This window comes from Choloepus didactylus, chromosome 10 (genome assembly GCF_015220235.1).
Source record: "Choloepus didactylus isolate mChoDid1 chromosome 10, mChoDid1.pri, whole genome shotgun sequence".
Lineage (NCBI taxonomy): Eukaryota > Metazoa > Chordata > Mammalia > Pilosa > Megalonychidae > Choloepus > Choloepus didactylus.
The window spans coordinates 81609913-81754091 of record NC_051316.1 but is presented as its reverse complement, the minus strand read 5'-3'; the positions used below and the strand labels follow the sequence as shown (position 1 = coordinate 81754091).

Here is a 144179-nt window from a genome sequence, read left to right as displayed (position 1 = left end):
AACAGTTCATGTCTCTGCCTGATGTCACAGCTGATGACATGAACAATTGAAAATAAACAGCATAGAGTGGAGAGATGTGATGGTGGCTTTAGGGCTCCTCATGGTTTGCTTTCCCATTTCTTGGTCCTGAAATGTGAAAATTGGCAGTTGGGGGTGCTCACAGCATCCCATTTACTGCCTGGGCCCCCTGTCATGTGGCGGACGCAGGGGAGATGCTGGCCGAGAGGTTAAGTCGGAGCAGCTTCCTGCACCACGGTGCCTGGCAGCCGTCCGCCGCTCCCTGCTCACCTTTCAGTCCTGCCACGGAAACAGGTTTAGGCCAGGGTTGCCGCCTAGACTAATGAGTGTATCTTGGGGTCTATAATAACAGTCTGAGGAGATTTGCTTCCTAGTTTTGAAATGATAAATGGGATGCTCAGCTCCCAATTAAATAGGAACAATTATGTATGATTCCAACCATTACTGGAAAAGCCTATTTACTTTAATTCTGACTTTCCAGCCACTTTCTGGAACAGTCTTCTAATCATATGAGAGTCTAGTGGGAACAGGAGACAGGTGAAAAGGCATGTAACTAATAAGGAGTATAATAAAACCCCAGAATGGAGGTATGTACAGGTGCACAGATTGTCTGGAGGCTTCAGGAAATCTCTATAGTGGAGGTGATAGCTGAGTTCAAGTCGGAGATTCAGAAAACCAGGGTGAGACTCAGGCACGAGTGTTTTTTATAAAATGTCTCCAGAGATTTCTGGTGCACAGCCTGGGTAAAGTCCCCCAGTAGATTTTTGCATCTCTGTTTTAGAGCCCTTCTTCTCCTGGGTTGGGATCCCCTCGATGGTAGGGTCTCCTCTCAGCAACATCTTTGAGGTAGCTGCAGACATCTGGACCCTGACCCCAAGTCCAGGGCTCCATCTCCTCCCAGGATGCCTGGTATGGAATGATGAGGAACCCAACACTCCAGAATTTGGAAGGAGTTGATGTATTGTAAAAAGTTAAAAACTCAACAAATGCAAATATCTGCAATGTTTTACTGCCTCTATGTCTCCCCATTGATCTTCTGAAGGAATGCCATGATTCCCTTTCTTTCCTAATGTGTATCTGAATCTCTCTTCAGATGATTTTTAAAAAATCTGTTTTCTGTTGTTTTTCTTCTTTTCAAAATGTACCTTTGAGTCACTTTTCAAATGCAACATATAAATTTGTTTATGTATGAATACAAGGGGTACTCTCCCCTATGAATGCCAAGGCAATTTCTAGAAAGGTAGAAAGGAGTAAGGGGAGTAGATTTAAGGTAATACTCATGAATAAAAAGAGAACCCAGAAGACAGGTGTGTGAAGAACTGAACTGAGCTGAAGGCAACACCCAGCTTCAGGCTGGTACATGCTCCTCTCATTTCTTCTGGCACATAATTTTTGAGCCAGTGAAAAAGCCATGTTTCAAAAATGTCTGAAATCTGTGGTCTTATTTCTACCACGAGTGCTCTGCTTCCGAGTAGGAAACCCAGAACATTTGATGAGTGAATGAATGACAGACCTAAGCCCATTTCTGGGTGGAAGAGCCTGGCATGGGAAGCTGGTGTCAACATCAGATAGCAGCAGGAGGAAATTTTCTCCATGGACCCTAGAGAGAAGGTGCTGGGGAGAGGAGAGAAGAACACTTTGCCTTCTGGGGGAGCACACTGGAAAGTTTTGCCTCATCTAAAATTTGGGGTGTGTCTATGCCAGCTGACCTTGGGGGAACAAGTGGACAAAGCACCCAAATGAGGAGGAGGAGCCAAGCATTGTTCTGGAAAAGGCCCCACACCCGAGCTCTTGGCGCAGTTCCTGGTGCCTGAGTCCCTTGTGACTGAGGCACAGAAAGGTGCTGTTCGGGCCCAGACCAAGTTTGTGCAAAGCACAAGCTGATGCTGCTGCAAGACTGCAAAACACACCAGGCACAGAGGTAGACACAGATTTACTGGGACTTAGGAACAGGAGCGGTTCCCCAGTGGTGGCCGTTCTGGACATACAGCACTCCATGATGGGATGGGATGGGAGGGGGCGGGGTACAAGGGGCAATATGTATATGATTTTAGAACAAAGATATTCCGTATAGTATAAGGACATCAGGCCTCTAGTGTACTCATTAAAAGGGCTTAAGGCCTGCTGTTTTACTGAGATTAATGTTTAAGATACAATCAATGCTATTTACATTTGTGATTACCTTCTTCCCCTCAGGGGAGATTATTTACTTTCTCGACCTTTGTCCTGACTAAAGCAGTCTTTGTTACATGCTCTCAGGGTTTCATTCCCACTTAGGAGGGGCCCGGGCCCTGGGCAGCCACAGGCACCTTCTCCAGCTTAGTGTCTGTGAGTGCGGCTGAACCAGCCCAGCAGGACCCCAGTTCTGTCTGCCATCTTTAGTGCGTGCATGACCATGTGTGCTGTGTAGAACAAACCTTTTTTTGTTTGTTTAAGGCTGTGTTGCAGTTTGAGCAAAAGAGGAGAGCAGAGGAGCTGGGCCTCCCTGGGAAAGGCTGGTCCACGCCCCCAGGGAAGCATGTGCTACCTGGGGGGATCCACCCCGGTCCAGGGTCTGATCTGCAGCCAAGCAGCTTTGGAAGCTAAGTCATCACACCAAGGATGGAAGCAAACTCACAGAGATAGTTATATGAGCCCTGAATACCTATTGATTAATTCATAGCAAAAGCTATAATAGAGCAAGATGTACCTGTTGAGATTTAAGTTGTGTTGTTATTTTAAAGTTTCTCCCCCCAAAGTTCTGAGAAGAATCATTTTGGAATTAGTGTTACTAGGAAAAGTCCTCTTAGGAGGGGTGACAAGGAGCCCTTTGACCAGGGAAAGGGGGTGAAATCAGATTCTTCCTCTGGAGATGTTACCTGACTCCTAGCAGGGATTTCTATGGAAAGAAGGTAGACAGTGGTGTGGGGTTTGTGAGGGGCCAATTTCTCAACCAGCGTGACGTAGCATCCCTGGGGACAAAAGGGCAGGGACCGTTTTCTATAGCAACCCCTTGTAGTCAAATGAGAAGCAGTTGCAGGGTGGACTCACTTCATCTCTGTTGGGGTGCCAAAACTGGATTGACTCTCACCTCCCCCAGGAATTATGTAAATCCCTGGGGTTTTTGGGCAATTCGGGGGAGACGGGATCCTCAAGAGAGATAAAGCAGGTAGAGGAGAGTGTGAACAACAAATTAATAAGATGTGTGATTGTACTTACACCCTAAGTGGGAGCAACGACCCATACCCAGTGGAACTTTCAAGTGAATTGGACCCTCTTGCTCACTCATCAGTACTTTCTCTCCCTGTAGGGAGAGTTCCATGGGAAGACAGATGCGAAAGAGAAAGAGAGGGGCAAGAGGGCTCAGCTGTATGAGTCCTTGACGGCTGGTGCTGCTAAATTCTGTAAGGCAGAAGTTACCATCTGCGTTTTGGGGTTTGCTTGCCTCACTGGCCAAATATGCACACATCTGGGCCTGGGGCCCCTCTCCTCTAGACACAGTGGGCAGCTACCGCCAGTCTCCATCTTGTCGGACTCCTCACTCATAATGCCTCCCAGACCCTCTGCTTCTATTAACACTTGCTTCTTCAGACAGGATTTAATTCAATTACTTGGGTGCCTGAGCTTCCTGGTTATAATCCCCAGGGCTATATCCAGGTTCCTTGGATTGGAGTTTGGCTGATCATAGACACTATTTGGGGCCATTTTTACTGATGATCTTTCTCCTTTCCAAATCTCAGTTTTGAGCATACTTGCAATTAACACACTGTGCCACCCACACCTTGTCTTCCAGCCTCCTCTTCTGAGCCACTCCAAGTCTCTGAGCCTCACCTGCCTTGCATCTTTGAGTATTTGTTCTGCTGCAGTTGCCGTTTGGTGACCAGCTTTGTGTGAGCTCCAACTGGCCCCAGATGGGCACAACCCCGCAGAGCCTTGCTCATGCCTAGGCTTGGGCTTCCTTTTTCACTCAGAGGCAGGGGACACCGGGACCTGCTTGGAGACTGTGAAAGTGTACCTGGGAAATGTGGGACAGTTAATGTTCTGAGGAGGAAACCTTTGATTAAAGGGAGATGGGAGCTCATGGATAAATTCTTCTCATTTCCTTCCCCTGGATAAGCTGACCAGAGATACGCAGTTGAGTTCACAGCCTTTCAGAATTGCTCCTCCAGTTAGTTGCATTTGATACCAAGCAGTAGTGGCCAGCTCAGTAATGCATGCTGGTATTTGCTGTCCCTCCTTTCCCTGTCCCCTCACTCCTACTCCCCAGGAATTGAACTTCATAACTAATTATTAGCACACTAACTTTTTCCTCAAGCTCTGCTTTCTGAAGAACCCAGGTTAAGACCCCAATATCAAGAATACTTACCACATGTATGTACAGCAGTGTGCATTAGTTATCCATTGCTGTGTAACAAATTATTCCAAAGTTCAATGTCTTAAAACAACAAATATTTGTTATTTCACAGTTTCTGTGGGACACGAATTAAAGAGCAGCTTAGCTGGGAGGTTCTGGCTCATGTGACTGCAGTCAGGATATCAGCAGGCTGCCATCATCTGAAGGCCTGACCGGGGCTGAGGACCCACCTCCAAGACAATTCACTCCCATAGCTGTCAGCTGGAAGCCTCAATTCCTCACCTCATGGCCTCTCCATAGACTGCTTGAGCATCCTCATGACATGGCAGCTGGCTTCCCCCAGAGCAAGTGACTCAAAAAATGGTAAAAGGAACTACAGGCCATGTCTGACCTCGCCTCTGAAGTTACACACCATCACAGATGCTTTTGTTCAACTTATTAGAAGCAAGTCTCTGGGTCCAGCCTACACTCAAGGAGAGGGGATTTAGGCCCCATCTCTTGAAGACAGGAGTTTCAAAAAAGTTGTGAACATATTTTAAGACCACCACAAAGTGTAAAGGGAGTTTTCTTTTTTTGCCTTATTCAATGAAACAGAGATTCCTGGTGCACCAAATGCATAGCCATGTGCTTTTGTAAAAGCAATAACCTGGGCACTTTTTGCAGAAGCAGTTGACATGAAAGTTAGGCTTCCAAATATTATAGAAGGAGGGTGGAGAGAAGAGTGTTTCTGCTTTGGAGGTCAGGGAAGAATTGAGGGGGTGGCATTGGAACCAGCTGTCCAGCTGATTTTGTTGCAGAGCCAAAGTTGAGTACCATGCAAGGTGCAGGAAGAGTGGAGTGAGAGAATCAATTAATTAATTACAACTGATTAATTTCATTTCTGGGAACCATAAACTCCTTCATGGAGGAGAGGATATCTGAGGTGAGCTTTGAAAAATGAGCAGAATTTTGATAGACAGATCTTTGGGGAAAAGGAAGACATTTCTGGCTGAGGGAATAGAATAAGCTAAGACCCCCACAATTATGGCAACTTTCATTATTTCCTAAAACATAGGGAGGGTATTCAGTTCACATTGCTGAGCCTCAGTTTCTTCTGCTACAAAATGTGGATAACCATGGTGTTTGTTGTTTCTGTCTGCCCAGCATGCCTACCCCATTCTTCAGGTAGTCCCAGCCCACCTCCTTTGGAGAAAGTTACCCCTTTGATGCCACGTTCCTCTGGTGAGCTTGCCAACAAAGTACCCTGTCCCTCTGGACATCGGGTGGATGTATGACCCAAGCCAGGCTAATCGGGTCCTCCCCTGGGATTTTACATATAGATGTTGAAAGCAAGAAGCTCTCTCTTTTCTCTGGAGCTAAGGTGGGTTCTGATAGCCTATAGCTGCCTGTGGCTGCACCCTCTGCACGGATAAAGCCAATTTGCCCTGGAAGAGAGTGATCCCAATACACTAACAGAAGTAGATTAGAGAGAGGGCAGAGAGCTGATGGCCTCAATTGAGTTCTCCGAGGCAGCTTTACCTGTGGACTTCCCATTTATACGACTGATTAAATTTCATTTATTTATTTAAGCCACACGAAGAGTTCTGACACCCATAACTTTTCATGGTGCAACTAATATGTGTTAACTCTTAATACTGAACAAGCACATATAATCATATAATCATAAAATAACTTTGGGATATAATCGTAAAGTAATTTTGTTTTTGTCTCCCACCATCCCCGCAATCCAGACTGTGGGACTTATTCTCCCTCTGCCACAAGATGAAAACTCAGGCAGTTCCGTGAATTTTCTGGTTACTACTGGTGATATAAACAATCCCAATCTAGAAAGTACAATGTCCGGTATCATAAACTGGATTTGAAGTTGGGGTTTCTCCCCTCCTCCAGCTTGGGCATGTTTGCAGGTAGGGAAGGGTGTGTTTATTTTCTTCTTTCTTTCCCATCTAACCCTTCTCCTGCTCTTTCACCATCTTGATGGCTGTGCTTTGACACCTCCAAGGTTGGAAGTCAGGGGCTCTCTCTCTCTGGGAGGTACTGCAGAACAAGTGGGCACCGGCATTTCCCTGGCTCGGTAGGTGTTCAAAATCGACGTTTCTCCTCATGAGCTTTCCCCTTGGAGGCACCTCTCTCCCACCCCCAACCCTCTCGCCTGTAGTTCCCTTTACACAGGAAAATTCATTTCTAATCTAGATGGCTGTTTAATTCTCCCTTGGGTCCTGGGAATCCAGCCATGCTTTTGGCTTCTCTCTGTCCTTCTAGTTGGTCTTCTTGGGAACAATGAAAGACAACCCAATGCTGGCTCTCTCCCATGCAAGGCCCACAACTGGTCTGTGAAAAATGCTCACATCATTTCTACAATTTAGGCAACAACAGATAATGGGCTGCAGACAGGAAGGGCTGGAGGCAGAGGCATTATGCCCAACCAGGTGAGCAAAGAAAAGGCATCAACCTGAACCGGGACAACGCTGTGTGACAAGGACTTGCTTTGCCCCGAGAATGACAGAGTCAGGGTATCGTGTTGTGCCAGCCCCAGGGTTCAGACTCTGCCTTGAGACCTCTGATCCTGGCAGATGAAATGGCAGTTGTAAAATAAATTTATGGCTTTTAAACTGCTGTGAATCATCATGGAATTTCATGTAGGAGCTTCAGGGGCCCCCATGGAAAACTGGAGGGAAAATGGACAGGAGTCCTAGCTCTTTGCCCTGCTGCCCCCAGAGCAGCAACTTCACTGTATACTTTGTGGAATGGGGATTCCATCTCAGGTTCATTGGGAAAAAAAGGGGATTCTGCTGCTGTTCCACTTTGCTAAAGCTGCTGTTATGAAATGGATGGCTTTTATAAAGGGGATTTATTAGGTTACAGATTTACAGTTCTAAGGCCATAAAAGTGTCCAAACTAAGGCATCAACAGGAGGATACCTTCCCTGAAGAAAGGCCGATGGCATCTGGAACATCTCTGTTAGCTGGGAAGGCATATGGCTGGCATCTGCTGGTCCTTTACTCTCAAGTTCTGGTTCAAAATGACTTTCTCCAAAATGTCTCTGGGCTTCTGACTCTCTTAGCTTCTCTCTCTCAGCTCCTGTGTGTCTTGCTTGTTCTCCCAGGGCATTTCTCTCTAAGTATCTGGGGGTCCTCTCTAAGCTTCTCTGGGGCAAACTCTGGGCTTCATCTCTTAGCTTAGCATCTCCGAACATCTTCCTGTCTGCATCTCCAAGCATCTGAGCCTGTGTCGGCCCCTGAGCTCTCTTAAGGACTCCAGTGTAGCAGTCAAGACCCACCTTGAAATAATCTAATCAAAAGTTCTTACCCATAGTTGGGGGGTCACATTTCCACGGAAACAACCTAATCGAAAGATCCCACCCATAATAAGTCTGCATCCACAAGACTGGATTAAAAGAACATGGCTTTTGTGGGGGGCATAATAGATTCAAACCAGCACAGCTGCTATAAAGAATTCGAAAACCACTAAACCAGAACACTCCAAAGCATTTTTCCAAATACATAGGTTCTCTGCTACTGCTTCTTCTACCATGGCCACTTCTACTAGACACCATTTATTGAGCATACCCCATATGGCAAGCACTGTGAGAAGTGCTTTACCAACATTAACTATACTAATCATAACATCCCAGCAAGAAGGGATAATAGTATTCTGATTTCACAGAAGAGGCAACTGAGATTCAAAGAGGTTAGGCAACTTGCTCAAGGTGACAAAGCCAATATTTAAACCATGTGTGTGGATGCTGTCCCAAGACTTACAAAGTATTGACTAGACCTCAAGGTAGGCAGATGACATGGTGCATGTTCTCTGGAGCTGGCGATCATCTGGCACCATCATGAGAGGAAACTACAAAGGCAGAGCCATGTAGAACCCCTGAGGACAAGGCCCCACAGGAAGATGAAGGGGCTGCTACACAGCTTCTGATCTGTGTATAGGATTGGGCTGCCCCAGGAACCAAGTGCTTTCTATCAGAGGAAATGAGGGTAGCAAATGAATGAATATATTTTATCTGTGGAAGTTTATCCATGTTTAAATGGGGCTTGTTGTCATCTGTCCCCCCAAAATCTGGGAATAATTCCCTATTGCAGAAATAAACAGTTGTTCCCTATTTGTGTCCCCACCTTGGCTTTCATGAAAAACTCCCTTTCACTTCAAGAAGGGCTCCCAAAAAATCATGGTTCAAGGATGGAACTCTGACACAGAGTCTCTCAGAGGGGAGTAGGAGTGCCAGCTTCATGACCAGGGCCACCAAAGAGTCTTTTGACTCCTCAGGGTTGTCCCTTTAAGCAACAGTCCTTGGGTAGCCAAGGTTGAAGGCGTAGGCACTGCCCTGATGACAGCCTGGGGTGGAGGGTGGGGTGACTGGAGGACCAGGTGTTTCCAGCAGCCTATTGCCAAGTGTGCAGAAATGGACTCCCTGTTGAGTCTCTGCGTTCCAGTGACTGGAGGGGCTCATTAGTTTGTGCACACTAATGGCTTTCTTTAGGGACAACCAGGTCCTTGGGGATGTGGCGGCTCGAGGGAAACTGGAAGAGCTGATGGAGTTCTCCAGGTTTCATGGAGTACAGCTTAAAAATATCTGTTCCTCCCAGAGCAAGCCCGGCTGCCTTAACTGCTTCTTTCTGTGCTTAGGTTTTTCTGGAAGCCCCGATGACAGGGCATTTGACTTCGTTATTAAGAATGTGGACCCAGACATAAGTATGTTAAAAGAAGAAAGGAAAATACAGGCAGGGAGCTTGGAAAGAATATCTCAACGCCTACAAAAAGGAAGCCAACAAAGTGTGCTAACTTAAGCAGAAAGAGTATGGTCAGCAGTTTCTGTCACTGAAATATATCAAGCTGTCAGGGAGCACATAGGCTTCTCACTGGTAGAGCCCCTAGAGTCCCTCTCAATCTCTGGCTCTTTCTCTGTTCACCCCCTTTTTCCTTTGCACCAGCTACTGGAGTTTTTTTAACGAGTGATGCCTTGTAAAGCACTACTCCCTCTCCAAGGTTCTCTTCCCTTTAATACTGAGGGTGGATTTCATCATCTCTAAGCCCTCTTCAGCACACTGGGCTGAACACCATTTAAATTGCACAATGGGATACAGCTGCACAATTTTCCTCTAGCTTAATTATAAATCCAGACCCGTCTGTTTATTTTAGATGGCCTCTCCCTCTTCAGTTATAAGGTAAAACTCCATGATGTCTCTGGCACAAGACATCTGCAGTTGCTCCAGCCATGTAGGGTGGGCTTCTTCTTGAGGTGTGCTGGTACCTGACTGGCACAGTCTTGGTGAGGGAGGTGTGTGGCTTTACAGGGGTAGGAGTAGGGCGGCCAGCCTAGCAGGGCAGCTGGAATCCAGAGGGCAAACAAAACCTGAATTAGTATGGGGTAAATCATGGTTCTGGGTCATCCATCTATTCGCCGCAAGACCTCAGCTAGAGATGGAAGTATGTGTGATAAGCAGAACCATCAATGGGGGGAAGATGCCAGTACAGGTTTGGAAGTAAAGGAGTTAGAAGCAGGGCTTTTTCCTTCAGCAGATCCTTACTGAGTATCTACCATCTATCTGGACATATCAAAATACTTTCCATTCCCACTCTCATTCATTCTTATAACTACCCTATGAGATTGGCAAGATTTTTCTTACAGATAAGGAGGCTGAGGTTCTGAGAGATCGAACTGCTTGCCCAAGATTATGTAGCTAAGTAAGAGATGGGATAGGGATGTGAACCCAGGTCTGATCCAAATACAGGGCTCTATCCACCAGCCTGCACTCTTTTCCCTTAGCTGCTGGGTCCCACATGGTCACTCCTTAATTTCATCTAAATAGCATACACCTTCCTTGGCTACTGACATTATGCCTTGATTATTTCTTCTTTGATCAATCCCGGGGAGGGAGGATTCTTCTGAAAGTAAATGGCAACACTCAAGTCTGCTTAAGCAGAATTCTGAATTTGGGGTTTGTGGGGTATAGTAGGCAGAATAATGGTCCCCCAAAGATGCCAATGTCCTAATCCTCAGAACCTGTGAATATGTGATGTTATATGGCAAAGGGGAAGTTAAGATTTGTTCTAATGTTACAGTTATGCAAAATACCAGAAATGGACTGGTTTTTATAAAGGGGGTTTATTTGGTTAGAAAGTTACAGTCCTAAGGCCATAAAAGTGTCCAAACTAAGGCATCAACAATATGATACCTTCACTGAAGAACGGCTGATGGCATACGGAAAACCTCTGTTAGCTGGGAAGGCATGTGGCTGGCATCTGCTCCGGGGTTCTGGTTTCAAAATGGCTTTCTCCAGATTGTCTCTGGGCTTGTCTCTCTTAGCTTCTCTGGAGCAAACTCTGGACTAGCATCTCCAAAGCATCCACTCCAAGCGTCTCTCCAAAAGTCTCACTCAATTGAAAAAAAAAGTCTCCCTCATCTGCAGCACTGAGCTCCTTCTGTCTGAGCTTTTATAGGGCCCCAGTGTTTTAATTAAGACCCCCACTGAATGGGTGGGGTAGCACTTCCATGGAAATAATCTAAACAAAGGTATTACCTATAGTTGGGTGAGTCACATCTTCAAGGAAACAACCTAATCCAGATATCCCACAAGATTGGATTAAAATATCATGGCTTTGTGGGGGACATAATATATCCACACCAGCACAAGGTTTCAGATGGAAATAAGGGTGCTAATCAGTTAACCTTAAAATAGGGAGATTATCCTGGATTATCTGGGTAGGCCTAATGTAATTATAAGGATCCTCAAAAATGGAAGAGGGAGGCAGAAAATTCAGAGTAATGTGATGTGAGAAGGACTCACAACCCACTGTTGCCGGCTTTGAAGATGGAAGAAGGGGGCTTTGTGCCAAGGAACACAGATGTTTCAATTAAGTTGGATAGTAAGTGTGGGTCCAGGTGGAAGTCAGGTGCAGCACAATGGGAAACAAAGACCATAAAGCATGAAAAAAAGATGCTTTGTTATTCACAGGTCCCAGAGAGAGAGGGGTGCTTGAGGGGTCGAGGACAACTGTGATTGGCTTGGGTGGCTCGACCAGAGGGTGGGAAGCACTCAAGGAGAGTGAGAGGGACCTGTAGATCTGTGCCTTTGTTGTGGTCCAGGGGTAGAGGGTAGTAGATTTCCCATGGGAGTCAAGGATCGTTAGTTTAAAGCAAACACCCGTGAAAAGGGGACAGTACTGGGGCTCAAGGGCACTGGGATGCTTAGCTCATTATTTGGGACCAGCTGTGGATTTGGGGTTAGGTATGTGGGTGGTGATTGCAGTGGTGGGTTTGGGCTCTGGGAAATCTAGACCCCAGGGGTGGGAAATTATTTAACCAGGCCAAAGGTCAATTTTGAGGCACGTGGCTTAGCTGAAGTCAAATGGCTGCCAAGGGCAGCACACAGAAAATTTTAATAGTTACCACAGCAGGCAATCTCTGGAAGCTTGTAGAAGGGAATGACACTTTGATTTTAGCCCAGGGAGACCTGTGCTTTACTTCTAACCTACAGTCATGTAAAATAATACATTTGTATTGTTTTAAGCCACTAAATGTGTGGTAATTTGTTACAGCAGCTGTAGGGAGCTGTTTTACTTTCCTAGGCTGCTTAAAACAAATGCCATGAAATGGGTCAGCTTGAACAATGGGAATTTATTAGCTTGCAGTTTGAGGCTGTGAAAATGTCCAAATCAAGAACCATCAAGGTGATGCTTTCTTCCCGAAGACCAGCTGCGGGGATCCTTAGCTCCTCTGTCACAAGACAAGGCACATGGCGGCGTCTGCTGGTCTTTCCCTTCTCTTTTGTGTTCTGTTGATTTCAGCTTCTTGCTTCTGTGGTTTTCTCTCCCTCTTCGTCTGAATTCCATTCTCTTTTATAGGACTCCATCATAGGATTAAGACCAATCCTGAATGAGGTGGGTCACACCTCAACTGAAGTAACCTCATCAAAATGTCCTACTTACAGTGGGTTCACACCCACAGGAATGGACTAACCTTAAGAACATGTTTTTCTGGGATACAAATAGCTTCAAACCACCAAAGCAGCTAATACATGCCCCATTGGTTACTGGGTACTCTTGAAGATAAGTCCTAGCCATTTCCACTCTCTGATATGATAGCAAGTATGAACTTTCAGTCCCCATGCTCTTTATTTCTCTATGACTTAATTTATTCTCTGAGCCCCATTTTGCTTCCTGGCAGAAAATTTAGTCTTAGTTAATTTCAGGAAAAGTCATTCATTTCAGGCATACATTTGAGTTAATCCAGGATTTTGTCCTGCTGGACCCCACCCCCGACCCCAGAGTTGGCATCTAAGATCCAGGAGTCTTATGTAGCATCACAGCATCAGTGGCAAGGGGATCAGGCCTCTGGTTGTTGGCACCTTTCCATACTGGTGTCCACCGAGCTGTACAAAGGTTTTTGATGGGCTCAGGCATAGCCATTCCTCCACATTGGCATCTACTGAAGCACCAAGTTCCTGACTTGGCTTTAGCTGTGTGATCCTCTCCACTTCCACTGTGGTGGCCCTGCATCAGGACTGTAATATTCCTTTAGGTTGGTGCTCTCTTTTTCTTAATGAAAATTCCCCATACTCCTCTGGGGCACAGGGAGGGTGTTCTATTGTCCATACCTTTCTGAGCAGCAGGAAACCCAGTGGGGATACTTTAGATCTTCCCTGCCTTAACACCGTTAGCAGCTATCTCTGCCCACCTGCTGTCATGCTGTGGTGGGGCAGGAGGTTCTGTGAGGTTGATGCCACCTAAAGTCCAGCTGGGGCACAGGGCTGAGGTCTCAAGGCTGAGATCTCTTCTCTTCTTAAAAAGGTTTTGACTTTTTTTTTTTTTTTTTTCATTTAAAGCAAATCTTGGAGGCATGGGATCATGTCAGAGCCCAAGGACCTCCTCAGATACCATCCCCAGCCCTTCTCCCTTGCTTCCCTTCTAGCTCTTCATTTCACACCAGGCTAGAGAAACTTTTCCATCCTCTCTCAGACATCAGGGGAAGAAAGTTGGCTCTGTGAGTGTTCTTCCCAAAAGATCATGGCCAATGTCAACCTGCTCTCTTAACAATAGTGGCCCAATGAATGAGAGGGGAAGAGGTCATGGAATAGAATGAAATGGTAAGGGATGACAGTTGAAATTCAAAAATGCATCCTGTCCCAGTAAAATGGTTTAAACTCATGAAATAATAATAGCAAGTACTTTTATATTATATACCACATGATAGGCACAAGGTGCTACTGATACAGCAACTCATCTGTTACTTACGCTCCCTATTTATTCCTCAGATGTTATTATTATCCTCATAATAAGGAAACTGAAACAAAAAGAGATTAATCAAATTATCTGAGGATGCACAGCTAGTAACTGCTGGATACAGTAGTCAAAACCAGGCTTTTTGCCTCTAGTGTCTGGGCTCTTAACCAGTAGAAGGCTTCATTGCTTAGATAAATAATGGTTTATTCTTCCTTTAGACTTGGGTTGGGGTTGGTTCCACTTTTGCAGTCCCCTGGGGATTGTGGCAGGAAGAGAATGGCATAGTTTCCACTGAAACCTTAAGCTTGCTAATTTCCCCCTATCCTCCTTCAAGAATGGTCAGTGCATCATCACTTATGGAACCACTTCTCCACCCACCCTGGACTTATAATCATTTTTCCAATCAGGTAAAAAATGAAGGGTGCCCTGGAATGAGCCAGGTGATGGAAGGAGGGAGGGAGGGAGAGAGAGGGAGAGAGAGAGAGAGAAAGAGAATATGATTGTTGGTAGGGAGTTCCAGGCAGTGAATTTAAATGCCTTATTCTTGGGTCTAATACACTGAAACATTGTAGAAACTCAATAATGTAAAGTCAAGTTAGCAGTTTTGTTCTGTAAAATAAAAATTAAAAACATTATAAACTAAAACACCTTGTTAAAATCATTTCTCTGGACCTTTTGAATTTGTAGGAGGCTAGTGAACGCAATGACTGTTGTGTGACACTTCCCTTGTACAAATTCCTCTTCCACATTCTTTCCAGGCATCCAGCAAAATACCCTTTTCTTCATAATACATGAAATAGGGTAATTGGTGGTGACATTTTGCAATATGGTATGACAACTGGTGAGTTTGGAAGTGATGATGTAATGGAATTAGGTGAAACTGCTGAAATTCTTATTTTCCTCATGGCATTCTGCCAACATTTTGTTTGCTATGATTCTGCAAAAATAACAAGATGTAAAATTGGCCTTTTTCATCAATTTGAGAAATTGCAACTTATGTTTATCTAGTAGTTATGACATACAAAATATTTTCTCTGGGCCTGGAGTTAGACATGGGTCAGAAGAAATTTCAATTCTGTTGGAGTTCTTGAAAAGCTTAAATTGCAGGGAAACACAAGTGAGAAGTAAACAGCCTTTAAGAAACTGTGTGGTGGGGAGTTCCGAGAAAGTGAAGAATTGGAGGAACTGGAGTGGGGATTAGCAACAGGAAGATTGGAGCCCACAAGGCAATGGTAAATAAAACAGCCAGAATAATGCTGCCCCCGATACTCTCTCACATCCCTGGAGATATGGGTTGATATGAGAACTAAGAACATTCAGGTGTGAGAAACCTTTAACTCCAGCCTTAACCTAATACAAACTCCAGTTCCATGTGTCCCACTTAGACCAATTGCCAGCACCTCAAAAGCCCTGAGAAGCTTCTTTATCTTGATGGCACCACTTCCCTCACCTCAGGCACCCGTTCCTGACTCAAACCTCCAGCCAAGCCAGACCTATTTGTTTCTTGTTTCTCCAGAAAAGAAGCAGCTTGAACCAACCTACTCTCCTCTGTTCCACTTCCAGCACAGCTTCTAAAGCTGTAGGTGGTTTGATAATACCCTCAGAGCCCACTTGGAGAGGAAAGCCCACCAGGGACAGCTGGAATCTGGCCTGTCCTTCCTGGCACAGACAATCCTGCCACTGGGGGGTATGAAGAAAGCAAGGGTCTAATTCCCCCAGAGAGAGTCAGGTTGGCCTTTGTCTGAGACAGTATTCTCTGCTGAACTGAGAGCTACATACTGCAGGGAAGTCTACAGCAAGAATCCTCAGGAAGAGGAAGAGGGACGGTTTCGAGACACTGGATGATTTGGGAGGGATCAGCTGGGAAACTTTTTCTTTAATAATGTTTTCTGATTACCAAAAAAAAAAAAAAAAAAAAAAAAAAAAAAGGAGACGTTTCAGTCACGCCTAATTCATGCTTACTCAGTCTCCAGACATAGACAGGGGTTCTTAAACCTGGATGCGTGGAACCCCTGAAATTGTACATAAAGCTCTGTGGTGTGTGTGTGTGTGTGTGTACATGTAAGCATTTTTCCAGAAAAGGGAATCTATCGCTTTCATCAGATTCTCAAAGGAGTCTGTAACATCTGTCCAATTTCCGCCTCTACCAAAGTTAAAAATCAGTGACTTAAAGGAATCATAGAATTTTGCGCTGAAAGGAAACTTGGATAGTATTTAGCTCATTTTTGCTCCCCTTTCATTTTTTCAGATATTAAAAATTTGGATCTGATTAACGTACTATTTTATAAATATTGAAGTCCTTCAGGCCTTTCCTCTTCTGAAACACCTTCAGATGGGTCTTGGAATGATGACACGCAGTAGGACTGTGAGTGGTGGGATGATCATCCACCCGAAGTGCCAGGAAGACTGGATGAGGGGGTGGCAGGCACACTCCTGTCCTCTGGTTTATCTTCATGTCTCGCTTGGAGCACAAATACAAGACCTTATCATTCAGGACTCCAACTCCTCCATTTCAAAAGGAATTGGTGAGACTCATTCTTGGTAGAACAACCTGGTATGGTCCTACCAGATTTCACTGATTTTCAGTGCCCAATCTTCACCTGAACATTTATGCCTTTATTTCTTTTACTTCTCAGCTTGAAGCAGCTCAGGGATGCCTAATTCAAGATGGTTATGGTTTGCAACACCCCATTTGTTCAACACAAATATTGAAAAAGAAACCAGCACTTGGCATCATTTCCAGGCAGCTGGGCTCACTCTTCCCAAGGTCAATTGTTTTAATTCAGTGAATGCAAGTTATGTACGAAGAGTGGGGTGAGAAAACTCACAGAATTCCTATTTCCATGTGAGCTATCTCTGGGATTGGATGAAAAGCAGAAGAATAGTTAGTTGATTCTTTCAATTGGTAAGTAAGAAATGAAGGCTTCTTATTAGAGAAGTAGAATAGAAAGGCCTTGGCAGCTATTGCCTATAAGGGCAGGGAGGCGAGGAGAAGGTAGGGATGACTCCCAGGCTTTGGACTTGGGTGACAGGGTGCACAGAAGGAAGAGCTTTGGGGAGAAATAAATGAGACCCATTTTGGATATGTTGCATTTGGATCCAGGTGGAGAATTCAGTGTGCAGTTATATAGGAGGGTCTGGCACTCCAAGGAGAGGGTTAATCTGGAGATACAACTTGAGTCACCAGAATACACATCATGGAAGTAAGAGAACAGGGTCTCAAGAAGGAGAGCAATTATAACAAATGTCTCAGAGAGGTCAAGCAAGAAAGAAACAACTGTCCACTGGCTTGGACAATGGGGAAGTCATTGATGACTTCAGGACAAATAGTGCCTGTGGATTTGTAGGGGTAGGAGCCAAATCATATTCTATGGATGAGTTGGATGGAAAGCAAAGAAGTGGTAAAGCTGAACAGGGACCACTCCAGAAGCCTGGATGAAGAGAGGAAAAATACAGGCTAATAGCTGGAGGAGGAATGCAGGAATGTAGGAGTTTTGTTTATTAATTTTTAGGTTTGAAGAGACTTGAACATGATTAAGTGGTGACAAGAAGAAGCCAGAAGGAGGGAGAAGTCAAAGAAGCAGAACAAATGGCTCATTGATGAAACAAGTGTGTGAATGGAGATGGGGACAAGAAAATTTGAGAGTGCTGTGGTGATACTGTCTTGAAGCATCCATCCTCAGTGACATCTGGAAAGGATGGATATGAGTGCAAATAAACTTGTGTGTGGTGGTGGTGGGGGGGGGGAGGTGAGGAACTGAGGGAGCTCATGCCTGGTTTTCTCAATTTTATCAGTGAAGGGGAGTGGGGGTACTTTGGGTCGGCTCAGGGGCATGAGAAGAGTGGCAAAAATTTGGTCCTACCACAGAGAACAGAGAAAAAGGAAACTGATTAGGGACACAGAAAAGGATAGCCAGAAGCACTAGGGGCCCAGATGAGACTGGAAACCCTCAATGTATAGTACCATCCATCAACCCAGCTGTGTGTATTTCTCCACTGCTTGGCTGCCAGATTTGTTTGGGTTAATCCAGGGTTGGGGATTTATAAGATTGGAGTAATAGAAGAAGGATGAAGAGATACAGAAGCTGGGTCTCCTAGACAGACAGTGGTTGAAGTGAAGGATCATGAGGTCTGGGCAGGAAAGTTAAGAAGGAGAAGCAGGAATGGACTGGTACAGACTAAGATAAAATGAAATGCTCAAGTTGCTGTAGATATGAACGAGATCAAAGAACAGGTAAAGTCAGAGTAGGGTGGAGAGATCTGGAAAGACAGGATGGTGTGGTCAGAGAATGTGTAGACTAATGAGTTTCCTAGAAAACATTTACCTCTCCACATTGTGTGGTAAATTTTAAATTTTCCTTACAAATGAAAAATACAAATGTCTGGTAAATTGTTAGTTATTTTGAATTATCAGTGCCTTTGGCCCCCTTCCATATTATAATCCTATTCTTGCTTCATCAAAATAGAAAAATGTAGATCAGGTCCTAACATTACTGTTTCTCTAATGCTTTGACCATTTTTGTATACAATGATATTATTATAATTATGGTTATTGTTATTAATTTAAATATAAGCTCCTGAGGGAAAGAAGCCAGTGTTTTCTATTTCAGCAGTTCCAGCAGCTGCCATAGGCCTTAAGGAAACCTTCAATACATCTGCCTTCTCCGGCTTTATCCTTCCCCTAAATTTAAGTTGATTGTAGGGAAAATTTAACTTTTAAGCCTCAGGAGGACATGTCACATCAATAGGGTCCGCATGACAAGTGACTAATGGTAACAGAGTGCACCCATGGGAGGGTGGGGAGTGTCAGGGAGGCTGTGCACACCACTGTGACCTAAATTGGAAGCTGAGCCCAAAACCCCTCGGGTATGTACAGGTGAGCTGTGCTTTGCCTTTAGATAAGGTTCAGGTCACCCCGTTCCATCTAAAGCTGCTTCAACTGTACTTTTGGAAGAGATGTTAAGAACTGAGTTTATGCATAATTTGAATATAGTTCAGTAGGAACACAAATATTTAATTTGTTATGCTTCATTTTGTTAAAATGTGCATTTAGAAATTATGAAGACTAGATGAAAATGCAAATGGAATTACATTTAATGGATTAGAATGCCATTTGCAGAGAAAATTACCCTAAGAGATTTTTTTTGTTATTTAAAAAAAAAAAAACCTTTTATTTTGAAATAATTTAAAACTTATAGAGACAGCTGCAAAAATAATACAAACCCCATACAGAGAACTCCAACATACCCCCAACCCAGATCCTAGATCCGCCAGTTTTAACATTTTGCCACATTTGCCCCTTCATTCTATCTATCCATCTATCTATCTATCATTTATCTGAATGTTTGAGAGGAGGTCATGTACAGCATGCTACTTGAACACTGAATACTTCCATGTGTTAAGTGGCACGGTCCATAGGAAGTTCTTAGTTACATGGCAAGTTCTCCATTTCGTTTGGTGGAGGTTGTGTATCTTCTGGTATTAAGATCATCAAATTCTCATGCTCTTACTCCATGCTAATCAAACCACCTGCAAATGTTAATTTGCCTTCCTGTGTAAACTTTGCTAAAAAAGAGCAACTCCCTGGCATGCTGATGTGAATATTACCGTTGGCTTAGAAGTTTTTTCTTTCCTTGCAATTAACAAAATAACATTTAAGTTTATTTACCAGTCTCTTGTGCAGTGATTAATTAGAGCAAGTTTCTGGCCCTGATTCTAATGAATTTGGGAAGGAAAATGTAAACATCTCCACCTTTAAAGAAGATGAGCAGGCCTGGAATCCCCCAAAGCACTGCCACTCAGAGAAGCTCCACATGAGTTTTGCTAGCTTCTCTCTTTGATGATTTTTCTGTTTCAATGAATGCCAAATATGACTTCTGAAATCATACATTTGTGTCCCCTATTCCAGTTTCAGTGCCTGGAGTTCCACTAAATTAACTGGGCTCAGACTTGAGCTTGCTTCAGTCTGTTCCAGATGCTTGTGAAATGCATACTCCAGGCTTCCCCAGAGAGCCCCTTCCTCAGTGGATACAGGCAGGGCCAGGAATCTGCATTTCTGATACAGATGGTCAACAGATTACACTTAGAGGAGCTATTTTAGATTGGGGTGCTAGCCCCTGTGTGACTATGGGCTCCAGCAGGAGATATCTTCTCATTCCTGCGAGCCAGGGGTTCCTCCTCCCGTAGAGTGAAGTTTGATGCACTCAGAGGAGGAGAGGTGGGAGGAAAGAAAGCCAATGTGGAATAACAAAAGGAGAGAAAGAAATGAGTGACTCTGGAAAGGAGCTGGAAGACTTTCCCCAGGGACTCCAGCTGTTTGTCTAGGGACAGTTCTGGCCGTGGGGTGAGGCTATTTGCTCTGCCTGACATGTTGGACCTGTTGCCACACTCCCTCCCTGTTCTAGTTTGCTAATGCTGAAGAATGCAAAACACCAGAGATGGACAGGCTTTTATAAAACGGGGGTTTATTTCACTACACAGTTACAGTCTTAAGGCCACAAAGCATCCAAGGTAACACCTCAGCAATCGGGTACCTTCACCGGAGGACGGCCAGTGGTGTCCAGAAAACCTCTGTTAGCTAGGAAGGCAGCTGGCGTCTGCTCCAAAGCTCCGGCCTCAAAACGGCTTTCTCCCAGGACGTTCCTTTCTAGCAAGCTTGCTTCTCTTCAAAACATCACTCCCAGCTGCACTCATTTCCTCCCTGAGTCAGCTCATTTATATAGCTCCACCGATAAAGGCCCACCCCGAATGGGTGGGGCCACGCCTCCGTGGGAACATCTCATCAAAATTATCACCGACAGCTGGGTGGGGCACACTCCAAGCAAATCCAACCAGCACCAAAACTTCTGCCCCACACAAGACCACAAAGATAATGGCATTTGGGGGACACAATACACTCAAACCGGCACACTCCCCCAGAAGCAGATTTCAGTTTTAAAGGGATATTTATTTTTGCAAAGGCTTCTTTGGCAAAGGGCAGAGATTCCCTCAAGCTGCCTCAAACAATGGCTGCAGCATGGGGGTGCTGTAAATGTATTTATGTCCTAGAGGCCAACGATACTGGAATTTTGGATCCACATTTGGTGCTAGAAATCTTTATTAATTGCAATTGGCAGTTTCCTCCAGAGAATCGTAGAATGGTAGAACTGTGGCTAATTAGAGTCTGACTGAGCCCCTCCTTGTTTTATAGATTTTATAGAAATTGAGACAGAGGGAGGATGTGTCTTTGTCAAAGTCACGCAACCTTTTAGAGGAAGAGCTGGGACTAGAAGTAGGTTTCCTGTCTCAGTGCAGAGCACATTGCTGCCTGCTCCCAAACTGTCACTCTCCAAGTATCTTCTGAATCAGCAGGCAAGGAGTTAGATATGTTGATTTGATAACTGTTGGTGAATATTTTGTCACACAGGTAGCAGACACTATTAGCTGCTTTGCATTTTGATTTTGTGCATTGAACTCTACTTGATTCCTCACTGTCATATGCAACCCATTTTTGTGGTGGTTCTTACAGGTGATCCTTCTAAGACAGCATTCTTCCTAAACTAAGTACAATCGCCATCTAGTGGCACAAAGAGCAATAAAATATCCTGTAAAAGCTTTGTATGTAGGCCAAATGGAATCAGAATTTTTACCTGGAAGAGAAACTCCTGGATCATCACATTCAACACCCTTTGATTCTAAGTGAGGAAAATGAGGCTCCAGAGGGTAGCATCATGCTGAAGGCCTCACATAGGTGAGCGGAGCCAGGAGGAACCCTCAACCGCATTGAATGCACAGCGTGGGCACTGCCTGGTCCTGCCCTCTTGCGGTAGAATATGAGCTCCTGGAGGACAGGCAGGTGTCGTGCACACCTGGGACCCCCAGTGCTTGTCCCAGTGCCTGATGCACAGTAGAGTCCACTGCTCATGTGATGGATAAGTGGGCCCTCCGAGACCAGACTCATGTCTCCATCCTCCATCAATGTGGTATTGGTAGCTGGGGGGGAATCTGTTCCAATCGCGTCTGCGGAACAGGCTGCTGTGGCTTCCAGTTGGGTGTGGGAGGCTTTCTCCACCGCATACCTCTGCATCCTTTCTGGTTGAGCATCCCTTGCCCAGGATGCTATTGTGTTCAGAGCGACTTCCCTGACGAGTGACAAATCTCAGCATCCCCAGTCAAAAGTGGGGGGGAGCACAAGGGCCTTAACCCCTTCTATTTATACCATGCATCAGTGTCATGGCAGCGCTCAGAAAGTGCCAGGCCTGCAGCGGGAGTGCTCCACAATGGATGGGAATGCACGAGGACTTTGAAAGGCTGCAGATGGGGAGGGTGCCAGGGTGACAGACTGTGGGTGGCAGTTTTCTTTGTATTCCAAATAGGCTGAGGTTTTTCTTTTTTTCACCGCAATCCCCTGGAAGAAAATGGGGACAGGAAGAGTGGCAGGCAGAGGCAGCCACTATGGGGAAGGTTTCTTAGCAGGGTAGTCCATGGATAGGCTTTCAAGTGGGGGATACTGAAGCCCCTGAAATTGTACACATAAACCTTGTGTTTGTATGTTTTCCTGGACAAAATGCCTCTAGCTTTCTTCAGCTCATCAAAGGAATCCATGACCCAAAGATGTCAAGGACCACTGGTGTAAAGATCAAATCTACCTCCAAACTCTTTGGAATAACCAGTTTTTCATCTTATTCTGGATGAGAAGTTTCAGCCACAATTGTTGTTTTCTTTTACCACCCTTTTCACCCACATATGAAGACATTTTTAAAAGAGTGTGTGCATGTAGAAAACAAGTATATAAGTAAAATCCTTTCTTTTATAATGGGTATAGATCTCCATTCAAAACCCAGGTATGCAGAAAATGCTGCTTTCTTTTACTTTTCTACAATTCAAATTAATTTCTATTTTGAATCCCCCAACCCATTCCACATTCATGTAGCTGAAACAATCTCTCTACCTCAGGATATTGTGTTTAAATTCTGGTGCACTTACCTAGGACCAAAGAGTTGGGTGTAATGGAAGACATCTTGTCCTCAATGTTATTTATCCACAGAGGTATCTGCTGAGACCCCTATCTTTCATTCCATTGGGTTCTTGGCCATGGGACCACACATATCACCACATATCTTCTGGTTCACTTGCCCTAGCAGGATCCCCCACTATCTTCATGATGAATCTCTGGAGGTGCATGTGGTTCTGCTTCCCAAGCTAAGGCTCCACCATCTTGCTTCTTTCCCAGGACTCTTCAGTTCAGGAAATGAATGAGGTCCAAAGTTGCCAGATCTTCTGATTTGTTTTTCAAGAAGGTGGAAATTTTCATTTAATGTAAACCTTTCTGATTTTAAATGTTGGATATTACTCCATTTTGCAAAAACACTGCAGGTCAAACAAAACACAGCTGTGGCCCAGCTTTGTTGCAAGGGCCACCATTTTGCAGCTTCTGCCCTGAAGGCTCAGACTTATTGATACCGATCAAAAGCGGTGGGTTCTCTGCCTGATGTGCTCAAATGACCAATCCCTGAGATGCCGGGGTTTCAAAGAGACAAAATAATGTATTACTGGGCAATCTGTCTCCCCAAACTGCAGTAATTCTGACAGTTTTATACTGTCAAAAGATGGGCAAGTTTTAGGACAATGAGCATAATGGCTCCAGATGATGTAATTAGAGGTGATCTAATTATTGAGCATGTGCAGACTGATTACATGCTTAGTTGCAGAACATAGGTAAGAAAATGGAGGCCTTAACATGATGATGGACATGATTTTTAGTGTTATAATGAGGTATAGGTCACTTATAGGTTAAAGTTCAAGCTACTGCACATGTCAGATGGGCCCATTGTGGTTAGATCCAGCTTCCTTTATCAAGATAACTTTGGAATTGGTGTGGGTTGGTTCTGGGCTGACCCAAGATCCTTCATTAATAAATACTAGGGGCTGCCTTCAGTGATAATAAGACTCTAAAGTTGAAAAGCTGGATAAAAGGGGTACAAATGAGGGTCAGTCACAAGGTTTTTACAATCACAAGGGCACAAGATAAAGGCTACATAATTGTTATCAGAGATCAAGGCAGCTGGATTACAGTTCCAAGATTTCAGGTATTTCCCTCTGTTTAATATACCAGAAAGTAAAAAGGAAATCTATATCATGATTCAGTAATCATAATCATCCTCTGAATCCTAACTTCCCAGTTACATTATGTGAACCAAAGCAGGGAAGACACTCTTTTTTAATGCTTGCTGTTGCATCACATCTTTTTCTGGAGCAATAAGCGCAGAATCATTCACCTATTTGAATAAGAGAGAAGGGCAAAGGGCAAAACACTTAATATTTCAATAATGTTAGGCTAATTTAGCTTATGAAGATGGGTTCTGTAGACATAAAAAAACTTCTTCCTTATCCTGGAAAATAGGCCTTCGATCATGTATCTTTTCCATAAAGGTATCTCCACAGCAAATGCTTTCAGTGGAATTATAAAGCATTGTTTTTTGGTCTCTTTAACAATTGTTTAATCCAATTCCAGAGATTGAGTTTAATAAATGAGACACTGGAAACCCAGAGAGGTACATGACTTGGCCATGATCACACAGCGACTCAACTGCCAGCCAGACTTAAGTCTCTGACTCTCAGCTCCTTGTGTCTAGTGCCTCCTCCCAGACAAGCCAAAGCCCAGGGCATCGTGTTCCACTTGGGGTAGGAGTGACGTGTGGTGTGAGAATGGGGCTGAGGGCAGAATGCAGTGTTTAAAGCCCAGGAGGGAAGACCCAAGAGGCCATGATTCTGGGAGAAGCCAAGTCAAAGGAGAGGCCGACCACCCAAAGGCAGTAACCACCAAAAGGGACTCAAGACAGAGGGGGAATCCATGGACGAAAAGCAGATCAGAAAACAGGAAAATCAGGCCAGCCAGAAGTTTGCAAGCAGTGGGCAGGACCCAGAGCCTGCAATACATCCCTGGGTTTTCTGTTGGGAGCATGAGATTAAGGAGGGTGGGTGGAGGTGACCATCAAGACACCAAGGCAACTGGGAACTTTCACCATAGTTGGGAAATACCTCAGAGAGGCACTTCTACCTGAGAGATCTTTCTCAAAACGTAACTTTGAATTAGATTACTCCCCCACTATACACTGTGTAGGGGCTCCCTGTTACCTGTAGGATAAGGTTCTAACTCTTTACATAGCAGGTTCTTTATGATTATACCCCATGTACTAGGAGCTTTCACCACCATTACCCAGCCTATTGATGCTCTAGCCCAGTGGTTCTCCAACTTTTTCATGACTTTAAGGTGAATCAAAATCACCCGGAGGGATTGTAAATCTTAGATTTCTGGATCTCTACCCCCAGAGCTTCTAATTAAGTAGATTTGAGGTGAGGCTGGAAAATTTGTATTTCTTCCATGTTCCCAATGCTGTAGTCTGGGCACCTTACTTTGAGAACCACTGCTTTAGCCACTTACTAGAGTGTTCTGTGGACCAGTAACTTTAGCATGACCTAGAGTTTGTTAGAAATGCAGGTTCTCAGCTCCACTCCAGACCTCCTGAATCAGAACCTGCATTTTAATAAGATTTCCAGGTGGTTCATATAACATTGAAGTTTGAGAAGTACTATTCTGGCCTTATTGTTCTCTACCTTAGCTGCACCTTAGAATCACCTGGAGAGCTTCAAAAATTCATGCAGGTCTGGACTCCACCCCTGAAATTTCTGATTTAATTGAGCTAGGGTCAAGGTATCTGTAGTTTCAAAAGCTGCCCAGGTAATCATAATGTGCAGCAGAGTGGAGAATAACTGATCTAGCCACCCAGAAGTACCACCACTCTCCAAACCTAAAGCAACCACTCCCCCTGCTGTTATTTTGCACGTGCCCTCCCCTCAGCCTGCAACCAAACTCCTACTCAGTCTTCACAACCCAGGTTACCAAATCTCCTCTGGGAAGATGCTCTGGAGTTTTCCCCAGCAGAGTTATCTGCTTTCCTCTTTAGAATCAACTCTTTGTGTATTCTCTTGTAGCAGAGATCATATGGAATTGTAATGATGTATTTTCATGTCTTTTTTCCCTCACACAGGAAAGCTATGCTGTGAATATCTTTGGGGCAGGAAATCTGACTTTTTCCTTTTTTTTTTTTTTATCTTTTTTGTTAACCTACTAAGCTTGCATTCTATATAGTTGGTTCTCAATAAATAATTGGTAATTGAATGAATGAATGAGTTGAGTCAAACTTTGAGAATCAGCTAACTATGCTTCAGGTGTTCTCAAGTCTACTGATCATTCCCACCATAAAATTTCTCCCCACCCTATCAACTCCTTACTGTCAACCCAAACACAACAAAAGAAAGCAAGCAAACAAACAGTAACAAACACCCCACAAACAGATGTGTGCATAACAATAAACCTCCTGGCTATCTCAGAAGAACAGTTGGGAACAGATTATAAACTCTATCAGGGCAGGAAATTGTGCTGGTTTTGTTCCCTGCTATATCCCCAGTGCTGGTGTAGAGTAAGGGTTGGAATGAATGAATGCAAGTTGAATGAGTGGGTGATTGTAAGATAGTTTCCTTTTTTCCTCCTCCTTTTTCATTTGTCATTCACTCCAGTGAGGCAGGGCTCTGTTGTGAATGCTGTTTCCTTTCCCAAGATAGGATCCCCAGGAGCTCCCTTTAAGGAGGTTCTGGCTTTGAAATTGGCTGGCTCTGACCAGGGTATTTGCAGACAATGTGTCAATCAATATCCGGTAATATTTTAAGTGTTTGGAGACATGGTAAATTTTTAGATTTACTGAATGTAATATAGTTATAAGACCATAACTCTTATTCACCTGCACCCTCAGCACACATACTTATACACCAGTGGAAGGAAGATCCTGAGTTACCTCGAGCATCACTTAGGTTTGGTAAACCGGGACCCCACACGGTGCCTTGCGCTTAAGAACTCAGAATCTTCAGCCTGGCAGTGTCAATCAGTACTGAATTTGATGATCTCTTGATGACTGTTTTTCTTACTGAATCACTGACAGAAAAGGACAGAATTTTAGAGCAGGAAGGAATCTTACAGATCATCTGGTTTAACCCCACACATTTTATGGATGAGGAGGCTGAGATCCAGAGACATGTCTCTTGCACAAAGTAACACAGCTTATTAGTCACTGAATAAGAGCATTAGCTGGTGTCCTAGCTTCCGGTCGCCCACATTTTCTGTTTATCTTATCACCAGCTTAGAATCTGCCCTATGCTGGGTCTAAATTACTTAATGGAGGAATGGCAAGTCATTCTCTGTTCCTAATGAAAAAAAAAACAAACAAACAAATAACGACTTTAAAGAGAGTTATGGTCCCTTAAAAAATCAACCCCTTGAGGTTAAAAGTGAGGTTAAAAATGCATTGATTTCTGCTTGAGAGAACAGATGGTGCATTTTTTTGCTTTGCTTTGTTTTGCTTGAGCTATTCAACTGAAAGTATTAGCCTCCCTTAAAGTTTTCAAAGCGACTTTTTTTTTCCAGATTTAGAAATGCACAAAGAAATAAAACCAAAACATTTATGTCTGAACCAAGCTAATTTATTCGCTTTCCCCCAAATACACTTTATTTCTGTGGAACACCCTATCCTCCCTAATCCAGTACTTCTGTCCTGACTGATCCCTATGCAATCACATCCTACATGTTTTCCCAGACCCAGTTAAATTTCACCTCCTCCTTAAATGTTCTCTTGACCACCCACCTTGCCTGGAACTCCTTTAACATTTGTTAAAAAATTTAATAGCCACATATTCATTTTATTGTGTATTAGGAAAATACATTACTAGAATATCAGACTTATGATTTCACAGTTACTTTTAAAAAGGTGCTTTAATTGAAAGTTTTATCGGTCTGTTACTTCTGCAAAGCAAACTATCCCGAAAGTTAATGGCTTAAAATAACAATGATTTCTTTACCTCATGATTCTATGGGTTAGTGATTTAGGCTGGGTTCAGCCAGGCAGGTCTGGTCATGGCTCTGCTGTGTCCTCTGTTCAGGGTCTTGACAGGCTGCGATGAGGTGTTGTCTGGGCTGCATTATCATCCGGAGGCTCGACTAAGGAAGAATCCATTTCCAAACTCACTCGGGTTTTGGGTTGAATTCACTTCCTTATGGTTGTAGGACTGAGGTCCCTAGCTTCTCACTGGCTATTGGCTGGAGAGGCCACCCTCAGCTCCTAGAGGCCACCCTCAGCTCCTAGAGGCAGCTCTCAACTCCTAGAAGCTGCCTGCAGCTCTGAGACTCCACTCTCATTCCTTGCCACATGAACTTCCCCAACATGGCCACTTATTTCATCAAGCCAGCAAGTAGAGTCTCTAGAGCTAGTCTGCCAGGAAGACAGAGTCTTGTAAAATGTCATGTAGTCTTAGAAGTAACATCCCATCACCTTCGCCATATTCTATCTGTTAGAAGCAGGTCCTGGCCATATTGAATGGGAGGGTTATCCAACGGTGTGAAAATCAAGAGGCCAAGATCACGCGGAGGCTATCCATCACAGACTGCAACCCAAACACCAATTTAAAGTAGAAGTGGGGAAAATTTATAGATAAGAAATCTCTTTTCCTTTCTGTGTGTGTGCTAATGAAGGTGCCAGGGATTGATTTGGGTGATGAATGTACCACTATGTAATGGTACTGTAAACAATCGAAAGTACGATTTGTTTTGTATGACTGCGTGGTATGTGAATATATCTCAATAAAATGAAGATTAAAAAAAAAAAAAAAAAAAGCAGGGAGTTTGGGAGTGGATTAAAAAAAGAGTGAAGAGGTGGGTAATTAAGTTACCAACCAAGATGAGGACAGTAAAGGAGACCAGTCATACCAGTGATGTGGATGGCTCTGTAGAGCTTGCAGGTTTCAAAGAAAGGAAAAAGATCCAGTGGGACATTGGCATGATTAGGTCAGGGTCAGAGTCCCTTATACAGAGTTGAACATCTGAGAGCTAAGGCAGAAGTTTAGAACTTAATGGTGAGCAGACTATCTGAAGAGGAACAATACTGAGTTGAAGGGACAGAAGGATAACTAACCAGAAGATTCTGGGCCTGGGGCAGGCAGGGTTACAGGCCCCCTTCTCACACAGCAAGGGCACAGGAGGCCAGGAGATTCCCTGGAAAGGGACTTTGGGCAGGGCCAGGAACTCCTGCATGTCTGATTCCTGCATCAAAGGTTAGCATTTAGTGTCACTGAGTCCAAGATTGTATCTCCATGAAGGTTCTGGAAACAGCCGTCTTCAAGAACCAATTAATGCTATTCTTCCCCATAGTCAGGTGAAGAAACAGCCTGGTGCCCAGACACCATAGGTCTTGTGTGCCCTTAAATAACATGATTCCCATCAGGAACCTTGAGCCTCCAGCAGTTTCCTCAAATCAGCCAGGACCTGGGGTTCCTTCAGGCTCAGGGGAGCCTCACAGGCATCTTGGGATTGGCATGAAAGCATCCCATCAGCCGTGGTGCTCCTCAGGAGGCTTCCCCACATACGTTTAGACTTTCATAGCCTGCAGGAGGCACTGGGTGTAAGTGGAAGCCACTGGGTCACCCAGACCAGACAAAGATTTCAAAAGTAAAACACCAAAAAAGGCACTTGCCATAAAGGAAAAAGTTGATCAATTGGACTGCATTAATATGAGAACGATCCATTCACACTTATACTATTAGGAGCATGAAAAGGCAAGCCACAAAGTGGAAAAGGATATGTGCAATAAGTGTATTCAACAAATATAATTAAAATATTGTAAGAATTCCTACAAATCAAAAAGAAAAAAAGATGCAAAGAAAAATGTCTGAGAGACTTGAACAGGCACTTCACCAAAGAAGACATTTAAATGATTTATAAATGTATAAAAATTAGCTTAACTGCAGAAGCCATTGGGGAAGTACAAGTGAAAAAAACAAAATGAGATACCACTTTATCTCTCTAGAGCAGTAAAAGGAGAAAGACTGACATTACCAAGTGTTGGGGAAGACACAAAGTAATAGAAACTCCCACGTGCTACTGAGTGGAAATGTAAATTGATACAACCATTTTGCAAGTGTATTTGGCAACATCTAAAGCGGAGCCATATGTATGACTCAGCAATTCCATTCTTAGGTGTGTAACAGACAAAAATGCATACAATAAACATGATGTGTAAGAGGCCTGAACTGGAAAGAACCCAAATATTCATCCACAATAGAATGGATGAACTGGGGTATACTCGTATCATGGGATCCTGTTATATAGCAATGAGAAGAAATAAATGAACCATTGCTACATGCAAAACATGGATGAATGTCACAAGTATAATGTTGAGCGAAACAAGCCAGACACAAGAAAAAGCACATACAGTATGATTTCATGTATATAGAGTTCAAAAACAGGCAGAACTAATCTGTGGGGTTGAGACACAGGATTTTGGTCACTTTGTGGGAGAAGGATGGAGCAGTGGTTGGGAGAAGGCAGAAGAGGGGAACCTGGGTATTGGGGACTGAATCATGTCCCCCACAAAAGGCATGTTCAGGTCCCAACCCATTGTCCCATGGGAACCCATTTGTAAATAGGACCTTTGAAGATGTTATTAGTTAACGTGTGTCCCCCCTGAATGAGGGTGGGCCTTAATCCAATGTGAGAAACAAGCACTACTCCTAAAAAGGGATAAACTCTCACCCAATTGTGCAGAAGAAAAGAATTTATTCATGATCTTGCAAGAACGGGAGCTCAACTAAAATGTGGGGAGTTGGTGCCCAGAACAATAGCCCCAGCAGTACTTATTCCCTACACCTAACCACAAGCCCCTCCCCTGTTTCTCCAGTGGCTGGATACTTCAGAGGTTACATTCTATTCCACAAGCCTAACCAGCCCATGCAAATTTGAAACATGCAGCCTGCCCAAATTGGAAACATTTGAAAAAAAGTCTCTTGTGCAAACTTGAAACATTTGAAACAAGTCTCCACCCCTCTTTCCTTTGTTCTTTAAATGCAGAGCCAGTCTGAGCTAGTTTGGTGACAACTCATGAGGCTGTTTTAGGAAACTGTACCCCACCCCCAACTCCCTCCCCCCCCCATCAGTGTCCACCTTGCAAGGGCAGTGGATGGATAAACAGGAGGACCGGCCACTGATTATAGCTTGGCTTCTTGACCCTCTACCATTCCCCTGAGTTGCTCCCACCCTGTGTGAAAGCTAAACTTAACCTAATTCTCACATCCAATATGGCTGAAGTCCTTATAAGCAAAGGAAATTGAACACAGAGAAAGAGAAGCCACAGGGAGCAGCCAGGAGCTGCAAGTCAATGGAACCTGCAAGAGAAAGGAGAGGATGCCACCATGTGCATTGCCATGTGACAGGCCACAGAACCCTAGAGACTGCCAGCCAGTCAGAAGGTACCAACTCCAGGAAGAAGCAAGCCTTCCAGCCTCTGAAACCATGAGCCAATAAATTCCTATTGTTAAGCCAAAAAAAAAAAAAAAAAAAAAGAAAAAGAAATCTCTTTTCCATTTTATTTTAATTAGTTCCCAAACTACTAGAATTTATTTGATGCAACTTTTCTGGTATATTTTTCATACTCACTTTTATCATTTTTGAGAGAGCCTTATCCGGTTTTCTTTCCACAAATTAGATTTTATTTTCCAAACATTACTCAATCTTAAAAATGGAAATACTAATTCCATCTTGATCTCATTCTGATCTCTCCATATAGTCACTGTTCTGAAAACTTTCTTATGAGGCAATATAGCTTAATGCCTAAGAACGTGGGTTCAGGGGTCAGGAAAACCTGGGTTCAAAATCTGGCTTTCCAGCAGTGACACGAGCAGATATCTGCACGCCAGTGTTCATAGCAGCATTATTCACAATTGCCAAGAGATGGAAACAACCCAAATGTCCTTCAACGGATGAGTAGATAAATAAAATGTGGTATATACATGCAATGGAATACTACGCAGCAGTAAGAAGAAACATATGACAACCTGGATGATGAACCTTGAAGACATATTGCTGAGTGAAATAAGCCAGGCACAAAAAGAGAAACATTATATGCTACCACTAATGTGAAAATTGCTGGGTGAGAATGCAGGGGTGTTGGGCTTCCCACCTCGATGGTTGCTGATGTGCTCACAGACATTGGGGACTGGTGTTTTGATGGGCTGAGCCCTCAATCATGAGACTTGCCCTTGGGAAGACTGTTACTGCAAAGGAGAGCTAGTCCTGCTTATAATTGTGCCTAAGTGTCTCCTCCTGAATGCCTCTTTGTTCCTCAGATGTGGCCCCCTCTCTCTCTAGCTAAGCCAACTTGGCAGATGAAATGACTGCCCTCCCCCCTACGTGGGATCTGACACCCAGGGGTGTAAATACCCCTGGCAATGTGGAATATGACTCCTGGGGAGGAATCTAGACTCGTCATCGTGGGATGGAGAACATCTTCTTGACCAAAAGGGGGGTGTGAAATGAAATGAAATGAAATAAGTTTCAGTGGCTGAGAGATTCCAAAAGGAGCCAAGAAGTCACTCTGGTGGGCACTCCTACGTACAATATAGATAACCCTTTTCAGGTTCTAATGAATTGGAATAGCTAGCAGTAAATACACGAAACTATCGAACTACAACCCAGAACCCTTGAATCTTGAAGACGATTGTATAAAAATGTAGCTTATGAGAGGTGACAATGTGATTGGGAAAGCCATATAGACCACACTCCTGTTTGTCCAGTGTATGGATGAATGAGTAGAAAAACGGGGGCAAAAAAAAGCACCCAGTGTTCTTTTTAACTTTAATTGTTCTTTTTCACTTAAATTTTTATTCTTATTACTTTTGTGTGTGTGGTAATGAAAATGTTCAGAAATTAATTTTTTTGATGGATGCACAACTATATGGTAGTACTGTGAACAACTGTACGTTTTGTATGACTGCATGGTATGTGACTATATCTCAATAAAATTGAATTATTATATAAAAAATGAAAATGTCACTCAACATTTTCTAAAGTCAAAAAAAAAAAATCTGGCTTTCCCATTTACTATCTGTGTCACCTTGAGCAAGGTACTTAACCTTTTGTGCTTCAATTTCTTCCTTGGTAAAAGTGGGATAATAATAATATCTATTCAGTAAAAGAATGCATGTAAAGTGTTTAACACTGCCTTATATATGGTAAGCACTCTATTATTGCATACTTATAATAATAATAATGATTATTATTATTGGTCTAAGAAAGAGAGCTTTGAGGAGGGAACAATAAGCAGTGGTGCACAAAGTATGAAAAGGATTAAAAGGTACTCAATAAATTGGCAACTGGTAGGCCATTGGTGATCACGGCAAGAGCTGTACCAATGGATAGGGTGAGGCTGAAGTTGTACTGCAGTGGGTTGCAGAGGGAGTGGGAGGTAAAGAAGAGAAAGCAGAAAGGAAGGGGTGGTAGTATTGGCAGGAGACACTTTGAAGGAGGGATAATTAAGCAATATGAGCTATATGCCCTTTGCCTCTACATGCAATGGATGGGTAACAGGATGCCATCTTACAAAGACAGTACATCCAGCAACTCCCCAAATCTGTGCCTGTGGGGTTGGTGCATTTCTAATCCTTTCCTACAAGAAAACTTAAAAACCCAAACTTCTATTTCTGGCTTCTCTGTTGTTTGCTAAGCTACAACTTTAAATATTTGAAGGTTTCCAGCATCCATAGCAAGCTGATGCAATAAATATGAAAAAAAGAAGCTGATCTGTAAAAGGCAGGGGAGATCAGTTAGTAAAGAGTTACAAATTCTCAGCTATCATGAGAATGAATGGTAGAGCCTTTGAGCATTTGGGGGAATTAAATGCAAGCCAAAGATGGTTGATTCAGAGGTTTTAATATCTCATGCTAAATTGCAAACCCATTTGGCACATGACCAATTATCAATAAGAGTAAAACGCAGGAGCTGACAGCTTCTATTTTTCCTGTGCTAATTTTTATCTGTCTAGCTAGGATTTATCTGGATAGTAGTAAGCTTTCCAAGGTGGAACGGTAGGGAGGATGCTTGAGCTTATAATTTATTATTATTCCACTTGGCATTGTGTTTTGTGCTAGCAGCTGAACTTTATCCAAGAACTTTCTTAATAATTTCAATTCATCAGCCAGAAGAAAGTATACTTTCTCAAGGGTAAGGATCATGGTTTCATGTTTCTGTTTCCCTCCAACTGAACCAAATGCTGTGCCTTTACTTATAAGTCTCACTGGAAATATTGCCTGAAGGAGTACATGGACATTTACAGGGCCAAGGATATCCTTGTTTTCCCCCTTGGGAGTGCTTATGGAATCTTCACTAAACTGGTACTTTGGAGATATAAAAAGGGCTTGGACTGGAGGCACAAAGTCCAATATCAAATCCTAGCTCCCTTATTGATTGTGTAAACTGTCACCGCATACCCCCCTAGGCCCTATTTCCCGGACTATCACATGGGGCAATTCTAGCAACTCCATGGGTTGTTGTGCAAATGAGATGCTGGATTCCTAGCACATCTCTACTTTCTATTCAATAAATATTTCAGATTCTTCCTGTGAATATAACCCTTGTGATGACCTCTAAGTTCCACCCCAAAGATGGGGATTAGTGAGTTCCCTGTTCACAGTTACTGGCACAATTGTATAGTAGAACTTGAATGCTGCTCTGGAAGTCAGGACCCTTGGCTCTGCCTCTAACTCACTGGGTGGCCTTGAAAATCACATCAACTCTGAGCTTGCTCCTGATTTGTAAATTATGCCTGGGTGGGGTGGGGGCAGAGGTAATGTAGTATAATAAATTTCAAGTTTTCTTCTGTCTTGAATATTCTAGGTCTAGATTGGAAATTTCTTTCCATATGGGGTGCTGAGTCATACTTTTTGCTTATGGTAATTCATTACGAAATGTTATTACCAGTTATTATTATTACCAGTAACTCCAAATGATTCCCGTGGAAGAATTCAGCCACTAATGAAATAATTTACAATAAATGAATTTGCTAACTAAAATGTCATGAAAAAAGAATTTGTTTTATTGCAATTAAAAGTTATTAAAAGAAATGTATTATTCAGTTCCTGAATTGTTTATGTATGCATATTTGTTGATATAACAAATAAATAGGTTCTTGAATTCTGTAAAAGCAATGTTTTAAATAGGGTCAAACATAAGTGCAAGCTATTTGGACATTTGAGGAGACATTGAAGGGGCTGTATTCTGATCCCTTGCCATTCTGTGATGCTGTTCTGCTGGCCTAAAATATACCTTTGCCTACAAGGATCCTGCAGGCTAATTTCAACAGCTGGGAACCTGCCCAGACTGTCACTGGCTTTTAGGTATGCTGCCACAGGCACTCACCAGCAAGCATCTGTCTCCAGTCTAGGGGGGCTTGTAGCGGCATGATTCTCAGCCCCCTATGGATCCTAATGGAAAGGTATAAGTAATAGTTACAGATCCAAACATTTTTGTTAGAATAAACATGGGATTTTTTAAAAAGTTGTATACACCCCTGAAAAGGAGATTACCTTGACCACTTGGGGTTTAATGCTGATATTACTCAAGATCAACTATTGATATAGAATAGCAGGGAAGTTACCTATAGGGGGTCACTATGAAGTGCTTGGTGCACCTGCCATATTATGGTGATCAAACTTCATAGGCTTTGCAGTCAGGCAGATCCAGATTCAATTTCTAGTTCTGCTATTTATTAGCAGAACAACTTTGGGCAGGTTTTTTCCTCTGTAAAATGAAGATAATAATAGTACCTACCTCTTACGGTGAATGTGAGAATTATATGAGATTATGCATATATTATATGCTTTGTAAAGTGATTTCCAAATAGTAAGCCCTAAGGTATTATCCTTATCTATTATTATTTTTAGTGTTATTATTATTAATAAGGACTGGGCTCAGAGAAGTTAAGAAACTTGCCTAAGGTCACACAGCTAACAACTGTCAGGGCCAAGGTGAGAATTCAAGTCTATCTGCCTATAATTATACCACACTACCACAGATGAGGGTTATGCTGAGAATTAAATGGTCTCTAAAGTTCCTTCCAGCTCCTTTAGTCATGGGTATCTTCAGTCTAAGGGAGTTTGTGTGGAGCTGAGTGAATGGTCCTGTCGCAGTCTTGTTCTGGTTATATAGGTTGTTGGGACTGGAAAGTTTGTTGTTATTTGGCAGTTTTCTAGAGGGACAGAGTTCTTGGAAATTGATAAGACACATTACCACCAGTCTTGGATGAGAAAATGTAGCACCAACATTATTGGAATCTTCCCATGTGACAGGTTCAATGCTAAGTACTTTCCAGGCAATTTCATTTGATCCTATTGAAAATCCTTGAAGTAGGTATCTTTTTAGCTATAGTTTACAGAAGAAGAAACTGAGATGTAGAGAGTAATTTGTCAAGATTACAGGCTACTAGTGAGCAGGGTCAAAATTCTAACTTTGTTCTGTCTGGCTCAAAGCCAGGCCCTTGGCCACTAAGGTATATATTTTGTAAACCAGTTCCTTGGATGGGACCTGATCAGTCAAGGATCCAGTAACCTTAGCAATAGAGCTTAAAAAAAGAACTCTGGCCAGTGTGGTATCTTAGAAATGCTTAGCAACAAAATGAGCAATGTTGTTTCCAGAATAAGCTGATGATGCAGAGATGTGACTTAAAGGAGGGTGGACCCTATGAGCATATCCTATTTTCTGACTAGACCACTTAAATATTGCTGATCAGAGATGGCCAATAAACCCTATGCTTCTTTTCTTTTTTTCCTTTCTGTTGTTTTTTTAAATTCCTCTTGAATATACATTTATTTGAAAACCTCTCCAGTGTTTTTGATGAGTAAGAGGGCTACAGAATAGAACTGCCTCCCTTGGCCCCTCTGGCTCTCCTGGAGGTATAGCCATAAGTGCTAGCAGCATCCCCACTTGAAACATTGCTGCTGCTTTTTGCCAGGAGGTATTTCAAAATGGGCAGGATTTTGAGGCTGTGTTTTGCCCCTTAGGCTTTTAGTAACACAACAGTTCCTAGAACTGAATTGGAGTTTTCAGTTCAGTTACAGTACACTGCAGAATATTCTGCAAGAACTCCACTGGGAGCCCCCTGGCAAGGGATATGTCTGGTCACTGGTTCCTCTCGGTTCATGCTGATGCTGCTACAGAAGCCAATTCCTGCTGTGGGCTGAGGGAGGACATCTATCACCGTTGAGTTCCTCTTGTTCCTAAGTGGCTGTCTTGAAAGGGCACTCTTTGGAGTTGGAAAATATACTATTTTACATTACCATTGATCTGGACGTTGCTAGAAAGAAAATTTCTGCCAGCATGAAGAAGTCATGTTCTGAAGATTTTACTACATGGCAATGGCTGCACTAGAATGATCAAAACTGTAAAGTGACAAGGCATGATCACTAACATTTATGGAGAACATTCCATGAGCTTTGCACATTATCTCATTAAATTCTTTTACCAACCTTGGGTGATCACCATCATGCATATGATGTTTACAGTTTAAGAGAATCAAAGTCAAAATATCTGTAACTGGGAGAGCTGAGCTAGAATCTGAGTTTCTTAGAATCCAAAACCAGTGATCTAGGCCACTATGCAAACTGTCTCCAAATAAGTAAGGGCCTTCTTTAATTTGAACCCCAGAATCTCAGACCTGGGCTCATCTGAACGGGTGGGATTGGGTTTTAAATTTTGCACTTCCTAAATTTGTAGCAAAGACAAATTTAAGGTTGAATAGTTGAATTATTTAAAAATAATAAACATTTGTAAAGCATTTCAAAACTACTCATTTACAAAATTGATATCAAATATGGAATCATAAAGCCTCAGGGTTAGACAGGATTTCAGAAATCATAGATCACAATCTCCATCCTTCTATGTCGCTCATCATTCTCTCTGATTCATTTAAATAATCCTTTATAAACACTCTTAGTGTATAAAGCTTTACGCCATTAAGACATTCTACAACTCAAGCTTCTTTCTCATTTAGTTTCTATTTCCCTCAACATTAGGCCAAAACGGTATGAATTAATTACTATTAAATCTCTATATACCCTCAGGGATCAAAATTTATGCAAATACAATAATGCCTGAGATGTCTCTATGTTGACTTTCCTCTGGAGAACTTATACATTAAATAATACTACTTGTTTATTCTTCCCATTTGTTTGGCTAAAGCTAGACTCTCCAATGAGGTAGCCACTGGCCATATGTAGCTATCGAATACTTGAAATGTAGCTAGTTTGAATTGAGAAGTGCCATAAGTATAAAATATACACTAGATTTTGAAGACTCTGTACAAAAACAAAGAATGTTATGTATATCATTTAATTTTTTTATATTGATTACATGCTGAAATAATATTTTGGATAGATTAGTGTGCTGGTTTGGATACGTCCCTCAGAAAAACCATATTCTTTTATGCAATCTTATGGGGGCAGACTGATTAGCCTGTTGATTAGGGTGGAAACATTTTATTAAATTATTTCCAGAGATGTGGTGTGGGAAAATAGCCTGAGCTGGGAGTGGGTCCTTGACGTGCTCGGGGGTGCGGAACATCAAGTCTTGCCCGGACAGAACACTGTCCAGCAGCACCGCATTGTTGATACAAGAAGCATGCAAGTCTTGGATGGTCTGTCCTTGACTTCCCTGTTTTGCTAACTTCCCTGTCTTGCTTTCTCCGGCCTGTTAGTAACTCCCCTATTTACTGTGAGAAGCTAATAAATATGCTGTGGAGCAAGCGGAGGGGCTCTTTGCCTACAAGGCTCTGAGTTCCCTGCTCCCAGAACTTTATATTTTGTGTCTGTGTTTCATTTCTTCGCTGCCCTGTCAGCAACAATGTGGACCATGCCCATTCAGGGTGGGTCTTAATTAAATCACTGGAGTCATATAAGAGAGAAGCTGAGAGAGACATTTGGAGAAAGCCATTTTGAAACAACCCAGATGCTTGCTAACTTTAAGAGATGCTTGGAGATGCGGACAGAAGGACGTTTGGAGATGCTAAGCTAAGAGATGAAGCCCAGAGTTTACCCCAGAGAGCTAAGAGAGGACTCCAGATGCTTAGAAAGAAAACCACTGGAATCAGAAGCTGAAAGCAATGCAACCCAGGAGCAAAGGATCAGTAGACTCCAGCCACGTGCCTTCCCAGCTAACAGAGGTGTTCCGGATGGCCATCGACTGTTCTTCAGTGAAAGTATCTGCTTGTTGATGCCTTAGACTGGACATTTTTATGGCCTTAGGACTGTAAATTTGTAACCAGGTAAACCCCCTTTATGAAAGCCAATCCATTTCTGGTATTTTGTGTAACGACAGTATTAGTAAACTGGAACAATTGGGTTAAATAAAGTATATTATTAAAATTAATTTCACCTGTTTTTATTTTTTTGAAGTGACTACTAGAAAATTTAAAATGACTAATGTGGCTCACATCATATTTCTTTTCGATAGTGGTGGACTAGAGCATAGATAGATTATGTTTTAAAGGAGATCTATCTAGAAAAGTTCATTGAGTCCTAAGCTTAGAAGATCTTGAAGAACATTTTATGAAACACCCTGGTGCCAAATAACGTCTTCCCTTAAGTTTCATCCCTTTTATATTTCATGGTAAATAGACCTTTAACATGTACACATCCACAGTTGTTTCAGTCAGTTGCCCTTTACAGTTCTTTGCTTGTTGTGTTTCATGAAGTAGTCAAAAAGTTAGAAAAAATTACCAAGAATGGAGGTAAGAAAAGAAGAGGGCACAGTTTGCAAAGGACTTAGAACAGTCTGTGTAATTTCCACTTTAGAATGATGAAAATGAAGGCAGCAAGCCATTAACCTAGGGCACTCTCTCTGGCAGGATTTTGGCAAGAGATGTAACACCTACTTAAGTGGGTCACAGCCTGATTGTTAATTTCCACTCGTGGAGTTTCATTTTCTGGTGCCTCCGTTCCAAGGTAATGCTTTATATAGACGTGAAGGCATCTGAGAAGGTAGTCAAAGTTTCAGGAGTGGTCATTAGTAGTTTCCTTTATCAGTATTTCTCCACTTCCCAATGAGTCTTCAGTAGATTCTGAGCTTTTCCCCTGGAATCCAACCAGCAAGCTGTCATCAGAATTCTCCAGCCACTCCTGGATACTATTGCCAACCAGCTGGAAAGAATTGTATGGGAGGAAATGCCGGCTTTGCAGAGTCAGGCAACTCCTTGAACCCAAGGTTGACTGGTAATTAGCATGATAGAGTCCATGGGACCACAGGAGAAACAATTAGTCCAGACCCAGCTCCGTTAGAGCAGCTCATCCAAGGAAGGGCACTGCCAAGCGTGGAGATACATTCCATCTCCTTGCAGAGACGCCGACAGAGCCAGGCTATGGGTGGGCAGCAGGTGTGATTACCAGTCCTCTGAATTCTGAGGTTCCTTTGGAGTAGATGGTTTGTGGAAGAAAGAGAGAATAAAAGCTGAGGGTTGATGACGGCTCTGCTTCCCACAAGATCATGCTTTTGATTGATTCAGATCTAGACAGGGTGACAGTGGGAGGTCCAGCTTGAATAGTCCCCATAGTGACTCTAATTTGAATGATTAGTTGAAAGAGCATGGAGTTCGAGTAGTGATTCTGCCAGTTATCAGCTGCATGATCTTGGCCAAATTATATAACTCCTCTGAGCTTCGATTTCCTCATCTGTAAAATGGGGATATACTAGCTACCTTCTGGGGTTATTGTCAGGCTTAATTGAGATGTGTATATAAAAACACTTGGCACACAGTACAAGGATTGCAATGAATCCTCCTGCCTTTCCCCCTTAGTGTGTTTTATTGTTAAAGTCGTAATATAAATAGGTATCTACCCTTTAAAACCCAATTCCAACATTTGGTAATGATAATGCTTACCCTACCTAGTTTTTATTTATGTTTTAATTACATCACTTTGAATTTAGTTGAATTCTGATGATGATGATGATACTGATGATGATGGATAATCTTTAATTCGATACTCAACCAATGCTTGGCCCTGTGCTAAGTGTTTTTCACATACATTATCTTGTAAAATCTCCACAATAACTCTGTGAGGCAGGTATTATTATTTCCATTTTACAGATAAGGAATAAGGGTAAGGGAGATTAAATAGCTTGCTCAAGGTTATGACACTAGGTAGTAGTAGACCTGAGATTTAAACCCAAGTGTGGCTGATGCCAATGCTAGCATTTTTAAGCACTGTGTTACATTATATCAATGCTATGAGTTCATCTTATTTTTCCTCAAACCAAAAGATTTTCTGTGTCTATAAAGGTGTCAAAATGTGCTTTAAAAAGGAGTCATTCTCAATTTTAGATATTTTAATTTTAGTTTAAACAGAGAAATAATATCTCATCTAAACAAAAAATCTCATTGGAAAACAATAAGGAAATCAATTTGATTAAAGAAAAGTTAGTTTCTTATTCTGTTTGGAGATTTAGAGAATATGTTCTGTGGAGAAAATAAAAGGTATTCTGTTTAAAACATAGTCTGCAGAACTAATTATAGAGATATGTACAATTTAGAAATAATTTTAGTACCTAAGGTTTCATTATTAATGTTTTATTATTTGTTAAAATATTTGAAAATTTGTAGACATGCAAGCTTGTATTATTATACTATTTTAAGACCCCAAATGTTACTTTTGTTTTATATGAGCGCTCAAAAGTTATATAACACCCACCTGCTCCCATATTGCCAAATATAAGAATATTCGATAAATACGAGAAATTTGAGAGTATGAAAAATAAAATGTAATCCAGAAAACTAAAGTGGGCAAAACTATTTCTAAGACTAAAGAAATATACAACAAATAAATAAAGGATCAAACAATTAAGAATTTTTCATGGTGAGTGGGGTCTGAGGATATATGTCTGTCTGTCCAGTTGATACCATGCAAGGCTTTTATTTCCTGTTGCCCAGAGAGTCTTATTAACATTCTCTTTCTTGGGTTTTCCTTCAAAGAACAAATGCCATTCTAATTCCAATCCTGCCAAATGCTTTTTGTTCTCTGGATTTACTTTTCTAAAATTTTTCCTCTTCTTCTTAATGAAGGTATGTTTTCCTAGAATATTAAACAGTTCATGCTGAATTTGACTACTGAGATTATTAAGAATAAGCAAAGCATATTCGAGCACTTGGTTTATCAGTGTAATTCACATTCACTGTTGCAGAGGAACATTCCTCATAATTGTCTCATGTTGGGACAATAGCATCTTTTCTGTTAAGCTTGATGTGCCAGTTTGGATATATTATGTCTCCCCAAAAGCCATGTTCTTTAATGCAATCTTGTGAGGGCAGATTTATTAATCTTTTGATTAGGGTGGAAACTTTTGATTGTTTCCTTGGAGAAGTGACTCACCCAACTGTGGATGATACTTTTGATTAGATTATTTCCATGGAGGTGTGGCCCTGGCCATTCAGGGTGGGTCTTGATTAGTTCACTAGAGTATTTAAGAGATAAGCTAACAGCCAACACACACCCAGTTGCTTGCTGATGCTAAGATATTCTTGGATATGTGGACAGAAGGACGTTTGGAGATGCTAAGCTAAGAGATGAAGCCCAGAGTTTGTCCCAGAGAAGCTAAGAGAGGACTCCCAGATGCTTAGAGAGAAAGCCACTGGAATCAGAAGCTGAAAGCAATGCAACCCGGGAGCAAAGGGCCAGTAGATGTCTGCCACGTGCCTTCCCAGCTAACAGAGATGTTCTGGATGGTCATCGGCCGTTCTTCATTGAAGGTATCCTCTTGTTGATACCTTAGTTTGGACACTTTTATGGCCTTAGGATTGTAAATTTGTAACCAAATAAACCCCCTTTATAAAAGCCAATCCATTTCTGGTATTTTGCATAATGGCAGCATTAGTAAACCAGAACCCTTGATAAGGTCCATTTTTGGGGGGTGGCGGGTGGGGAAAAAAGCAGCATATTCACTTTGTCAGTCTCATCATTCCACTGAAATAGCCCTTGTCCAGATCACCACTGACATTGACATGGCTCAATTCGTGGCTTTACTTATATCTATGAACAACATGCGGCACTGTTGATTGTGTTTCCTTTTTGAAACACTTCCCTCATTCGGCTTGAGACATCACTTTCTCTTGTATCTCCTATTCCACAGGCTTCTCAGGTTCTCCTCATCTACTGACTGCTAAGTGTTAGAGTTTCCCAGGGTTTAGTCCTAAAACATCTCCATTTATCTTTCTTTACCCTCTAGATAATACCGTCCCCATTCTCTTAGCTTTGAAAGTATCTATATTGATGACTCCCAAGTTTACATTTCTAGCCTTGACTTCTTCTCTAAATCAGGGACTCATAGTCAACTGTCTACTCAAATCTTCACTTGAATATCTAAAACAGATCTCAAACTTAACCTGTCCAAACTCAAACTCCTAATTCTCCACCAACATCCTCCATCCCTCCACTTTTAATCCTCTTCTCGTGGTCTTCTACATTTCAGGAAATGGCATTTCTTTTCTTTTAGTTGCCCAGGCAAAACTTATCTCTGGTCTTCTTCTGATGACCCCACATCCAATCCGTTATTAAATCCTGTTGGGTTTGCCTTAAGAATACTATGTATTAAGAACAGTAACACTTTTCACAACCTCCACTGCTACTATCTTGATCCAAGCTTCCATTATTTTTCACCTTCTCGCCTGAGTTATTTCAGTGATTTCCTAACTGGACCCTCTTCTTCCTTTGTCCCTACTACAGTCTGTATTCAACATAGAGGCCAGAGTGATCTATTTAAAATGTAGGTAAGATCAAGCCTTTCCTTTGCTCAAAACTTCAAATGACTCCTTACCCAAGTTAAAGTAAAATCTTTAAATTCTTTTTTCTTTCTGTTCCTCAGTCTGACTCATTTCAGTTGTCTTGTCTTTGAGTTCACTGATTCTTTCTTCTGACAGCTTCAATCTGCTGTTGAAACCCTCCCGGGAATTTTTCATTTCAGTTACTGTGGTTTCCAAATCCAGGAGTTCTGTTTGGTTCCTTTAAAACATTTCTATCTCTTTATTGAGAATCTCACATTGTACATTCATTGTTTCCCTGATATCCTTTAATTCTTGCTCTGTATTTTCCTTCATCTCCTTGGGCATACTGAAGATTTTTATTTTTAAAGACTTTGTTGGTAATGTCCTTAGTCTGTTTTTCTTCATTGATGTTTTCTGGATTTTTATCCTCTTCCTTAGGATGGGCCATCATTTCCTGTTTCTTTGTTTTGTAATCAATTGTTGCACACCATACATTTTAATATTTTACAATGCTAACTCTGGGATTTATTCCCTGAGATATCTGTTTCTTGAGTTTGTAACCAGCTAGTGATATGACAGAGATTTTCCTGAGTGTCAGGAGCTAACAAAACCAAGCGAAGCTAAATAAAAACTGTCTTTGCAATTGGCTCTGTGTTGGCCGGTGCTCTCGTCAGAGTTCAGCCCTCCTCTCAGGAAAGGCAGCCCAAGGCGAATGCAGAGCAGGGTCCTCCCTGTATTTTCTGGTTCTGTGACTTGAAAGACCCCTAATGGCTTAAAAGACCCCTGTTTACAGGAGTCTGAATGCCCCTTCTACCACTCAGAAAACAGACTTTCTTCCTATCCAGGGTGTTAGACTGCGGGACTATAGCAGGTAAGCTTTTGCCCCAGGCCTCGATTGTGTCTTACATGTTGTCTCAAGCTGCTTTTGCCTGGGAGGGCAAATTCTGAGAGGGAGAAAACACCAAGCCAATCTTTCCAGCTGGAACGAGGCCAGGGATTCACAGGGAGCACGGGTGGCTCCAAACTACCCTGGGGAGGGGATATGGGAAGGGCCAGGAAGGGTACCAGGAGCTTCTTTCATGGCTCCCCAAAGCTGTACTTTCTTGACTTCACCCCTGCACAGCAAATGCAGCCCTTCAACTGTCCTCCAGTTAGACGCCATCTTTAAGTCTCTTCCGTTGCCTTTGTCCATGGTGGGTTGGAACAACAGCTGCCCTCAGATCTGGGCCCCCAGCGCTCTGAAGCAGTGATCAGCAATTGTCCCTCCCCCCTTCAATCTTGGGGAACTGGATTTTTATACCTGTCTCTGGCGCCAGTAAAATACACTGGGGGCCAGAGCCCACTGCTCCCTGCTGCAAGAGTGGGGGATGGGCACCAGAAACTGCCTCAGAGAGATCAATTTTCTGTTATCATAATTTATCAGCTGCTTCCTCTCCCTCTTCCCTGGATGCTGTACGGTGTTCTCCTGGACTCTGGAGCTTCCAAATAGTTGATTCAGCAAGTTCCTGCCTGTTTAATAGTTGTTTGGGTCGAGGGACTTATTCCTGGAGCTTCTTGAATATGACTAAATATTTCACAATAAATATTCCATAATAAATTTCATGATATATAAATAATATTAAATTAATTTTAGAAATATATATGCCAAAATATTCATTATGTTTATCTCTGTGCATAGTAAGGAATTTGACCTCCAAAACAGGTCTGACCTTTATCTCCGTTCCTCGGGAAGTAACCTTTCATTACTGGAATTTCCTGTGATGGGAGTATCTTCTGTTATTCTTGGTGGGCCTAGGACCATACTTGATAGTTCATATGCTAAGTCAGGGTGGGGTGGCCTCACCAATAGTCTTAGAGGGAGTTGGGGACTGGCCAAACTAGAAAGACCGACCATGTGAATATCAGACTGGGGCTTTAATCCAGGTTTTATCAGCCATAACTTCCCAACCTCTGAGAAGAGAGGGGGCTAGAGATTGAGTTCAGTCACGTGGGCACTGATTCCACCAAGCACGCCTACATAATGAAACCTTATAAACTCAGGACACTTGAAGCTTGGATGAGCTTCTGTGATTGAGTGGATACATTGCTGTGCTGGGAGGGTGATGTGCTCTGATTCCATGGGGAAAGGACACTGAAGCTTGTGTTTCAGACCCTTCAGACCTTGCCCTATACATCTCTTCTTTTGGCTTCTTCTTACTTGTATCCTTTTCACTATAATAAAATTGTAATCATCATAAGTGTAGTGCATTCAGTGAGTTCTGTGAGTCGTTCCAGCAAATTATTGAACCCAAGGGGGAGAGGTGGAAACTCCTGAATTTATAGCCAGTTATTCATAAGTGTGGATGGCCTAGGCCTCCAAACTTGTGACTGATGTCTGAAGGGCGATCTTATAGAAGGTTTTCCTTAACTTGTGGAGTCTGGCCTAACCTTGGATAGTTAGAGTCAGAATTGAATTGCTGTTGGAAGTTATTGAACCAATATACTCTGGAGGGTGGATATATGGTGGCTTTTAATTACTTTGTTTTATATGCTTATATTGGTAATTTGTGTTACTTTTTTTTAGAGACATCGTAAAACAGAAGAATGCTATGAAGACAAAGAACTTCTATAAGTTCTTTTCCTATATTATCTTTGGTAGGCTATAGCACACTCCCAAACTGACATTCTCAAGGGCAGTTAACGTTTCATTCCTTATCTCTTATGCTGCCATTTTGATCTGTTTAGGTTCAGTGAACCCTGTTTCAGTTGATCCCTAACTAGTGCTGGCATGAAATATCCACTCAGTGCTTGCTTCCTAAATATTGAATGAATGGATTGTGTAAGCCTGCAGGTTACTCAGCATGGACTCAGCTAATGTTCCCAAATCTTTGACATGTGATATGATTCCCTCCTGCTATGTATAATCCACCTTAACTTCCTTGCTCATTTCAAGTCCCTACTCACATTTTCACTACAAGAAAATACTACTGCTTGCTTCTCCAAACAAAACACATCCATGTATTTCCTTATACCCAGAATGCACTTCCTCTGTTATCTGGAAAACACCTATTTCTTTGTCAAGACATAGCTTAAGCATGTTTTCCTCTTTGAAACATCCCTGGCCTCCATCCCTCACTCATTAATTCATTCAATAATTGCTCACTAAGGTGGACTGAATAATGGTTCCCTCCCAAGACCGTCATGTCCTACTCCCCAGAACCAGTGAGCACGTTATATGGCAAAAGAGATTTTGCAGATATAATTAAATTAATGATCTTACAGTAGAGCGATTACCCTGGATTATGGGGGTGGGTCAGATGTAATCACAAGGGTCCTTCCGGGAGAGAAGGTGAAGTGAAGGTGGAAGCAGAGAGAGAGAGAGAGCGATTTGAAGATGGAGCAAGTGCCCATGAGCCTCAGAATACAAGGTATACAACTCTAGAAACTGGAAAAGGCAAGGAAAAGGATCTCCCCCAGAGTTTCCAGAAGGAACCAGCCTCGCTGACACCTTGATTTTAGCCTCGTAAGATTGATTTTGGATTTCTGACCTCCAGAACTGTAAGAGAATAAATGTGTGCTGTTTTAAGCCACTAAATTTGTCATAATCTGTTACAGCAGCAATAGGAAATTAATTTGCTCATGTAACCACTATTTGCCAGACACGAAGCTGGCCAACAGAGGCATAGACAAACAAGACAGACATGGTCCCTACCTTAAAGAAGTTATAGTCTGTTGAGAATTAAGGGTATTAAATGACTAAACCAATAAATAATAAATAAATTTATGTAATTATAAATCATGATTATAATTTATTTAGATTGATGGGGATTACTTTAGATTGATGGGGACATGGAAAGGCTGCTTGAGGAAATGACATTTAAGATGAGTTGTGAAGGATGAATAGGGCTTAATAATATGAAGAATGGGAGAGGAGATGTTCTAATGAGCATGTGTCAAGACCCTGAGGCAGGACACCACTTAAAATGGGTTGGAGTAGAGGCTGGAGGGATGGTCAGATCAGGCCAGGCCTGGTCATCCATGTTAGGGAGTATGGATTTTTATCCTAGTGCAATGGGAAGATATTGAAGTGATATATCATAGTAATGTTTTAAAAGATGACTCTGACTTCTCTGTAGGAATTAGATTGGAAGTGGATGACTTGGAAAAGAGAGGAGCAATAGAAGGTTATGCAAGAAATAATGTAGCCTGGAGAGGGAGAGATTTGGATGAATTCACCTTTAATTTTGAAGCAGTGTCCACAGGATTGGTAAAATGAATGTGGGTGTGAGGTGTTAAGGATATTACCAGGCTTCTAATATGAGCAGATGGGCAGATATTGTTTTGGGCGTTTTGTGGAAGTTCTTCGGGTGATAGCCAGCTGGCTGAGAATGCATGACATGACAGCTTTGTGAGATCAAAGGGCCTGGAGGAGGAGAGGGGAGAAACCTGGGGCTTAACTAACCTAAGCTCCTATGAAAGTCAGCAGAGCAGTGGAGGAGCAGGGGAAGGAAAATTTGTGGTTCTAGGCTCTTGCATTTATTGTAACTCAGAAAGGAACAGTAGGGCTTTCCTGTGGATACTGGGGATGGACAATTTTGAACTATATGGCAAGAAAAGCAGACACAACAAAGCCCATTTGGAGAAGCTGGGGGCTCTTTTCATCCAAACCATTGGAGGTGCATGCCTTACTAGTTGCAGTTATACCCAGGGCAGGGTTGATTTGGGTAGTCACTCAAAAGGGGAACTTATGACCAGGCCAGGCAAGATGACAAAGCATTAAATATAACTTATATTATGCCATTACAGATATATGTGCCCTTTGCCGGAATGAAGACCCCTGGAAGAATAAATTGGGGGGTGGGAGGTTGGGGGTGGGGAATGTGAAAGCAAATGTTTGGTTTTCAAAATGTTAAGTTTGAGAAGCCTGTGAAACAACTGAGTAGAAATGTCAAGTATGTAATTGAATATGTAGGTTTGGAGCTCCAAAAAGATGGCTCAGATGGCACTTAAAACCACTGTGGTGAGGAACCTAAGATGGCAACTAGGTGAGACAGAGAGAAAAACACCTCTGTGGAAAACACTAGATAAAAAACCAGAAAGGACCCAGAACACCACTTCCAAAGTAGCACCAGCTGGACAAGTTCTGCTAAAGCCACAGGGAATGTGCGTTTGGTGAAACCAGGAGTCTGCATTCTGAAAAGAGTGAGTGAGTAGGCTGAATCCCTTGGCCATGCTGTGTTGGGGGGAAACGGTGGGTTGGAGTTTTTAAAAAAATAAAAGAAGCCTGGGAACAGCTGCAGATAAGACGGGAGCAGTCTGGACTAACACCTTGGTGTCTGGGGTGGAGGATACCTCTTCCCACACCCACTGCTGACTGTCTCGGGTCCAGGGAAACAAAGGGGAGATGCACAACTTGCAGCAGTCTCCCCAGCGGGCGGGGCTACTCCTGCCCGGGGCTGAACACACAGCACAGAGCCAAGAAACCCAGCCTCGCAGCCGTCTCCCCGGCGGGCGGGGCTACTCTTGCCTGGCTGAACACACAGCACAGACCTGAGACAAGAAACCCAGCCCGACAGGGAGTCTTTCCCACAGCACCGCTCACACAACACAATATCGGCTGTGGACAGTGGCCTTGAATACACCCACGGCTGATTGTCCCGGAGCTGGGAGAGCGGAGCTGTGCAGAAAGGGGGAAGTTAATGCGTCCCATTCAACCATCTTTGAAGCTGGCTGGGAACGCCCCTACACAGCCCGGCGGCCCAGGGCTTCCCTGGAGGCCGGTGCTCACTTGTGACGTGGCACATCCCTCCCCCCCTCAACAGAGGTCCTGGAAAAGCACAGCAGGGAGGGCGGAACTGCTTGGAAATCCCGGGGAACCTACGCCAATACCAAGGACTTTTGTGTCAGTGGCAGAGAACAGCCTTAAATCTCCGGGAACACCTGGGAGGTTTGACTATTAAACCTGCCCTTCCTCCCTAACTGCTCAGGCACACGCCCCTCATTGAGGGCAGACAGCACCGACAACACACCCAAATTAAGTGCACCAATTGGACCCCAAAAGAATCAGATCACCACATACCACAAAGTTGGGGAGAACTGACTTGAGAGGAATAAGTGACTCACGGATGCCATCTGCTGGTTAGTTAGAGAAAGTGTATGTCACCAAGCTGCAATTCTAACAAATTAAAGATCAAGTAAAGCAAATGCCAAGAGGCCAAAAACAACAGAAAATCTTAAAGCATATGATAAAACCAGACGACATGGAGAACCAGAACCCAAACACTCAAATCAAAAGATCCGAAGACACACAGTTCCTGGCAGAATTAATCAAAGAACTACAGACAGGCAATGAGAGCATGGCATGGGATGGAAAAGACTTGAAGAAGAGCATGGCACAGAATATATAAGACATAAAAAAAACCTTAGAAGAGCATAAAGAAGATATTGCAAGAGTCAATAAAAAAATAGAAGATCTTATGGAAATTAAAGAAACTGTAGGCCAAATTAAAAAGACTCTGGATACTCATAATACAAGATTAGAGGAAGGTGAACAACAACTCAGCCTCCTTGAGGACCACAGAACAGAAAATGAAAGAACAAAAGAAAGAATGGGGAAAAAAATTGAAAAAATCGAAATGGATCTCAGGGATATCATAGATAAAATAAAACATCCAAATTTAAGACTCATTGGTGTCCCAGAAGGGGAAGAGAAGGGTAAAGGTCTAGAAAGAGTATTCAAAGAAATTGTTGGGGAAAACTTCCCAAACCTTCTACACAATATAAATACACAAAGCATAAATGCCCAGTGAACTCCAAATAGAAAAAATCCAAATAAACCCACTCCGAGACATATTCTGATCAGACTGTCAAATACTGAAGAGAAGGAGCAAGTTCTGAAAGCAGCAAGAGAAAAGCAATTCACCACATACAAAGGAAACAACATAAGACTAAGTAATGACTACTCAGCAGCCACCATGGAGGCGAGACGGCAGTGGCATGACATATTTAAAATTCTGAGAGAGAAAAAATTCCAACCAAGAATACTTTATCCAGCAAAACTCTCATTCAAATTTGAGGGAGAGCTTAAATTTTTCACAGACAAACAAATGCTGAGAGAGTTTGCTAATGAAAGACCTGCACTACTTCAGATACTAAAGCGAGCCCTACCGACAGAGAAACAAAGAAATGAAAGAGAGATATAGAGACTTTTAACAGACATATATAGAATATTACATCCCAGGTCACTGGGACACACGTTCTTCACTAGTGATCACGGATCTTTCTCCAGAATGGACTGTATGCTGGGACATAAAAACAAGCCTCAATAAAATAAAAAATAAAAAAATGAATTTGTTCAAAGCACATTCTCTGACCACAATGGAATACAAATAGAAGTCAATAACCATCCGAGACTTGGAGAATTCACAAACACCTGAAAGATAAAAATGAGGGGGAGATGAAAACATTCCCAGACAATCAAAAGCTGAGGAACTTCATCACCAATAGATCAGTCCTAAGTAGGCTGAAAGGAAGGGACACTAAACAATTGACTGAAACCACATGAAGAAATAAAGATTTCCAGTAAAGATCACATGGTAAATATAAAGACCATTACTACTGTATGGTTGATTTATAACTCCACTATTCACTTCCTACAGGATCTAAAATACATAGACTGTAATGATAAATCGGTGGTTTTGGACTCAATGTAAAATATGTAATTCTTGATAAGAACTACATAAAGGTGGGGGAATGGAGGAGTATAGGAACACAGTTTAAGTGTCCTATTGAAGTTAAGTTGATTTCAAAGAAAAACAAGATTGTTATAGATTTAAGAGGTTAATTTTAAGCCCCATGTTAAACACAAAGAAAGTATCAAAGAATATGACTAAAGAGATGAAAAGTAGAGTAGGGGTTCCAAGAAGTGGGGGAAAGGGCAATGGGGAGTTAAGAAATCAGAGTAGGGTTTCTGTCTGGGGTGAAGGGAAACTTTGAGAAATGGATGGTGGGAAGGTGATAGCATTGCAACATTCTAAATGTGATTAATCCCACTAATGGAATGCTAGGGAAGGGGTGGAATGGGAAGATTTAGGATATATATATGTTTCCACAATTGAAAAAAAAAAAAGACAGTCTAAATAGATGACAATTAAATGCCAAGGATGATCCTGTATGGGATATGAGGATGGAGGAGAGGAGGCTCAAAGGGACACAGATGGGACACAAGAAAAAAAAAAAAGGGAAATACAGAATGTAAGCTTTATACCAATGTTGAATTTCTTGAACTTCTTAGCTGCACTTAATGAGATTGTATAAAAGAATGTTCTTGTTCTTGGGAAAGGTATATGTGAATTATATTGTTTGTTCAAAGATATGTGCAGCTTGCTCTCATATGTTCAGAAGACAGAGCAATAGATGATGGGTGTTAGGGAGGGAGGGAGGGAGGGAGAAAGGGAGGGAAAGAAAGAGACAGTGGTGTGACAGGATCTGAAAGGTGATGGATCGGGGTATCGGGGGAGGGGGGTCGGGGTATGATGGAATTCTATGTAGGGGGTTTGTACTGTTTTTACAACTGTTCCTGTAAGATTGAACTTATTTCAAAATAAAATTTATTATTAGTGGAAAAAAAAAAACAAAACATTGCGGTGGTTGAAATTACCTAGGGATAGAGATCCCTAGTCTAGAGAGGAAGACATCCAAGGCTGAACCCAAGAAACTCCAATAGTCAGAGATTAGATAAAGGGAGAGGAGAGAGCTAAAGAGATTGAGAGAGAATCTCCAGAAAGGTAAAGAAATATCAGGCAGGTGGAATCACTGAAGCCCAGGGAAGAGTCTAAGAAGCAAACAGTGTTAAATGTCAATAAGAGGCAAAAGAGATGAGAGCTGGGCAGTGTTTCACGATTGAGGAATGTTTGCAATTATAGGCAGTCTTAGCAAGAGCAATTTTAGTGGAATGATGGGAGCCCATCTGAGGAATGAAAATGTTTATGGGTAAGTGGAATGGCATGAAGGTAACTTTTCATGAGAAGTTTGGACTAAAGGGGGACAGAGAGTCAGGTGGCAACAGATAAGGGATGTACAATCAAGGGAAAATTATTTTTTAATGGGTGACTAGATTGAAGGTTTAAGCACAGAGGAGAGGAGAGGGTGGAGTTCCAGGAGAAAGGGGGATAGCCTGTGGAACAAGCTCCTAGCAGGGCTGAAAGGGACAGAATTTTTCCTCTCAGATGGGATGAATCTTTTCCAGAAAGAGAGCCCTTCCTTCAGGAGGAAAAGGACACAAATGCTTGTGGGTTTGTACTCTGGGAGACAGAATAACAAAGATGAGAGATTCCTTCTGATGACTCCTATTTCTGTTATGAATGTCTTCTACTGACAGTGAGGTGGAACTGAAGAAGGATGATCTTAGAGGAGAGTGATGAAGGCACTGGCTGGTCATAGCTGAGAAGGAAGAATGAGCAGAAAGGCCACTTTCTCTGTGGTGCCACCACTTGACCTTAAACAGATACCTACTATAGCACTTTAATACCTTGTAGAGCAATTATTTGTATATACCTTTCTCCTCTACTAGACTATGAGCATCTTGAAGGCAGAGAATCAGTCATCCATATCTTTCAGCTTTAATATCTGGCTTAGTTACTGGTGTATAGTAGAAATGCAATAATGGTTACATGTAGGATGAATGAATGATTGAACTGTTATAAAACACAACTGATGTGAAAAATATCTGATTGATCATATCCTACATATTTCTAGATTGCCTAAATTCTGGAAAACAACAAAAGCCCTGGAGGACTTGTAAACAGTGGGCACTGATCTTTCCAGGGACAGATGGACTGCAAAGTCAAGAACAACATAAATCCAGTGAAACCATTGCACTTGGGTCAGTGAAGTAGTTACAGTTAAAGGCTTCCTCCCTCTGATAAATATATCCCTAAAACTTCAGAGAAGACAGATATCTAAAAATATTTCTTGTCATTTTCACCCCAGCAACCAGAGCCTCGTCCTAAGGATGGAAGAAACTTTCCTTCTTAGTCTTATCCTTACTTCCCTTCTCTTTCCAGATGGCGAGGTTCCAGGACATGGACAGGGCCACATTTACCAATGGGAGGATCACTGGGTGTTATAAGGTTGCATATGTGGGTTTGGCATCTGTTCTGGTTTGCTAATGCTGCCGTTATGCAAAATACCAGAAATGGATTGGCTTTTATAAAGGGGGTTTATTTGGTTACACAGTTACAGTCTTAAGGTCATAAAGTGTCCAAGGTAAGGCATCAACAATAGGATACCTTCACTGGAGGATGGCCAATGGTGTCCAGAAAACCTCTGTTAGCTAGGAAAGCACGTGGCTGGCATCTGCTCCAGAGTTCTGGTTTCAAAAGGGCTTTCTCCCAGGATATTCCTCTCTAGGCTGCAGCAATTAGCTCCCACTGTCCAAGCTTCTTATATAGGACTCCAGTGATTCAAGTAAGAGCCACCCAGAATGAGCGGGGTCCACATCTCCATGGAAATTATCCAATCAAACATTTCACAGTTGATTGAGTCACATCTCCATGGAAACACTCAATCAAAGGATTCCAACTTAATCAACACTAGTATGTCTGCCCCCACAAGACTGCATCAAAGAACATGGCATTTTGGGGGACATAATACATCCAAACTGGCATAGTACCCTTCTCTTTCCCATTTCCATCTGCTTGGGGTAGTAAGTGAACCCATGGCCAGGCATTCAAATGACTTTGTCTTCTTTCTGAGTTGAGGTGTTCTCATGTTTTTTAGAAAGTCACCTCCTCATACATGTTTGCAAGCCACACACTCCAACCAGATGTTCAATTTACCAGAGAACAGACATAAGCCAGGCTTCTCTGTACTTTGCTATCACACCTGACTGTGTATCTCTCTCAAGAACATCAGAGGTGGGGAAAAGTGGTGGACCAAGGCAGAATTCAGTATTCCTAACTCAGTGGTTCTCAAACTTTCGCATGCATAAACATCACCTGGGAAGCTTCTATTTTAGTAGGTTTGCCTTTCTAACAAGCTCCAGAGTGGTGCTGATGATGCTGGTCCATAAATACTCTCTAATAGCACCCAAAATAAGCATTAACCACTAACACTGCAGGAAAAGTTTTCATAAATTCTTTTACCCCATTGACTTTGATTTGTCCTTACTTCTTAACCAAGCTACACACACACACACACACACACACCAGTTATAAATGATATTATAGTATTTAGAAAGCTTGGAGAAGAGAGAACATTATCACCTATAATCTTGCATCTTATCATTTTTACATGTTTTCCCCTTTCCCATATATGCACTTTTAATGTAATTATAAGTATGCTATATAAAGAACTCTGTATCATTCTTTTTATGGTGTTGGTGGAAAAATGGACGCATAGATCCATGGAACAGAGAGTACAGCAACAGACCAACACATATATGGTCAATTGATTTTCAACAAAGATACCAGTGAAATTTGATGGGAAAATGATGTTCTTTTCAAAAAATGGTGCTGAAACAACTGAATGCACATATGCAAAAAAAAAAAACCTTCAACTTATACCTCACACCATATGCAAAAATTAGCTTAAAGTGGATCATCAGCCTAAATTTAAAATCTAAAACTACAAAACTTCTAGAAAAAAAGAGGAAACTTTTGTGACTTTGGAGTAGGCAAAGATTTCTTAGATAGGATACAAAAAACACAGAACAAAATTGTCAATTCATAAGTGGATAAACAAATTGTTATGAACACACTCTGGAATACTACTAGATATTAAAAGCAATAAACTGCTGATGTGTACATGATATGGAGGAATCCCTAAAGCATTATGCTATGTGAAAGAAGCCAGACACAAAAGGCCAAATACTGTATGATTCAATTTATTTGACATTCTGGAAAATGCAAAACTTATAGGGAAAGAAAACAGTATAGTGGTTGCTAGGGGCTGGGAGTGAGGGGAGGGAATTGACTACAAGGTGGGGAGGAGATTTAGGAGGAGGATGGAAAGATTCTACATCTTGTTTGTGGTGGTGGTTACAAGACTGGATGGATACAAAGTCAAAATTTATATAACTGTACCCTTAAAAGGGGTGAATTTTACTATATGTAAGTTAGATCTTAATAAACCTGGCTTTCAAAAAATTATGCCATTTATTCATTTAATATCTGTTGGCTATCCACGGCTGCCGGCCCCCAGCTGGGAGCACAGCATGGCCAAGTTCATATGGCTGCATTACAGTCCTTATGACCTTAGACCGTCATTTAGTTTCTGCCTCATTTTTCCTTTTGCTGTTACAAAGGGTTGTGTGGGACTCTTTCTGCATAAAACATTTTTGGTCCTATTGGATTATTTGTTTGGAAGTGTGGCATTTCCGTCACAAATTGCTGACGGAACATACGGGAGCTCTGAAGGGAAGAACGATAACCCGCGAACCAGCGCAGGGCGGCGAAGCCGGGTCCCTCCACTCTCCTGCCTTCCGTTTGGCGCTCTCTGACTGGGCGCTCCTTCACTTGTCGCCTGTGGTTTGGCTCAGGGCCCCCTGTGACATGGTCAGACAGCCAAGGTTGTTTTTCTCAGGAAGGGCATTCGCCATGAGGCTCAGCTGCCTCACTAATTCAGCCAGTGTCTTACATCGCCTGGAGGCGGAGGGAGAAAATAGACTTGTAACTTGAGGACAGGACCTTGTCTCCTGCTGCTTTGTAGTGGCCCGTCATGGCTGCCCACAGTGCCTTACACGTGGGAGGTGCCCAATACACGTTTGCTGATTTGGTTTCTTTATAAGATGTTAAATTTAGCTCCTAGAGTCCTCAAGTGTATGGAATACAAACTAAAAATGCTGTGGCAGGAGCCATACTTAGCCCATCGGGAGAGAAATAACAAACTTGATGCCCTCAATTTAAGGATACTGAATTATGTAATGCGTTTTTATTCATCCGTGATTTCAACAGCTATTTATTGAAAACTCCTACTATGCGCTAGATTTTATGCTAAATTATTTAGGTTAAGGGGATATTATCCATGAACAAAAGTGAATTGTTAATTACAACTTTCAAGGATTTATATTGGTCTTCATGTACTTTGCTTCCTAGTGAATGTCTTTTGTCCCTCACCCCTCTTTTTTTTTCTGTAAGAAAGTAGATGTCATTATGTACAGATGCTCTGGATGCTGTCTCTTCCTTAATACTGCAGAGGTGGATCCCAGCGACCTTGGCAAGAACTGGGACAGCGGAATCAACCCAGACTGAGACCAGGGTCCTCTTGTTTTTATTGCATCTTGTAAGACAGAGGGTCTTCCATCGACCTAGTGGCTGAGTGCCCCTCCCCTGGAAGACGGGCAGTTGACTTCTCTCCAACCTTAGAGAATGAAACTCTTGAGCTCAGCTTATCTTGATTTAGAAAAACAAAGAAATGGGGCACTCTTCCTGGTTACTTTTCTTGGTCTGAAACTAAGAGATTCCATAAGAAGATTAATCAATAAAAGTCACATACAGGGCCAGTTCGACTTTTTTATTTGACCCAGAAAAGAATATAGGCACTTGAATAAGCAACACTTGCATACTATCCTTCAGAAATCTCAGGGCTCTGTAAAAACATTATCTTGCAGAAGGGAAATGGACTGCCTACAACTGAATAAATAGAAGGATGTACATTCTTTGGTTAAAAAAATGATTAGCTAAAATTACATTTGGAGATGTGTAGGTTTTCAACTTATTCAATGGAAGAAGAAATTCTGCCACTCAAGATTTTGCTGCCTGGTGCCTTATTTACCAGCCTGGAAGATGAGCTTTCTAGACCTTCCTCAAATATGGAAGCCACATCTTTTGAAATATTCTAGGAGTTTGGGCCTTCTTGGAGTTTTTTTCTTTCTCTCTCTTTTATTCCTTAAAAAAATGCTTTCACTTGGGTTTCAAGTCATTCCCTGATATACATACAGTACTGCAATTCCAGAAGAAACTTATCCTGAATGATTTTTTAAAATGTATTAATTCTAAAAACTCTTTAGCAGCCAACAATCAGTTACTATTAATAATTCTTTCTTATTGTGTTAAAAAAAATGAGTGCCTCTTTAACCCAGAGCAGTGTGCCTCACTAATAATATGCCTGGAGATTATCTTCATGCATGTTCCATGTCCAGTAGCCAAGGCAAGCTTTTTCTGAGTTTTTAATCTCAATATAATGTCTTATTGACATTGCTGATATTAATAATAAAGGTTACTTTTGTATTAACAAAGTGACAGACACTGATTAAGCATAAAATTAGATACTAGTCCTTGCTTGTCAATTTAAAATAGAAATTGCTTTTTGCAGTGGACAATTAAGCATTATGCACACATTAATTGACCATCACCAAATATTTGCTTTTGTGATACAAGCAAATAATCATCAATAACATATATATTGCCTTAGAAGATGACTCTTCTGAATAATCTGGAAGTGCTCCAATTATACAGATTAGGAAGTGAATGCAGATTTTCAGATAGCTTTGAGCTGAGTTGAATGAGGTAATTAAAAAAATCAATTAGTTCCCCATGCATAGAAACGAGACCATGATTTATAACTGTATATTCAACCAGCATGTGAATATTTATGAATCATGTGTGATTGAGAGAGAATAAATTTTATTTGTGGGTTAACAATCACCACTCTGACAATATTTACACTTTAACATAAAATTTTGCAATAAAGAAAAAATGTGACAAATAATAATGCTTAGAATAATAGAAGAATTCCAGAAAGAATTTCCTATGAAATCCCACTATGAATCCTCATTTGCATGGTATACATATTCTAATCTCCTTTAAAAAAAAAGAAAAAGCAACAGCTAAATAACTGCTTTGCCAGAAGAGCATTGCCATAATTCACTATTACTAACACATGATTTTTAAAAGTGATCTATGATTTTAACACGTATTATTAGTCTCCTAAAAGAAACAATAAAAAGGAGACAGCACTGCTGAAAGAATTGTTATGTACAAGAAGTAAAGAGAAAGCAGGAGAAATCTCAGCTTCCTAGGGCTGTCATAGCAAGGTACCAGGAACTGGGTGGCTTAAAAAGAACAGAAACTTATTGTCTCACAGTTCTGGAGGCCAGAAGTCCAAATCAAACTGTCAGCAAGGCCTGTTTCCCCTGGAGTCTGTAGGGCTCTGGCAGTCACTTGCCAGCAATCCATGGTGATCTTTGGCTCATGGCATAAATCAGTCTTTGCGTCCGTCACACAACTGTCCTCTCTCCATGTCATGCTTTCTCTGTGTCCAACTTTCCTCTCCTTTGAAGGACACCAGTCAGATTGGATTAGGGCCCACCCTACTCCAGCTGGGACTCATCTTAACTAATAACATCTATAAAGACCCTATTTCCAAATAGGTTCACATTCCCAAGACTGGTGATTAGGACTTGAACATAGCTTTTTGGAGGATACAATTCAATCAATTACTAGGAGGATTTTATTTCTACAAGTACAAGAAATGAGGGGGGAAGTCTTAGGACCCAAAACCACTGAACCATGGATTCTGATTTTCAGTAGATGTATGAGTTAGAAAGCTACATCTTCTGTCTATGTTGTTCTTCATATTGAATTGGTCCAAAATACCCTGATTCTTATACATTCTGTCAGTCACACAAAGTCACTATGGCCTTGTGACCATGAAAACAGAACGGCCAGCCTTTTGGTATCATGCTGAAGCGGGAGTGTGCAGTGGCTCATGGCTTCAGTATGGTCCTCTGGGATGCCTTCCAGAAGTTCCATTTCCATTTCTCTGTGTCTTTTACACATGCCCTGGATTCATGCGCAGACTTCTAGTCCTCCCATAGCATCCTGGTTCACCGATGTCCAGTGGGGAATGGGGATGATAACTGGCAATCCCCACTTGGAAGAGAGTCTTTGAATCAATAAATGGTCCCTTTAGCCTGTTTGTAATATTGATTGATGTGCTGAAAACCTAGGAAGTGAAATAGCCTTATTAGACTACTTGGATTTTGTTGAGATAGAGACCTATATGATAAAATGATATTCGGCAGGGCCACTTTTGATTAAACCTTTTATGATTAAAACTTCATAGCAAACTAAGAATAGAAACTTTTTTAGCTTAATAAAGAATTTCTGCTAAAAATTTGTAGCAAATATTACACCTAGTGGTAAACTTTAGAAGAATTTCCTTCAACCTCCAGAAAAAGACAAGGATGTCTGCTACCATTAATTCTATTAAACAATGTATTGGAGACCTAGCCAGTGCCATATGACAAGAAATAAGGTAAAGAATTAGAGAAAGGAGAAAAGATTACCCTTACTATTAAGAATTTATGAATGACTACATAGAAAATTCAAGAGACTCTAGGGTAACTATGAGAATTATGAAGAAGGTTTAACAAGGTTGCTGAATATAAGAGAAGTATACAAATATCAATTAAATCCCTATAACCAGTAAAACAAACTGGAAGATGTAATTTTAAAAGAAATCCCATTTCATAATATTTACAAAAGCTATAATCTTTCTAGAAATAAACCTAACAAAAATGTGCAAACCTTTTAAAGGACATGAAAGAAACCCCCAAATAGATAAAGCATGTTCATAGATGAAAAGACTCAGTGTGGCAATTCTCCCCCAAATTATTCTATAAATTTAATTCAGTGACTGACAGAATCCAACAGAATTTTTGCACAATATTTGAAAGCTAATTTCAAAATTTATGTAGGAACCTAGAGAGCTAAGAATATGAGACAATTTTGGAGATGAATAAGGGGCAAAAAGTATTTGTTCTACCAGATATCAAGATCTTTTAAAGTGACCATAATTAAAACAAGATTGCTGCAAAGATTGACAAATAGAGCAATAGAATAAAAAAAGAAAGTAGAGAGGTTCATGTAAATATGAATTTGGTATTAAAGATTGTGATATTACAAAACAATCAGGGAAAATGGTGCTAGAGAAATATATATATGTTTCCAAAAATACTTCATTTTCATCTTGCTCTCGCTTTACTTTGACCGATCTTCCCTCCCACTTTCTGGCTATCTGAGTTATCCCCTTCAGAAATGGACCTAAAGCAGGCAAGAATCTTGAGCCTGCTAAGGGATATTATGCTTAGATTAATGACCTTCAGTCTAGTTTCCCAGTAAGCACTCTGGAGTAGCCAGGGCAGTTGTGAAATGCAAATGGAAGCATATACAAATATGCAATATAAGCATATGCCATAAAATCCTGCGATAGAGTGCCCAGGAGGGCTCAGATTCAGATACAGTGAGATTGGCTATGGGCTCCTGTACTTCCCTTAGTCCAGGATCTCAGGCAAGGAGGTGGGACCTGGAGGTGGGAGAATGCTGCAACCAACACGAGCGGAATTCTGTCCCCCCAAAAATTCTTGTCCACCCAGAATCTCAGAATGAAACCTTATTTGGAAATAGGGTTTTTGCAAATGTAATTAGTTGAGATGAGGTCCTACAGGATTAGGGTGAGCCTTAAATCCAATATGACTGGTGCCCTTATTCATAAGAAAGCCTCATAGAGACACAGACCCACATAGAGAGAAGACAGCCATATGAAAACAGAAGCAGAGATTGACATTAAGCTGCACAAGCCAAGGAATGCCTACGGCTGCCAGAAGCTAGATGAGGCAAGGAAGGATCCTGCCCTACAGGCGTCAGAGGGAGGGGGCCTTGCCAGCACCTTGATTTCAAACTTCTAACCTCCAGAACTGAGAGAGAATACATTTCTGTTACTTTAAGTCGTCCAGTTTGTGTGCTTTGTTATGGCAGCTCTAGGACACTAATGCACCACCCATCTCAGGAAATAGGGGAGGCAAAAGGTGGGTTCCCACATCCTTATTATTCTCTCAGTCCAATCTCCATAGATGGGGAGCAGTTAAAACGGGAGTCAGTTGGAGGATATCTGGAAGCACGGCCGCTGCTCTGGAAGCTCCAGCCCAGAGTTATTTAAACTGGAGTGGATGACTACGGCCAGGTGGCGCCAAATTGCAGTTAGTACAGGGTTGGATTTAGATCTCAAAATTGGACCCATTCCTGGCCCAGGTCATTTTACTCACCTCACAATAAAGGAAACTTGCATCTTGGCTTGCTGAAGTTTTTGGACTCTACTTACCTTATTATGGTGGAGTTTTACTGAATTTATTTCTAAATTCAGTTTGCATTGATATACTTATTTCCTTTAAATAAAACACAAATGGGATAATATTACACATATTGCTCCACATCTTTTTTTTTCCTCTCAATAATGTGTCTTAGCTATCTTTCCATAGTGGTGCATGCAGATCAATAAATTTTGATGGTTGCATTGAATTTCAGTGCACAAATGTAGAATAATTTATTTAACCATTTACCTATCAAAAGACAGGATTGTTTCTCTCTTTCTTTGTGGTTGTTTTTGTTATTATTACAAATAATGTTGCAATGAGAATTTTTGAATATATCTATATTTGGTACACTTTGAAGTATACCCATTAATAGAGATTTGGTGAAACCAGTTATGACATAGTCATACAAAAGAATACATAATACATAGAAAAATACATATAATGATTAAGGCATTAAAAATGGAAAATGTCCACAAGATATTAAATATAAAAAGGCAGGTTACAGACATTATGAATAGTGTGATGATGGCAGAGAACGTTAGCTGCCACTGACCAAGGCTGTTTTTCTTTCTCTTGATCAAGCTGCCAGCCTTGCTCCTTGGGTGTCCCTATTGGCTCCCATCCCATTATGACCTTGAATCTAATCTTACAGCTGTGGGACTCCAAAAAGAAACAACTCATACTGCAGGAATAAAAGAAAAGGGGGGAAAAAGATAACTTCAGACCCAGCTTTTCTAATATCAAACTCACCTCTGACCTCCCCCCCTTCTTCTATCATCCCAGCTACTCAAGCTCCTAACTAGGCAGTTCCTTCCCTCCTCTGGTCTCCCAGCCCTTAAAGATTTCCAGTGGCCTCTATCACAAAGGAAAACATTCCGAACCAAGTGGTTCTAGTCACAACCTCAGTAAATCCCTCATCCATCCCAGTGATTAGCTCTCCTTACTATTTTCCAGTGCATTTCCTTCAACCCACTCCCAGCCCTTAAAAAGCTGGCTGCACTTTGTTTTGAGGGAGTTGAGTTCTATTCTCTCTCCCCTGTTATATCAGCCCCTGAATAAAGTCATCCTTGTCTGTTTAACATTATCCAGTGCAGCTGTCCTTTGACAACCAAATACCCATTCTTGCCTTCTCCTTCAAATTGATGGAACCCTGTTGTTTTTTTTCAGCTGGGCACAATGCCACTCAGTTAAAAGATTACATTTCCTGCCTTTCTTGCATAGATGTGGCCATATGGCTAAATTCTGGTCAATGAGGTATAATCAGAAGTTTCCTTAAAAAGGGAAGAATTGTTTTCTACTTCATTTAACCTGATTCTGGGAACATGGATGTGATGGCTGGAGCTTACACCATCTTGGACCAAGAGCAATTGTCTTGGACGGTGAAGATAAGACTCACACTAAGGATTGTAGAGTGAAAAGCTGGAAGGTGCTGGTTTTCTGATGACTGTGGAGTCACCGTATCAGCCCTGGAGTACCTACTTCCTATTGTTGTTACTGTGTTTTTCTTCTGTGAGAGAGAAGTAAACATCTATCTTGTTCATGCCATGTTTTTAGTCTCTGTTACATGTAGCCAAATCTAATCCTGATGCAGACTCCATTTGTGTTTAAAAATTAAATATGTACGTATATTAATATATACACATATATATGCACACACATATACATATGCTTAAACCCAAATGCATAACATATCTGTAAGTGTATACAGCAAAATGGTAGCAGTGTTATCTCAGGGGTTATGGGATCATAAGCAAGAGGTGGGAGGGGGGCTTTTGCTTTGTCAACGATAAACTGAAGCATTTAAAAAATTTTGTTAAAGTTTGTTTGGGCAACATGAGATTCATGAATCAGGCAGCGCCCAATTGAAAGTGGTAAGGAGCTCCACCAAGGTAGTGAGAAGGGGAAGTTTATCTAGGGCAAATGCAGAAGCAAGCAAGGAAATGTTCTGATTGGCTGACATTCAGGGTCTATTTTACATAAAGGGGAGGGTCTTATGAAGTGGGGAGCAGAAATACGTTGGTTAATATGGTATGCTTGTCCATTCTGATATGCCGTCTCTCCTGGACCAGAACTGGTTTATCACCAGGTGTTGCTCATCTGCGGTTCTGTAGGGTATGTTTCATTGTTCCATTTTCTCAGAAAGTCCCTATAGGTCAATTGTTTTTAGCTCCTGGAAAATCCTTTCTCAGAAAGGGATGCGTCCCAGCAATGCCCAATGCAGGCAGCCATTTTATTGTACTTAACAAATTCCTTTGTATTATTTGAATTTGTAGCAATAAACCTGTGTTTTCAGAAAAAAATAGAATATTTCTATTTTATGAAGAAAAGGAGACAGCACTTGACCAGTGAGTCCTTAAAACAAAAGCACTGGGTAACTCCATTACTCATCTCTGTCTGTTCCAGAGCTGCCATTATAGTATGTCTCCCACCTACTTTTCAATACTTTCAATATCATTAAGGAGGATTTCCTTCCCCTCCCCTTCTGAATAGTCCGTGTATCTTTTAAATATGTGTCAGCGTGCTTCAATGCAAACACTTTAAAAGGAAGCTCCATTTAATAATGGAATGATTAATTGATTCAAATGGATATAAGAAGGCATGCACACAGCTGCTTTACTGAGTTTTCCTCCAAATAAGACTTCTTGTTATCACCAATATTCAGTTGTTACCATGGCTACATGTTAATTTTTTTTTTTTTTTTTTTTTGGCTACATGTTAATTTAAAAGCCAATTGCATAATAAGAAAGGATAGCCAGGTTCTCCAGATAACTGGAATGGGTTTCAGTAAGATTTAGAGAGGAATTTGGAATGCTTGGAGGCCCTGGAAGCACGGGGATTTCTGGTCTGAGCATTATAATGCCTTGGTCCTGCTGGTGAGAAACAAGCACATGAGTTAAGGGACAGGGGAACTGGCACCCTAATGGAAACCAACACAAGAAAGTAGATAGAGGTGGGATGCTGAAGGCACTAAAGATCTGATACAGATTCCAAAATTAAGAGAAAGGTCTTCATGTTATGTTATTCATTCCAGGGCTGCCCAAGAGGTCCGAAATTATCCTGTTGACAAATTTTAACACAAAAATAGTTATATCTGAGGGTGCCAATAGATATTTATAAACTGTGAGACAGATGGCTAGGACATAGGATCCTGAGCAAACCAATCCTATCCTCTACCAATGTCCCAAGAGGAAATAGCATATATAAACAGAGGACAAGACAAGCAATTTTATAACTCTTGAGGTTCCGCCTCTAGCCCCAAGGCAGACTTCCAATTAGGCTGAATGGTATGGAGGACTGTATCTTTTAAGTACTGTATCTTTTTTGTGTTCTTTTAAAATTTGAACTCTGTATCTTTATTCTTTTATACATTTTTTTTTTTTTCAAAAATTGTAAGGACTGTGTGAATCCCAAACTACCTTCATGGATCCTTAGGTAGAAACTGCCTTCCTGAATCACATTTCAAGGACTGGATTAATTATCCTTTGTAGAAGCCTGGATCTATATTCACCTTCCAGCTGCTGTATTAAAATCTAGAAACTGGTATTTTTGTAAAAATATCACACTATGTCAGAAACTGTTCATTATACTCCAATATTCAGTAGAAACAGAACTGGAAAGAGTTCTCTCTCTACTAGATTACCCTGTCTTTCCTTGTATGAGCATATTCATCACTGGAGATGGTGGTGGAGGCACAGAAATAGAACCTTTAGGTGGGCACAAAGAGGACATTTCCTAGCCTCCCCTATAGCTAGATGTAGCCACCTGACTAGGTTCAGGTAAATATGGTGTGAACAAATATGTGTGCTCTTAGAGGGAAGAAGGGAACCCACTACTTAGACCTCTCTACATTCTTAATGGCTGGAAGTGGAAGTCATGGTAAAAGCTGGACTAGCCCCCTTGGACAAAGGATGGATGCCATGTGCTGAGGTAGCCAGGGCATTGAAGCAGAATACAGCCTGGGTCCCTGATGATGGCAGAGCCACCATACTAGCTCTGGATTGCTTACCTGGACTTTAACATGATAGATAAGTGAACTTCTTGTTTAATCCAGTGGTATTTTGAGGCTCTCTGTTATAACAGCCAGACTGTGACATGGTGCACATCTAAAATGGCTTTATGGGAACATGGCCACAGTATGACAGGCTCCATTGATGAATATGCTCATGCAAGGAAAGGCAGGGCAGCCTAGTAGAAAGGGCACTGGACTTGAAAAAAAAGAATATCGGAATTTCAGTATTGAATTTACTTCTAATCAGTTTTGTGACCTCATGTGTCCTCATCCACAAAATAAGATCATTTGAACAAATGATGCCTCAAGACTTTAAACAGTTAAAAACAAAATTTTAAAACTTGAAAAAAAAAAGCATGTGCTTTCAGAACTACCGCACTAAATTCATTTTCACTGGTAAGCAATTCAAAAAAAATTCAAAATATCTGTACTCAAGCTTTTGGCTACCATCCTTCTTAAGTAAGATAAGATGACAATTACCTTCAGCAGCTGCATCATGGGCTAAGAATTCTCCATACGTCAGCTCTTTCAATGCTCCCAGTGGGTGCCATTATTATCTACATTTTACAGATAAGAAACTTGAAGTTTAATAAGGTTAAGTCTCTTGCCGTCATGCAGTTAGTCAGTGGCAGAGCCAGGATTTGAATTTCTGAGTCCAGAACACAGGTGCTTACCCACTGCTCCCCTGCCTCCATAATGATACCTAAGGAGTCACTGTGAAACGTACCAGAAAAGCAATGCCAGTGGCTATTGGCCCACATGGCCTCTGCCGCCATTGTGGCTAGGAGGCATTACTATATTTTTAAATGAATAAACAACTCTTCCTCATTTGCACACTAGGTTAGGGTGACATGTGGTGCAATCTCTGTGAACTATCTGAGGAACACAGGGAGAATTAAGCTGATGGTGAAGCACACTTGCCAAACACTGAAAAGAAGATAAGCAGCCCTCAAGAATCTGTGACCCAGCAACACCGAACGGCATAATCACTGGACTCCAGGGACTGAGCCCCTGAGGCTTGGCAGGCAGCTGGGATTCAAGGTGGGGGGGTCAGCGCCAAGATGTGCTGTGTTTTGACCATTGCACTTGGCAGAGGCACATCAGAGAAGCTAAGACTGACAGACCATGAGCACTGGCTGGTACTTTTTTTTTTTTTGGTAACAAAATTAAAACTCCACCTAAGTATTTATCCACCCTTTTGCTGATCTCGATGCGAGCCATGCAGTAAATCCCTGTTTACAGCACTGTCTCCCAGGGTGTTGCTTAAAATGCAGTTAAGCACAAATGGAAAACATCAAGTCTTGTTGGAGTCAGCACACAGAATTAATCTCTAAAAGTAATGAAAGAATTAGTTTCACTCTGTAAAATAAATAAATGTGAAGTATGGTAAAGTCAGAGATACTCAACTCAGCTGCTTTGAGAAGGAGACATCTGGGGAAAGGATATTGTGTACTTGGGACCCATTTTAATGCCACTCTGATATCCAGTGTGATTATGGGGGTGCTTTGGTTTGTTTGTTTGTTTGTTTTAATGAGATTTTTAACCTACAACTATTTGCCTTTAGTGCTTTTTAATATTGGGAAAGGTAGAAACTTCAAAGTGTCTTGACCTTTTTTTAGTCCTTGGAAGCAAAAAATTTAAATGTACTGAAGTGGAGATTGTCCCAGTACTCACAGTCAGTAAGAGATAAGCCCCTCTGTATTCCACCCCTTTCCTAATTTTATTTTTCTCCTGACTCTGAATTTCATGCTTTGACTTTTTCTAAATTGATCCATGAACCACTCACCTTGGAATCACCAGCAGTGCCTGTTAAAAGTTGTTTTGAAAGTTTATGATAAAGGAAGTCAGATCAGAAAATCTCTCTACCTCAATACCTAATGAAATGGTCAAAAATACAGTTTTTTAAAAGACTCAAAATTCATCAGTAGCTATTGCTCCAGTTTGTTAAAGCTGCTGCTATGCAAAATACCAGAAATGGCTTGGCGTTTATAAAGGGGCTTTATTAAGTTACAAATTTACAGTTTGAAGGCCAGAAAAGTGTCCAGTCCAAGGCATCCACAAGAGGATAACCTTCACTGAAGGAAGGTCAGTGGCGTCCGGAACATTTCTGTCAACTGGGAAGGCACGTGGCTGGTGTCTATTGGTCTTTTGCTCCCAGGTTGTGTTTCAAAATGGCTTTCTCCAAAATGTCTCTGGGCTTTTGTCTCTCAACTTCTCTCAGCTCTCTGCTTGGTTCTCCTGTGGTGTTTCTCTCTAAGCATCTGGGGGTCCTCTCTTAGCTTCTCCGGGGCAAACTCTGGGCTTCGTCTCTTAGCTCAGCCTCTCCAAACGTCCTTCTGTCTGCATTTCCAAATGTCTCCAAGTGTTAGCATGTCTGTTGACTCTTGAGCTCTCTTAAGTACTCTAGTGAACTAATCAAGACCTACCCTGAATGGGTGGGGTCCACACCTCCATGGAAATAATTTAATCAAAGATCTCACCCACAGTTGGGTGAGTCACATCTCCATGGAAACACTCAATCAAAAGTTTCCACCTACAAAGGTTGGATTAAAAGATCATGGCTCTTCTGGGGTCCATAACAGTTTCAAACCAGCATAGTTATCAATACTGATAAGAGATAGAACTTCACAGTTCCTAACCAAGTGGCTCCTTCCCTTGCTTACCACATCCACTCCCCAGAGAAAGAACTGAGTACAGGTGAATAAACCAAGTTCTGATGATTCTTCTGAATTCACCTCCATTTGGAGAGAAGTGGACTGAGAGGTAAGCAAGCAGGGAAAACTCTCGAGCATAGAAGCTGCTCTCTGTACCACAGCAGAGCCTGAAATGAAGGACGAATGAAATCTTTCATTGAAGGGGTACGTCACATACCCAGAAAACTTTTGATATAAAACAGTAGACATTGATTAAGTTATTTCACTTTAGGGATAAGGAAAGATTTCTTGGGGCATCCAAGCAGGAAAGTTGAGCCAACTCCCAGGAGGAAAGACCAGGATGGCCTTCAAACTCTACATAAGACAAGTAAGCAGTACCTACAAATTCCTGTGGGAAAGAAAGTGGGACCCAATGATACTTTACCAGGCTAAGTTGTTGTTCAACTTGGAAGGCAAAAGCAGACATTTCTAAACAGACAACAACGAAATAACCAAAAGAAAGCAAAAGACAGGAAGGAAGGAAGGGAACAAGGAAGATAGTATCCATTTTCACACACACAGTTCCTTGATACTAAAATCAAGCCAATCAAGAGATGAATAGAAATTATCTTAATTTTTCCAACAATTTCTTTCTGAGATTGTCAAAATTCAATTTTCAGATTTCAAAGGGAACCTCTCCTACTCAAGAGCTTCAAGAAGAAGGGGTATCTCAATGTTGGGAAGAGTGTAAAAAGAAACAAAAAGATTAACCCTCCCTGAGCACCACAACCTCACTGGTTACATGAAAATAATAATCCTTGCTCCACAAAGTTGTTGGGAGGAGTGAAAGAGAAAAAGCATGCTAGGATTAGACCACACAATTGGATGCATTCTATGTGGTCAGTAATTGTAGCCTGTCCTCCACCTCCATTGCTTGATCATAGTGCTGTATACTTTTGTTTGCTTTGTTTTGTTTGCCTCAGGCTCACTTTATATTCCTATGCCACTGCAGTTTTTCAGGTTGAGTAATTTATGGCTTAAAGCTAAATATTTGCTAACAAATCAGTGTTAAAAATATATAGTAGCAAGGAAATGATTGCGGCCTTTGGTGTTAGAACTAGGTTTTCAACCCTGGGCCTCCTCTCTCAGTTTGAGATTTTAATTTAATCTCTCTGGGCTTAGTTTCCTTCTTTCCTGAATGGCATTAATAATGTTACCATAAAAAAACATGGTCCTAAATAGGCCCACCTGCTCCTGCATCAAACAGAGAAACAAGTCTCTTTGCTCTGGTGAGAAGGTGAGTTTGTTGAAGATGCATCAACAAAGAACTGGAGGGTAAAAAACTTTCCAATACCAACCAGTTCAGAGTGAGAAGAGAGGTTTGGGCTTTTATAAGTCCAAACAGACAAAGGAATGGCTAGGATCCAGGAGAAAGCAGAAGGAAAAAAAAAAAAAAATAGAAAGCTATTTGGTCTGTGTCTCCTGTTATCTTGAAGTCTTCCCCTCATTCAGGCTTGTTTTTCAAGAAAAAGGCAGTGGTCATCAGACTACATGGTGATATCCCTTGCATTTTCCTGCAGGCAATGCTGGGAAAGTTCCTGGGAACAGAGAGTAAGTTTTCTTGTTCCTGAGATTAGAGTAACAGCAAGATATTTTAACAAGGGCTTTTTATGCTTAGAATGACTCCAGGCTGCTTAAGTGAAGTGACCTTAATAAAGTTTTGGTTTTTTTTGTTGTTGTTGTTTGTTTTTTTGGCTATTGAAGACTATACTAAGCATTTGCCAGCTAAAGAATAATGTTGAGTATTTTTCTACTTATCCAGCTATTAATAATCCTAAATTTGCTCTATCTGTATATATATATAAAGTGTCTGGCATGTAGTTGGTGCTCCATGAGGTAAAATGGTTAATATCATTTTACTTTTGGAGATTGCCATATTTACATGAAACAGTAACTCATTATTATATATAACCCCACTGCTCCTTAGGAGAGTGGATGTTATTAAATGTAGGGTACCTTGATTTGTGGGGCCCCAGGGTGTGTTTGTGAGTTGGAGCTGGGAGTGGAGCTAAATTGCTTGCATAAGAAAAGTAAGAAAAAAATTGAAAATGGAGAGAAGGGATTGGGGTTCAAGAATCCAGGAGAGAGGGAAGCAATGGTGTCCGAGAGGAATCGGGGAGGGAAACCCTTGAATAGAGCACAGTCAACAGGAGATTTTGAAGTTAGAAATGTAGAATATGAATTTGTATGTTGTTTTCTGTGGGTTGTGCCCCCTCCCATTCCTCCAGGACTGTTCCAGTTTGCTAATGCTGCCATGTTGCAAAACACCAGAAATGGATTGGTTTTTATAAAGGGGGTTTATTTGGTTACAAAGTTACAGTCTTAAGGCCATAAAGTCTCCAAGGTAAGGCATCAACCATAGGGTACGTTCACTGGCAAAAGACCATTGGCATCTGGAAAACCTCTGTTAGCTGGGAAGGCACATGGCTGGTGTCTGCTTGCTCCCAGGTTGCATTTCAAAATGGCTTTCTCCAAAATGTTGGTGTCAGCTTTCAATGGCCATCTTCAAAACGTTTCTCTAAGCTGCAGCACTGAACTCCTTCTGTCTGAGCTTTTATGGGGTGCTGAATGGGCGAGGCTACACCTTCATGGAAATAATCTAATCAAGGGTATTACCCACAGTTGGGTGGGCCACATCTCCATGGAAACAACCTAATCCAAAGATCCCAACCTAATCAACACTAATACATCTGTCCCCACAAGTTTGCATTAAAGAACCTGATGTTTTGGGGGACATAATACATCCAAACTGGCACAAGGACCCATAAAATCTTCAGCAAAATTGACATTGTTTATTAATGCTCTTGGGTGATTGGATCTGATGCTGGTGCAGCAGTGCTGCAAGCAGTGCTGAGTTCTGCACCCAGGCCCACACCGTGACAATGAGAGTCAGAGGATGCAGGGACAGATGACATGTGGATTTAGGGTCTGATCATGCTATGTGTTTGCCATCTGGTCAAACTTTATCCAGGATGTCTGAAGGTCCAGAAAGATATGAAATCTCTCAGCTTGTAGAATTTCCAACAGTAGCAGGAAAGTAAATGTGAGCAGAGCAGAGCATAGTACCAGGGCCATGTATTTCCTAGTGTCTTGAAATGACCCTGCTCTGCCACCCTGTTCCCTTCATCAGGCACAGGCCAGCTCTATTTTGCTCACTGGTTTACAATCTCCAACCAGAAGTATTGGCGTCCAGTCTTTGAGTCCCTTGCCTAAGAGTAACCTTGTCAGTCCTTCCAAGAGGGGCACTATTGTATTTTCCTAAACACCCACACATTTAACTCTCAGCCCGCCGTGGAAGTTTCCTCCTCCCGGCTACTCCTGGAATCCCAGCCATTCCTCTTTTCTCCCTTTGCGGCAATGTTCTTGTGCAGTAAGCTCCCTGGGCTGCTAGGAAGTGGATTATGTTTTATAGGTACATGCAATCCTGTGTGATATTCCTTGTGCCCATTAGTGGCTCCACCATCTACCTCAGCATACAGGCTACAGTCCAACATTGTTGCTATCACCACCTGTGATTCAGCATCCAAGAAGTTCAGGGGCAAAATAGACCCATAGGGCCACAGGTCGTGACCTTCCTATAGCTTAATTTCATGCAGTGACCTCATCTAAGAAGAGTTTATGGTTCTGCTATGATTCTCCTGGCACCCTTTTATGAATGATACTTGTTGTTGGATGTGTGTATCTTGTGTAACCTGGCTCTCTGGGGCCTGGATTTCCCTCCTAACTCCTCTCTCCTTCACACCCAGCTCATCACCAAGTCTTACTAATTCTACCTCTGAAATATCTCACACATTTGTTCCCTGCTGCTGCCTTTGAGGAGCCCTTACCTCCTTGTGGGTAGATTGCTGTAGCAGCTTCCTGACTGGTTTCCCTTCCTCCAAGATCTCTCTTTAGGCTAACCTCCTTATTGTTTGACAAGTTTTTCTTTCTACAGGCAAACCCTGTTTCTCCTCTGATTATAAACCCTTCATGGGCTGCTAAACTCCTTGGTAAAATAAGAACATTCAGCATGTACCTTATCAGCCTCAGCACCCATCATGCTCTCATGTACCCTCCAGCACCTCACCTTTCCCAGAACATTTCATGTTGCTTTAGCTCTCTCTCTCTTGCTGTACACTCTGTCAAAGAGCATCTTGACAAAGTGAACAGCAAGAAAGAATAATACTCGTCACTTCAACTCTCATTGCCAATTTTGCTACTCTGACATGTCCAGGAAATCTAATTCAGAAGTTTCCTTATGCTCTATCCTAGGGCCTACCCCTCATCTCTACATACTTGCCCCCAGGTAATGTCATCCATAATATGGCTTCAATTAATATTGACATGCACACGGTCCACAAATCTATATCCTCTGCACAGACTTTTCCTCCAAGTTCTAGTCTCAGACATCAAATTACAAACTTGACACTGAGTTTTAGATGACAGAAGCCAGCTCAAATTAACCAGGTCCAACACTAAAACTCATAATTTTCTCTGCCAAACTGGTCCTCTTTCGGTGGTGTATATCCATCATTCATCCAGCTATTCAAGTCAGGAACAGAGGAGTTATCCTAGATCTACACTTCTTTCTTACCTTCCACATCTAGCTATCAGCAAAGCCTGGCTGATCTCTCTACTTCCACACCTATTTAGTCAATGATATTATTTAATTCTGGCCTGGGCACTGGAATAGCCAAGTAACTGATCTCTCTGCTTCTATTTCTTGCTCCTTTCAATTTTTTCTCTAAGTGCAGAGTAATCTTTTGATGCAAAAGTTGGATTATATCACTCCCTGCTTAATACCTCATAATGGCGTCGTACTCTTGGGACAAAATCAAAAGCCCCTAGCATGGCTCTCTAGGTGCTGCATGCTCCATCCTCCTTTCAGTTCCTGCTACACACCATGCTCGCAGCCAGCAATGGACATCAGAACATGTAGTTTCCTCTGCTTGGAATATTCCTTCCTCTCCATTTCACCTAGTAAGCCAAGACCCTTCTTCCTACTGTGAAAACTCAAAGGGGAAGAAAGCCATATGCTCTCTCCACTCCCAGGAAGGCACATGTCCTAAGGAAATAAATCTTAAGGGAATGCTGCAAAGGCACAGGGCCAATTAGAGATTATTCTTGGCTGGGCAGAGTTGAGAGTCCACAGTGTCCTGGTAGCAAGTGTCCAGGGGTGGCTGCAATGGATGTCCAATGGTGGTGTTCCCATCAGGGGCAAGTACTTGCTCCTGTAGCAGAGTCCTGGCTGTGCCTCGCCTCCCATGGTTCCTACCTTAGACTGATTCTCTAAATTTCTAGCAATTCTGTGAGCCGACTGTTGTTCTTTCAGTAAGTTATTTTTCTGCTTAGCTTAACCAGAGTTGGTTTCATTTTTATAACCAAGAATTCTGATGTGTACAGTGTGATTCTTTGATGAATGACTGTCTCATCTCCAGGAGAGCAAGTTCTATGGCTATTTTGCTCACCACCATATTTGAAGAACCTAACACAGTGCCTAGAATATTAGTGCTCAATAAGTTTTTCTTTTTTTGAATGAACAGATCAATCCCTCTTTTTATTCCAGTAGCAGTTTGCCCTGATCATTTGTATTGCAATCCTGACTTTACCCTTAAGGGCACAAGCTTTGTCACATTCATTTTTGTATTTTGCCTCAGTTATATTTGGTGCTTTAGAGGTGTATGTTGATTAGATGGGAACCACAAATTAAGTTGCTTTGTAGAGCTGGCTGGGAGATACTCATCTTAACATCATGTGCCAAATTCACATCTCTTTCCTCCCCCTCCACGAGCTCAAGCTCCTGAAATAGGTTAAATACCTGGGTACCCCTTACCCTGCAGTTATTCATTTTACTCTGCACTTTTTCTGATTAAAAGGTAGCTACCTATGCCTGTTAGATTAATGGCTCCAATTCCCTAGGGCACTCGGCATTGGAATTCCAAAGAATATATGTATTTTTGTCACCATCCCCATGCCTGTGGGCTTTTTATCCCTTTAAACATTTTTTAAAACCTCCCTTTATCAAGTATAATGTATGTGTAATGAAATCCACCAATTTTAAGTGTACAGTTGATTGCATATTAACAAATGTAACAGTCATGAATCACCACCACAAGTATGATACAGAACATGTTGTTGCTCCAAATTTTCCTTGAATCTCTTTACCTTTTCTAGAATTTAATATAAATTGAGTCATAAAGCATGTAGTCTTTGTGTCTGGCTTCTTTTACTTAGCATATAATACTTTTGAGATCCATTCTTGCCCTTCTTTGTATCAGTAGTTTGTTCCTTTTTAGTGCTGAGTAGTGTTCCATTATGTGGATATACCACTGTTTGTTTATCCATTCACCATTTGATTCATTAGGGTTGTTTCCAGTGTTTGGCCATTGTGAATAAAGCTGCTACATTATGAATAAAACTGCCATGAATATGCAAGTACAAACCTTTGTGTGGACATATGTTTTAAATTCTCTTGGATAAATATGTATGAGTGGGATTACTGATTCATGTGGTAAGTATACGGATAACTTTTTAAGAAACTGTCCAACTGTTTTCCAAAGTGGCTGTACCATTTTGTGTCCCCACCAGCAATGTATGAGAGTTGTATTTTTCCACATCCTTGTCAGCACTTGATAATTCATTCTTTCTTATTTGCATTGTGATTTTAACTTGCATTTCCCTAATGCCCAATGATCGAACATCTTTTCATGTGATTAATTGCCATTCACAATTTTCCTTTGGTGAAACGTCTGTTTAAATCTTTTGCCCATTTTTAAAATCTGATTTTTTTTCTTGTTATTGAATCATAACAATTGTCACATATAAAAAAGCATGCAGGAATTTTGACTGGGATTGTATTGACTCTATAGATCATATTTGCAGAGAATTTTCATTTTAACAATATTTAGTCTTCTGATGCATAAACATGATACATCTCTGCATTTATTAAGGCCTTTAATTTTTCTCAGCAAAGTTTTATAGTTTTGCAATATATAGCTCTTGCAAACATTTTGTTAAATGTATCCTTAAGTATTTAATATTTTGATGCTATTGTAAATAGCATTTTAAAATTTCAATTTCTGATTGTTCATTCTAATATATAGAAATACAAATGAATTTTACATATTGACCCATGATATGGATTGAATCATGTTCCCCACAAAGACATGTTCAAGTCTTAACCCCCCACTTTCTTTGGATGTAAACCCGTTTATAAACAGGATTCTTGAAGATATTATCAGTTAAGGTAAGACCAAACTAAATCATGGTGGGCTTTAATTCAATGTAATTGGAGTCCTTATAAACAGGAAATTTGGACATGAGGAGGAGACAGACCATGTGATGGAGGCAGAAATTGAGTTATAGATTTCTGGGAAGCCACCAGCAGAACACTACAGACTTCAGATAAACCGTGATCCTGCTGACACCTTGATTTTGTACTCCTAGCCTCCAAAACTGTGAGACAAACTCCTGTTTTTTAAGGCAATAGTCTGTGGTACTATTTTGCCCTGGGCAAACTAAGACACTCTGGAATTCTATAATCTTGCTAAATTCATTTATTAGTTCTAGTAGAATTTTAGGCCTACAAATATAGTTTTGATTTTTCCTTTCCAGTATGCATGCCTTTTATTTCTTTCCTTCACTCTATGGCCCTGGCGAAGATCTCCAATACAATATTGATTAGAACTGGTATGAGGGGCATCCTTGCCTGGATCATAAGGGAAAACATTAAATCTTTCTCCATTAAGTATATGTTAGCCGTAGGTTTTTCATAGATGCTCTTTATTGGATTTAGGCATTCTATTAAAATGATCATATGGATTTTCTCTTTTAGTTTGTAAATATGGTGAATTCCATTATTGATTTTTGAACATTGAACCAAACCTGCATTCCTGGGATAAAACCTGTATAGAGAGAGGATCTAAGATGGCGGCATACAGAGGAGTGGAAGCTAGATAGTCCCGCTTGAGCAACTAATAGACAACCAGGAATAGCTAGTAAATAATCTGGAATAATTGCAGGGAGACAAATGTGACTGTCCACTCATCGTACACCAACCTGAATTGGAAGGAATGCCCGAGATTGCAGCATAAAATCTGTAAGTAAAAACTGCTGATCCAAGCTGGGAGTCTCCTCCCCCCACAGCCTGAGTTGCAAAGCCTCATGGTGCTAGAGAGAAGCTCTCTCCCAGCAAGTGAATGTAGCTCAGCTGAGCTCCAACTGGGGTTTTAATTAACAAATGCGGACTGCTTGCTATGAGCTACAAATCCCCAACAAGAAGACAGAGGCTTTGGGTGACAACTGACCTTGTAGAGCCAGAGGGTGGCTGTGGACTGGCCCTGAAGGGGACTTTCTGTCTCTGTTTCGGCTCAGTAGAGAAAGCCTCAGCCATTTTTCAGTTTCCGGCACTCTGACCCAGACAAGGGTGGAGATCACACAGGCAGAGTCTATTCAAATGCTAATGACGTCTCCCTAGGGAGTTTATCTTCCCTACGTGGAAAGGGGTGGGGCCCAGCTCTACTACCCATCTTCCATTCAGAACCAGACCCCAGAACCTGGGGGAAAACAGCCACGGGCCACACCTCCTTACACCAGTCTGGAGTTACAGGCTGACAGGCACCACCTGCTGGGCAGAAGAGCACGGTGACCTGAGGTATCATAGGGTGTACCAATTTTCTAAGACACACCCTCAGGGAAACTGGATACTGAATATTTCTTCCTTCTGGGGCTTGAGCCCATTCTGGCCTGGGAAAACCTGATTGGAGTAACCAAGGAAACCATGTCTAGACAACAGAAAACTACAACCTACATTAAGAAAAATGAAGTTATGGCCCAGTCAAAGGAATAAACCTACACTTCAACTGAGATAAAGGAATTGAAACAACTAATAATAAGTCAATTCAAAAAGTTTAGTGAAGATATGGCAAAAGAGCTGAACCATACAATGGAAACACTGGACATACGTAAGGTAGGAATTGAAGGTTTGAAAAACCAACTGGCAGAATCTATGGAAATGAAAGGCACAACACAAGAGATGAAAGACACAATGGAAACATACAACAGCAGATCTCAAGAGGCAGAAGAAAATACTCAGGAACTGGAGAACAAGGCACCTGAAAGCCTACACACAAAAGAACAGATAGAGAAAAGAATGGAAAAATATGAGCAACGTCTCCAGGAACTTAAGGACAAAATGAAAAGCAAGAATGTATGTGTCATCGGTGTCCCAGAAGGAGAAGAGAAGGGAAAAGGGGCAGAAGCAATAACAGAGGAAATAACCAATGAAAATTTCCCATCTCTTATGAAAGACATACAATTACGGATCCAAGAAGTGCAGCATACCACAAACAGAATAGATCTGAATAGGCCTACACCAAGACAGTTAATAATCAGACTATCAAACATCAAAGATGAAGAGAGAATCCTGAAAGCAGCAAGAGAAAACAATCCATCACATACAAAAGAAGCTTGATAAGACTATGTGAGGATTTCTCAATAGAAACCATGGAGGCAAGAAGGAAGTGGGGTGATATTTTTAAGATACTGAAAGAGAAAAACCATCAACCAAGAATCCCATATCCAACAAAACTATCCTTCAAATATGAGGGAGAGTTTAAAATATTCTCTGATAATCAGACAATGACAGAGTTTGTGAACAAGATACCTTCTCTACAGGAAACACTAAAGGAAGCACTGCAGACAGAAAGGAAAAGACAGGAGTGAGAGGTTTGGAAAACAATTTTGGGAGATAGTAGCACAGCATTGTAAGTACACTGAACAAAGATGACTGTGAGTATGGTTGAAAGAGGAAGGTTGGGACCATGTATGACACCAGAACAAAAGACAAAGGATAAAGACTGGGACTGTGTAATTCAGGGAAACCTAGGGTGCTCAATGATTGTAATAAAAGGTACAAATATGTTTTTACATGAGGTAGAACAAATGAATGTCAACATTGCAAGGTGTTAAAAATAGGGTGGGATTTGGTGGAAAATACAATCAATGCAATCTGGAGACTATAATTTATGGAAACATTGTATTATATTTCCTTTAATATAACAAAGGCAATATGCCAAAGTTAAATGCGTATGGGGGGGTTGGGGAATAGGGGAAGGGTATGGGATTCCTGGCATTGATGCTGTTGTCTGACTCTTCACTCTACTTTAGGTTAATGCTATCTTTTCTTTTGTTGCTGTCTAGCTGTCAAGTTTTTTTGTTTTCTCTCTCTCTCTCTTTCTCTTTTCTTTTGTCTTTCTGCCTTCTTTGACTCTTCCTCCTTCTTTGTGGAGGAAATGGAGATGTCCTTATATAGATAGTGGCAATGGTGCTGAATACATAAATATGTGACTATACAGGGAACCAATGATTGTTTACTTGGGACAGAATGTATAGTGTGTGAACAAAACCTTCTAAAAAAATAGGTTGATGAAGAAACCTTGAGGGCACTATATTGAGTGAAGTAAGACAGACACATAAATGCAAATATTGCAGGGTCTAACTGATATGAACTGATTATAATATGTAAACTTATAGACATGAAATATAAATTACCAGGATATAGAATGAGGCTAAAGAATGGGGAGCTGTTGCTTATTATGAGCAGAATGTTCAACTAGGGTGAACTTAAACGTTTGGAAATGGACAGGGGTGATGGTAGCATGTTGTGAGAATAACTAACAGTGCTGAAAGGTCTGTGAAGGTGGTGGAAAGGGTAAGCTCAGAGTCACACATGTCACCAGAAGGAAAGTTGGAGGTTAAAAGATGGGAATGTATAAAACAGTGACTCTTGTGGTGGACAATGTCCATGATTAACTATACAAATATTAGAAATCTCTCCATGAACTAGAAAAAATGTCTGGCACTGTAACTAGAAGTTAATAATAGAGAGGCATATAGGAAAAAATATATACCTATTATAAACTATATACTACAATCAGTAGTATTTTAACATTCTTTCATCAACAGTAACAAATGTACTATACCAAAACGATGAATCAATAATGGAGGGGGGCGTGGTTAGGGATATGGGAGGATTTGAGTTCCCTTTTTTTGTCTTTATTTCTTTTCTGGAGTAATGAAAATGTTCTAAGAATTGAAAAAAAAATTGTGTTGATGGATGCACAGCTGTATGATGGTACCATGGGCAATTGATTGTGCACTTTGGATATTTGGATAGTTGTATGGTATGTGAACAATCTCAATAATATATATATATATATAAATATATACTAAAAAAAAAAACAAAAAACAAAAAACAAATCAAAAAAACCTGTGTAGACATACTGTTTTTAATCATTTCATATACTGCAGGGCACAATTTGTGAAAATTTTGTTCAGAATTTTTGTATCTATGTTATGAGGAATGACGGTCTGCAGTTGTGTTTTCTTGTAACTTCCTATCTGGCTTGAGTCTCAGGGTACTGCTTCCCTCATAGAACAACTGAAGAAGTTTTCCTCCTTTTCTATTATCTGGAAGAGTTTATGTAAAACTGGTATTAGTTCTTCCTTAAATGTTTGATAGAATTGACCAGTGAAGGCATCTGGGCCTGAAGTTTTCTTTGTGGGAGGTTTTAAACTACAAATTCAGTTCCTTTAATAGATATGGCACTGTTCATGTTATCTGTTTCTTATGGTGAGAACTTTGGGAGTGTGTATCTCGCAACAGATTTGTCCATTTTACCCTAGTTATTGAATTTATTGGCAGCATGTTGTTCAATTTATTGGCTTAATGTTTGCTCATAACGTTCCCTTATTATCTTTTAAGTATGTTGCAGTCCTTCTGGGATTCTGTTTTCACATATTGATATGGCTTCTTAGGTTCACGGATGCTTTATTGTCTGTTTTAGTCTTTTTTCTCTCTGTGCTTCATTTAAGATAGCTTCTATTGTTATATCTTTTAGTTAACTGAACTTTTATCCTATAGTGTTTAATCTGCTCTTAAACTCATTCATTGTATTTTTCATTTCAGATAACTGTATTTTATTTTCTAGGAGCTCCATGGGTTTTTTTGATTCTTCTTCTGCTTTCCTCTACCTTCTTGAACATATGGAGCATATTTATAATAGCTTTTATTATTAAAACATCCTTGTCTGGTAATGCCATCATCTCTGTCATTTCTGGTTCCATTGATCCGGAATGAACTTTTCTTCCTGGTTACGTGTCTTATTTCCTACTTCTTTGCATGCCTGGTAATTTTCTTTATGGGGTCTTGAACATTGTGATTTTTACTTTGATCCATTTTGTTGTATGCCTTAAATAGTGTTGGGCTTTTGTTGTTTTGGTTTTCCATTTGTGTGTGTGTGTGTGTGTGTGTGTGTGTGGTCTGCAGTTAATTTGCTTGGAAGCATTTGGATTCTTTCTTTACTTTAAAGCTTTGTCAGCGCAGTCCCAGAGCAGCCACACTACTACGGCAACACTCTTCTCAGGTCTCTACCTGATGCCTTCTGTATTACGATGTCTTTTCATTCTGGCTGATACAATTGTGAACTCTTCCCATCCCAGTGTGAGCTCCACTGGTTTCTTGTGGTTCTTTCCCTGATATCAGGTAGCTTTCACTCACACAAACACAGATCATCACTCCACTGAAGATTTCAGAGCTTCCTCTCTGTGTAGCTCCCTCTCTCTGAAGGAAATTTTAGCAACCTTGGTCTCCTCAAACTCTGATCTCTGTTGTAAGCTCTTACAGCAGTTAACTCTATCCCTGAATTGTAAGGCCTATCTCTAAACTTTGAGATGCTGATCCTCTAGCGTATGTTGTCACAAACATTGGGACTGGTGGTTTGATGTGCTGAGCCCTTGAGCATGGGACTTGCCCTTATGAAGCTCATTACCACAAAGGAGAGTCTAAAGTTGTATGTAATGGTGCCTAAGAGTCTCCCCCTGAGTACCTCTTTGTTGCTCAGATGTGGCCCTCTCTCTCTCTAACTGAGCCATCTCGACAGGTGAACTCGCTGCCCTCCCCCCTACGTGGGACCCTACTCCCAGGGGTGTAAATCTCCCTGGCAACGCAGAGTATGACTCTTGGGGATGAATGTGGACCCGGCATCGTGGGACCGAGAGTATCTTCTTGAACAAAAGGGGAATGCAAAATGAGACAAAATAGTTTCAGTGGCTGAGAGATTCCAAATGGAGTCGAGAGGTCACTCTGGTGGACGTTCTTATGCACTATATAGATAACACCTCTTAGGCTTTAATGTATTGGAATAGGTAGAAGTAAATACCTGGAACTACCAAACTCCAACCCAGCAGTCTGGACTCCTGAAGACAATTATATAATAATGTAGATTACAAGGGGTGACAGTGTGATTGTGAAGACCTTGTGGATCACATCCCTTTTATCTAGTGTATGGATGAGTGGAGGAATGGGGATAAAAACTAAAGGACAAATGGGGTGGGATGGGGGGATGATTTGGGTGTTTTTTTTCACTTTTATTTTTTATTCTTGTTCTGGTTCTTTCTGATGTAAGGAAAATGTTCAGAGATAGATTGTGGTGATGAACGCATAACTATGTTATCATACTGTGGACAGTGGATTGTATATCATGGATGATTGTATGGTGTGTGAATGTATTTCAATAAAACTGAATTTAATAAAAAAAAAAGATAGTGTTTGAAAAAGGTCAGGAGTATGGTAGATGCTCAATAAAGTGTGCTTTATTTTCCTTTAAATAAAAAAAAAAACAAAAAAACACAAAAAACTCTGATCTCTGCCTCCTCAACTAGTGAGGCTGCCTTGCTTTTTGGGTTTTCTCTTCTTGCGCTGCAGCCTGGAAACTACATCTAGGAAGAAAGCTGGATCAACAGTAGGACGCATTTCATTAGTTTCCCTTCTCTCAGGGATCAAAGTCTTATACTGCTTATTGCCCAATGTCTGGGGGCCATTATTTCACATATTTTGTCCAATTTTCTAGTTGTTTAAAGCAGGGGGGAAATCTGGTCCTAGTTACTTCATTGCGGCCAGGGGTGGAATTACCTACAGACTTTTTTAGGCTTGGCCAGACTTAATCCCTCAATTCCCTGGACTCCTTGCCTAATTTCCACACACAGACAAAAGAACATACCAGCATGCAAATTTTCTGGTCTGTTTTAATGGATAAGGAAATATCTGGCTATCATAGGTTTGGAAGAACCTGAATGGGAGGTGTTTTCAATGTAATATCCAAGATAACTTAGTTGGCCACAGTACTGATGGGAGATTATTTTAGCCTAAATTTAGTACTCTGATTTCTCATCTACAATTGTGAATATGCATTAGAACCATTTGTGGTGTTGACCGTGGTGTGGAAACTCCATCGAAATATAGGAGGAATCCTGAGGGATGGCTGGAATAGAGGAAGAAAGCTATGGTGTTGACTTCGTTTCTGGAAATGAACCAATGCTGCTTCTATCAAATTTGCTGGAGGGATGATGAGAGCAGAAGTGGTAGGAGACCCTACCATGGGTCTCCTTTGAGCAGAGATTGAGGGTTGGGGAAGGGAAGGAAAGGTAGTATCAGGGCCCACTATCTTCATCTTTAATAAGATGTACTCCCTTCTTGCTTTGAGAGCCAACATCAGATACAATGGATGCCAATGTTCATAGAGGCATGAATAGAAGAAAGCAATACTGGTGCCCTCTGTCAATCTCATCAACAATTCTGGAGATGCCTCATAATGGCAACTATCAGGCCCAGGTTACTAAATACTGGGTTTGCAACTTTTTATTATAATCATCCCACTTTGTTTTCAAAGAATATTTTAGTTGGTTGTCTGACTTATTTGGAATTCTCAGAATCCATATAACATGGCAGAATAACCTTAAGGATTTTGAAATGTATGTCTCAAAATAGAGTTGGAAAAAAAGAGGGAGAATCTGCGTTGACTTTAAAATCCACTTGGAGCAAGGGAAATTTACAGCTTGTGCTGCTTCCCGGACTCTAGCAACATCACTGCTGACTCTGCAATTCGGGGGACAGGCTGTCATTTCAGCATGGCCAGGTTGCTCATTTTGAATGATCTGTTCAGCACAAAATACTCTCAGTTAAGAAAATTTGGGGCTAAATTCTTTTGCCAAAACATTTCCATGTCAAACTAAAAGATGAAATTTGCCACTTCAATAGTATTTTAGGAAAACCAGCTACAATTGATAATGAAATGCCCTAAATACTGGAAAAGGTGTGAGTTGTGGTTCATCAGAAAGCTCTGTTCATCTCCAGTTTTGTAATATGTTGAAACAGAGCCATCTGGTGGAATTCTCTATGAAGTCAAAACTGCTCCTCTTAAGACCTTACATTCAAGTGTTTAAATTATTCTTTTCAATGCCTCTAAATCCAAGTTAACTGTCCCTGATGTAAACAGTCGTCTCAGAAATAAATATTATTTCACTAAAATTCCTGCATTGATTAATTTAATAGTATATTTTGTGGATGCACATTCAATTAAGTGTTGAAAAGTTCAAGGTTGTTTCCCCCCTTCCTATGAAAAACAGCCCTTTCTAATCTGCCTCCTCTCACATTGTTGTTCTCTCCACTATGAAAATTTATTGAAATATTTAAAAATGTATATAAGAAACCATCTGAGAATTATACAAGACAGTATATGGGATCCAGATGTACGTTATAGATGTAACTGGACCGTACATCACTCATCAAACGTATTGCTGGCCTTGTGTGAGGTGTCAAATGGTGTTGGAAAGAACGGCTCTTTTAGAGATGGTATATCTGTAAACCTTTCCCTAGCCAAGTGGGATGGAGGATGTGTTCACTAAAATTTCATTCTCTTCTTGGAAACAACTAAATTACATTTCCCTGTATCCTCTGCAGTTAGGTGGGGCCCTGTGATCTATTTGGGCACATGCAATGTGGATGGGAGAGATACACTCCCCTCTAGTCCTGATTCCTAAAGTATCCTGCATCATCTCCATGTTTTATTTTGCCCCACCTCCACTCCTCATCTGTGGATGTCATTGCCCTGGCTGACCTCGGGAGCCTGGGTCCTTTAATGATTGTGGAGAGCCTACCCATCCCCCCAAAATGCCCACAACCTGCAACAGATTATGATGTGGTCACAAAATACACTTTTATCATGTTAAGCCACTGAGATTTTGGAGTTGTTTGTTAAATACCCTGATTAATACCAGGGGGAAGAAACAACTGGAAGAAAGGAAAGAGAATGACATAAAAGAAGGCCTATAAGGTCCAAATTTCCTTCAGAGATATCTGTGAGCATTCTAATGCAAATTTCGGAGTAAACAGAATAGGCACATGGTGGGTAAATACTGAAAACATCAGCAGATCCAGAACATCTGGAAGTAGAACCACAAAGTGTTCTCTGACAGGGTTAGAGCTTGTGGAGTCAGGAAGGCAGGCTGTGGAGATGATGATGCTTGGATGGAGAGATGAGTGCAGTGTAAGGGCTTACAATATGGGGAATTTGGGAACAGGGCCTTGCCAGCTTTAGCCACCAGTCATTTACTAATGTTGTCAAATATTGTTTCATGATATTTGAACTTCTCAATGAACTCTATTCCAAGATGTCCTGCAAGATTTGGTATGTCTTGGTATAACATATGTTCCTGGTATATTTAGGCTACACAGAGTGGGATATTAATAAAAATTTTTATCTGAGCCATTCCTGGAAGCAGTACATGGCAAATAGGAACACGTTAGATGGACAGAAGAAGTAGAAATCACTGGGCCATGGAGACTGAAGTTTTGCAGAGGAGGTGGGACCTGGGCTAAACTGTCTTGGCAGAGAAGAAAGAGGCAGACATGGCTGGTGGGAGAAGACAAAGACAGAGGAGTGAATAAGGTGAGACTGTTGAGAGATAGAAGGACAATTGGTCTTGGTCATGTAATGTACCATTCAAGTAGGGGAAGGGGGTGAAATTAAGCAACATAGACAAGATGGAGGCAGGTTACCAAGAATCTTGGAAAACGTGACTGGGATTTGGATTTGAAGCTACAAGCCAGATCTCCCAGGCCAGTCAGATATGGTTATTAGACAAGCTGGACTTTCCTGATCATTTGTTCTGGTACCTACCATCATTCACTCTTCCCCATGGCACATTCATCTGCATTTTAAGCTGGGAGAGGGTCTGACTAAATGCCCTGCTCCTGAATCTAAAAATTCAGAGATAATGAAAAGTCCCTGTCTGTGCTTCTTCCTTTCTCCTCATCTGCCCCATGACAGCGTCTCATCCTTCAGGATCCAGTTCTGCTGCCTGGTGTGCTGCGCGGTATCCCTGGGTGGGTGAGCACTCAATTCCCTGTGTAGCCACAGCAGGGGCTGTTGAAAGGTACATCCCACTAGTTTGGATGATACTTTGAGGCCCAATTTGTGTGGCATCCACCCTCCACGAGTAGAGAGGTATCACTGATCTCACATTTATTTGGATCTCACATATCCAAAGACAGTAGAAAACGTCTAGGCGGGTGTTTTCTTTTCATTTGTGATCCACTAAAACCAATAAACAGGCCTCTTCCTTCCCACCCCCCTCCAAGGGCCTGGTGTTAAGAGCACTACATTTGATTGTGAGTATCACAGGAAGAAGTGAAATAGACCGTTTTCTCCTATCCAAATTTCTCTAACCAACTCTGAGTCAACAAACACAGACTCAAAAGATGGCCATGAACACTGTAAAATAATTGATGTGACTGAGTTGTACACTCAAAAGCGGTTAAAATGGCAAATGTTACCTTATATACTGTTACCACAATTAGAAAAAAAAAAGTAAACCTGGCCTTCATGAACAGTGGTTCAGTTAACGTCAGTAAAAAAAAGGTTGCTGTGAGCATTAAATAAGATATATATACAGCAGTACTTTATAAATTGGAAAGTTTTATTCCAATACCAGGGACTATAATTAAGACTTATCCACAAAATGTCTGCACATCGTTTTCACTGAATACATATTTGTATAATCAATGAGTGAAATGTTTCTTCCCTAAAGACTCAGCTAAATGTTCAGGTAATATTCAACAAATTGAATAATACTAATAAGCATTGCTGTAATTCTGGCTAAAATAAATATATTTAGGAAAGGATTTTACACATAAATTATCCACTTTTGTGTCCCAACTCTCTTATTTTATTTGGCCCAGTCTAGATGTACTGCTTCTTTCTTTAAATTTGCCAGGTACATAAGTGATGACAGTGGTTTTGGTGTTATCTGAAGTAAGCAGAATCTATCTGTGTGTGTATGTGTGGTGTGTGCATGTGTGTGCATAAGTGCATGAGCAAGGCAGTCAGAAAAATAATAACCCTTCCAAGTTACGGGCACAGCATCATCATGCTAATGAAATGCCTAAGTATAGAAAATAGAACAAAGAAGACTTTCAAATGTTCCCCTCACTCATATCACAGAAACCCATGTATCTTCAAAGCAGGTGTGTGGTGATCAAAGATAAAAATTACATGCAGCCAGGAAATAAAACATTCTTTTAAAAGCACAAAAACAGACAGCTGCATTTATATAACGATGAAGGGTTTTAATGCTAATCAAAAAAAATTTAAACAATATTTTCTTTTTTTACTACTAATAAGGACTGTAAGACTCTAACATCAGATCTATCAAGTAAAAAATGAAGGCGGTTTATCAATTATTATGTAAATTTGTGCTACAGTCAATTAGGATGATTCACACCTCCCTATCCTTCTAAACACTGATCTAACTCCATCTCTTTTATCCAAGAAAATCAACTAAAACTAAGGAAAAAAAAAAAGACACAATTAGTTGCCCCTGGGATAAAAAAAAAGAATGCATAAAGGAAGGCAGGAAGAAAAAGAAAGAGACAGGAAAGAAAAGAAGAAAAGAAAAGAATAATTGCCCTTTTGGAAAACTTCAGAAACTTTTGGGCTTAAATACTGTGATCCTGATATTTTGTGAGATGCGTGGTTTGTCAAATGAAATTTACAAGGTTGAAATTAAGGAATGATCCCTTACATTTAGGAATACTAGCTCTTAATAAAGTTAGACTAGTTCCCCTAAGGCAGTGCAATATTTATGACTATATGCCTTTTTATTTTTCCTTAGTTTGTTCCCTGTTGGTCGTTAATCACTTCATAGAATAGAATAAACATGTATGATGCAACCACAGTGCTTTTCAAACTTAAGTTATGTAATAATCTATTTTTTAAAGGAGAGAAAAAAAATTCTTGCATATTCCCAGTGATAAATTATTTTCATTATAATTTTACTTAAATATTCACAAACATCAAATTATATATAAACTATGTTTATATTGATTCAACTATGAATCCAAAATTAACTTACAAATTAAGGGCAAACAAAAATATAAAGCTAATAAAATTCAAATAAAGGATATGTTTTAATAAAACAAAAACTATGGTGCTGTGTTGAAAGGTGGAAAGATGTAATTTGCGATTTTATGCTTCATTGTGTATTTCCTTGATTTTGAATGTGCTGAAACATTATTTGAGTCCTTGTGCATTGTTTTAATTTTTCTTTTCAAACAATGACCTTAATTTTAGCCAATTGTCTTGATGGGCTGATCTATTTAATGGCACCCTCCAAATCATGATAGCAACAAAATATTTTATTTTAACAATAAAAAGGTATAATAGAAATAAGAGTCAGTTACTTTGGTTAAAGATAATAATTAATGTGAGTGGTTGACTGTACTAGGTAGAATAATTATGGAGAAATACAGATATGTGTACAAAATAATGGTTATGATTTTCTGTTTACTTTTTAAGAAAGTTATAATTTATCAAGATGGTAAAGTTAGTATGATATATACATTTCAATTTAAAAACTAAGTTAATTGCCTCTTAAAGCTTTAAACTTATTACCTATTTGTATATGTATATAACTGTATCTAATGCATACATATAAATACATGTTCATAAATATTTTACTGAAAATTGTTACATGAATAAAGTATAAAAAGGGTGAAATTTAAAAAAAATGCATAATAGAAACTCTTTCACTTACTGAATGACCAGGTAGTAGGTATTTACAAAGATGGGATCTGTATGAATTGTTCATTTGCAACGTAAATATGGTATGGTTGCATAACTATTTTACCATGTGCTGTGAGATGACTCCTTTCATCCACTTCCCTAATCTAAATGACTGTGCAACTTTATTCATACAGTGTGCCATAACATCATTTTGCCTCCACTTGCCTCCCATGCAATTGTAAACCCAAATGCAAATTTGGGTATTTGTTTGTAAGGTAGGTTATCCAGGTGACCTAAAATAGTCTCACACCAAATTTTTAAAAATTATCATTGAAGTGAAAACATACAATTAAAAAATTCATTCTAGAGTGTCTCTGCTATCACTTGCCACTTCAAGCAAAGGGATCCAACTAGACTTAAAAACTTGAGAAAATGGGCATTATCATGGACTGCTATATGTTTAAGAGGCCAGACAACTTATTATACTCTACTTATTATTCTTTGGCTATTATTCGGACAGCTGCCAGTCATGCCTCCTGGGTTCCCTAAAAGAAAACTAAATATTCAATTAAGGGGTCAGTTCAAAACTCCATTTCTGACACACAGTGTGTGATCTTCTACATCTGTAAGTAATAGACTTCACTATGAAGTTGCTGATATTAGTTTCTGTATATCTTTAAAAAGACTCACACAAAAATGTTCCAAAGTAGGGCTATGTGGGAGAATAGCCTCTGTTAAGCATCCACACAGATACTTCTATGTAATTAGTGACCCTTCCCAATGGGGTTATACACTTTTTTTTTTTTAAGCAAAAGAAAAAGAAGGAAGACACAGGGAGATAAAGGAATTTCTAGAGAATTTAAATTTGACTTTAGGCAGTACTTAAAATGAAGATAGCACAGAGGCTTTTAATTTTTTGACTGAAAGAGGGAAAAGGAACTCCCAGCTCAATTCCTCAATGCTGACTCAGTCTGGTAACAGGGCCCTCACTCCTTGCAGCCTTCTGTCCCATACCACCTGAAATCCATGGCCTCCATCCCATGTTTGCCCCAACGAGTGCTCTCTGCCAGGGTGTCAACCAAACCAAGCTCCTACTCCTTTTAAAAAATGTAGCTGGGAGTGTGGACCCTTCTTAGATCCAAAGTTGAAGAGGCAAGTTTACTGACAGAAGACACCTTCTCATCTTGTCTCTTGGCTCCTTCTTTTTCCTGCCCACTATGCCCTGGTTCCAGGCACCTGGGAATACAGCTTCTGAGTTTTGTGGGCTGGCTGCTGAAGCTTTATATAAAACCCAATTTAATTTTATTTATAATATTTCAGCAAGCTAGAGTGCCCTCTTGTGGGAATGTGCAGTAGTTATCCAGGTAGTGGAAACCATTTGTATTGCTGAGTCCATATTTCCCAGGTGTGCTAAGGGGAAACACTTAGCACTGTGCTTTCTCTCACTATGCTTTATTTGTATTCAGTTAAGCCTAATAGGCTTCACAGACATAGGTAAATGGGAAATAGTGGAAATACGGTTGGCAGGAGCCAAGGTATAAGAAAATATTTTTCTAAACAATATTGATTTCATTTTTTTAAAAGGGGGGAGGGGGAGAGAAGAAGAGGGTGATAATTTCTCAGAGTAAGCCAAAACAATAGCCCCAGGTTCAAGAAAGTACTAGCTGTATTTAACTCCACTCACAAAGAAAACATCTATTTAGGTTATCAAATACCACGTTAGGGACCTAAATACAGTCCTTTCTGGGATGGTTAAGCACTCAGGGACTTATGCACACTTGCATATTAATTGTTCAGATCTCACCATAAGCCTAGGTCAGGGCTGTAGCCTAGGTAGGTGTGCCAGTTTGAATGTATTGTGTCCCCCAAATGCCATTATCTTTGATGTAGTCTTGTGGGGCAGACATTTTGGTGCTGATTAGATTTGCTTGGAATTTGCCCCACCCAGCTGTGGGTGATGACTCTGATGAGATATTCCCATGGAGGCATGGCCCCACCCATTCAGGGTGGGACTTGATCAGTGGAGCCATATAAATAAGCTGACTCAAAGAGAAGGAACTCAGTGCAGCTGTGAGTGACGTTTTGAAGAGGAGCAAGCTTGCTAGAAAGGAACGTCCTGGGAGAAAGCCATTTTGAAACCAGAACTTTGGAACAGATGCTAGCCACATGCCTTCCCAGCTAACAGAGGTTTTCCGGACGCCATTGGCCATCCTCCAGTGAAGGTACCCGATTACTGATGTGTTACCTTGGACACTTTATGGCCTTAAGACTGTAACTGTGTAGCCAAATAAACCCCCTTTTTATAAAAGCCAATCCATCTCTGGTGTTTTGCATTCTGCAGCATTAGCAAACGAAAACAGTAGGCTACAGAATTTTAGACCAAAATATAGCTGTTATAAAGTGAAATGAGGATTAATAATAGCTTAAACATACAGTTCACTTACTAGTTCAGGGCATATATTTTTTTAACTTTTTATTTGGAAGAATTCCAAACATATACAAAATAGTATATAAGGGAAAAGTATAATAAATTCTCATGTATCTACCGTCCAGCTTCAACAATTACCCATTCACTACTAATTTTATTTCTTTGATATCCTCTACTCCTCCCACCCCCAATTATTTAGAAGTAAATTCCAAACATCATATCTTTTTGTCTATAATTATTTCAAAATGTGTCGCTAACAGATAAGAACTCCCCTTTAAAAATATAACCACAATATCATCAAATACAAAATATGAACAATAATTCATTAGTATCATAAAATATTTAGGTAGTGTTCAAAATTTCCTGATTGTCTCTTATTGTATAAGTTTCTCACCTCCTTTTTTGCTGTTGTTGTTTACCCTTGATAAATTTTTTATTGAAGAAACTGAGTTGCTTGTCTGCAATTCCTACTATCTGTATTTTGCTAAATGTACCTTTCTGGTGTTGTATAAGGAGTTCTTCTGTCCCTCATAATTCCTTTAAATTAGTTGTTAGATCTAGAAATTCGTTCAAATTCAGGTTCAAATTTTTGGTTGGCAAGGCTGCTTCACAGGCAGAAACATTTATTTTCAGTCTTAGTTTAGCAATATTACCACCACCACTACCAACAATGTAACTATTAAAAAACAGTTTATGATTTTTTTTCTACAGTTCTTTTTGCCTTAAGATATATATCTCTCTATAGATGTAGTTATTTGATAGCTTAAAATTATTTGGAATGGTCTCTGTCCTTGAGATTATGCCCCCAGGTAGATCAGTTAGATCTGTTTCATTTTGCTTTTGATTTTTACAGACTGCTTTTTGTAAATCTGATTTTGTTTTATAATGACATTAAGCATTGACATGGTTCTAAAGTCAAATCCATGAAACAAGATATATTCAGAGAAGTCAGGCCTCTATCCCTGTCCGTTCTGTCCTATACTCTTCCTTCCATTATAGGTAAGCTTAAAAAAATCAATTGTTTTCCTTTCTATTATTTGAAAATTTATTTATAAATTTAGTATTACTGCCCCCATTGCCCCCTTTTTGGTTAAAGGGTAGTACACCATATGCACTTATCTCCACATAGCTTTTTTCGCTTAATATATTATGGAGATTATTCCACACTTGTCTGTAGAGCTCTTCCGTATTACTTTTTACAGCCGTATTAGCATTCCATTGCATGAGAGTACCATAATTTGATCAACCATTCTTCTGTTGAAGGATTTTGGGGGTAATTTCCAATATTTTGTTATTATAGTGCTTCAATGAATAGTGGTATACAGTTCTTTTGTATTTTTATTATTATATCTTTGGAACAGATTGGGATTGCTGGGTCAAAGGATGAAAGCATCTATGCAATTTTGCTAGATATAAAACTACTTTTTTTACTTCCGTTGCACCCATGAAGAAATAAACTGAGACAGCTGCCCAAGGTCCTTTTACCAGGTACTGACACGGCTGGGATTTCAACTTGCATGTAACTGCCTCCAGAGGTTCTCTCCACTATGGGAAGAGGAATTCCAAGGTGGGAGAGACAAGCGAAGAATTGTGCATTGGTACATCATATTCGTTGAAACGTACATTCTCATACTTCCAGCTCCTAACATACCAGTTGCTCTTCCTTCTTAGAACCTCCAGTCCCCTGATCTTTTTACATACTTTCTCCTTAGCTGCCACTTTCCCCCTTACCCCACAACTAAGGGAAAGTTACGGGGTAACAGCTCCCAATGGCTCTTAATCTGGGCCCCTATAAACCCGTGGAGGGCTCTGCGCATGTCCGCTCACTGATTTCTTTGCATCGCGTTGAGAGCGCCGCAGAGGCAGGATCAGGGTGTGGCGTCATAAGCGCGCGCCGCTCTCTGGCGTCCTCGCAAGGTCGCTGTGCGGAACGGTCTCGCGTTTGAGGGACACGACCCTGGGTCGGGGTGCACGCCGTGTCCTTTTTCCTTGGTACCGGCGGCGACATGACGGGGTACACGCCGGACGAGAAACTGCGGCTGCAGCAGCTGCGAGAGCTGAGGAGGCGATGGCTGAAGGACCAAGAGCTGAGCCCTCGAGAGCCGGTGTTGCCCCCGCAAAAGGTGTGGCCTGTGGAGGAGTTCTGGAATAAGTTTTTGCAGAACCGGTCCCCCTGGAGGAACATGGTGAGTGACAGGCCGCCGTTGCCCCCTCATACATCCCACGGGAGTCCGCAGTCCGGCCACTGGATGTCCGCTTCATTTCAGCCATCCTAGTTTCCCCATGCAGAATCATATTCAACAGAGTCTTAGGCTTAGAGGGGACACGTCTTACCCCAAGTGTCCTGGGCTGGGAGTCAGGAGTCCAGGGCTTGCCTGGCTTTGGGCGATTCCTTCCCTTCTGTTGGCAAGTGTGATGAGAAGGAGGCGAATCTTTACTTAGGTTTTACTGGACGTTGCACGTTTGGTTTTTTCGACTACAGAAGTCTTTGGTCAGAATGTTAGCCAAGCATTCACTAGAGTTAAAATTCTGTGATTTTCAGCCTAACAGGAAAATAATTATTGTAATGGTCCCTAGATTGTAAGCTCTTACAGCAGTCAAATCTATTCCTGAATTGTAGTGGCTGTCTCCAAACTCTGAGATGTTGATCCCTTAATGTATAACCTGATTGGTCTGTGGAACATTGGGTATCTGTGTTACACTTGAAACTCAGAGTTAGAGCTCGGCAGATACGGATATCAGTATTAACGCATATAGCAACTGTTTAAAAAAAAAAGCTGAAATAGAGCCCACCCTCTGTCTTGGGGCTGACCCCTATGAAGCTTGTTGCTGCAAGGAGAGGGTAAACCTGCTTATAATTGTGCCTAAGTGTCTCCCCCTGAGTGCCTCTTTGTTGCTCGGATGTGGCCCCCTCTCTGGCTGGGCCACCTTGGCGGTTGGTCTTGCTGCCCTCCCTGCTGCGTGGGACCTGACTCCCGGGGGTGTGGGTCTCCCAGGCGGCACAGAATGTGGCTCCCGGGGTTGGATCTGGGCCCAGCATCTTGGGATTGGGGGCATCTTCTTGACCAAGGGGGGATGCAGGATGGAGTGAAGTGAAGCTTCAGTGGCTGGGGGATTTCAGGTGGAGTCGGGAGGTCGCTCTGGTGGACATTCTTATGCACCATATAGATGGCACATTTTGGGTTTTGGTGTATTGGGGTGGCTGGAGGCGGATGCCTGGGGTTGCCAGGCTCTGGTCCGGTGGACTTGACTCTTGGGGATGATTGTGTGGCAGTGTGGCTTGCAGGGGGTGGCAGTGTGGTTGTGGGGGCTCTGTGGATCGTGCTCCCTTTGTTGGTATGTGGGCAGATGGGTGGAAAGGTGGGGATGAGGCCTGGATGGGGAGTGGGGTGGGATTGGGGGGAGGGTGATTTGGGTGTTCTTTTTTATTGGTTCTGGTTCTTTCTGGTGTGGGGAGGGTGTTCAGAGGTGGATTGGGGTGATGAATTCACAGCTGTGGGATGGTGCTGTGGGTGGTTGGTTGTATGCTGTGGATGGTAGTGTGGTGTGTGAATGTATCTCAATAAAACTGAATTTAAAAAAAATTCTGTGATTTTAGTGTTTGAGGACACTTGTCTGACTTTTTTTTTTTTTTTTTAATCATCATTTTATTGAGATATATTCACATACCACGCAGTCATACAAAACATATTGTACTTTCGATTGTTTACAGTACCATTACATAGTTGTACATTCATCACCTAAATCAATCCCTGACACCTTCATTAGCACACACACAAAAATAACAAGAATAATAATTAGAGTGAAAAAGAGCAATTGAAGTAAAAAAGAACACTAGGTACCTTTGTCTGTTTGTTTGCTTCCCCTACTTTTCTACACATCCATCCATAAACTAGACAAAGTGGAGTTTGGTCCTTATGGCATTCCCAATCCCACTGTCACCCCTCATAAGCTACATTTTTATACAACTGTCTTCGAGATTCATGGGTTCTGGGTTGTAGTTTAATAGTTTCAGGTATTCACCACCAGCTACCCCAATTCTTTAGAACCTAAAAAAGGTTGTCTAAAGTGTGCGTAAGAGTGCCCACCAGAGTGATCTCTCGGCTCATTTTGGAATCTCTCTGCCACTGAAGCTTATTTCATTTCCTTTCACATCCCCCTTTTGGTCAAGAAGATGTTCTCCATCCCACGATGCCGGGTCTACATTCCTCCCCGGGAGTCATATTCCACGTTGCCAGGGAGATTCACTTCCCTGGGTGTCTGATCCCACGTAGGGGGGAGGGCAGTGATTTCACCTTTCAAGTTGGCTTAGCCAGAGAGAGAGGGCCACATCTGAGCAACAAAGAGGCATTCAGGAGGAGACTCTTAGGCACAAATACAGGGAGGCCTAGCCTCTCCTTTGCAGCAACCGTCTTCCCAAGGGTAAAACTTATGGTAGAGGGCTCAACCCATCAAACCACCAGTCCCCTATGTCTGTGGTCATGTTAGCAACCATGGAGGTGGGGTAGGCGAATACCCCTGCATTCTCCACAGGCTCCTCAAGGGGGCACTACATCTTTTTTTTTTTTTTTTTTTCCTTGTTTGTCTTTTTTCTTTTCTTTTTTTTTTTTTTAACTTTCCCTTCTTTTTTCAAATCAACTGTATGAAAAAAAAAGTTAAAAAGAAAACAAACATACAATAAAAAAACATTTCAAAGAGACCATAGCAAGGGAGTAAGAAAAAGACAACTAACCTAAGATAACTGCTTAACTTCCAACATGTTCCTACTTTACCCCAAGAAAGTTACATAATATAGCAACATTTCAGTGAACTTGTTCCTACTACATCCATCAGAAATTAACAGACCATAGTCATTTCTGGGCATCCCCAGAACGTTAAATAGCTTATTTGTTCTTCTTGGATTATTGTTCCCCCTTCCTTAATTGCTCTCTACTGCTAGTTCCCCTACATTCTACATTATAAACCATTTGTTTTACATTTTTCAAAGTTCACATTAGTGGTAGCATATAATATTTCTCTTTTTGTGCCTGGCTTATTTCGCTCAGCATTATGTCTTCAAGGTTCATCCATGTTGTCATATGTTTCACCAGATCGTTCCTTCTTACTGCCGCGTAGTATTCCATCGTGTGTATATACCACATTTTATTTATCCACTCATCTGTTGAAGGACATTTGGGTTGTTTCCATCTCTTGGCAATTGTGAATAATGCTGCTATGAACATTGGCGTGCAGATATCTGTTCGTGTCACTGCTTTCCGATCTTCCGGGTATATACCGAGAATTGCAATCGCTGGATCGAATGGTAGCTCTATATCTAGTTTTCTAAGGAACTGCCAGACTGACTTCCAGAGTGGCTGAACCATTATACAGTCCCACCAACAATGAATAAGAGTTCCAATTTCTCCACATCCCCTCCAGCATTTGTAGTTTCCTGTTTGTTTAATGGCAGCCATTCTAACCGGTGTTAGATGGTATCTCATTGTGGTCTTAATTTGCATCTCTCTAATAGCTAGTGAAGCTGAACATTTTTTCATGTGTTTCTTGGCCATTTGTATTTCCTCTTCAGAGAACTGTCTTTTCATATCTTTTGCCCATTTTATAATTGGGCTGTCTGTACTATTGTCATTGAGTTGTAGGATTTCTTTATATATGCAAGATATCAGTCTTTTGTCAGATACATGGTTTCCAAAAATTTTTTCCCATTGAGTTGGCTGCCTCTTTACCTTTTTGAGAAATTCCTTTGAGGTGCAGAAACTTCTAAGCTTGAGGAGTTCCCATTTATCTATTTTCTCTTTTGTTGCTTGTGCTTTGGGTGTAAAGTCTAGGAAGTGGCCTCCTAATACAAGGTCTTGAAGATGTTTCCCTACATTATCTTCTAGGAGTTTTATGGTACTTTCTTTTATATTGAGATCTTTGGTCCATTTTGAGTTAATTTTTGTGTAGGGGGTGAGGTAGGGGTCCTCTTTCATTCTTTTGGATATGGATATCCAACTCTCCCAGCCCCATTTGTTGAAAAGACCATTATGGCTCAGTTCGGTGACTTTGGGGGCCTTATCAAAGATCAGTCGGCCATAGATCTGAGGGTCTATCTCTGAATTCTCAATTCGATTCCATTGATCTATATGTCTATCTTTGTGCCAGTACCATGCTGTTTTGGCAACTGTGGCTTTATAATAAGCTTCAAAGTCAGGGAGTGTAAGTCCTCCCACTTTGTTTTTCTTTTTTAGAGTGTCTTTAGCAATTCGAGGCATCTTCCCTTTCCAAATAAATTTGATAACTAGCTTTTCCAAGTCTGCAAAGTAGGTTGTTGGAATTTTGATTGGGATTGCATTGAATCTGTAGATGAGTTTGGGTAGAATTGACATCTTAATGACATTTAGCCTTCCTATCCATGAACATGGAATATTTTTCCATCTTTTAAGGTCCCCTTCTATTTCTTTTAGTAGAGTTATGTAGTTTTCTTTGTATAGGTCTTTTACATCTTTGGTTAAGTTTATTCCTAGGTACTTGATTTTTTTAGTTGCTATTGAAAATGGTATCTTTTTCTTGAGTGTCTCTTCAGTTTGTTCATTTCTAGCATATAGAAACATTACTGACTTATGTGCATTAATCTTGTATCCCGCTACTTTGCTAAATTTGTTTATTAGCTCTAGTAGGTGTATCGTTGATTTCTCAGGGTTTTCTAGATATAATATCATATCATCTGCAAACAATGACAGTTTTACTTCTTCTTTTCCAATTTGGATGCCTTTTATTTCTTTGTCTTGCCGGATTGCCCTGGCTAGCACTTCCAGCACAATGTTGAATAACAGTGGTGACAGCGGGCATCCTTGTCTTGTTCCTGATCTTAGAGGGAAGGCTTTCAGTCTCTCACCATTGAGTACTATGCTGGCTGTGGGTTTTTCATATATGCTCTTTATCATGTTGAGGAAGTTTCCTTCAATTCCTACCTTTTGAAGTGTTTTTATCAAAAAGGGATGTTGGATTTTGTCAAATGCTTTTTCAGCATCTATTGAGATGATCAATTGATTTTTCCCTTTCGAGTTTTTAATGTGTTGTAATACATTGATTGTTTTTCTTATGTTGAACCATCCTTGCATGCCTGGAATGAACCCCACTTGGTCATGGTGTATGATTTTTTTAATGTGTCTTTGGATTCGATTTGCAAGTATTTTGTTGAGGATTTTTGCATCTATATTCATTAGGGAGATTGGCCGGTAGTTTTCCTTTTTTGTAGCATCTTTGCCTGGTTTTGGTATTAGATTGATGTTAGCTTCATAAAATGAGTTAGGTAGTGTTCCATTTTTTTCAATGTTTTGAAAGAGTTTGAGTAAGATTGGTGTCAGTTCTTTCTGGAAAGTTTGGTAGAATTCCCCTGTGAAGCCATCTGGCCCTGGGCATTTATTTGTGGGAAGATTTTTGATGACTGATTGGATCTCTTTGCTTGTGATGGGTTGGTTGAGGTCTTCTATTTCTTCTCTGGTCAGTCTAGGTTGTTCATATGTTTCCAGGAAATTGTCCATTTCTTCTACATTATCCAGTTTGTTGCCATACAGTTGTTCATAATATCCTCTTATAATTTTTTTAATTTCTTCAGGATCTGCAGTTATGTCACCTTTTTCATTCATTATTTTGTTTATATGGGTCTTCTCTCTTTTTGATTTTGTCAGTCTAGCTAGGGGCTTGTCAATCTTGTTGATCTTCTCAAAGAACCAACTTTTGGTGATATTTATCCTTTCTATTGTTTTTTTGTTCTCTATGTCATTTATTTCTGCTTTAATCCTTGTTATTTCTTTTCTTGTACTTGGTTTAGGATTGGTTTGCTGTTCATTTTCTAGCTTCTTCAGTTGATCCATTAGTTCTTTGATTTTGGCTCTTTCTTCCTTTTTAATATATGCGTTTAGTGCTGTAAATTTCCCCCTTAGCACTGCTTTTGCTGCATCCCATAGGTTTTGGTATGTTGTGTTCTCATTTTCATTCGTCTCTATATATTTAGCAATTTCTCTTGCTATTTCTTCTTTAACCCACTGATTGTTTAGGAGTGTGTTGTTTAACCTCCAGGTATTTGTGAATTTTCTAAGTCTCTGATGGTTACTGACTTCTAATTGTATTCCATTGTGGTCAGAGAATGTGCTTTGAATAATTTCAATCTTTTTAAATTTATTGAGGCTTGTTTTATGTCCCAGCATATGATCTATTCTGGAGAAAGTTCCGTGAGCACTAGAAAAGTATGTGTATCCTGGTGATTTGGGATGTAATGTCCTGTAGATGTCTGTTAAATCTGATTCATTTATCAGATTGTTTAGGTTTTCAATTTCCTTATTGGTCTTCTGTCTGGTTGATCTATCTATAGGAGAGAGTGATGTGTTGAAGTCTCCCACAATTATTGTGGAAACATCAATTGCTTCCTTTAGTTTTGCCAATGTTTCTCTCATGTATTTTGTGGCACCTTGATTGGGTGCATAGACATTTACGATTGTTATTTCTTCTTGCTGAATTGCCCCTTTTATTAGTATGTAGTGGCCTTCTTTGTCTCTCAAAACATCCCTGCATTTGAAGTCTATTTTATCTGAGATTAATATTGCTACACCTGCTTTCTTTTGGCTGTAGCTTGCATGAAATATTTTTTTCCATCCTTTCACTTTCAGTTTCTTTGTGTCCCTGTGTCTAAGATGAGTCTCTTGTATGCAACATATTGATGGTTCATTTTTTTTGATCCATTCTGTGAATCTATATCTTTTAATTGGGGAGTTTAATCCATTTACATTCAACGTTAAAACCGTGAAGGCATTTCTTGAATCGGCCATCTTATCCTTTGGATTATGTTTGCCATATTTTTCCCTCTCTCTATTAATATCCTTTATTGTACCCATACCGAATTTCTTTAGTACTGAACCTTTCTCCAAGTCTCTCTGTCCTGTCTTTGTTTCTCTGTCTGTAGGGCTCCCTTTAGTATCTCCAGTAGGGCAGGTCTCTTGTTAGCAAATTCTCTCAGCATTTCTTTGTCTGTGAAAAATTTAAGCTCTCCCTCAAATTTGAAGGAGAGCTTTGCTGGATAAAGTATTCTTGGCTGGAAATTCCTCTCACTCAGAATTTTAAATATATCGTGCCACTGCCGTCTCGCCTCCATGGTGGCTGCTGAGTAGTCACTACTTAGTCTTATGCTGTTTCCTTTGTATGTGGTGAATTGCTTTTCTCTTGCTGCTTTCAGAACTTGCTCCTTCTCTTCTGTGTTTGACAGTGTGATCAGTATATGTCTCGGAGTGGGTTTTTTTGGATTTATTCTATTTGGAGTTCGCTGAGCATTTATGATTTGTGTATTTATGTTGTTTAGAAGATTTGGGAAGTTTTCCCCAACAATTTCTTTGAATACTCTTCCTAGACCTTTACCCTTTTCTTCCCCTTCTGGGACACCAATGAGTCTTATATTTGGACGTTTCATATTATCTATCATATCCCTGAGGTCCATTTCGAGTTTTTCAATTTTTTTCCCCATTCTTTCTTTTATGCTTTCATTTTCCATTCTGTCATCTTCCAGGTCACTGATTCGTTGTTCAACTTCCTCTAGTCTTGTACTATGAGTGTCCAGAATCTTTTTAATTTGGTCAACAGTTTCTTTAATTTCCATAAGATCATCCATTTTTTTATTTAGTCTTGCAATGTCTTCTTTATGCTCTTCTAGGGTCTTCTTGATTTCCTTCATATCCCGTACTATGGTCTCATTGTTCATCTTTAGTTCTTTGAGTAGCTGCTCTAGGTGTGTCTCTTCTGGTCTTTTGATTTGGGTGCTTGGGCTTGGGTTATCCATATCGTCTGGTTTTTTTCATATGCTTTATAATTTTCTGTTGTTTTTGGCCTCGTGGCATTTGCTGAACTTGATAGGGTTCTTTTATGGTTTGTAGACCAGTTGAAGTCCTTATCTCTAATTTATCAGATCTACAGCTTCGTGGAGTACACTTTCTCTAAGTAACCAGCAGGTGGCGTCCACGAGCCACCTGTTCTCCACAAGCCAGATCTCCCCTGCTTAGCCTTTTTGGTGAGTGGGGGAGTGAGTCTTGTGGGGCCCAATTGGTGTACCAAGCTTGCGTGTGTAGTTGGTGTTGCCTGCCCTGTATGTGGGGCGTGTTTCTGGGCAGTCGGGGAGGGGGGGTGGCCCTAACAATCAAATCTCCCTGATGATCCTAGAGTTTTAAAGCTACTGCAATAGTCTAATCCTTCAGTTCAGTCCTGACACAGTTTGTCTCTGCCACTGACCCACAAGTCTTTGGTATTGGCGTATGGCTCCTGAGACTTGCAAGTGGGCCCCTCTTCCAGGCTGTGCACCCCGGGTCCTCTGTTGAGGGATGACTGTGCTATGTCACAGGTGAGTGCCGTCCCCCCAGGGCAGTTCTGGGCTGCTGGGCTGTGTTGGGAGGCTCCCAGTCTGGTCAAATGATAGCTGAATGGGGCTCTGTTAATTCACACTGCTCCCCCTTCCCAGCTCTGGGACATTCAGCTGAGGTTGCAGGGAAGGCTAATGTCCACGCCCAGTTTTGTGGTGTGTGCCTGTTATTTGAAGCACTTCCGTCACACTGGGTTGTCTGGGGCAGCTCTGGGCTATGGGGCTGGCGATGGGCAGGAGTGTTTCCTGTCCACCAGGATGGTGGCTGTGAGCGGACACCCCCCTTTTCTTGGGAAGTTGTGTTGTTTAGTGAATTTTCTCAGCCACTGGATTATTGCCTTTTGTCTCAGAGCTCTCTTAGTTCTGCTCTTGACTTGACGTGCCCAAATTTCAATTCTTTGAAGCTTTCTGTATTGAGCTTCTTAGAGTAATTGTTTTAGAAAAAGCAAAAAGGATTTAAAAAAAAAAAACAAAAAAAAAAAAAACAAAAAAACGGCCCTCCTCAGAGATCTAATGGGTTATTGAAATGCTAATAGACAAAGCAACCAGGGCCTTTAAGGAAAGGTGCACAGGGCAGAGAGATCAGCGTTGCTTCGGGATTTGCATATGCGCCTCAAGGCCTGATCTCCGCCCTTCCCCTTTCTGTGTTCACCAGAACTCCAAAAATCCTCTGTTTTTATTTTGGAGTTTTTCGTGTTGTTTTTTTTCTATGCCTGTCTCCTCTCTGCTGGGCTGGCTGCTCTCAGAGTCTCTGGTGTCTGGTCTCAGTCTATCTATGGTTGGAGTTTGAATCAGTAGAATGAGTTTCCGATAAGAGCAGCCACTGCAATTCTCCCTTCTCCTTCCTGGAGCTGACAGCCCCTCCTCCCCCGGGACTGAGCCTGGCAGGGAGGGGCGCGGGTCCCCTGGCCGCAAAAACTTACAGATTTCGCTGATCTCAGCAGTTCCACGTTTTCATGAGTGTTGTATGAAGTATGCCCAAAGACAGATTGCTCTGTGGTGTCCAGTCCACGCAGTTCCTGGCTTTTTACCTACTTTCCTGGAGGAGTAACTAAAACATACAGCTCACCAGTCTGCCATCTTGCCCCGCCTCACTTGTCTGACTTTTAAGGTTGACGTTATAGAGACCAACTAACACTACACCCAACTACTAGAAGGTGCAGTGAGCTGGTAGCTGGTACTGCTGTCCCATATTGATCGCCTTAAAAGCCAGCGTCCTCTCGGTATGCTTAGTGAGTCATTTTCAAAAGTGGCATTTCTAAACTACCACTATGTACTTCTAACTCACCGTTTCCTTAAAACATGGCATTCTCGCACTTTGCTCTGCAGAAGATCATTCATTCCAGGTCCATCTTTATTTTTATTTTCTTTTTTTTTAAATTCAGTTTTATTGAGAGATATTCACATACCATGCAGTCATACAAAGCGTACAATCATTTGTTCACAGTACCATTATATAGTTGTGCGTTCATCACCAAAATTAATTTTTGAATATTTTCATTACCACACACACACAAATAATAAGAATAAAAATTTAAGTGAAAAAGAACAATCAAGGTAAAAAAGAACACTGGGTGCTTTTTTTTTTTTTTCCTTCCGTTTTTCTACTCGTCCATCCATACACTGGACAAAGGGGAGTGTGATCCACATAGCTTTCCCAATCACATTGTCACCCGTCATAAGCTACATTTTTATACAATCATCTTCAAGATTCAAGTGTTCTGGGCTGTAGTTGGATAGTTTCAGGTATTTACTGCTAGCTATTCCAATTCATTAGAACCTAGAAAGGGTTATCTATATTGTGTGTAAGAGTGCCCACCAGAGTGACCTCTCAGCTCCTTTTGGAATCTCTCAGCCACTGAAGCTTGTTTCATTTCATTTCACATCCCCCTTTTGGTCAAGAAGATGTTCTCCGTCCCATGATGCCTGGTCTAGATTCCTCCCCATGAGTCACATTCCATGTTGCCAGGGAGATTTACACCCCTGGGTGTCAGATCCCACGGAGGGGAGAGGGCAGTGATTTCACCTGCGAAGTTGGCTTAGCTGGAGAGAGAGGGCCATATTTGAGCAACAAAGAGGCACTCAGGGGGAGACACTTAGACACAATTATAAGCAGGCCTAGCCTCTCCTTTGCAGTAACAGTCTTCCCAAGCGCAAGTCCCATGATAGAGGGCTCAGCCCATCGAACCACCAGTCCTCAATGTCTGTGAGCACATCAGCAACCATCGAGGTGGGGAGGCCCAACACCCCTGCATTCTCCCCCAGCTCCTCAGGGGGCTCTGCATATTTTTTTTCATTCTTTTTTTTAAATTAACTATTAACTATATCAAAAAAAATTAAAAAAAAATACAATAAAAAAACATTTCAAACAAACCAAAACAAGGGAATAAGAAAAAGACAACTAACCTTAAATAACTACTTCACTTAACGTGTTCCTACTCTACCCCAAGAAAATAACCTAATACAGCAACATTTCTGTGAACTTGTTCCTCCCATTCCCACCAGAAATTAACAAAGTATTGTCATTGCTGGGCATTTACCCACGATAGCTTATCTGTTCTTATTGGTTATTGTTCCCCCTTCACTAATTGTTCTCTATTGCTAGGTCCCCTGCATTCTACATTATAAACCATTTATTTTACATTTTTCAATATTCACATTACTGGTAGCATATAATATTTCTCTTTTTGTGCTTGGCTTATTTCGCTCAGCATTATGTCTTCAAGGTTCATCCATGTTGTCATATGTTTCATGATATCGTTGCTTCTTACTACCGCGTATTTTTATTTTCTTGAGGTCTGTTTAAATCACATCACTTGAGGATGATGAACACTACATCTCAGAATTGCTTTCAGTTTACCTACAATGTTGGTTTATAGTAATAATACTAATAAGTAATACTTGGATGCTTACTGCTTGCCTTCTGCTGATGGTTTTATGTATTGCCTCACTTAAGTCTTTGCTCCCATAAGGTTGAAACTGTTTCTAATCCTTATTTTAAATGTGAGGCCTACAAAAATTCAATGATTTATGCATGGTCGCTTAGTTGGGAATTGATGGATCTGCTGTTAAAAGCGTGTGTCTATTTTCTTACTGTGCTACAAAAATGAGGTGCAACAGAATTGGTGCAGTTTTTCTGGGAAAATGGTGTTTGATATTTGTTTTTAGTGATAAAATTCAACCCTTTAATTCAACCCTCCCCACCTTTGTATCCCTGACGTTCCTTGTATTTTGGTAGCCACTGGTTGATCAGTAGCCAGTGATCGAAGGAAGTAAATAATCATTGGTTGAAAAACATCTTACCTTACTTAGACTTAACTTTTCGTCCATAATTATATCCATAATAATACTTATAGTCTAGCTATATCCTTTCCCTGAAAGAATAGATGTATTTCAGTCAAACTAACTGCCACAGAAACGTTCTATTTTTGAGTTCCCTTTTGCCTATCTCTTTTTTTTTATTAAATTCAGTTTTATTGAAATACATTCACACACCATACAATCATCCATGATATACAATCCACTGTCCACAGTATGATAACATAGTTATGCGTTCATCACCACAGTCTATCTCTGAACTTTTTCCTTACATCAGAAAGAACCAGAACAAGAATAAAAAATAAAAGTGAAAAAAACACCCAAATCATCCCCCCAGCCCACCGCATTTGTCCTTTAGTTTTTATCCCCATTCCTCCACTCATCCATACACTAGATAAAGGGGGTGTGATCCACAAGGTCTTCACAATCACACTGTCATCCCTTGTAATCTACATTATTATATAATTGTCTTCAGGAGTCCAGACTGCTGGGTTGGAGTTTGGTAGTTTCAGGTATTTACTTCTAGCTATTCCAATACATTAAAGCCTAAGAGGTGTTATCTATATAGTGCATAAGAATGTCCACCAGAGTGACCTCTCGACTCCATTTGGAATCTCTCAGCCACTGAAACTATTTTGTCTCATTTTGCATCCCCCTTTTGTTCAAGAAGATACTCTCAGTCCCACGATGCCAGGTCCACAATCATCCCCGGGAGTCATTCTCTGCGTTGCCAGGGAGATTTACAACCCTGGGAGTTGGGTCCCACGTAGGGGGGAGGGCAGCGAGTTCACCTGTCGAGATTTGCCTATCTCTTTTAAAATAGTGTATAGGAAGTCATCACAGAGTAAGCTTGGAATACCCCCATCTCGGTATGTAAAACATCCTTTTTCCAGTGTTACTATGCTAAAGACTGTCTGCCTTACAGGTAGAATAAGGCAAGTGATGTTGATTGAGGCTATCTGAAATTTTAAATTAAGATGACTTTACCTGAAAAATTCTGTAGATTTGATTATTCTGGTTGAGTTGATGAAAATTGTCCTTTCATTACTTATGCTGTGTTTTGTCTTTAACAAACTTATAAGGGTATTTTTAGAAGTCTTTAAAAAAAAAATACAAATGCCTTACTATATAGTCTTGGGAAATGCTACTTGCTTTAATCCTGGGTTGCTCTGGACTCTGTAAGTATCCCCTAGCAGGCCCTACCTTCAGTAAAAATATTCAGGTGGGTGAAGTTAGCTTTGGACTACAAGGATATGTGTAGCATTTAGAGATTTGTAAAATAATCACAACATTGTTATATCATTAATGTTCTTTCTTTCTGCCACAAACAAAAATGGGATACCTGTTTATATGTATATACATTTTTGTTTTTTTCCCTCCAGATCTATAAAGTATACCGACACAGTGTCTTTGCTTTTACTTATGTACTTATACCTGCTTGGATTATTCATTATTATGTCAAATATCATGTGACTGTAAGTATGTTTTAAGTATGTGTTTTCCAGAATTTATTATTAAATAATACTGTCCAAAATTATTTCCTATGAGGGTATGTCTTACCCTGCTTTACCTAATGGAAATGACCCACCACTTACAAACTGATGTTGAACCACTTTGAATCCTTTTAGGTGGAAGATTAAATGAAATTTAAATAAGTATGGTTTTTTTTAAGAAGTTAGTTTTTATATTGTTTACAATGATTTATAATATATATAGAAAGAGTGTTTAAATGATCAAATACTAGTCTAAGCTTAAGGTCCTGAGTTGGAAAGAGGAAAAGAATTTCTGCTCCCTTTTGAGCATAGATTTGGTATAAGATAAATTTTGAAATAGACAAAGGCCTGTTGTCTTCCCATCTCCCTTCCCTTTATTCTTTCTGATTTCCCCCCGTTTTCTCAATTTATTGTGAAGGCCCTATAATATAATTTTCTAAAATGAGAGCCCATCTATCAATGGAAAATGGCTTGTCTCTGCACCCAGGATGCCACGTTTTCCCCAGTGCCACACACTTGGGGACCATCTAATGTTCCTGTCTATCTCCAGGGTATGGATGCTGGCGATTAGCAATAAATCCAAAATAACCTCCTCATGAATCTGGAGGTCCCTGGATGTCACTAAGTATTCATTCTGATTTTTTACAATGTTCTTTCTTTAGATTCCATGGTGTTCAAAAGTTTACATTTCCCACTGAAAGATTTTGGTGAGCTGACTGAACTAAGCCAGATGCTGTATTTTAAAAGCTAGGGATAGCATAGTCTGGTGTGGAGTGTAGGATCCCAAACAGGGTGAGCAGGGTGGCCATTATGGGGTGAGGGTTGGGGAGAAGTAATGGCTGTCCAGCATGGAGTGTCAGAACCCAAACAGACTGAGGAGAGCATTCTTGTGGCCTGATGAGGGGTGTTAGATCCTGAGTGGTTGCAGGGGTGGGGGTAGGGGACATTTTGGGGGGCAATGGGAGGCAGCAACCTCGTGTAGGATGTTGAAGCCTAAGCGGGGGGTGGGGGACAGTGATGGAGGTGGGCAACCCTGAGTAAGATGTCAGAACCCAAGTGTGGTGAGGAGGGTATTCGTCCTGGAGTGTGGTGGTGGTGACAGGAGATTGGTTATATACAGGAAGATTGATCAAAGAAATACATATATTGATGATAAGGGGACCCAAGATTCTCACTGTTGGAGAAGGAAGCTACACATATGGGAAGGGAGAAAATCTGCAGTGCTGGAATGGAATTTTAGTTAGTGTGAACTCATGGTTTTTAATATGTAATGATAGATATAGAAGTAAATATGGATGTAAATGTGTATGTGTGTATATTTTATGTGTATATTCCCTAGCTCTGTCCATTGAGAGGGCCTTGGAGCAGTGTAATTAGCACATCTAGCAGTCAGATCTTAGTTTCTAAATATGGTTCTTTACTAAAAGGATCCAGAGCTCTTTGGAGAAATACCTGATTCCAGGGTAGGGAAAGTACAGGATGAGCCTCAACATACTGTTGTGCCAGAAAGTAAAGAAATGATCGAAGAATGATGGGGCATGTCAAAAGGTCAGAGTCAGTTTGAAAGGATTCCCACTGGGGCAATTTGAGCGTCAAAATAAATAATAACAGTAAGAGATGATTGCCAACTGAATAAATAAAATACAAAACCATGAGTCTGCACTGATATAAATAAATTAATGGGTAGAAAAGAAAGCTTTTCTGTATAATAGATTGCTAATTAATAAATGGGGAAGGAATGATAGAATTAGAAAAATCACCATTTGAGAATCATCATAGTAATATTTAATTCCGCTAAGGAACATCAAAGGATGCTAAGATTAATCTCAAAATGCCTGTTCTCAAAGTGTGTATTTGTTAAAAAGAAAAAAAGGGTAACTGCAGTGGAGAAACATGGAGACACCACTTAATAAAGAGATCTAAATTAACATCACCAGTGATGGAACAAATTGAAATTGTGATTTTCCTGCCAAAAATGCATAATCTGAATTCTAATCATGAAAAAACCTGTCCAAATTGAGGAATGTTCTACATAATTGGCTCGTTCCCTTCAAAAGTGTCAAATTCATGAAAGTTAAAGAAAGACTGCAGAATTGATCCAGATTAAAAGAGACATATTAACCAAATGTAATTCTTGATTAATGGATATAATCTTTTTAGTCAAAAGAATAAAGATGGTGTTGGCAATCAGAATTTTAAAGAGCCTACACAATCAGTAGAGAACAAGTCATGTAAGAGGGGATTTTCTAAGAACTCCAAATGGTTGAGATAATGTTAAAATCTGAATGCGCTATTTAGACTAGATAGAAGGTAGTAATGCATCAGTGTTAATTTCCTGATATTGATGGTTGAATTGTGGTTATTTTAAGAATATTTTCCTTGCTTGTAGGAAATACACAATATGGTAATAGGAGTGATGGGGCATTGTGTCAGCAATTTACTGTCAAGTGGTTCAAGAGAAAATTATTTTTATCATTTTGCAACCTTCTGTAAATTTAAAATTTTTACAAATTAAGAACAAAACAAAAGTTAGGGACAGACTAACAAGATATATATATTATCCAGCTGAGGTTTGCTTTCTGTTAGCCAGTTGAAAGAAGATAAAATAAATGACCCAAATTGAGGTTCTCTGAAAATATCCTTTAACATGACTTGTTCACTGTTGATTGTATAGGCTCTTTAAAATTCTGTTTGCTGACATAATCTTTGCCCTCTTCAAAGAGAACATAATCTGCTTAATTCCTAAACAGATGATGTCTTTAATAAGCAAGTATAGAGTGCCTGATATGTCCTCTTCCTTTAGTGCTATGGAAAAAAATACAAAAATTCTTGACCTCAAGGAGTTTATAGAAAAGTTGGAAGATAGAGAAGTTATTCCAGTTAGAAAGAAAAATATGGAGTTAGAATTGAGGATGGTCATAAATACCCAAGACTGAGGAGATGGGCCTGATAGGAGGTCTCTGCCGGCTAGGTCAGGGACCAATTTATAGAAGGTCTTGGAAGGCAGGCAGAGGAGGTTGAACTTCATGGGACAGGCAGTGGAAAGCTTTTTGTTTTTATATAGGGGAGTGACATGAAAAAAAGTGCTATATTTAGGAAAAGTTTAAAAACATGGATATGTAGGGTGAATTGGAGGGAGGAAAGTTCTGGACATCAGGAAGGTCACCTGGAGGCTATTGCAATTTAGTAGATGTTAGCTGATGAGAATCCGGTTAGGGTGAATAAAGCAGGAATAAAAAAGTGAAGCCACAGGACATTTTTAAAGAAAGAAACAAACTGAAGTTAGTAATTGGTAAGTTGGGGATAAAACAGAAGTTCAGAGTTGTTTGTGACTAAAAGTTCCTGCCTTGGAAGTAATAATTAGGCTATTTGGAAAGGAGAACTTTTTGGTGATGGGGAGGAAGTAAATTTGGTTTGGGGCCTGTGTTGCCATAGCAGCTTCTAGGGAGGTCTAAGTGGACATGGCCTGATTTAGGTGTTAGAAACCTGAGATTAGTGAGGGCTAGGAGAGATTAGAGTGGGGTAAAGTGTATTCACTTTATAAACTAACAGAAAATATTTTTGCAACCATTAAAGGAGCTCACAATTTATGTGTCTAAGGGTCAGAGAATAGTTTATATTTCTATTGTTGATGGGCTTTAAAAAGTTTTATATTAATATTAACCTGCAAGTCCACAGGTCACTTCATATCATTATACATCTGCTATTTTTTATTGTCCTAGAAAGAGCCTAGAGAAGAGAATATATTACTTTCTGTCAGTGAATTTTTTTAAACATCAAGAATATTTTTTGTGTACAGAAAGAACTGTTTATAGTTACTTGGAATATAAATTAATATTCAATTTATTAGTTTCACATTTAAAAACCTAGTTTTTCCTTAATTCTTTAAGTTCAATTTTAAAATCCTGTTGAAATGTTTCTATAGTTGGTAAAATAAGAACAGTCTCCTCCCTTGTTCTGATCTTTGGATTAATTCAAGTTGCATTCCCTTAAAACTATTTCACTTACAAACATAATCAAAGTAAGTGTTTTAAACTGCATTCATAAATTTAATATAGTCAGTTTTATTTATAAGTAGTTATAGGACAAATTTATGACCCTAATAAGCAACATTATTTTCAACTTAAAAATCACAAGTCCAAATAAATTACACATTTTAACTAGAATCTTAAAACTTATGTTAGAGGTTCTAATAACTAGATTATCTCATACGTTTTACTCTAAGTAACATATGAACTTATGAAATTTATTAAATTTTATTAAACTTAACATTATATTCTGGGTTTAATTTACATATATATAAATTTAATTAAATTTTCCTGGGGTTAAAAAGACACACATCTTAAGAGAAGCAAATTTAAAGTTGCTCTTACAGGGTCAACAAGTCAAAACATTAATATGGTTGCTTATCTGAGGGATTTGTACTTCCAGGTGATTTGCTTGAGCCACAGATGGACACATTTAAACTTTTTGTGTCTGTTGTAGGTTATGTAGCCACTCACTTATCTTATTCTCTTGATTAGTGTAGGTGGAAGCCTGTATGTTCAATAAGAGTGCAGCCAGTTTGGTTTCACTAACATCTTTACTGCCTGATTGAATTCTGCATTTTCTCTGAAGACATGTGAGAGCCTTCTTGCCTCTAGCCACAGTTCTTAAAAGACATTTTAATGTCCTTACATTGTATCCTGAGTTCCTCTCGTGCCTTTAATTGGCTCCACAATCCCATTGTCTTACATCATACCAGTAATCTTTTAAAATTTTTAGTGTGGTATCTTGTGCAGATATTTATGCTTAATAAGTACTCAGCACTGTCTGATGATTCGTCATTTATTCAACAAATATTTATTTAGTACCTTTTATGTGCAAGGCACTGCTTTTAACACAGGAATACAGCAGTGAACCAAGCAGATTGAGTCTCTGCCCTCATAAAATATTTGTTCTAGGCTTGGAGACCAGCAATAAATACATAATGAAGTATATGTAATATTCTATGCTGTCAGGAGGAAATAAAGTCTATAGAAGAAAAATAAAGCAGGGTAAAACCCAGAGAATGACAGGGGCTGCTATTTTAGTTACGCCTCTCTGAGAGATGATATTTGAATGGAGACAAAAATGAGTTAATGGGCCATGCAGTTATCTAGGGGAAGAGCATTTCAAGTAGCGGAATCCTTAACTACAAAGGCCCTGAGTTTCAAGCAGTCTTGACTGGACTCATAGCAGAAAAGCCACTGTGGCTGCAGTAGAGTAAGTAAAAGGAGAGAGTGGTAGGAGGTCACAGAGGTAGCCAAGGGCCAGATGGTATAGGGTCTTATAGATCATGGTTGGGAATTGGCCTTTTTCTATAAAAATTATGAAACTTTGAGCAGAGGAGTGATACATCTTAAAAAGATCACCCTACTTTGCCTGCTTTGTAGAGAATAGACTGACTGTAGGAGGGCAAGAGTGGCAGCAGGGATACTGGCAGGTGCTATTGCAGTTGTCCAGGTGAGAAAAATGATAGAGGCTGGGGCAAGGGGTACTAACGAAGGTGTGGAGGAGCAGTTGGATTCAGGATATATTCTCAAGGTAGAGCCAGTAACATATATAGAGGAGTCAAAGTTTTTGGCCTTTACAACTGGGGGATAAAAGTGCTGAGAAAGAGAACATGGGGAGGAGCAGTTTGAGAGGGGAGGAAGCTAAGTGTTGGTTCTGTTAAGTTGGAGATGCCTATTTGATAGCCAAGTAGAGATGCTGAGTAGAGTTAGATGTATGAGTCTGGGGTTTGGTGAAAGTTTGGGGTTTAAATTAAAAATCTGGGAAATGATCTATTTTATTTTCAGAATAAACCCTAAAACCAGACTTAACAAAGCATTATTTTTATTGCAGACAAAGCCATATGCTATTGTTGAAAGGAAACCCAGAATTTTCCCGGTAAGTCTTTAAAACTGATTTTCTTTTTGTTTGTTATTTTTCTCTTTCCTTTTCTCCCCCAAGTGATTAGACTAAAGTGTTCCTTTCTTCTTATGGTCATTTTAACTGCTCATTTTATGTATTCTTAAAAAAAAAAAAAAAAGAGTAACTGTCATAAAGAGGCAATTACTGTTGAAAATGGAAGATGTACATCTTTATTTTCAACCTGTTGGTAAAAATTGTTGTATGACCTTGGTAGTCCTAAAGAATTTTTCTCTGGTACCGTATTTCATGTAGGGTAAAGAACTTAGGGAACTAGCAGACACGCAGACCTCTGAGCATAGAGACAGCAATTGAATTCCTCTGTATTATTTCCAAACTGTCGTTTCCTATGACTTTGCCTCATTTTCAGGGTATAACCTTAACTTCTCTACTGGTGAATTTAAAATCTATTAATGCATGTTTAAAATTTTATACTATGCAAATATGAGGCATTACACTAATTTAGAATGTGTCTTTTCAGCATTAAAAGATTACTCAATAGTTGGTATTTTTTACTTGCTGTTTCTGAGGTTATTGTTTAGCATTAATCCTCCTTTCTGGAAATGCTGGTTTAGGAAATAGAAGAGGATTTCTCCTAAACTTCATTGTGTGTAATTGATGTGTGTCAGAGCCTAGCTGATCTCAAAATAGAAAATTCTTTGCTGGTTTAAGCAGTTGAGTCATTGATATTTATTTATTCCTTTTTTTTCCCCATTTATTTTGCCATTATTGTTCAAAGAAGGAAAAGAAGCAGGGCTCTCTTCAGACTACATCAATGATTCCATAGCATTTTCTTATTTCTGTATTTTTTGCCACTTTGTTTCTTTCCTGTTTCTGTGCCATGGGAATCTTCCCCTTTGAGAAACTGAAGAATGCTCATTTTTACATCCAGCATAGGCAGTAACAGACAACCCCCCAAATCTCAGTAACTTAACAAAACACAGGTTAATTTCTTATTGACATCATTGACTGGTGTGACCGTCCTCAATCTTATAGCTGTCTCAACTGATTGCAAGATCACCAAGGTAGGGAAAGAGAGGGCTGTGGATGTCTCAGGGAATGTTTTTAAGGTCTAAACTTGGAAGTAGTTTACATCAGAACTCAGTCTCATGGGCCCATGTATTTTGTATATTTAAGCCATTATATATTTTAAAGGTAATTTGTTACAACAGCTGGCATTACCTTAATACAGAAATTAGCACCTTATACTAATTTGTACCACATGTACCTTGTATCATGGTGTACCACCATTTCTTTTCTAACATCCTTTTTTTTAGATTTATTAATACTGTTAAAATATTTTAAGTTCTCTTTTGAACTAAGAGCTTTTGCTATTTTAAGTAAATACTATGTGTGTTGAATTTATATTTTAAGGGAAGACCTATCTAATTTCATTGTGGGGGAGGGTGATCTCTGGTCTCCTTGAGTATAGCTACCAAATAGCTAAATTTGTTGAGCCCTTACTTAGTCACTGTTTTAAGCATTTTGCATGCCTTAATTTATTTATTCTTCACAACAGCCCTAATGTTATAGTAGCCATTTTTTCAGATGAGGAAGCTGAGGTATGGAGCAGTTGAGTAACTTGCCTAAGGTTACACAGGGATAAAGTAGTGCAGAACCACTTTATAATGACTTTTCCCCACAATCATGTATATATATTATATATACATATATATATGTCCCAGCCAGAAATACTTTCTTGGCCCACTTGTTTTGGGAGGACTGTTGAGAAACCACAGACTACATAATGCAAATGGTTAAAACTCAAAGTTTACAATTCTAGGGTTTTTATTTATTAAGGTTTCCTGAAAGATGTAGTGTTGAAACAGCTATATGTCTGAGGTAAAGTACATCTTTCATCTGAAGTGCAATGATTAAGTAGATATCTAATTGTATATAAATTGGTTTGCTTAAAACAGTCCTGTTGGGAAACTCTTTTCTCTTCCTTTCTAATTCACGTCTCTCTTAACGTGGAGTAAAATGGTCCAGGTTGCTAAAAGCACTTGGTACATCTGTGGGTCAGGTTTTTTTTTTGCCTTTCTATTTTTCTCTTTTCACATTATAAAATTTATATGACCTGACATTTAGTGACTTTATCTTTTGTATAAGTAGAGTATGATCATAAAATACTTAGAATCACTCTTGTGGTGAGAAGGTATAAAATTATATTAATAGCTTACTGTTTGTTGATTGTTCACTGTATTGTTTCCTAGGACTGCCATAACAAAGTATACTGGATGGCTTAAAACAGCAGCCATTTATTCTTTCACAGTTCTGGAGGCTAGAAGTCCAAAATCAAGGTGTCAGCAGGGTCATCCTCCTCTTTAGGGAAGATATCTTCCTTGCCTCCTCCTGCTTCTGGTGGCCCAAGTGTTCCTTGACTTCTGGCAGCATAACTCCAATCTCTGCCTCTGTCTTCACACTACCTTTACATGTCCTGTCCTCTTCTTATAAGGTCACTAGTCATTGGATTGAAGGCTAACCCCAAATCCAGGATTATTTCGTCTTGAGATCCTTAACTAATTACATCTGCAAAGACTCTATTTCCAAATAAGGTTACAAGTTGAGGTTCCAGTTGGACATGAATTTTGGGGGAACAAACCCACTACCTCTGTATGCCAGGTACTGAATCAGTTATTTATGAGATAGGGACTGTTACCCCATTATTCAGATGAGACGACTGAGGCTCAATCAAGCTAAGTAATTTGCTTAAAATTTTACAGCTTGTCAGTGAATGGTCTGGGATTCTCACCAGTTGGTTCTTGCTCCAGTGCCCATGTCCACACCACACTGCATCCAGGTTTGAAAAGACACCTGGACCAGCTGCAGCCACTGTTTTGCATGCTGTCTCTATAATATCTAAGCCACAGAGTGAACTGGTGATTGTTCAACAAGTTCAGCTGCTAGAAATACATTACCTCCTTATATTGAATTGACATTATTTCCATGCAGTTTCTTTCTAGGGCTTCTCCTTTTTTTGGGGCCATGCAAAATAAGGATTATCCTTTTTTCACTTGGTGGAGACAGCTCTCATGCCCTTTCTTGCCCATTTTGTTTCTGAGTAAAACTTTCCCCATTATTTCATTTGTACCTTAAGATTGTGATACTGGCTGCTCATCTCTAAACAGCTTCTACTTTGTTTTAGTCTTCTTAAAGTGTGAATGCCAGAGCTGAACTACATTTCCCAGGGGAGGTTTGACCAACTTAGAACAGAGCAGAGCTATCACCCCTGCAGACTGAAGATTTTTCTACTAATGGATCTTTGTTTTTCTAGGGTGATATAATTCTGGAGACTGGAGAAGTTGTTCCACCAATGAAGGAATTTCCTGATCAACATCACTGAAGATAACTTAAAAATTTCAAAGACCTATGAGGCCAAATTTGTTCCTTTAGTACCATATTTACTGAATATATTTTCTGGAAAAGCAACTTTATTACTCTTAGAAATGTGTTGTCATATCTCTTTCCAGACATTGTATAGTATGAGACACTTTTTTGAGTCATTTAATGATAAATAAAAACTGAACATGCAAAACAAAATGATCTGAGTGATCACCTACTTTTCCTGGCTGTTCCTGAATTGGAAAACAAGATGTAGAGAAGCATTTCGTCAAGACAGAATTTTTCTTACAGAGAACTCACTCTAGTCTGGTGTGAGAGAAGGCAACAGAGTGATGTGTTGCAATAAACAAATAGAAGAACAGATATTCCACATACTTGTTTTAAAGGAGGCTTTCTGAGACATTTTTGAAGTATTTTAGAAACTCTTTATTGAAATGCATGTCATTCCATCCATAATCTGATACTCAAAGGCTGTCAGACCTAGGTTGCTTTGATTTTGTCATATAAGAATGTAAAAGACTAAAATCAGAAAAAGTCAGAAAAATCAGTGGTTATTACAAAACTGTATGCCAAAATAAATTTGAAACTTTAGACTATGGATTTTGTTTTTATATATAAACAGGTGCCAGGTAAGCATGAGGTAAAGAATTGTATTAAACTCCAAGAAATTAAAAATCTTCATTCATCCCGAAGATTCTGCCTGGGTATTCCTTCGTTAGCTGTCGTCGCGCAGCTACAGTTGATGCATAAATAACGTATCCCCACGAGAGTAAAACGATCGCGAGGAGAAACTAAAAAATAAATGCAAAAGGGGAGAAACGCAAAAAAAAAAAAAAATTAATGTGCGTGGTCCTTCCTCGTATCCCCCGCCCCACCATCAGGTTTCCGCGTAGCATGGCGAAGGTGGGAATTATAGTGTCAAACTCTAACAAATGGGATTCCCGAGGTGCGTACACTCAGTAGCCCTTATGTAAGAAGCGGAAGATCGTGTCCTCCAGGAAGAGGCGGAGTCGAGGTGAGAGTGAAAGGCTTAATGCAGGAAGGGATTTGGGGTTTCTGCTTGCTGAAGAAATTGGCGGCCTACCGCTTGCGGGCCCAGGGAGTCGAAACCGTGGAGCCCCGCCAGGACCTACCACTGAATAAATCCACTCCAGAGTGCGGCGACTCACCGGCTCCATGGTAAGGAGGCGGCGGCGGCGGTCTGCAGAAGCGGGCGGCAGTTGCGGGCTCTAGGTTAACCTCCCGGGCAGTGGCTGCGGGACTGCAGCGGCCTCTTGCAGAGGGGCACCAACATCCGCCCACTTGCCTGCTGCAGGATTTCCTATCCGCCGGGCCGGCCTCTTCCGCCGGCATCTGGGGGCGGAATCACGTGGTGTGGATCCTAGCCCGCCTTTCAGGAAAGGAGTGAAATAAATGAGAAAAGATACTAAAATTGTTTTTTTTTTGCCGTGTAGAGAGATAGATGCCTTCCAGCTGCAGTCCAATATTAATGCAGGATAATGTGCCATCTTGTGCATTTAAAAGCTTACCTGAGAAAAAAATCCGCCTTTTAGATCTTACATTGGCATCTAGCGCCGCGAGAATGAACGTTTCCCGCGCATCTGTTCCCACATAATATATGTAGACGTTTGTATATTCGGTTTTAATGTAAAGCTACTATTTTATGTAACAGTGACGAATAGTTGTGGGAATCCCTGTTAAGTGAGCCTTTTTTCAGGAAACGTATAGCCTTTGAAAACAATAGCTTGTTGATGGAAATGGTATTTCTAAGAAATACGTGGCACGAGTTACCTGCTTTAATGCACCAGCCTATCAACAAGTGTATGTTGAGCATTTAATATGTTCCTTACGCGGACGTTTGTACCAGGTTCAATTATAAAATTTTTGGGATGCTCACGTTTGAGACCTGAGTGGTTAGAATCTTGCAATGTGCCGCTCTGGGCTCAAACTTACTTTCTCTGTACATCACATTTATTATCTTAACAGGGTTTAATCCAGTTTTCGGGGAGTAGGGAGGGGGAATACAATCCTTTCAGAGAGAAAAACGAATCTGTTTTGGGAAGAATTCAGTTCCTGTTCCGTTAGGCCTTGACCATTTCTCCGCAGACTGGAGTAGATCTCTCTGAAGGCTTTATAGGATACTGGTTGGGCCCTGGCTTTGGATCCCATTCGAATCCCGGTGTTGTTACTTCGTGGCTCTGTAACCGATGGTGAAGTCACTTAACCTCCGGTTAACAGTTCCCTGTCTATACAATGGAGATAATTTTACTAACTTCCTGCAGAGTTTGGTGAAGTTTAAATGAGAACAAGTTAATACTTTGTCTAGTTATTGTGTTTTCCGGGTACTTTAGGAGCGAACATTAATTTAGGGTCCCAGTAATCCTAGCGATTAATAATGACAAAAAATGATGGCGGTGATAGTGATTTCTGTTCTGTAGGATTACTTTGCTCCCTATGCGGGAATGGAGAGGCGGGGGAAGGGCCCGGTGTCCGGCCGGAGCGCGCTAAGCTCCGCCCTTTAGTGTCGGCGCCCTTGAACTGCGCATGCGTTAATAAGGCCAATGTTGTGTTTTGACGCGCCCGGGGCTGTGGGGTGGGGTTTCGCTCGTTGCCAACGCCCCCAAGCTGCCATTGGTGATGAGGGCTTTACGTCACAGGGGTCGAAGCAGCCGTCCGTGTGTCTGCTGTCTCGCGAGGAGTGCGAAGCACCCCTGCCTGCTCCGGTTCCTGAGGGTAGGCGGAGAAGTCGCCGGGTACGCCTTCGCGGATCTTGCCGTCACCGTCCCAGCTTTCTGGGCCGTCGGGAGCTTGCCACGAGCGCCCCATCCGGGCCTGCGCCGGCATCCTCCGAGGTGAGTGGGATTGGGAACAATGGGTCGCGGGGGTCCGAGGACTGGGCGAGCTGGAGCGAGGCCGAGGGACTTGGGGGCGGCGATCTCGGCCACAGGCCGCCCGGGCCTCGGCTGGGCTGGGGTCCCGGCGGGCGGGCGGGCGGCTCCTGGGGCGTACCTGTGGATTTGTCCCGGTTGGTGGGAGAGAATTGCCTTTCGATGGAAGCGCTCCCTAGGGGCGCGAGCCTAGCCGTGTACTGGAAAGAGCCAGGTCTCTGGAAAAATAACCGCTGGAGTTTGAATCGTGGTATCCCCACTGACAGGGTATGTGACCTTGGCTAAGTCCCCTAACCTCTTTGAGCCCGTCTGTAAAATGGGAATCACAATATTTAGGTTCCTTGTGATTATGTAATGCACGTGGTGCTTACCTTAGATCCTGATCCTTGGAAGTTCTTAACCAAAGGAAGCGGCTATCACCGTGACTGTTTGAGTTGTCTGTTTAGTGTTCTATATATTCTGGGTGGGACTTGCCTGCCTGTGACTTCTTAGATCCATTTTGGCAGTGGAAGCTTTTCTTTCAGGCTGCCGATTCCTCGGCTGGAAGGGGGGCAGTGCCGAGATGAGACAAATATTGATAAAGTGAATAGAGTTTTTGGTGGGTAATTTTCGAGATTATTTAAGATAAATTAAGAAACAGCTATCCAAGGTTTAAGCACTGTGAGTGTTTTAAATCAATGGAATGCAAGGCTATACAGTCAGCCCAAACAGTCATGCTTATCTGGAAAGAATGGGTTTAGAAGGGAATGGTTCCCAACCAATTCTTTTTATTGCTGGAACTGAAATTAAATTTGGTAGGCTCTCGTAAGCAGATCCTGTAACTTCCGTATCATCTATTGGAACTGGTGATTAAGCTGCAGTTCAGAGAGTTACAGAGATTTCTTTAAGGTGATAAGAGATAGTACTCAGATTATTTTTTATCCCTGGGTGTGTATTTCTATTTTATCCACTTGTGAATCTTTCCTAACTATTTTGCATAGATATAGAAAGTACGATAATTATATTAAATATGAAGGTAATGTAGTTGTTATAGGTTGTCATCTTGATCCATTCATTAAAATCAGTTCAGTTATAGATTATGGACACTACCAAAATTAACTTTAATTTCACATAAGAGTGCTAAGTTCTTTCTGTGCATCAAGCACTGTGCTGTGTTTACATGGACTATGTCCTTTTACACATCAGCTTTTCAGATGGGTACTGGTGTTCACCCCATTTTAGAATTGAGAAAATTTAAGGTGTTGAGAGATTAAACAACTTCCCCCATGTTCACACAACTAATATGTGGTGGTGTTTCTCAACCCTGGCTTTGCATTCTATTGATACCACTCTGCCAAATGTAATTAGCAGGTGATTAATTTTTATAATAGTGATAATTTAAGGAATGCCATAGACTATGACTTTTATAGGAAGTCAGTCTTTATAAAAAATTTAATTCTGCAAGCAGTCTTACTCTGTTGATATCACTGTACAATTTTTTGAATGTCCAGCGTATGACCTACTTTAGACTCGAACTTCCTGATTCTTTATCCCCCTCTCTGTTTTCCTTAGATATGTATACTTGTTGATTATCTGAAATACCCCCAAATTGTGACATGAAGTCTTCTTATCCCTGTTAAAGCCAGTAGATTTGAAGATTTAGGGAAGGGGGGTCGTTTGACTTACTCAATTTATCCTAAAGATGGTAAACTTTAGAATTTGGGAGGCAATTTATGAAGTGGGATCAGGAGAACTAATCCATCTTCTTGCCTATGGGGAAGTAATTTGTAGTCCTAATACCTAGAGTGCTGGGGTAAAGGCTCCTAGCCTGCAGTACTAATGTGTCTGCCATCAGGTCCACCTTTCTACCTAATCCCAGAATCTCTCCTGCAAATCTCGAATCTTTTAAGTGTCTCCTAGCCATCCCTGTTTTATGGTTTAATTTGTGTTTTTTAACAGCTTTATTAAGATAAAATTTACATTCCATAAAGCTCAGCTGTCGTTAATTGAAGTCTTTAATTCAGTGGTTTTAAGTACATTTACAGAGTTGTGCCGTATCACCATAATCTTAATTGTAGAACATTTTCATCATTCCAGAAAGAAACCTTGAACCAACTCCTTATCGTCCTGACTCCCACCCCAGGCAGCCACTAATCTACCTTTTGTCTATACATTTGCCTGTTATGGACATTTTATATAAATGAGATCATACAATATGTGTTTTTTTTTGTGACATTCTGTTTTAGCATAATGAACAGGCTCATCCATGTTTTAGCGTGCATCAGCACTTCATTCCTTTTTATGGCCAGAATATATTAAAATACTCTTAATTTATTTGTTCTTTTTACCTACTATTGACATTACCATGCATTCTTTAGCTCTGTGCTGTCAAAGTAATTAAAAGGCTTTAAGACTAGGGAAGGGAAGACTAAGATTACATTTTTAAAAAGTCATATTAAGTTAAGATTTTGTTTTATTTGAATTTGACTTTACTTCCTAATAATTTCTTTTAATAAGTTCATTCTGGGTTTTAATTGTTATGTGAACTAGAAATGTTCAGTAAACACTAAAATTCTACATTCCAAAGAACCAGATTAAGATAAAATGTAATAACTTGAAACTCATCAGTCTTTTTTCATGGCTCTAACTGGATACAGTTTTTGGTTTACAACTGAATTTAACTGATGTTTGCTAATCTGTGACTCAGTAGAAAATTTAAAAATTTAAGTCAAATAATCCCTTTATTTTATGGAGAGGCAAACTAAATTCCAGACAAGGAGGATCTCTGCAGCTTATAGAACTAGTTTTAGGTGAAACCTAGTCTTCATTCCAGGTTTTCTGATCTATCCGGTTCACTCCCTATACTTCTCCATCCCTTCCCCCAACACATGTATATACACGTGTATGTATATGTGTATGTGTGTATATATGTATGTGCGTGTATATATATATTCTCCTGAGGGGAGTGGATAAAAAATAGTAGAAGGTGGGGGAAAAGTTGAGAAATTTATACAGCATCAAGATTTTAGAGTTTAAATTTATTAACAGGTTTATATGACTAGGGAAGGGAAGCAATTAGTATTATGTATTTATAGTTCTACTTTTCCAGACTTGATTAATATTTAAAGACAGTGGTGATATTTTTTCACTTCCTGTCCACAGAATAGAAGATTAGAAATATGCTCACCCCCCAAAGAAACTTTATTCAGCATTGACTCCCTATTAAGTTATGATTCTGAGGAAGTAAACATGCCCTAGATGAGCAAGTTTAATTTGAAATCTTTGACAAACACTCATGTTTCACAGTCACACATTTTTGCTGTGGAATTTTATTTTTTTTTTGTTATAGTTTGGTAAGGCCTATAGGTCTGTTTAGAAAATGACAATTCTATTATATTATGTGACCAACTTGACAGCAGTTGACCAGGGATGGAACTTCCTATGATATAGGGGATGAAGAAAGATGAGTAATAGGCCCAAGAAAACACAATAGAAGCAGCTAATGTTTAATATATACAAAACAATTTGTATAGGTTACAGCTAAAGAGGTTTTGTAAGATAACAAGGCCAAAATGTAATGCATACTAGATTTCAACTCTGGCAAATTCATTTTGTAAGTTATGGGTCAGTGTAAACTGATAAAGAAAACAAAACTCAGCTTCAAGATCCTAGTGATCCTTGTAGGAAAGATGATAGAGAGAGGGACTGAAAACATGATTTTCGATACTTTGTGGTGTAACTTTTGGGTTAAATTAAAAAGCTAAGGAAGGCTGTTCAGGAATGCTTAAAGGAATCAGTGTTGAACAAAATATAATAGCATAGAAATAATAATAATAACAGCAGCTAACATTCACCAAACAGTTACTATGAGCCAGGCACTGCTCTTGAGTACTGTTACATTTAATATTTCACTTAATTTTCACTGAAAGATCTTGCTACCAGTGAGAGACTCTTTTACTAAAAACCACAAAATTGGTTTAAACAGGTGAACTTCCTGGTGTGTAAGTTATAATTCAATAAAAAGCTGTTTTTTTTTAAATAATTTAATTCAATTAAAGCTGTTTTAAAAAGTATATATACAATAATTACCACAAATAAAATAAGTCAATAGTGTATATTAGGGGTATAAGTGTATAAAAGATATAAAACCATACATAGGAAAGACACCAACAGAGGACCTTGTTTTTTGTTTTCAGGAGAGGGATAGAGGGGAAGACAGATAACAGTGGGACATGGGCTAAATTTGTAATATTTGATTTATTTTTAAAAATTTGGAATAAAAAAAGTTGATCTGAGTGGTGGATACATGGGTGTTTGATATATTTTCTTTTGTACTTTTTCATATATTTGAAATACTTCTCAATTAAAATATTTTTAAAGGAATAATAGGAAATCATATACTATTTGAGAGCTTACTGTGTACCAGGTGCACTTGTAAGGGCTTTTTATATAACAACTGATTTGATCTTCACATTCTCTTTTCACTGATGCACAGATGAAATTGAAGCACAGATACGGTAACGGATCCATAGTCACACTGCTAATATGGAGTCAGAATTCATACTCAGGAAATCTGACTTTAGACCTATGCTTTTAAACAATATACTACTATGCTGCACTGCCCCTTTATATTACTAAGATAATAAACCACTCAAGATTTTTTGGCATCTTTCCTCAGATTATTTAATCACTTCTCTTTTATGAGGTCACTGATATGTTTCTTTCCCTTTTACAGATAATGGCATCAGCTGCTAAGGAATTTAAAATGGACAACTTTTCACCTAAAGCTGGCACTAGCAAATTGCAACAGACAGTACCAGCTGATGCATCTCCTGATTCTAAGTGTCCTATATGCTTGGATAGATTTGATAATGTGTCTTACTTAGATCGCTGCTTACATAAGTTCTGTTTTCGCTGTGTACAGGAGTGGTCTAAAAACAAAGCTGAATGTCCATTATGTAAACAGCCCTTTGATTCTATTTTCCATTCTGTGAGGGCAGAAGATGACTTCAAGGAATATGTCCTAAGGCCTTCATATAATGGTTCTTTTGCCACCCCTGATGTTCGACGGTTTCGCTACCGTACAACTATGACAAGGGAACGAAATGCTTCTGTTTATTCACCTAGTACCATGAATAGAAGAACAACAATTCCACCTGATAGCGGAGTACTATTTGAAGGGTTAGGTATTTCAACAAGACCTAGAGATGGTGAAATTCCTCAATTCATGAGACAGATTTCAATAAGGAGGCCATCCACTGCAGATGAAAGATCTTTGCGGAAAATTCAAGAACAGGATATTATTAATTTTAGACGGACTCTCTATCGTGCTGGTGCTCGCGTTAGAAATATTGAAGATGGTGGTCGCTACAGAGATATTTCAGCCGAATTTTTCCGTAGAAACCCGGCTTGCCTTCACAGATTAGTTCCCTGGTTAAAACGTGAACTAACAGTTCTTTTTGGAGCCCATGGATCTTTAGTTAATATCGTCCAACACATCATCATGAGTAATGTTACTCGCTATGATTTGGAGAGTCAGGCATTTGTGTCTGACTTAAGACCATTTTTACTTAATCGGACTGAGCATTTTATACATGAATTTATCAGTTTTGCGCGATCTCCTTTTAATATGGCAGCCTTTGACCAGCATGCTAATTATGATTGCCCTGCTCCTTCATATGAAGAAGGCAGCCATTCTGATTCTTCAGTCATAACAATATCTCCAGATGAGGCTGAGCCCCAAGAGCTGGATATTAATGTAGCCACTGTTAGTCAGGCACCATGGGATGATGAAACTCCAGGGCCCTCTTATTCAAGCTCGGAACAGGTGCATGCTGCCATGTCTTCCCTTTTAAATTCTTCTGACAGTTCAGATGAAGAACTGGTAACAGGAGGAACCACATCTCAGATGCAAGGAGTACAGACCAATGAGGACCTAAATAATGACAGTGATTCCTCTTCAGATAATTGTGTTATTGTTGGATTTGTTAAACCGCTAGCTGAGAGGACCCCAGAACTTGTTGAACTGTCCTCTGATTCTGAAGAGTTAGGCTCTTATGAGAAAATGGATGCGGTAAAGACACAAGAGCAAGAGCAATCTTACAGTTCCGGTGACAGTGAAGTTAGTAGATGTTCATCTCCACGCTCTGTCCATGGAAAGGATGAGCAAATAAATCATTGTGATTCTGGTACTAGAATTAAATCAAAGAAAGAAGAGAAACGATCTGCATCCTCATTGTCTCCCAGAGACCTGAGCTCATCTGTGAGAGGAGACAGAGTATATTCCCCATATAACCATAGGCATAGAAAGAGGGGAAGATCAAGAAGTTCAGATTCACGTTCCCAGAGTAGAAGTGGGCATGATCAGAAGACTCGTAGAAAGCATCACGGGAAGAAAAGAATGAAAAGCAAACGATCCAGAAGCAGGGAGAGTAGCAGACCTAGAGGTAGAAGAGATAAAAAAAGATCAAGAACTAGAGATAGCAGTTGGTCAAGAAGAAGCCAAACTCTATCTCTAAGTAGTGAGAGCACAAGCAGATCAAGATCTCATAGCAATGATCATGGTAAAAGAAGATCACGGAGCAGAAATAGGGATCGTTATTATTTAAGAAATAATTATGGCAGCAGATATAAGTGGGAGTATACTTTTTATAGTAGAAACAAGGACAGGGATGGCTATGAATCTTCTTATAGGAGGAGGACTCTGTCCAGAGCTCATTATTCCAGACAGTCTTCAAGTCCAGAATTTAGGATTCAGTCCTTTTCTGAAAGAACAAATGCTAGGAAAAAGAATAATCACAGTGAAAGGAAATACTACTACTATGAAAGGCACAGATCAAGAAGCCTGTCTAGTAATAGATCAAGGACTGCATCTACAGGGCCCGATCGGGTGAGAAATGAAAAGCCTGGAGGGAAACGAAAATACAAAACACGGCATTTGGAAGGTACCAATGAAGTGGCCCAACCATCCCGTGAATTTGCTTCCAAAGTAAAGGACAATCATTACCAAAAATCTTCATCAAAATTAGATGCAAACTACAAAAATGAAAGTGACAGCTTTTCAGACAACCGGTCAACAGACAGAGAAACAAAGCACAAAAGGAGAAAAAGGAGGACCCGGAGCCTAAGTGTAGAGATAGTTTATGAAGGGAAAGCTACCGATACTAGACATCATAAAAAGAAAAAGAAGAAACACAAGAAGAAGCATAAGAAGCACCATGGAGATAATGCTTCACGTTCTCCAGTTGTAATTACCATTGACAGTGATAGTGAAAAGGATTCTGAAATAAAGGAAGATACAGAATGTGACAATAGTGGTCCTCAAGACCCTCTACAAAATGAGTTATTGGCTCCCTCCTTGGAACCATTTGAAACTAAAGATGTAGTTACAATAGAAGATGAATTTGCTGTTCAGGACAAGGAATGTGATATTACCACACTTACTAACAACTTTGGTAAAACTGTAGATGATTTTCCACCCCAGGCAGCTTCAGTTGAACAAACTCTTGATGTAAGAGAAGAGAGTACTTTTGCCTCTGATTTGGAGAACCAGCTAAGTAATGTTGTATCTATTCAGACTGAGCCATCAAGGCAATTGCTATCTCCACGGACATCACTAATGTCAGTGTCTCTTGTAAGACACCATGATTTGTCTTAAAACTGCCAAAGCATCTCATTGAGAAACCTTATGGTATATGTATATGAAAAAGGAACAATGTCATCTACTGTAGTCTATTTAAAGATGACTTTTGGTGAAAACTCTTTTCTCCCCTTAAAATATGTTAAGTGATTTTTGTGTTTAAAATTTGTAAAAAGCATTTTATTTGTTCAGAAAGTATGTTAAGTCCCATTCTCAGAGATATGCACTTTTAAGTGAAGAAAATGGTATTGCTAGTAGTTTATTTAAAACTTGGGATCCTTTTTAAATAAAAATGTAAATTTTAGAAGTTATTTCATAAAGCCATATGGTATTGACATATTTTTAAAGTAGTAATGAGTATTTTTGAATTTTTTTTTTTTTTTGAAAGTTATTCTGGAAATGTGTTATAAGCTAGGAGACTCCCTTTGGACAGTCTTTATTTTTCTTCTTAAAGAAAAATTTGTATGAGTCAAAACCATTTCTTCCGGTTAAATCAAGGCATTTTAATCTGCACAGATTATCCTGACATCTGCCAAAAGAAAAATTTAAATATTTCCTTTATATACTTGTTTATCTGGACTGCCAGTAAAACAAATGTGTATTCAACAAAAGAAAAAAATAAAGTAGTAACACTTTAAACAAGGATCTGGAAATTTTCCTGTGCAGTATTTCTTTTTTTACATAGTGGTGCTAAAACTTGAAAATAGCTAAGGATATTTAATTGTGTCATAAATACTGAGTTTCAGGTGATCTGCATTTAACCTCACAGTTTTAATGATTGTTTTAGTTCTTTAATCTGATTATGAAGAGTATCTTAATTGCTTTCTGTCTCCATCACATAGTTATATAGCATTTACCTTGCTAAAAACAAACAAAAACAACCCTTGCCATACTTCTTTTACATTGGTAGTTCTTTTATACAAAATGACTATGTTTATATTTTATTCTGTTTTTAAAGATGATAAAATTGCTCTACATCTAGCCTGATGTAGGATTGCCAATGAATAGCAGAGTTTGAATTAAATCTAAATTTAGCCTTCAATTTGCCTTGCTCTCATATTCATTCATTATTCAACAGATATTGGAATGCCTGCTGTGTGGTGGGTTCTATACTCTAGGTATTTACATAAATGTAACATTACAAACTATGATAAGTTCTCTGAAGAGAAAGTATAATTTAGTATAAGAGTATATAATGGGGACCAGATCTCAGGTGGAAATGATGGTTAAATTGCAATCCTGAACACAAGTAGTCATTAACTAGGAATAGAGCTGCTGTTAGCAAAGAAAAAGATGTACAAAGATCCAAAGGCAGAAAGAGAGCCTAGCATATTCCAAGAACTAAAAGAAGGCAGGGTTAGCCAAAGTATGAGTATGTGACCAAGTTTTGTAGGCCGTGTTTAGGGTTTGCATTTATCATAGGGCAGTAAGAACCTGGTTTAAAATTATAAGAGTGTAGGCAGCTTTTAGTAAGAAATTGTGAAAAGACTATAGTTGATCAAGAAAAAGACTTTCAAATTACGTAATTACTTCGTAGTTTCAGTGATTTTTCTTAGCACATATTAAGTGCATGAGAAAGCTAGATTATTCCACTTTCTGATTTTACATTGTTTTTCAGTTAAACGTTTAAAAACTTACCTTAATACATGGCACCATCATCCTTTTAAGTGTTCAAGTCACAAATTGTCAAGTCTTTGATTCCTCTTTCCTCCTGGCCCCTTCATCCAATTACCAAATCCTGTTTATTTTTCTAATACCATTGTGTCTATACTGTCATCCAGTTTAGGTAGCCATGATCTCACACCTGTACTATCATAATGGGTCTGCCTGCCTGCATCCGCTGTTGCTTTACGCCCATCTCTCCCTCAATTTATTCTTTTTTTTGGCATTTTTTTTTTTTAATTAAGAACTTTTATTGACAGAAGTCTTTGTCCATACCAAGCATAACTGTGAAAGAGAGGATTTCACAAAGAGCTAATATACTGAAGTAACACGGTAATATCACCAGTCCCTTCCCAATTCCTTGTTCCATCATTACGGCAATCCATGTAATACCAAGGAGTAAGAGGAAAAGTTTCTTTTAAAAAAATTTTTTTAAGTTTTTGTATTAGGGAAGTTGTAGGTTTATAGCAAAAGTATGCAGAAAGTAGAGTTTGCATCTCTCTCCCCTCCACACAGTTTTAGCTATTAACGTTTTGCATTAGTGTGGTACCCTTGTCACAACTGATGAAAGAATATTATAATTATACTATTAACTGTAGTCCATAGTTTATATTAGGGCTCACTGTGTTGTACAGTTCTATGGTTTTTAAAAATTTCTATTCTGATAACATATACAACCTAAGATTTCCCATTTTGACCACTTTCAAATGTACAACTTAGTGGTGGTAATTAACATTCACAGCTGTGCTTCCATCACCCCAAACAGGAAGTCTACCAATTAAGCATTAACTCTCCATTCCCTATCCCCACTGGACCCTGGTACTGTGTATTCTAATTTCTGACTCTGAATTTGCATATTCTAATTATTCCATTTAAGTAAGCTCATACAACATAGAAGACTTTGAAGACATCATGGTAAGTGAACAATGCCAAACTATTGATGCAGCATTTAGAAGATCTAAATTTTTTTCACTCCCTTACTTAAAATCCTTCTCTAGCCTCCCATTATTCTTTAAGACAGTTACACACACACCCGCAGGCAAACAAACAAAAAAAACCCAACAACTTGTTATGGTTTACAAGTTTTTGCCTAATTGGGCTCTGGTCCACCTCTAGCTTTTCTCTCACTCATGCTCTGGCCACTCCAGTCTGTTTCCGGTATATAGAGGTGCTGCTCTGCTACTTCAGGGCCTTCATATATGGAGTTTATTCTTTTGCTGGGTACTGAATTCTGTGGTTAACTAGGTTTCCAGTTTAGCCACTCTCCATTATTTCCCCATATTTACTTGCTCTCAACCCCCAGACGCCTTCAAAGGTCTTACCACAATTTGTAGTTGATTACTAAATGTCTTACCTCCCACCAGTCTGCAGGTTTTTTGACAACTATATCTAGGTGAATTGCTATATCCTCTTCACTATTTCCTTTCACATAGGAAATGTTTAAAAATACTTGGATAGATGAATGGGTAGGTGCTAGAGATTTTAAAAATTGGCTAAGCCTGCTTTCTGCTTTCAGGAAGCTCTACTATCTATACATTTTTCTAGCCATTATATTCTTTTACCTTGTTCTGGATTCAGACTCCATGAGACATTATATTTTATCTCAGGTTGGCAGAGATTTTGTGACTTTTATGACTTTTACTTGTGTAAACAAAGGGAAAAAGGAACTGCAACTGAGCCCTCGTTTCCTTCCTCATTAATGATCTTTGCACCTTTCACTTAGTAAAACCTTGTTAAGACTTTTACTTCCTAGTCTATGTAATCAAGTTCCACCTCAGCTCTGGGATCCAGTCTGTAGTAATGATGGACCATTGGGTACATAGTGGCAGGGACGCTAGGGTTATTTTAAAAATATTTTTACCTACCTTACATTTCCCCTTTTAACCACATTCAGATATAAAATTCAGTGCAATTACGTTTACAGTGTTGTACTATCATACCACCATACATTACCAAAACATTTCCATCATTCTAAATAGGAACTCTATATTTCAAGCCTTAACCCCCTAGTGCCTATTCCCATCTCATCCCTAGTAACTCATGTTCTAGATTCTGACTGAGTTTGCTTATTCTAATTTTTTCATAACAGTGAGATCATATATTTGTCCTTTTGTGTCTGGCTTATTTCTCTCAGCGTGATGTCTTCAAAGATTATCCATGTTGTTGCAAGTATCAGAACTTCATTCCTTTTTATGACTGAAGAATATTCCATTCTATGTATATACCACATTTTGTTTATCCATTCTTTGGTTGACAGACACTTGGGTTGCTTCCATCTTTTGGCAATTATGAATAATGCCGCTATGAACATTGGTGTGCAAATATCTGTTCAAGTCCCTGCTTTCAATTCTTTTGGGTATATACCTAGCAGAATTGCCAGATTATATGATAATTCTATACTTAATTTTCTGAGGAACCACCAAATTCTTCCACAGTGTTGCAACAGTTTACTTTCCCACCAACAGTGAAGGATTGTTCCTATTTGTCTGCATCCTCTCCAACACTTGTAATATCCTGTTGTTCTTGTTTTTTTTTTAACAGTAGCCATTCTAGTGGGTGTGAAATGAACTTTCATTGTTGTTTTGATTTGCCTTTCCCTGATGGCTAATGATGTTGAGCATCTTCATGTGCTTTTTGGCCATTTGTATATCTTCTTTGGAGAGATGTCTATTCAGGTCTTTTACCCATTTTTTAATTGGAACATTCACACTTTTGAAGAAGATATTTTATAGAATGTCTCTCAAGTTTGGTTTGATATTTTCCTCAAGATTCAATTCAGATTGTACATTTTGGGCTGGAATATGGCATACATGGTGTTGTATCTAGGGTATCTATATCTGGAGGCACATGATGTCCATTTTCCCCATAGTGGTGATGTTTGTTTTGATCACTTGGTTAAGTTATCTAGTTTCTCTACTATCTATTATTTTTTCCTTTTTTAACTAAGTAATATGTGAGGAGATAATATCCTGTTCCTCATTAAGCTTTCTCTTGCTTAAATTTAGCATCTGTTGGTGCTTTTTGCCTTAATCAGTTTTTACTATGGTGATTGCAAAATGGTCATTTTTAACTCCATCATTCCTTCCATATTTATTAGGAGGCATTTTTCAGTAAGTGTTTTCCCTTCTCCATTTATCTGTTATTAGTATGAATCCATGGATTCTTATTTTAGTCAATATGTTATCATTCAGTCCTGTCCTTGTTTATTTTGATGCAATTTTCCCCCCATACTGGGCCAGTGAGACCATCTTCTAACTGATGTCTGTATCCTTCTAACAGACTCCATCATGTTTTAGCACTTCCATATTTTTTGGCATAACAAGAATACCCCTCTTATCATTTACCTTCCCTAGAATCAGCCACTTTGCTAAGGAACTTTGGAGGCATTCTGCTTCCATCCATTATTGGTTAATTTTATATTTTAAGTCTGAGGGTCGTCTTGTTTCCCAAGTTTGTGTAAGCAGCTTTGCCATTAACTCCCACATAACAATAACAATGACCAATTTTGGTTAACACGAACCTTGTTATGCTTAAATACACCCTCTCTCCCTCCTTAATACAGAAAAATGTTCAGCTCCTTTTACTTGACATGCAAGTTGGTATAAAATCCGACTCTGACTTTAACCTCTATTGCATCCTGGTTGATCTTTTTATTCTCTCTCAAACTTACTGTATTAATTTTGACCACTGAACCATTATTCATGCTCTGCTATCACCTGAAAATTACTCCCCTGCCACGCTAGACATCCAGCACTCTTCAAGAGCCAGTTGGCTTCTTACAAGGCATCTACCTAGATTCCTCACTTTTCTGAACTTGACTCACTGTTTCGGTTTGCTAAAGCTGCCGGAAAGCAATATACCAGAAAATGGGTTGGCTTTTAACGATGGGGATTTATTAAGTTACAAGTTACAATTCTAAGGCCGTGAAAATTCCAAATTAAGACATTAAGAGGAAGAATACCTTCTCTCAGAAAAGGCTGCTGGCATCCTGTGTTCCTCTGTCACATGGGAAAGTACATGGTGACATCTGCTGGTGCGTCTCCTGGGTTCTGGTTTCAGTGACTGTCTCCAAATGTCTGGGTGTTTCTCTACTGTCTGCCCTCTGTGTGTTTCTGCCTTTTATCCTCTCATAAAGGGCTCCAGTAAAGGATTAAGACCAACCTTGAATTGGGTAGGTCACATCCCAATTGAAACAACCTAACCAAAAGGTCCCTCTCACAATACATCTGCTCCCACAAGAATGGATTAAAAGAACATAGTCTTTTTGGGGGTACATAACAGATTCAAACCAGCACACTCACACTTTTCTGTGCTATTCATGTTGTCTCCTAACTGTATACAGATAACTTTTACAGATAGAAATCAAGCAACAAAACCTTGTTTAGCTTATTTGCCATGCACTGTACATTAGATGCTTGGATTTATGCAGTGATTCTAAGATATGTCCCTAACTGCAATGATTTGGGGTCAGGTACAGAAAAGTGCTATACTCCAATGGCCCTATGTGTAAAGTGCAGTGAAACTCAACCTAATGAACCAAGCCTGCCCAGAGGTGTCAGGAAAGGTTAAACGGAGAAGGTGGAGGCTGATCTTAGGTTCACAGGGTGAGTTGGACATTGCAAGGCCTACAAGGTAGGGGGAGGCAGGAGGATGACATTCCAGCAGAGGGGATAGCTCTGCATGAGCACACATATGTGACACATGATACCGTTGGGAAGATGTAGTTAAGAATTGCTGGAGTATAAAGTGTAACAGGGTATGATATGGGGCTGAGACAGTAGGTAGTCAATAAGTATTGAACATTATGCAAATACTATGTTTGATTCTGTAGGAGGGAAGGATTTTGAGCAGAGCAGTATCATCAGCTGTTATTTGTGTTAAGATCCCTAGTAGTAATAAGGGAGGGATTGAGACTAGAAGTAAGGAAACAAGTTAAAAGATTATAACATCATACAACATGCCAGCTAAGGAAGTCATTAGCTGTGAGAGCAATTTCTGTAGAATAGAGTAATTTTATTTTACGTTAAGGAAGAATTCAGAGGTGAGGAAGTGAAGTGTTGAGTTAAAACTACTCTTCCTAAAAGACTGGATATGAAGGAAGAGTATAGGGTTTAAGCAAGAGGGGTATAAAATCAAGGGAAGGGTTTGCTTTATTATTTTTTTTAAAATTTAAGATGATAGGGAAGACTTGAGCCTTTTGGGATGGATCTCCTGGAGAAGGAAAGGTTGAAAATAAAGGAGAACAACAGCTGATGTAGCAAAGTTCTGAGCTCAGGTAAGTGGATCAGTGATAGAAAGAAACAGAGGCAAATCTTACTCTACAATAGTGGAAGAGGGTAAAACTGAACAAAGGAAAATCTGTGGGTGATGCATTAAGACAAAGTAGTTCCTGCCCCAAAGCTTCTATTCTCCATGAATAGAAAGAATGGGTCCTGAGTGGGATTGGGCTTAAGCAGAGAAGTAGTGGATAAGTGACAGCCCTGGAGGGGCATGGGAGAGAGGATTAACTAAGAACTGCTGAATAGTGTGAGGCCTTGCCTGAGATGAAATATTTAAATTTGTAGGGACACCAAGATTTGAGATCTCTTTTTGCCATGGTAGCATCCAAAAACTAATGTTGGACATATAGTATGCATTCGGTGTCCTTGACATGGAAGAGACTTTGATGGTGGGAGATACAGAGTAGAGAAGATGGTAGTTGTGTCATGGTATTACATCTTGTCTTCTAAGCTATACTTTTATTCCTCTGTAGCAGCAGGCACATGCACAGAGAAGACAATCAAAATTTGCTGAATAAATGATTGTTTCCTCATTCTGGGTTTTTAGTGAATAACTGAATCACTTAGGTATTGGAGAACAGTCAGTGGGATATGGCCATTTTAAAAAGTACAGTAAGATTAGTTGGTACAAATGCCATGAAAATGAGTAAGTCTTTCCTACTTTACCTGCAAGGATATTGGGGAATGATAAATACCATTGGGTTAGTGCCTGAGAAAAGCAAGAGGCAACGAAAATGGAATTCAAGGTAGGCTAAGTTCAAAGTATAAATCCATCTCTGTAGAAGCTGCAACTGAGATACCTGCCAGAACACTGGATGATTTTTTTTCTATAGGTAAAAGAGGGCAAAATTAGGTATCATCCAGTATTTGCCTGAGTAGATCGACTCTTGCTTATCTACATGACCATCTTAGCACTTTAAAAAGGTAAACAGTTCTCTCCTTAGGCATGAGGATATTTATAGCTTTGTTTTTCTATATGTAAAATTCATTTATTCTTCAAACACTGAGTACATATGGTCCAAGACTGTGTTAGGTGCTGGAGATATAAGGATGAAAAGGATGGAGCCAACAGGAATTTTAAAGAAGGTAGGAGCAGAATAGTTGGATTTGTTCTTGAGAAATAACTAGCATCAGTGTAGAAGAAAGTTTGGATCAGGGAGAGCTTCAGTAAGGAGACTGTATAAGAAACTCATAAAAGAAAACAAGGTCCTGTACAAGTACAGTGACAACAGGAATCCTCAGGAGATATGGGATTCAAGAGATTTCTGAGGTACGAGATTTGGGTACGACAAGGATAGGAGTGGGCTATGAGGGAGAGGGAAAAATCGGGGATTTTTTTTTTTTTTCCCGTATCGGAGTGGGTACTTGGCAATCTCAATATCCAAGATAAGAAGTACAGGAGTAGAGGTAGTTTGGGGAGGAAGATGAGTTCAGGTTGAGACTGAGCTGTCTAGAATTGTGTTGTCTAATATAGTAGCCACAAGCTTTATGTGGCTATTTAGACTTAAATTAATTCAAAGCAAATAAAATTTAAAATTCAGTTCCTCAGTTGTCTTAGCCACATTTCAAGTGCTCATGTGGCTAGCAGCACTAGATTGGACAGTACTGGCATAGAACATTTTGATCATCACAGAAAATTCTATTAGATAGCATGGGCTAGAGCATACCTATCCAGATAAAGAATTCTAGTGGGTACTGGAAATAGGAGTGATGATCTTAGAGGAGAGATTGGGGCTAGAGAGATGATTTAGGAGTCATGTGAGGCTGTGGGCATGGATGAGATCTCCCAGAAAGAGAAGGTAGAACAAGAAGAAAAGCACCCATAGGTGAGAATTCTAAGGAACACAGCATTAAGGTGACTGGCAAAAGAAAAGAAACTTTCAAAGGAAACCAAGAAGTGTTTCCTATTCGTCCTTTATGTTCTTTCATCACCTCTTCCATTTTGTATTGCATCTCCTATACTTGATGCAGTGCCCTGCACACAGTAGAATATAAGCAGACGAGGTGAATGAGGAAGGAAAGGATTACCTTCATATGATTATTATACCAGGAATACCTGCTCTTGAGTAGAACAGGGTAGGCTGCCTCCAAGAATTTCTAATATGACTTTCAGGATATATTTGCAGTCTCTTGGCCCTGCTCTTTCTGGCAGGCACCCTCCTTCTCTTCACTGCCCTTCATGTCCAGCTATAATTTCCTGGATTATGTTTCAATCACTCCCTTGCAACACCTTCTAACTCTTCTCCTTGCCTCATTCATCTAGTCTGGGATCAGCAAACTTTCTGTAAAGAGCAAGATAGTACATGTTTTAGGCTTTGCAGGTTGTATATAGTCTCATGTACTTTTTTTTTTTTTTTGTTACAACCCTTTAAAAATGTTAAAACACTTTAATTTCTGGGCTGTACAAAGACCATGTGCCAGATTTGGCCCACAGGCTATAGTTTACTGACCCATTATCTAGTAAAACCTCAGTCTGGATGAACCCAACTCTTCAGTTGTGACTGCGTCCATCCTGCTGAGTGTTCCTGAAGGAAATCAGTAACTGCAGAATTGTTCACTATGAAAACATAATCACAAACCTTACCTTCATACAGTATACACTATTAGTGGACAGGTTGACTGCATTCTTTAGTATTCTTGCTTTGCCATTTAGTACAATAGCTATTTCATACCTTTTCCTCCTCAATCTTGCCACTTCTCTCTAAACTCTCTTTCAGTGATTGGCTGGGTAGTTTTCCTCAGGGCCAGCCTCAGGCAAACACAAACTCTGTTTACCAAAAACAATACTTTCAGCGTGTTAATTATTAGAGGGATTGCCTGCCCAGTTGAAGTTGATTGGTTCTCTCCTGTGTCTTCAGTCAACTGGTGGGTCAGCTGATCTAGGATGTCCTCAGCTGGGATTACTGGGCTCTGTGTGGCCTCTCATCTTCCACCATGCTATCCTGGACTTGTTTACATGCTAGTCACAGGAGTCCAAGAGAGAGCAAGCAGAAGTGTGCAAGACTCTCGAAGTGTAGGCTCCAAATTGGCACACCATTTCTTCCATGCCATTCTGTTGGCTAAAGCAAAGTTATAAGGCCAGGCCACGTTCAAGGGGAGGGGGAAATAGACTCTATTGTTGTTGGGAGGAGCTGCTGACTCACATTGTAGAAGGTGTAAATATTGGGGAAAGTGAAGGATTGTAAGGTTTGCAATCTATCACACTATCCAATTCTCCATCTCAATGGAGGAAGCCCTCTTCCTATGGGCCTCTGGTTCTCAAACTTCAGCATGCATCAGATTCCTCTGAAGGGTTTGTCAAACCATCAATTGCTGGGCCTTCTGATTCCCAAGGTCTTGAGTGAGGCCTGAGAATTTGCTTTTCTAACAAGTTCCCAGGTGGTTCTGATGCTGCTGGCCTGTGGACCACAGTTTGAGAACTACTGTTCTAGGTTAACCCCTCACTTCAGTAAGGATTTTCCTTTTTCAGTATCCTCCTTTCCCCTTCATCTCTTGTTCTTTAATGACTTGCTATTCAAAGTAAGTTCTGTGGACCCAGCAGCATCAGCATCACTTTGTTAGAAATGCAGTCTCAGACCTACTGGATCAGAATCTGCACTTTACCAAGACCTCTTGGGCTATTCAAGTGCACATTAATGTTTGAGAAGCACTGCCTGTGGACTATGCTTATCAGCAAGCAGATGAGTATACTCTTGATTTCCTTCCCCACATCTGCCACTCCTCCAGTGTTCCCAGGTTAATAGATGGCACTGCCATTCACACAGCTGCATAGGCTAAACAAATTGGAGTTCTCCTTGGCTTCTCTCTAGCATACCCTACATTCGATTCATCAGCAAATTATGTGGGCTTTTAGGATAATTTATCCTACAAATTTACCACTTCCACTGCTACAATCCTAGTCCAAGAAGCCATCATTTCTCACTTGGACTAATGCTGCAGCTTCTTACCTGGTCACTCTGCTTCCATCCTTGCACTCCTGCAGTTTGTTTTCCTTCCAGCAACCACGGCTGACCCTTTAAAAACATAGTCAGATCACATTACTCCTCCTTTCAAAATCCTGCAATGGTTTCTCATAATATTTGGGATTAAAAACAAAGTCCTTATCTTGGTCTCTAAGGCCCTACATGAACTGCCTTGGCTATCTCTCTCCTTTTCTTCCTCCAGCCCACTCCAGTCCAGGGACCCTCCTTTTCTTTTACTGTCTCAGTTGCCTTTGTGTTTCTGTTGCCTGTAAGTAGAATGCTCTTCACCTAAAGAGCTTGCGCTCTCACTTCCAGTCCATCTAATAGAAGCAGCTCCCATCACTCTTTATTCCATTATTCTGCTTTGTTTCTCCTTACTGTGCTCTTTACTATCTGACAAACATCTACTTACTTGTCTGTCTCCCACACTAGAATGTAGTAAGCACCAAACTCATCTTTTTCATTTTAGTCATGATACTACCATTCTCCTCCCAGTTGCTCAAGCCAAATACCTGGAATGTATCCTTGATTTTTTTTCCCTCTTCCTTTCCGTTACTGTTCCCTCAATCCTATCTAAAATATATCTCAAATAATTCACTTCTTACACTCTCTGCTGCCACTGTTCAAATCTTTGCTCTTATCATCTGTTACCTAAATCATCTCCCAATCAATCTACTTGTTTTGAATAGGCTCTGGAGAAGTCTTTTTTCTTTTCTTTTCTTTTCTTTCTTTCTTTCTTTTGTTGTTTTTAAATTTTTATTCTAGTAACATTTATACAACCTAGAATTTCCTTTTTTAACCACATCCACATACATAATTCAGTGCTGCTAATTACTTTAACAATATTGTGCTACTATCATCACCATCCATTATGAAAACTTTACAATCAACCCAAATAGAAACTCTGTACAATTTAAGCATTAACTCCCCATTGCTTACCCCCAGCCCAGCCCGTTAACCTATATCCTAGATTCTGACTCTGAGTTTGCTTATTCTAATTGTTCCATATCATATCAGTGAGATCGTAAAATATTTGTCCTTTTGTGTCTGACTTATTTCACTCAACATGAGCTCTTCAAGGTTCTTCCATGTTATTGCATGTATCAGTACTTCATTCCTTTATAGTGCTGAATAATATCCCATTGTATATATATATCACATTTGTTTATCCATTTATCGATTGATGGACACTTAGGATGCTTCCATCTTTTGACAACTGTGAATAATGGCACCCTGCTTTCAATTCTTTTCAAAGTGGGATTTCTGGGTCATATGATAATTCTGTACTTCGCTTTCTGAGGAACTGCCAAACTCTTCCACAGTGTCTACATCATTTTACATTCTCACTAGCAATGAATGAGTGTTCCTATTTCCACATCCTCTCCAACACTTATTATTTTCTGTTTTCTTAATAGCCATTCTAGTGGGTATGAGATGGTATCTCATTGTGGTTTTGATTTGTATTTCCCTAATAGCTAAAGATGTTGTGCATTTTTCATGTGCTTTTTGGACATTTGTATATCCTCTTCGGAGAAATGTCTATTCTAGTCTTTTTACTCGTATTTTAAATGGTTTGTTTTTCTTTTAATTGTTAAGTTGTAGGATTTCTTTATGTATTCTGGATATAAAACCAGTATCAGATATGTGGTTTCCAAATGTTTTCTCCCATTGAGTAGGTTGTCTTTTCACTTTCATGTAAAGTTCTTTGATGCACACAAGTTTTAAATTTTGATGTGGTCCCTTTTATCTATTTTTTTCTTTTGTTGCTTGTGATTTGGGTGTAAAGTCTAAGAAACCATTGCTTAACACAAGATCCTGAAGATGTTTCTCTGTGTTTTCTTCTAGAAGTTTTATGGTCTTGGTTCTTATATTTAGGTCTTTGATCCATTTGGAGTTAATTTTTGTATATGGTGTGAGATATTCATTCCTTTGCATTTGAATATCCAGTTTGAAAGACGTCTTTTTTTTTTTTTTTAACAGTTTTATTCACACACCATACAGTATATCCTAAGTGCACACTCAGTGGCTCTTAGTATAATCACATAGTCATGCATTCACTGCTACAGTTAATATGAGAACATTCTCATTTCTTCAGAAGAAAAAAATCCCATACCCCTTACATCCCCCTATTATTGACATTTAGCTTTGGTATAGTGCCTTTGTTATCATTAATGAAGGAATATTACAAAGTTAGTGATAACTATAGACCTTAGTTTACATTAATTATATTTTTCCCATATAAAAGCCTATTATTAACATCTTGTAATAGTGATGTATGTTTGTTCTAATTTTCTAATATTTATACAATTAACCACCATCATTGTCCACTCTAGGTTTTGCTAAGTTATACAGTCCCAGTTTTTATCCTCTAACTTTCTTACTGATGACATACATGCCTCTAGCCTTCCTCTTTCAACTATACTCATACATAGCTTTGTTAATTGCACTTACAGTATTGTACTACCATCATACAATATTGTGCTATACATTTTTGAACCTTTACAATCAACCTTATTGAACGTTCTGTACTCCTTAAGCATTGATTGCCCAGTCTCTGCCCTCTTTCTATCTACTGATTACCTCTGTTTTCAACTTTAATTCTCAGAGTTTGCTTGTTATAGTTAGTTCATATTAGTGAGACCATACAATATCTGGTCTTTTGTTTTTGGCTTATTTTGCTAAACATAATGTTGGAGAGGTATTTTTTGAAAAGTAATCAGCTTAGCTTAAAATCCTGCAATGTGTCCCGATTGCATTTCATTCTTTGCCTTACAAGGCCCTGTTTACCTTTTCAGCTCCCTTGCATACCATTTATCCCTTGCTCACTAATTTTTAGTCACAAGAGTCTTTTTGACCCCTTTGTACATCCCATTCTCCTGCATGAAATGGTCCTTTCCCTGCTTTTTTTTTTTTTGAATAGCTGATTCCTTCTCATTCGTAAGGAGTCAGCTGAAATGTGATCTGCTCAGAAAGGTATTCCTTTACCACTGTATTGAAATAGTTTCTTCCAACTTCCATTATTTTCTATCCCATGACCCTGTGTACTTTCTTTGTATCCCTTCACATTTGGCAATTACTTTGTTTTCACATTTTTATTGTCTGTCTTCTTCCTCCCCTAATCAGACTGTAAGCTTATGAGGAAGACTCTTTTTCACTGATCTTCATATATCCAGTGCTTTTCATAATGCCTGACATATAGTAGAAACAACATAAATGTGTTGAATAAATTAATGCCCAGGTGAGCAGAGTATCTAAGACTGAGATTTTTCTTCTCACCATTCTGTGACCCTCCCCTTGGTCTAATTCCCCTTACCTACAAATTCGCCTGCCAAATGACTCCAGTTCTTTCAGATTCAGTCTACACTATAATCATTGACATTTGATTAATCTATTATCATACGGGACTGTGTTATTTCCATGTATATGTGCATATAGTGGTAGGCTGCAAAAATGACAGCAGTAATTCTTTTCCCTATATTCATGCCTTTGGGAAGTCCCCTCTCTTGTTGACACTGGGCTTAGTCATATGATTGCTTTGGCCAATGGGACAGTAGCAAATATAATGTAAACAGAGACTTGTCAAATGTTTGTACATTGGGCTTTGCTTTTTCTTGAGGCCATAATAAACTATCCAGGTCTAGCTGAGCCACCAGCTGATCACAGAAATCAGCGGAGCCAGCTTAGATCAAAAGAATTTCTGAAGCAACCCACAGAATCATGAATTATGATACTTATATGTTATTTTATACTGCTGAGTTTTGGACGGGTTTGTACAGTAGCAATAGCTAACAGCTACAGTGTCCGTGCCTTCATTTGCCATAGCTAGTGATGAGTCTTCTCTCTCTAGAATGGAACTTCTTCATTCTTAGCAATAATACAGTTATCTGTCTTGTTCTCTGTTAATGTGTCTTTTGTTCTCTGTTAATATGTCTGTCTCACCAATTAGATTGTGAGCTCCACTGTGAGCAGAGGCAACACCAATGTTAATCAGTTCAACTGCCAGCACCCAATACAGTGAGTAGCATAAATTAAGTTCTCAAAACGTATTTATTTATTGGCTGCACTGAATTGCACTTCATTCATGGATCCAATATTTATTGAGCATTTACTTTATACCAGATGCTGAGAACACAGAGATGAGAAAAAATGGTTTCTGCCTTCAAGGAACCAACTGTCTTCTATGGAGGAAGGGTGGAGGCAGAGAAAAGACAGCAACTATAATATAAGAATAGGGAGTACCAAGATAATGGTGTGCCTGGGGAGCTCTGTGAGCATCCATCCTGGGTTGAAGTTTGGGGGGAATGGGGATGGATGGGTGGTATAATGTTAAAAAAGATTTGGGGATAACACATACTGGGACCAAGTCTTGAAGGAAGAATAGCAATATGCTGTGTTAGTTGAGATGAGGAGAGGGGTGAGAGAGGGAAAGCATTCCAGATAGAGGAAACAGTCTGAACAAAGATAGAAGAAGCATGGCCATTGGGAAACTTAGTAGCTCATTCAGCCTGGAACAGAGCCTGGGAGATAAGGCCAGTGATGTAGGTAAGGCCAGATTCAGGAGAGCCTGGAATGTCATGATGAGTTTGGACTCATCTTGAAGACAGTGTGCAACTACTGGGAAATTGTAAATAGGGGAAGGACATCAAACAGAAAGCTGGGTATCATCAAGGTGGGGGGCTGTAAATCAAACTGAAGACACTTTCCATCCATCTTAAGAAAGGAAAGAAACAAACTTATTTTTCCATCTGTTTTACTTAAAGCCAGGATAATTTGATGATTTTACTTTGAATTCTGAAAGATAATTGACCTGTCAAAATGACTTTATTATAGAAGTTATAAGACAAAATAAAGTTACATAATTTTAGAATTAAATGAAAAGTGAATTCTACACTTTAATGTTGGAACTTTTTTTAAAAATTAGCTTTTTTTATAAAAGTCAAATATGCTTATGGTAAAAATTAAAATAATGTCTAAAAGTATATTAAGTATAAATAAGGTCCCCCTCATCTCTTTCACCATCTCCTCTCACTCCCCCAGATTAAGGATATCTTGTGTATCATGCCAGATATTTTCTGGTCAATACATGCCTCTGTGTGTATGTATGTGTGAATATGTAAGTAATACACATGGGATCCTTTTGCACATAATGCTTTGTAACTTTCTTTTTTCACTTATATTTCAGATATATTTTCACATTGTCTCTGTCCAACAGAAATATGAAGTGAGTCACATGTGGAATTTAAAATTTCTAGTAGCCACATTAAATAAGTAAAAATAAACTGCCATAATTCATTTCAATAATAATTATTTAACCCAGCATACAAAAAATATAATTTCAACATGTGTGATGGTTAGGTTCATGTGTCAACTTGGCCAGGTGATAGTACCCAGCTGTCTGGTCAAGCAAACACTGGCCTAACAATGCTGTGAGGACGTTTGAGGCTGGTTAATAAACCAACAGGCTGGTTTATTAAATCATCAGTCAATTGTTTGCAGCTGTGACTGATGACTCAGACTCATGTCTTCCACAATGAGAGAATGCAGTTGGCTGGATTTAATCCAATTAATCAGTTGAAGACTTTTAAGCGAGACAGATAGAGGACCTTCACTTCTTCTTCGGCTGACCAGCAAAACGTTTCCTGAGGAGTTTGTTGAATTTGCCAGTTCGTTTCCTGAGGAGTTCATCGAACACGTTCGTCGATGATCCCAGTTCATTTCCTGAGAAGTTCCTCAAAGTTGCCGGTTCGTTTCCTGAGGAGTTCATCGGTCATCTTCCTTGGAGTTGACAGTTTGCTGACTGCCCTACAGAATTTGGACTCATGCATACCCACAGTTGTGTGAGTCACTTTTATAAATCTTATATTAATAGATACCTCTCGTTGATTCTTTCTCCCTAGAGAACCCTAACTAATACAACTTGGTACCAGGAGTGGTTCTTGAGAAACAGAATTTTAAAATGGACTTTTACAATTTGTTTTATACTCTGATTAGATTCAAAGGCACTAAAGACTCTATTTCCAATAATCAAGAGGGCACTGACAGTCCATGGCATGAGTTGGCAAAGGAGATTCACAAAATAGCACCGTTTGATTCTCCTAATCATACTCTTGTATGAAGCAAGGCTCTGGGTGACAGTGTTTTCGACACCTTCACAGAGTTTTGCAGAATTAAGAGGTATAATGATGTTGGCTGGATGATCAGGGACGTGGAAGGAACATGATTGGAAGATTGGTGACAAAGAAGTCTGGGGAAGGGGTATGTGGATAGACCTTTCTGAGTGGGCAAAAAACTTGAAGATACTTGTGTCCCATGTGAATGCTCACCAGAGGGTGACTTCAGCAGAAGGAGATTTTATTAATCAAGAGGATAAAATGACCTGTTTGGTGGATACCAATCAGCCTCTTTCCCCAGCAACTCCTGTCATTGCCCAATGGGCTCATGAACAAAGTGGTCATGGTGGTAGGGATGGAGGTTATGCATGGGCTCAGCAACATGGACTTCCACTCACCAAGGCCAACCTGGCCACGGCCACTGCTGAGTGCCCAATCTGCCAGCAGCAGAGACCCACACTCAGTCCCCGATATGGCACCTTTCACCTAGGTGATCAGCCTGCTACCTGGTGGCAGGTTGATTACATTGAACCACTTCCATCATGGAAGGTGCAGCAATTTGTTCTTACTGGAATAGACACATACTCCGGATATGGGTTTGCCTTCCCTGCATGACATGCGTCTGCCAAAACTACCACCCCGTGGACTTACAGAATGCCTTATCCACTGTCATGGTATTCCACACAGCATTGCTTCTGACCAAGGAACCCACTTCACAGCAAATGAAGTGAGGGAATGGGCACGTGCTCATGGAATTCTCTGGTCTTACCATGTTCTCCATCATCCAGAGGCAGCTGGGTTGACAGAATGGTGGAATGGCCTGTTGAAGACTCAATTACAGTGCCAACTAGGTGGCAATACCTTGCAGGGTGGGGCAGTGTTCTCCAGGAGGCTGTGTATGCTCTGAATCAGCGTCCACTCTATGGTGCTGTTTCTCCCATAGCCAGGATTCATGGGTCCAAGAATCAAGGGGTGGAAACAGGAGTGACACCACTCACTATCACTCCTAGTGATCCACTAGATAAATTTTTGCTTCCTGTCCCTGAAGGCATAAGCTCTGCTGGTCTACAAGTCTTTGTTCCAAAAGGAGGAGTGCTTCCACCAGAAAACACAACAATAATCCCATTGAACTGGAAATTAAAACTGCCACCTGGCCACCTTGGACTTCTTATGCCTCTGAATCAACAGGCAAGGAAGGGAATTACTGTACTGGCTGGGGTGATTGATCCTAACTATCAAGAGGAAATAGCACTACAACTACAGAATGGAAGTAAAGAAGAGTTTTCCTGGAATACAGGAGATCCCCTAGGGTGTCTCTTAGTACTACCATGCCCTGTGATTCAAGTCAATGGAAAACTGCAACAACCCAATCCAGGCAGGACTATCAATGGCCAAGAAACTTCAGAATGAAGGTTTGGGTCACCCCACCAGGCAAAGAACCATGGCCAGCTGAAGTGCTTGCTAAGGGTAAAGGGAACATGGAATGGGTAGTGGAAGAAGGTAGTGATAAATATGAACTATGGCCACGTGACCAGTTACAGAAACGAGGACTATGATGGCATGAATATTTCCTCCTTGTTTTGTTGAGTATGTTTGTATTTGTCTGTATAACAAATATCTTTGCTTTCTTCTTTGTCTTATCCCCTTATCATATGGCATGAGCTGTACTGTTCACTTTGCTGTATTTAAGCGAAAGGAAATCAATTTTAAGAGTTAATGTCACTCAAGGACTTGCACCCTATTCTGGAGAGATTTAGTGCGTTTCCAGTTGTACACTGCACAGTGGTGTTTTGTTAGGCAAAATGTATGTCTGTTATTGTTATCCACTTAGAGATAAAGTATGGTTTTAGGTGATGTGTATAACTGTCAAGTTGACAAG

The 144179-nt window shown here is 40.3% G+C and overlaps 3 protein-coding genes across 4 annotated transcripts; 2 read left to right on the top strand and 1 right to left on the bottom strand.

Moving 5' to 3' along the window:
* The first annotated feature begins 92193 nt into the window (after positions 1-92193).
* Positions 92194-115372, top strand: NDUFB6 (NADH:ubiquinone oxidoreductase subunit B6). Its single transcript, XM_037796897.1, has 4 exons — positions 92194-92502; positions 105398-105490; positions 111374-111418; positions 114714-115372. Exons 1-4 carry the CDS (start codon positions 92323-92325, stop codon positions 114780-114782), a joined length of 387 nt encoding a protein of 128 aa, XP_037652825.1. The 5' UTR covers positions 92194-92322; the 3' UTR covers positions 114783-115372.
* Positions 115184-116116, bottom strand: SMIM27 (small integral membrane protein 27). 2 transcript variants are annotated; one of them, XR_005210605.1, is made up of 2 exons: positions 115951-116116; positions 115184-115572 (listed from the first exon to the last, which is right to left on the bottom strand). XR_005210605.1 is itself a non-coding variant. In XM_037796898.1 (2 exons), exons 1-2 carry the CDS (start codon positions 115957-115959, stop codon positions 115450-115452), a joined length of 168 nt encoding a protein of 55 aa, XP_037652826.1. In that variant the 5' UTR covers positions 115960-116114; the 3' UTR covers positions 115184-115449. The 2 variants fall into 2 exon arrangements, 1 of the variants encoding a protein (XP_037652826.1); XM_037796898.1 differs by having other exon boundaries at positions 115915-116114.
* Positions 115809-125930, top strand: TOPORS (TOP1 binding arginine/serine rich protein, E3 ubiquitin ligase). The gene is made up of 3 exons (XM_037796890.1): positions 115809-115960; positions 117439-117633; positions 122384-125930. The coding sequence occupies exons 1-3, from the start codon at positions 115958-115960 to the stop codon at positions 125303-125305; spliced, it is 3120 nt and encodes a 1039-aa protein (XP_037652818.1). The 5' UTR covers positions 115809-115957; the 3' UTR covers positions 125306-125930.
* The last annotated feature ends 18249 nt before the right edge of the window (positions 125931-144179 follow it).

What these genes read in the sequence shown, in the direction of transcription:
- NDUFB6 (XM_037796897.1), top strand. Translation starts at nt 92,323, where the DNA reads ATGACGGGGTACACGCCGGACGAGAAACTGCGGCTGCAGCAGCTGCGA. An exon ending in GGTCCCCCTGGAGGAACATG is followed by an intron (nt 92,503 to 105,397) that starts GTGAGTGACAGG and finishes TTTTCCCTCCAG; the next exon opens with ATCTATAAAGTATACCGACA. An exon ending in GGAAACCCAGAATTTTCCCG is followed by an intron (nt 111,419 to 114,713) that starts GTAAGTCTTTAA and finishes TTGTTTTTCTAG; the next exon opens with GGTGATATAATTCTGGAGAC.
- SMIM27 (XM_037796898.1), bottom strand. Translation starts at nt 115,959, where the DNA reads ATGGAGCCGGTGAGTCGCCGCACTCTGGAGTGGATTTATTCAGTG. An exon ending in TGGAGTGGATTTATTCAGTG is followed by an intron (nt 115,573 to 115,914) that starts GTAGGTCCTGGC and finishes TTTATTTTTTAG; the next exon opens with TTTCTCCTCGCGATCGTTTT.
- TOPORS (XM_037796890.1), top strand. An exon ending in CTGCGCCGGCATCCTCCGAG is followed by an intron (nt 117,634 to 122,383) that starts GTGAGTGGGATT and finishes TCCCTTTTACAG; the next exon opens with ATAATGGCATCAGCTGCTAA.